At 40.6% G+C, this 142,903-nt stretch overlaps 2 protein-coding genes across 3 annotated transcripts; both read left to right on the top strand.

Annotated features, from left to right (window-relative positions):
• Window positions 1-67,766: 67,766 nt before the first annotated feature.
• On the top strand, window positions 67,767-88,424 carry SLC7A2 (solute carrier family 7 member 2; the record flags this gene model as incomplete). Of its 2 annotated transcripts, none has more annotated exons than XM_080710135.1 (11): window positions 67,767-68,166; window positions 68,909-69,064; window positions 72,698-72,863; window positions 74,482-74,615; window positions 76,192-76,414; window positions 79,456-79,595; window positions 82,634-82,736; window positions 84,190-84,395; window positions 85,646-85,812; window positions 86,437-86,545; window positions 88,228-88,424. In XM_080710135.1, 11 exons carry the CDS (start codon window positions 67,791-67,793, stop codon window positions 88,422-88,424), a joined length of 1,977 nt encoding a protein of 658 aa, XP_080566261.1. The 2 variants fall into 2 exon arrangements, with proteins under 2 accessions (XP_080566261.1, XP_080566260.1); XM_080710134.1 differs by lacking the exon at window positions 79,456-79,595 and adding an exon at window positions 79,835-79,971 and having other exon boundaries at window positions 67,791-68,166.
• Window positions 88,425-98,674: 10,250 nt separating this feature from the next.
• On the top strand, window positions 98,675-142,696 carry PDGFRL (platelet derived growth factor receptor like; the record flags this gene model as incomplete). Its single annotated transcript, XM_080709813.1, has 6 exons — window positions 98,675-98,743; window positions 109,189-109,486; window positions 132,355-132,506; window positions 138,036-138,329; window positions 140,880-141,019; window positions 142,508-142,696. Exons 1-6 carry the CDS (start codon window positions 98,689-98,691, stop codon window positions 142,694-142,696), a joined length of 1,128 nt encoding a protein of 375 aa, XP_080565939.1. The 5' UTR covers window positions 98,675-98,688.
• Window positions 142,697-142,903: the final 207 nt, after the last annotated feature.

Raw genomic sequence — 142,903 nt, 5'->3', positions numbered from 1 at the left:
GCAATTCCCATTAAAATACCAGTAACATTTTTCATAGACCTAGAAAAATCAATCATGAATTTTATATGGAGAAAGAAAAGACCCAGAATAGCCAAAGTAATTCTCAGCAATATGAATCATGCAGGAGGCATCACAATCCCAGAAGTCAAATTATACTATAGATCAATAGTAGTAAAAATAGCATGGTATTGTCACAACAACAAGCATACTTACCAGTGGAACAGAATAGAAAATACAGAAACAAACCCACACACCTATAGTCAATTGATCTTTGACAAAGGGGCCAAACTCATATGCTGGAGAAAAGACAGCCTTTTCAACAAATGGTGCTGGGAGAACTGGCTACCCATTTGCAGAAAGATAGAACTAAATACTTACCTCTCACCATGCACAGGAATCAACTTGAGATGGATCAAATACTTAGAACTTATACTAGAGACTGTGAAGTTATCAGATGAGAGCATAGGCTCAACACTCCAACATATAGGCACAGGCAGTAGCTTTCTCAACAAGACCTCCAAAATGCAGAAAATTAAATCAAGAATTAACAAGTGGGATGACATCAAACTAAAAAGTTTCTTCTCATCAAAGGAAACCATCAAGAACCTAAAGAGAAAGCCTACAGAATGGGAGAAGATCTTTACCAGCCACCACTCTGATAGAGGGCTAATATCCAGAATATAGAAGAGCTCAAAAGACTCTGCACTAGTGAAACAAACAATCCAATCAAGAAATGGGCAACTGAGCTGGGCATGGTGGCGCACACTTGTAATCCCCGTGCTTGGGAGGCTGAGACAGGAGGATCGTGCAGGTTTGAAGCCAGCCTCAGCTGGCTTAAGAGACCCTGTCTCCAAATAAAATATAAAATAGATCTGGGAGTGTAGCCCTGAGGTTGAGGGCCCCTGGGTTCCACCAAAAAACAAACAAACAAACAAACAAACAAAAAGAAAGAAATGGGCAACTGAACTGAATAGACACTTCACAAAAGAAGAGATACAAATGACCAGTAGATTTATGAAAAGATGTTCTACATCATTAGCCATCAGGGAGATGCAAATCAAAACTATGCTGAGATTCCACCTCAACCCCAGTCAGAGTGGCAAGCATAAAGAAAACAAATAACAATTGCTGGTGAGCATGTGGGGAAAAAGGAACTCTTTTACACTGTTGGTGGGAGTGCAAACTAGTTCAGCCGCTATGGAGATCTGTGTGGAGTTTCCTTAGAAAACTGGGAATAGATCCACTGTATGATCCAGCTCTACCACTCCTGGATATTTTTCCAAAGGGGTTGAAATCAGAGAACTACAGTAACATATGCATACCTATGTTCATAGGAACTACAGTAACATATGCATACCTATGTTCACTGAGCCAGACCACTGGGTCTGGCTCAGTGAAACACTTTTGCATCAATATGTTTCAAAATAAAATAGGAACTGCTATGCATGTCTTTATAGCTATCTTGTTTTGTTTTATACTTAAACCAAACACTGATGCATAATTCTTGATATACATATTTGGTAAAAGAGATAACTGTGCTATATGAAGAAATATATTTCAGTTAAAGATCATTATAAAAGCTATATATCAACTAAAAACAATTGTATTGAAATTAATGTTGATAACAGCAGTGTGAGTGGAAAAAATAATAATTTTCACATGAATGCTAATCCACCAACATATTTACCAAGGCCAGTTGGTGATTTAAAAATAGACTTCCCAATATTGATTTAGTATAGAGGAAAAGAGTAAAAAAAAACATGAATTCTATTAAATGGTGGTTACCCAGTGTGTGATTTTCTAGTCTGTGTAAAGAAAAAACAATCCGTGTATAAGTTTTCACTACAGTGCATTAGCTATTGATGTACTTTCTAAATATTTGGAGTTCATTACTAACTTGATGCTTTATGTTGACAAGATCCTTTTACATTTCCAAACACTTTCTCAAGAAGCACATCTCAAAGGCTTTCTCAGTATCAGAACATATAGATTTGTCACCCTCCCTCGGAACCTGCTTCTTTATTATGAATCTACAACTTTCCCCTGGAAGCAGAGGAAAGAACTGTAGGCATTCAGGTACTGATAGAAGAAGTTTATATTATAATGAGGGACTTTAAATCTGGGCAGTGTTTGCCAAACAGTTATAATAAGTAAAAGTTAATGTTAATCCCAACATTTGTGTCTATTTTTTCAATTGGCTCAGAACTGCAATGAAAAAAAATGAGATTAATTCTCAAGCCTCACTCATGATGCACTGGCCAAAAGACCTTTGAAATGCACTAGCAAACCAATGGTTGGTGATTAAAGTAATGTAGAAAGATAATGAGATTCTTGGTTGGCCTTAACATTTTATGACTGCAAATGAGTGGCTGGTTCTATAACAGATTCATTGTGAAGTTTCAGCTCACCAGAGTAAAAACATAAACAGTCACCCAAACTGTGTTTGTTCACATGATCCATTGCTGTTTGAAGAGTGACTTTTTAAATTCTCTCTCAATCCAATTCTGTAACCTGTTAATATCTTTGATTAGTAGGTCAGTTCAGTTTTTATAACTTCATTTTAGTTCTTTATTTTTCATGGTACATAGAATCCAGGGATGCTCTATCTCTGAGCTACACTCTTGTCTCTATTTTTGTTAAGATTACCTTTTTTTTTCTTTCTATTTTTGCTAAGTTACCACATGCCAGCCTTGAACCTGTGATACTTCTGTCTCAGCCTCTCAAGTACTGGGATTAAAGGCATACACCACTCCCTCGGCTCAGTTCTTTATTTTAGTAAAGTACTGATGGTGTACAGTGAACTATCCAGGTTTAATGTGTAGGGATTGATAAGTTTTGATGCATAAAAATCAATCAGAATAAGGATGCTCATTTCCTTAAATGTGGTGATAGTTTCATGGATCAATTCACCCCTAATGTTTCTTCTTGCAGTCCTTCACTCCTATCTTTCCTGCACTCTCCTTTTCATATACACTGTGCAGACACTTTTCTATTTGGCTTCTTTCTTTCTTTCTTTTTTTTTTTTCTTTTCTTTTCTTTTTTTTTTTTTTTCCAGCACTGGGGATGGAACCCAGGAGCATCGTACCTCTGAGCTACACCACCAGCCCTACTTTTTAGACTTTTTATTTTTGAAACAGGGTCTCACTGAGTTGCGAAGGGCCTTGCTAAGTAGCTGAGGCTGTCTGTGAACCACAATCCTCCGGTCTCAGCCTCCAAAATGCTGGGATAACAAGCATGCACCACCATGCCAGGCTTGACTTCTCTCACTCAGCATAAATTTTGAGATTCATTATGTAGATGTGTTTTAATAGTGCAGTTCTTTTTCTTATGAATAGTATTCAAATATATGGTTATAGCCAGGCATGGTGGCACATGCCTGTAATCTCAGTACTTGGGATGTTAAGACAGGAGAATTGCAGGGTTGAGGCAAGCCTTAGAAACTTAGTGAGGGCCTCAGCAATTTATTAAGACCCTATTTCAAAATAAAAAATAAAATAGGACTGGGGTTAGGAGGTAGAATCCTTCTCAGTTCAATCCTCAATTTAATCCCCAGTACCCTCTCCCACACAAACAAAATATATGATTACACCAAATTGTATATCTATTCACCTGTTGATGACATTTGACCTTTCAGGGTTTTGGGGGGGGGATATTGCAAATAAAACTACTATAACCATTTGTGTGCGCGCGCGCGTGTGTGTGTGTGTGTGTGTGTGTGTGTGTGTGTGTGCCAGGTATGGAATCTAAAGCATGGTGCATGCTAGGCAAGCACTCTAACACTAGCTATATTCCCAGCCTCTTTTTTAATTAATTAATTAATTAATTAATTGTGGTACTGGCGATTGAACCCAGGGGCAGTCTACCTCCAAGCTATACCTCCAGACCTGTTTTTAATTTTTAAATTTGAAACAGGCTCTCACTAAATTGTGGAGGGCCTCACTAAGTAGCTGAGGCTGGCCACAAACATGCAATCCTGTCTCAGTCTCCAAGTATTAGGATTACAAGTGTACACCACCACATCTGGCTTATGTTTCATTATTTTAATTTTATTTTTGATCCAGGATCTCACTAAAGTTTCTCAGGCTGGCCTCAAACTTGTGATTCTTCTGCCTTGGCCTCTCAAGTAACTAGAATTACACATGTCACCATGTCCAACTTGTGTATACGTTTTTGTATGAGCATATATGTATTTATTCATGATGGGTGAAGATCTGGGAATGAGATGTGGACTCTGGGAGAATATGATGATATTTATGGTAGGAAGTTATTCTCATCTTTCTCTAAAGCCAAGGATCTGTAATACCTTGGAGTGAGTGACATGGTAGGTATATGCTTAAAGTTTTAAGAAAGTGCCCAACTATTTTCCCAAGGAGGTATATGGATAGATTTCTTATTACTGTATTCTACAAAGTTGCAGTCCTTTTCCATGGATGACCACATGTGCTGCTCTAGCTAATAGTCCTGGTGTGGATGGCCCAAGAACTTTCACTTAGGGAACCTTTGTTATTCACTGGTAGCCACTTTATAGAGTTGGTTACAGCTTTATGGCATTGGTAGCTGGAAACTGCTTAGCATATTGCATGATATGTCCTCATCTTTGTTCTCATCAGTGCCATGGTCTTGGCAATCTATTTTACAAGCTCAATTCTGTGGTCAGTGGGTACAAAAATAATCAAGTCCTGTTCCTCTCAAACTAGGAACTCAGCAAGGGTTGGGGTGGAAGTCCAGTCCCTGTGGAGCATGGCAATCCCACACTCACATCCCTTATGCCAGTAACCAGTTACATTGCCCAGTAGATGGCAAACACTAAAACTAAACGCTAATCTCTTCTGATTCAGATCCTTCCTTACAAGTGATTTTCCTGGGAGCACCTCCATCCTTGGTTTAGGGAAAGATTAGAATAACTTCCCACCATAAGTATCATCACATTCTTCCAGAGCCCACATCTCATACCGACATCTTATCCCACTAAGTACAACCCCTAATCACCAGTATCTCTGGACTTAGAATTCGGGCTGCTCATCCCTTATTTCTGCAGCTTTTAACCTTAACCACAATCTGAGACAACATAAAAAAATCACTTAGTATGATACTGTGACAGGTACAGCACCTGGAAATTCCAGATACATGGCTGCTTTCATAGGCGTGAATTTCAGTAAGCTCATAGCTGAACATGATTTAAACTCATTGGTTTAACCCAAGGCTGGAACTGTAATTACAACTAGACAGATGCTAGATTTGAGGTAAAAGAGAATTTTAGTTATATGAACTTTTAGGTATGGGAGAATTGGAAGATTATTGCTCCTTGTTGTCTATTTATTAGCAAAAAAAGAGCTCAGGAAGAAAAGAACAGAAAAAGGCTTAATATATTAGATAATACATTCGAGCCAAGCAAAGGTAAATGATTTTACAGTTCACTATATAAATAAACATTTTTTAGTTGATAAAATTAAAAACTGGAGCCAGGTGTAGTGGTGCATGCTTGTAATTCCAGTACTTGTGAGGCTGAGATATGAGGATCATAGGTTCGAGGACAGCCTCACCAATTAGTGAGACTTTCATCAACTGAGTGAGACCCTGTTTCCAAATAAAACTTTTTAAAAATTAGGTGTTGTGGCTTGGAGGTAGAACTGGGTTTCCCAGGAACAACAACAACAAAAAAAATTAAAATGGTGGGGAAAGTGGGTATTAATATGTAATATAGACAGACTTTTAAAAACTCTTTAGCAGTATTATATCCATTATTTTAGTTTTAGCAAGCTATAATCTTGAATTAATGCTGTTAATATAAATTTATTATAAATTTATTTGCTTTTAATTCATAATTTGGGTAGGTTTGCAGTTTTCTAATAGATATAAACAAAAGAGTTAATTTTACATTTGTAAAGTAAAGAAATACATAAAATAAAATCAAATAAATAAGAATAAAAGCCAGATGTGGTGGCACACACTTGTAATACCAGCATTTGGGAGGCTGAGACAGGAGAGTCACGGCCCGAAGACAGCCTCAGCTACTTAGTAAGGCCCTTCACAACTCAATGAGACCCTGTTTCAAAGTAAAGAATAAAAAAATAGGGCTAGGGGGTGTAGCTCAGAGACAGAATGCCCCTGGGTCCCATCCCCAGTACCCCCCCACACACACACACAAAGAGTAAAAGGTTGATTAATATAACAAGTTCCAGGTATGAGGTTGCATACCTGTAATAGCAGTACTCGGGAGAGTGATACAGGAGGATCTCAGGTTCAAGGGCAGTGGCTGGTAACTTAAAGAGAGTTTGTTTCACAATTAAAAAAAAAAAAATAGGGCTGGGTGTATAGTTCTGCCCCTGGGTTCAATCCCCAAACTGGAAGGAATGAAAAGAGAAAAATCCCATCTTCTCCCTTGTGTTTTTCAGCATCTTATTGTATCTGACCAACAAGCAAAGATGAAAAAGACAAAGTCTTGATGTACCTGGGCTGCTATTATATAATAAAGGCAGCAAAGATGACATCCTGCAACCTTTGCTGGAGACTTTCTCTAGCCATCAAAACATATGTTTCCTATTATGGTTCGGAAAGAGTACTTTCTCCACAGCCCCAGATATTAAAGGGTTGGTCTTCAGCCCATGGTGCTATTGTTAGGTGGTGGAAACTAAGAGGTGGGGCCTAGTGGGAGGTCTTTGGATTATTGGGGGCACACCCTTGAAGGGGATATTGAAAGCTTGGCACCTCTTTCCCCTCTATTTCATTCCCAGCCATGGCATGTGTGAGCTTTGTGCCACCCACATGTTCCCAGCTCTGATGTGCTCTCATCACAGGCCCAAAAGCAACAGGCCATCAGTCATAGACTGGAAACTACAAGACTATGAGCTCAAGTAATCTTTTCTTCTTAGGAAGGAAACTTACTATGGTGGCACTTACTCCAGTGACAGAACACCCATATTCCGGAGGAGGTGACACTTTCCAGGAGAATCTCTGAACCGAAGCTGATGGAATTTGGCATAATTATCCCATTTTCCTCTCCCTTCAGTTAAACGATTCTGCAGCACATAATCCACACACTGTTCCCCAAAGTTTCCCAGAGGGTTAAGTTCCAGTCATCATTCATGCAGTGCAGTTCTTAACACACCCTTAGCCAGGCACAGTGGTGCACACCTTGGGAGGCTTAGGCAGAAGAGCAGCAGGTTAGAGGCTAGTCTCAGCAACTTAGCCAGATCCTATTTCAATAATAATAATAATAATAATAATAATAATAATAATAATAACAACAACAACAACAACAACAACAACAACACACTCTTTATTTGCTTCCTACCCTTCTCTTCATTCTCTATGTTCTTGGTTCTCCCAGTTTCTTGCCCTCAAATCCTTGCATCAGTGTCTCTAAGAGATCCCAAACTAAGGAAGTTTTCTTGAAAATTGTTTTTCCTTTAAAATGCATTTTGATGACTTAAAAAAGAAAACTGTCATAGGTTTCTTACACACACACACACACACACACACACACACACACACACACAATGTTAGATTTTGCATGTTGATGTTGAAGCTACTTTTACTCCATGCTGTTTTCATTGCCCCGAGTCGCTTTGTCTAATGCTGGAATGTACTCGTTGAATCCTCTTGTAAACCAGTTTCTCTATGATTCTATATGCGCCTCTGAGTCTAAGCACATTGGAACTAGATAAAGGGGCACTGTCAAGTTCAATTTAGTCAAGATTTTCTCTCTAACAATACTTCAAAGATGTTATCCACCTAATTCATACAGAAGGATTAGACTATGCACTCAGTTAAAAAGATTACCATTCTGATGATCATGCACAATCTTATTGCTAATAGACTCCTTTGTATAATTTCCCACACAAGTAAAATTTCTCATGGGAAATATGCTTGTGTATCTTTTGAAAAGAAATATATACTAAGATTTGTATTTGCTTAAAATTTTAAAAATGTCAGAAAGTATCTTAAAAGAAATAATATACCTATAGTGAATGAATGCCAACTTAGGGACTCAAAAATATCTGTGTGTGTCTATGGCATTGGGTAATGAGCCCAGGAGCATTCTATCTCTGAGATATAGCATCAGCCCTTTTTATTTCTCATTTTGAAACAGAGTCTCACTAAGTTACTGTGCACTGGCCTCAAATCTGCATTCTTCCTGTCTCAGCCTCCCAAGTACTGAAATTAGAGGTATGGGCCATCATGCCTGGATCAAAAATAACCTTGATAAATAATTTGCATTGACTGTATAATTAAAGGGGTAACTTTAGAGATGTTGAAAATTTGCATCCTTGTGGCCTAATTCTGCCTCAGTGTGTACTATCTTTTGGGGCCAGTTTTATTTCTATTATAAGTACTTTCTCAGCTCCATAGCTTCCCTCCTCATTATTATCTAATTCTCAACTTGTTATTACCCAATATACAAGTAGATAAAAACTTTGGTGTTATCTACCTGGCCACACAGGGAAGTGGACATTTAAACAGAAGGAACAGAAGATTTTCCTAATCATATGATAAAAAATCTAAACCAATTTTTGCATTTTTAATAATAATAATCACATATTTCCATAGTTTGTGACATGATTATACATTTCACATTAAAATGTAATTTCAAGATTTTCTCTTCCTTTTTCTTCTGCCAGTTATTTTTTAATGCCAATTTTTTTTCTTTATTCCTTAAAGGATAAAGATGCTAGAAAGAAGATAAGCACATGGCCAGTAAAAGAGGAGGCAGCACAAGCACCAGACTGAAGTCCTTTGGGAAAGCTAATAGTCATGGGTCATACTCTAGTTGTCACTGTTGTTGACACATCGAGGTGGCACCATAGATGGAACTATTATTGAAGAACCACTTAGACAGAAAAATCTGGTTCAAACCAGTCAGTTCTTTAATACTGTGGTATCTTAGTTTATTTTGTGTTGCTATCATAAAATACCTGAAGCTGGGTATATTATTAAGACAAGATGTTTCTTTAGTTCACAATTTTCAAGGCTGAAAGTCCAAGATTGGCCCCATCTTGTCAGCCTCTGGTGAGAACCTTCTGGAAGCATCCTAACATGGCAGAGGGCATCACTGAGCCAGTGTATATGCAAAAGTGACCGCAGCACATGAAGAAGAGTTCACATGGTAAAAAAGGAAGCCAAAGAGTGGGTTGAGAAAGCCAAAGTTGCTTTAGAACAAGCCACTCTTGCCACCAAACTAGTTCTAACAGAGCAATAACTCACTCTCAGGAGAAATGCACTATTCCCTCCTAAAGGCTCCACCTCCCAACACAATATGTTCTCAAACACATTTCCAGCGCATGACTCTTCAGGAAATAAATCACATCCAAACTGTAGCCCTTGTTTTAATTTGAGTGTTAAAGATAATACTGCATTACTTTATTTATCTGTAACCTGTGAATGAAGAGATCTTAAAAATTGAACTTTTTTAACTGACACATAAAATCAAAACACATTATACATGTTAATGGAGTATCATATATCATTTTAATAATGAATACATTGCATTATATTTAAATTGGTTAAGCTGGGAGTGGTGGCGCATGCTTGTAATCCCAGTATTTGGGAGGCTGAGACAGGAGAATTACAGGTTTATGGCCAACCTTAGCAACTTACTGAGACCCTCCACAATGTAATGAGACCCTATTTCGAATTAAAATGTAAAATAGGGCTGGGAATATAGCTCAGAAGTAGAATGTAAAGCCGGGCGTGGTGGCGCACACTTGTAATCCCTGTGCTTGGGAGGCTGAGACAGGAGGATCGCACAGGTTCGAAGCCAGCCTCAGCTACTTAGTGAGGCTCTCAGGAACTTAGTGAGACCCTGTTTCCAAATAAAATATAAAATAGGTCTGGGAGTATAACCTGGATGTAGAAAGCCTCTGGGTTCCACCCCAGTACCACCAAAAAAAAAAAAAAAAAAAAAGAAGTAGAATGTATTTTTGTTCAATCCCCAGTACCACAAAAATAAATCAGTTAAACATATGCATCTCCTCAACCATTTACCATTTCTTTATGATGAAAACTTTCAAGTCAGGCCTGCTGGACCACACTTGTAATCCCAGTTGTAAGGAAGTTGAGGCAGGAGGATTGCTGGTTCATGGCCACCTTACCTACTTAGTGAGGTTTTCCACAACTTAGTGAGACCCTGTTTCAAAATAAAAAATAAAAAAAGGTCTGGGGGTCTAATTCCTAGGTAAAAGGTCCCTAAGTTCCATCCCCAGTAATCATAATCCTTTCTTCTAGCTTTTCAAAATGTACAGTGTATTGTTGTTATCTGTAGACATCCTACAAGGCAATAGCACAGCAGAACTTCCTACTCCTACCTAGCTGTAACTTAATATCCACTGGTCAACCTTTCTTATCTTCCTCCTCCACAGCCCCTGGTAGGAACTGCCATTCTACTTTTGACTTCTATCAGATCAACTTTTTTATATTTCACATAAAAGCAGAGTTATGATGTACCACTTGTCTAGAATTAAGAAATTTTAACTTTTAGTTATATTTAGTATCAAATTTTAGATTGGAGGGGTATGAATTAATGTGAGAATAAGACCTTTGTAGTTTAATTTGTTCACAATGTTTTTACTTAGTTTTTATTTACCCACAATCTTCTGAAGAAGTAAAATAAGCATTATTATCCCCATACACAGGAAAAATAAAACAAAAAAGATGTAGCTGGGAAACATTTTGTTCAAAATCCTACATTTAGTTAAGTTATCCATTAGTAAGATTCATTTGTGCTTTTTACTGCATACCCATATTGTAATTGTATCTTTTTTTCACAATCTCTTCCCTACAATTGAATTTGAGAAAAGATGAAAATGAGCCAGGTGTGGTGGTTCATGCTTGTAATCCCAGCATTTGGATGATGGAGACGTAATCACGGTTCATGGACAGCCTCAGCTACTTAGCAAGGCCCTTCGCAACTCAGTGAGACCCTGTTTCAAAAATAAAATAGACTAAAAAATAGGGCTAGGGCTAGAGGTGTAGCTTGGAGGTATAATGCCCCTGGGTTCCATCCCCAGCACTGCAAAAAAAAAAAAAAAAAAAAGAAAGAAAATGAAACCCTAAACATGCCAAGCATGTTGGCACATGCCTGTAATCCCAGCACTTGGCAGCTGAGACAGGCGGACTCCAGGTTCAAGGACAGCCTCAACAATTTAGTGAGACTCTCAGACTCTCAGCAAAATAAAAAATTTTAAAACTGGGCTGAAAGTATAGTTTGGAGGTAGACTGCCTCTAGATTCAGTTTCCAGTGACACACACACCGCCACCACCACAGTAACAACAAAAACTAAACATAACTGCAATGCTCCCAAAGTGAGCCAAGATCCTACACCAGGGTAAAGTAGCTAGAGAGTGCCCCCCCTCTCATTCTCTCTCTCTCTCTCTCTTCATTTTCTCCATTATTTCCAGGAACTATCACAAAAGAATCAGCTTCCTCTAAAGTTTCTGGAGAAAATGCGGGCAGGCCATATCTGAGCCAGCAGTTTTAACTCTTCTGCGGAACTGAGGAAGCACTCCAGTTGTTTCCTCTTGACAGATAAGCTAGCACTGACTTGTTACAGGGCTGGTGAACAGGACTACTTATCACCAACATTGACTCTGCCTTTTGTCTGGGATTCTGAAGGAGGTGGTGGTGGTGGGGGGGGGGAGACTGCCTATTTTGCTTGAGGGCATCAATTCCTGCCAATTCAAATTTAAAAATAAAACAGGTGGGGACTTTAAAAAATACACTCAGAATCATTCATTGCCTGAGGATAGTAGGACACATTACCAACTCGGAGCACTTTCAAGGATGGATTCTGTGAACATAAGCCAAACAGTTAAATATATCAAAGCTGTGCAGAGCAAAACTATCCCTCTTCCTTCTCACCATCAGAGGGTAATTTACTTTTCACTGTTTGATCTCAAAGGATTAAATTTTCTAATGAGGCTACAGAGAAGACCTGGAAGGTAGTAGACAGTAACATTTTCCTCCTAAGTATTTTGAGACCAAAGTTTTGCCATCTGGAATTCACAGCATTATGTAAGGAGCTGTTGCTAAGGTGGGGGGTGAGGGGTTGAACTACAGCTAGCTTTATTAATGTATGGGGCAAACGATGTGCTATTATAAAGTTCCAATCAGGTATGGTGGTGAACACCTACACTTTCAGTACTTGGGAAACTGAGACAGAAGGATGTTAAGTTCGAGACAAGCCTCAGCAATTTATTCTTAGCAACCTAGTAAGACCCTGTTTCAAAACAAAAACTAAAAAGTTCTGGGATTATAGCTCAGTTAGAATGTCCCTGAGTTCAATCCTTGGGACCACGAAAAAAAAAAAAAAAAAGAAGAAATAAATGAAAAAAAATTAAAAAAGAAAGGTTGCAGTTCATACTAACCTTCTGCCCATCATTTAAGCATCGTGTCTTCAATCCTTTGGGACTTAGAGATTTCTTATTCATGTAACTTACTGCTGGAACTTGGTATTGGCTCTGCTTCTATGGGGTTTCACTTTTATTTGATGCTGCCTCTTGGCCAAGAGCCTTTGAGAATGAGGGTGGGACTTAAGAGAGTCCTGGCTTCAATATCCAGAAGGAGGTTTCAGGGATTAGTGACAAGAATCAAGTTAGGTTCCTTTGAAGAGAAAATTCCACCTACAGGTAGGTCTTCCATATGCCACTTTGGGGGCTGAAATATTCCTTTCTTTTTCTTTCTTTCTTTTTTTTTTTTTTTTTTTTTTTGTGGGTCTGTGGATGGGACCCAGGGGCATTCTACCTCTGAGCTACACCGCCTGCCCTTTTTTTTATTCTTTATTTTGAAACAGGGTCTCACTAGATTGGAGAGAGCCTCACTAAGTGGCTGAGGCTGTCCACAAACCAAGATCCTCTGGTATCAGCCTTCCAAATTCTGGGATTACAAGTGTGCGCCACCATGCCCGGCTGAAATATTTTTTTCTTATTTGACTAAGTATAGGCTCTTTTTTTCCTGGAGGTTCTCCTCTCTCTCTCTCTCTCTCTCTCTCTCTCTCTCTCTCTCTCTCTCTCTCTCTCTCTCTCTCTCTCTCTCTCTCTCTCTCTCTCTCTCTTTATATATATATATATATATATATATATGCATATATATGTATATGTATGTATGTATGTGTGTGTATATATATTGGTACCGGGGTTCCTGGAAACCCTTCTACCTCCAGGCTCCACTCCCAGACACCTATTTTTTATATTTTTATTTGGAAATAGAGTCTCTTAAGCCAGCAAGTTTGGCTTCAAACCTGCACGATCCTCCTGTCTCCACCTCCACCTCCCAAACACTGGGATTACAAGCATGTGCCACCACGCCTGGCTCAGAAACATATTTGTAAAATTGGAAACAATGGACTTTAATATGAAGAATTGCAATCTGCTAGGACATCACAAAACCAAGGTGAAGAAAAAAAGCTTTAAAGACAGCACCCAGGTGGCCAAAGAAAGCAACCACATTCCCTTGTAACATCGTTACATTGTCTTTCTTCTGTCATTCTGTCATGACTATCAGATTAGAAGAAGGCTTGTGGCTAGAAATGCAAACTGAAGCTTGAAACCAGGCAGAATAAGTAAGGTTGACCAGTTGTCCTGGTTTCCCCAGGACTCAGGAGTTTCCTGGGACATGGGACTTTGGGTGTTAAATATGAGCCCAGGGCAAATCAGTATGATTGCTCAACCCAGGTAAATACCAGTTTAAACAAACACTGAGTTCTGTTCTTCACATGGGCTAGTCTCTTCATTCAAAAGATTTACTCAAGTGAGACTATTTCCTTAGAGAAGCACCATTTGATGCCATTGTCTAGAAAAACACATTCGGAGTGCAAACTTGAGTCTTAGTTAAAAGTAGGGCAAAGATTTGACTGGCAACATGAACATAGCTTTGCTTTCTAGCTTCAGGTCCTGAGTGTGGGTAAAGAAGAAAAAGACATAAAGAAAGCAATGGGGCAGAGAAGTCACTCCACAGGGATCCAATTTGTGGGAGCAAAGAAGATGTGTAGACCCAATCAGACCACGGCGTGACACTCACTGCAAACAATTCTGGTCTACACATCTTATCCCAAATCCTCTTGTTGCTTCCCTAATTCTTTTCCATAGCTGCTGACAAGAGAAGAGATACAATATTTTTTTTCTTTCAAGGATCTTCTGAAATTTCATTTCTTCAGAAAAAAGCTATTCTCTCCGCCAACCACCCCCCAGCCTTTTGAGACTGGGATTGAATCCAGGGGTATTTCACCTCTGAGCTACAGTCCCAGTCTTTTTTTTTTTTTTTCATACTAGGCAATCTACCTCCAAGCTACACCTCCCATCCTATTTGTTATTCTTTATTTGGAAACAGGGTCTCAATGAGTTGCAAAGGGCCTCACTAAGTAGTAGCTGAGGCTGTCCTTGAACTATATTCCTCCTGTCTCAGCCTCCCAAATGCTGATTATAAGCATGGGTCGCCACACCTGGCTCCCAGCCCTCTTTATTTTTTATTTGGAAAAAGGTTCTCACTAAGTTGCTGGGGACCTTGATAAATTGCTGAGACTGTTCTTGAACCTGTGGTCTTCCTATCACAGCCTTCCAAATACTGGGATTACAGGTATGCACCACAGCACCTGGCTCCAGAAAAGGCATTCTTGACCACTGCTGTAAATTCTCACCAGGATAATAATTTTCTTCTTTCAGTGACTGCCTACTTGTTGTATCTATAACTGGTGTGTGTGTGTGTGTGTGTGTGTGTGTGTGTGTGTGTGTGTATTACCTGAGATTGAACTCAGAAACATTCTACCTCTGAGCTATATCCCCAGCCCTGTTTAGTTTTTTTTTTTTAATTTTGAAATAGGGTCTTACTAAGTTGTGGAAGGCCTCACTACTTTGCTGAGGCTGGCTGTCAATCTGTGATACTCCTATCTCAGCCTCCCAAGTACTGGGATTACAAGCGTGTGCCACCACCCAGCTATAATTTATTTTCAATGTCTAATCACCTCAAATAGGTTGTGAAGCAGTGTTATCATTTTTTAAAAAACATATTTAAAAGGATATTTATTTGGAAATGGATAAAAATGCAACAAAACAAACACTAGGTTAGTTTTCATTATAAGATAAGCAATAATAATATAGAATATACTTTTCTTCCTTTTTATACTTTCATCAGTGCATTGTAATTATATATCATAATGAGGTTCAAAATCATATAAACAAACATGCATACAGGTCTTGGTGTATTTCCCTTCAGGTCCCACCCTGCTACCCTTCCCTCCTCATATATACTAGTGATATTGGTAGCGATATTTTCATATATAGGTATAGCATCATTTGAACTTTTTTTAAAATCAGTTCTTCCTTTTACCCTCTCCATATGATTCCTCCTCCCAGTATTCTACTGGTCATTATCCTAAATGATCTACGTCTTTTTTGCTTCTTTTATTTTCCTCTAGCTTACACATATGAGAGAAAACATTCAGGACTTGCCTTTCTGAAACTGGCTGATCTCACTTAGTATAATAGTCTCTGCTTATGCCCATTTTCCTACAAATGACTGACTCTGGTTAGAATGGCAGTCATCACGAATACAAGCAATAAATTATATCAAGAATGTGGGGAAATAGAAACTCTTATACACTGTTGGTAGTACTGCAAATTAGCACAACCATGGTAGAGACCAGTATGGAGGTTCCTCAAAAGCCTAGAAATAGAACCACCATAGAACCAGCTATCCATACAAAGATATTTGGTATCTTTACAAAAAAATTTAAGTCAGAATGCTATAGTGATATATACTATTAATATTTATAGCAGCACAATTCACAATATCCAAATTATGGAACCAGCCTAGGAGTCTTTCAGCAGATGAATCAATGGTGAAATGTGGCACATACACACAATGGCATTTTACTCAGCTATAAAGAACAAGATTGTGAAGCAGGACTGTTATTTCTTTTTTTTAATTCCTCTGATCTATTGCATAGTCTAGTCCAGAACGTGTGTGATAATTGCCTAAGTCAACACTTTCTAGTAGAAATATAAAGTAAGCCACATTTGCAGCAGTCACATCAGAAAAAAAGGAGAAATAAGTTAAATTAATTGTAATCTTACTTAGCCCAATACATTCAAAACATTATTTCTACATGTAATAAATGTGAAAGTTTGAGTTATTTGTACATGATTTTGATTGTAATAAATTTTTGAAATCCAGTGTATGTTAGACCTCAACATATTTTGGTTAGGACTACTGCATCTCAAGTGTTCTAGAGACACATGTGGTCAGTGCTACCATAGTGAATGGCATAGGTTTAAATGATGAGCTGAAGTTTTAAAATGCACTTTGAAGATCATGGAGACTGTGACTGAAGGAATTCAGGTGGATTCTATACTCAGTGAAAAGATACCCTGAATTTTTGTGAAGACTGTAATGACTGTGTTAACACAGTGAGGGTAGAGATTAGGAAGTTGAATTTATAGAAATCAAGAAAAAAGGTTATTACTGTGGTAGGGTAAATGGAATAGCAGCAGAACTTTGTAATTAGTGTAACATATAAGAGTAAAAAAAAAAAGAGTAAACAATAACTTTAAGGTATTAAGCCAGAAGTACCAGGAGAATACTAAGTAGGGAACAGAAGATATAAAGAAATGAATTTGAGCTGAACGTGGTGGCATACAATTTTAATTCTGGTACTTGGGAGGCTGAGGTAAGAGGATTGAAGGTTCAAGTACAGCCTCAGCAATGTAGCAATACTTTCAGCAACCTAGTATGGCCATGTTCAAAACAAAACATAAAATTCACCATAGCCAAACTATGGAACCAGCCAAGATGTCCATCAACAGATGAATGGATTACAGAACTGTGGGATATGTACACAATGGAATTTTACTCAGCCATAAAAAAATCTCAATTACATCATTTTCAGGGAAATGGATGGAACTGGAGGACATTATGCTAAGTGAGATTAGTCAGTCACAAAAAATATGAAATTAGATGCTTTCCCTAATATGTGAGAGTTAGGGAGAAATGGGTCATAGGAGGAACTCTTGAAAGAGGAAATCCTATAGAGGAGCAAACAAGACAACCTAAAGGAGGAGAAAGGAGGGGGGAATAGGAAAATCTCTAAAACACACAATGTACTTAAACATATCGAAGTCAATCACTAAGGCAAGCAAGGGAGGGAGGGACGAGGAGGGAATGGGGTGGAAATTGGGTAGGGGTTAAATCAGCGATGAGTACATGTTTGTACACACAAGTTTTTTACCCCAATATGATGTTTGAATATAATGCATCAATAAAAAAATTTAAAAGAGAAAAAAACCATAAAATAAAAATGTCAGGGGTGTAGCTCAGAGGTAGAATGCCACTGGATTCAATCCCAAGTACCACCACCACAAAAAAAAAAAATTCATTTTCAACCTAGTTTTGGGTAAGTTTATCTCACTAGAGACATAATTTGAGAGCTGAAGTCTGGCAAAGCAGCTTTTGGGATTGATGCCATCACATCGGTTGAACTTTAGGAATGGACACCGACTAAAATTGTGAAGGTTGATGGAGATAAGAGTGATTCAAGAATTTAATCTTCAGAAGGTCATAGTTAGCGAGCGGAACAAAAAGTTACCAGGACTATATGAGGAAAACTAAGAGATCTTGGAAGCCACGGTTGATGTGGGGGTGCCTTCAAGAAATAAAAGAACAAAAAAACAAGAGAAAAGTTGAGGCCCATGAGAGTTGAGAAAGGTCCATTGGATGTGGTTAGGAAGCGAACTCTGGGGCAATTAGGACCTTTGCCAAGGCTGAAGAAAGAAAGAGGATTTGTATCAACTGAGCTCTTTTCTAAAATCCCAATTTTTAGTCCTCAGAGCCACAGGCTAGCTGAAGATGTTTAGATTAAGAAAGCTGACTTTTTCTAATAGATACAGTCCCAGCAAGAATCCTGGCAGAAGGAAACAGACCAGCACAGGGCGGGTGGAGCTCTCGACCATTCTTGATAAATGGCCAATGTAAAGAGAACCCAGCAAGAAGCCAAGTGACAGGACTCAGAGAAACTCGCAGGGAAAGGGGTGTGGACTGAAAACCATTGTGAAACCAGTATTTGGTCTTAGTTGAAAGAGAGGCAGGAAAATAATAATTGAAAAGATAACTGGTCATCACAAACACTGGTACATGTTCTCAAGTATAAGTATAAGCAATTTCATTGCTTACCTTAAGGGACTGTCAAATGTGGAATGTGTCCAATGGAAAGTTTAAGCCAGGTGTGGTGGTTCACGTTTGTAATCCCAGCATTCAGGAGGCTGAGACAGGAGGACTGCAGTTCGTGGACAGCCTCAGCTATTTGGTGAGGTCCCTTGCAACTCAGTGAGACCTTGTTTCAAAATAAAGAATAAAAAATAGGGCTGGGGATGTCACTTGAAGGTAGAATGCCCCTGGGTTCCATCCCTAGTACAAAAAAAGAAAAGAAAAGAAAAGAAAAGTCACCTTTAAATTTTTACACATTTTTGAAAGGGGAGTGGGAAACAGTAGTGACCTGAAAGCCCTCCAAACTGTAGTGGTCTGAACGCTGGTCCAAACTTTTTTCCTTTTAAGCCTATTCATAAGCATCAACTCTGTATTCAGTGCTCAATCATTTAGGGGGAATTTAGGAATTCCCCCTAATATAGGAATCATTTAGGGGGAATAGTCACAAAAAGAATAATAATCAACAGTTAAAGTAAACAGTCAATAGTTAAAGTAAATCTCTTACTTGTAGACTTGAGATTTACTCTGGATTGTATTTGGCAAGTGTGGGAAGACAGGGTGTGGGACTTATTCAGCTACAAAAGTCCCTTGAAATTCCCTGCAATTTCATAAACCTCAGGAGTTCAGGTTTGTTTTTGAAATCTTTGGAAGACAACATCCTAGGTTATTTCTTAAAATGACCAAGTTGGATTTTCTGTTTTGTTCCTTAAGTAGGAAGTTTGACAGATGAAAATGAAAAGTTTTATTTCAAATAGTTTATTTATATAAATGTTATTTCACCATCTTTTATAGTCCATTTTAGAGATTAATACTTGATCTGTGGACATACTATTTCTATACACATTTCAAACATTGAGAAATAGCTGGGTGTGGTGACACAAGCCTGTAATCCAGTACTTGGAAGGCTGAGACAGGAAGATCCCAGATTTGAGACCAGCCTCAGCATTTTAGCCAGACCCTCAGCAATGTAGTGAGACCCTGTTTTTTTTTTGTGTGTGTGTGTGTGTGGTACTAGGGGGTGGAACTCAGAAGGGTTTTACTTCTGAGTAACACTCCCAGCCCTATTTTTTATTCTTTATTTTTGAAACAGGGTCTCACTGAGTTGCAAAGGGCCTCACTAAGTAGCTGAGGCTGGCTGTGAACCACGATCTTCCTGTCTCGATCTATCAAATGCTGGGATTATAAACATGTGCCACCACACCTGGCTGAGACCATTGTGTGTGTATGTGTATGTGTGTGTGTGTGTGTGTGTGTGTGTGTGTATGTTTTCAGCAAAGGACACCTTTTTATTGTTGTTGTTTCATGGCTGTAGAATTCATGATAAGTGTTTCTTTCCATTATCATTGCATTGCCCAATTTCAATATCTGGCACGAAACTTTTAATTAAAATATAACATGGGTCAGTTATTTAATTCTTATATTCATTCATTTTTTCTGGAAAGCAGGAGTAATATTATTGTATACCTTATATATGTATTATAAATAATAAATCTCTTAGACTTTCTTGGAGACAATAGAGAATAACAAGATAGCAGGGATAAAACAGAGTAAAAATACATTAAAGCATATTCTAAAACAAGTCTGCATTTCTGGTTTGTATAATAAATTATGAGATTACAATAATAGGTTATTGAGTTTGATGACTTCAAAACTACATTACTTTATATATGTTTCTATATATTATTTTTATACCTATCAAATATATATCTCTATATATTAACTTCTGCATTAGCCTAATTAAATAGCACCTGGGCAGAAACAAGATTTCCTTTAAACAACATTATTTACACTAACTGTAAGTAGCAACTTTTATTTTTAGATTGAGCAAATTTAAATGGCTATTATATTCAATTAAAACCAATACGATATGAGTAGTTAATATATTTTATACATTAGATTTTTTATTCTTAGCATGGCACTCATGCAAAAATTAATGTAGCAATCCTAAATAGTTATTATATTGACTCCAAAGCAATAGTACCTTCCATCCATCATTGACACCTTTGCAGATCTGTTCTTTGTTTTTCACATTTGTGATGATGAAGTCATAACATTTAAGAAATTGGTCCATTATTGAACTTCAGTTTCAATAACATCCTATACAACTAAAGGAAGTAAACATTTGAAAACCATTGTGTGCTCATAAAAGGCATGAAATTGAGAGGGCTAAGAGATGTCAGGATCACAATCAACTGAGGAAATCCATGAGAATAACATATTTCAAATAAGTTAAAAACATTTTGATATAGATGGCAATTAGATTCAAAATACCAGTTATATACCTTTTTATTATATACATGATACTTATATAGCGAGATATTCTCCCTCACTTATAATGGATTTTGATTTTAATAAACCATGGTAAATTGAAAATGTCTTAAGTAAAACTGCACTTAATGTCCTAGCCTACTGAATACCGTTGCTTAGCAACACAGTGCGGTGTAATAAGCTTTTTACATGTGTGATCTAAACTCTCTGGTACTGTAGCTCACTGATACTGCCCAGGATCATGAGAGAATACAGTACCCTATATCACCAGCCCCAAAGAGGTTCAATCAAAGTACAAAGTTAGGTTTCTACTGAGTGCATCCTTCTTTCATCATTGTAAAGTGTGAAACTCTTAAGTTTCATCATCATAAGTCAGGGATATAAGAAATATTTAAAATACATAGAAACCTTACTATGTTAAAACTAGTTTTATCTATGACTTTTTCTGTTTCTTTATATGCAGTAGAATTTATTCCAAAATACACAGTTTTAGTCAGCTTTCTCACTTTGTGACAAAAATAGCCAACAAGAACATCTTGGAGGAAGAAAGGCTTCTTGTGCCTCAGTGTTTTAAGTCCACAGAGCTTGCTGTGCAGTGGTGGTGGCTATGTGAAAGAAGGTTACATGAGACCCTGTTTTATTTTTATTTTTATTTTTTGTTCCAGGAACTGGGGTTCCTGGAAGCCCTTCTACATCCAGGCTACACTCCCAGACCTATTTTATATTTTTTTTATTTGGAAACAGGGTCTCTTAAGCCAGCCAGCTGGCTTCGAACCTATGCCATCCTCCTGTCTCTGCCTCCCAGGCTTGGGGATTACAAGTGTTCGCCACCATGCCCAGCTGTGAGACCCTGTTTTAAATTAAAAAATAAAATAGTGCTGAGGCTGTAGCTAGGATGTAGGATGCCCATGGGTTCAATCTCCAGAACCAGTAAAGAAAAAAAAAAAGTTGAGAAATAATGAAAGAGGTAATGCAATACTCAAGGTTAATCAAGAATTTCAAACAGAAAATGAACTATATTAAGTCAAAGACTAGTATGTCAAAATACCCAACAATCTTGTTAAAAACTTGTTAGAAAGGACTTGGTTTTTTTTTTTTTTTTTTTTTTTTTTTTTTTTTTTTTTTTTTTTTTGGTGGTACTGGGGATGGAACCCTACCTCGTTGCTATGCTCCCAGACCTATTTTTTTTTTTATTATATTTTATTTGGAAACATGGTCTCACTAAGTTGCTGAGAGCCTCACTAAATACCTGAGGCTGGCTTTGAAACTGTGTGATTCTCCTGTTTTAGCCTCCCAATCGCAGGGATTACAAGCGTCCGCCACCACACCTGGCTTGGACTTGTTCATTTATACATCAAGATTAAATAGCTTTCGTTATTCCTGTGTTCTTGTCTCAGGAAGTACCAAAATCTAATGGATAGATGAGATAAATTCAAAGACTGGTGTTCTGACACAATCAGAAGTTTCTACATGTCAGAGACATTTATTTATCCAAAATCATTGTGCTGCAACCTTATCACAGATTAAATACATGGTATTTAAATACGAGGGAATAACGTCTTAAATGTTTAAAGAGAAATCTCTACATCTTTTTAACCATGTGAAATTTTTTAGATCAGATTCCTTTCTCTTGGAGATTAGCTGAAGCATCTTGAGTCTTGAGTTTTGGTGTCCTTGTGCAAAGCCAGCTGTGGGATTTAGTTTGAGTAGGGAGTTGGTATCATTGTCCACATGAATCACTGCACTCATGTTAATGATAATTATCATAGAGAATCTGTTTTACACTGTAAAAATAAGTTTACATTGGCAGGGTCTTTATTATATAGGGCAGTTATTTAACAGATAATTTCCTTGTAATCACGGTGCCATTCAAACCTGGAGTTTTTTATAGACTCTGCACATGACTCTATGGGGTACATGAATTCTGAAAATAATAATTGAGAATTCTTTTTCTGAGTGTGTATGGTACTGGGGCATTCTACCTCCGGGCTATACCTCCAGCCCTATTTTTTATTCTTCTATTTTGAAACAGGATCTCACTGAGTTGCAAAGGGTCTAAGTAGCTGAGGCTGTCGGAGAACCGCAATTCTCCCCTCAGCCTCCCAAATGCTGGGATTACAAGCCTGCATCACCATGCCCGGTTTCAAAATTGAGATTTTTTTTTATGTACAACTTTCTAAAGTGAAGCCATTTATTAGATTCTCCACCATTTATTAGATTCTCTTGGGAAAACATGCCTGCAAGAAGAATGACTTGAAGCATCTCATTAAAAATACCTGTCTACTGCATGGATACAAACCCGGCACTTTGATAAAGTTATTCTTCACAGATAAATAGACGTTTGCCACAATATTTAGCAAAGTAAGGTAAACCTTTCTGCCAAACAAAAATAAAAACATACACTTGTGGTTCAATTCAGTGTCCGTGTTTTGCTTCATTTTGGATTAAAATGAACAGTTTCACATTGTGACTTTAATCTTATCAGACTCCTAAAGTAAACAATAGCACAGTAAGAGAAACTGATTGTGTAACTTGTGCTCTTGTTCACTTGGAAATAGCAAATGCCACTTTCTTATAAACCCACCCCCACATAAGCATGACGAGCTGCTCTCATTATCGGACTTTTCAAAAGCAGAAGGTGCACATTCTTTTTCAACTTTTCATTTTAAGGATGGAAGTAGTGTTACTGGACAATGCGCACCCACCCCGGTGGGCATCTATGCATCTTTATGTTTTGTTATTTTGCTTCCCATTTCTTCTAAGAACAAAAAGTAAACAAGAAACAACCACCACCAAAAAAAAAAAAAAAAAAAAAAAAAAAAAAAAAAAAGCCCATTTAGCAGAACCCCACTTAGAAGCAGCAGCTTCGGGAACGCCCCCGAGGTGGAGTCCGCGGACAGGCAGAGTTCCTCGGGTGCCCAGCCAGCCAGCCGAGCCCGAGTGCCCGCCCCGCGCGCCTGGCCGGCCGGGCCCGCCCCGGGGATGGGCGGCGGGACCCACCCGGCGGGGGCGGCGGGCAGGGGGGGTCTCGGGGCCCCGAGGCCCCGCCCCGCCCCGCCCCCGCGCGGCTACACAGAGGGGCGCCCACGTGCCCAGCCCGCCTTCTGCCGCGGGCTGCCCAGCGCTCTGCTCCGCGGCCACCGCTCCTGCGCCCCGCACGCTCGCCTTCGCCTCCCTCCGGCGCGGCCCCGGCGCAGCCCCCGTAAGTTGCCGAGTGCGGGGCCGCGGCGAGGGGCGGCTGGGTGCGGGGCCGGCGGGGAAGGAGCGGGCGGGGGCTCCGGCGTGTCCAGCTCGGGGCTCTGGGGCGGGCGTCCCGGGCTGCAGCCGCGAGCCCCCGGGGGCCGCATCCCTCCCGGGCCGCCGGCAGCCCCGGGGCGCGGGATCCGCGGAGGCCCCTGGATCCCTGGATCCCAGCCCCGGCCAGCTCTCTGGAGAGGCTGGCGGAGGTCTACACCTTGCGAGCCAAAGGGTCCCTCAAGTCGTCGTCCACTCCTTAGGGCGTCTTGGTTTAAATTTGGAATATGGCTTGGATCCCTGGAAGCCTTTCCATATCCTGCTGGGGACCTGGTAGCGCAGGCAAAACGGCCCCCGGTGGTGTTGGTCTTGGTATTTTAAGGTAGATGGGTGCCGTTTTAAACGCACGGGCTGTATCCGTGAAGCCCGTTTCACGAAGTCTTCATTTAAGGAATGGCACTGAGCCCTTGGCCCCAAAGCTCGTTCACCCAGAGAACACCCCACCTTCTTTTCTTTCGCATATATGCAACGAACGGAGCAAGGTAAGCAGAAATTGTACCTGATAGCAATATCGAGGAATTATGCACAATAAAAGTCAAATTCATATATGGGAAGTGGAGACTACCCAGATTTCAAGAGTAAAAAAGTTCATTCTATTCAGACTTTAAAATGTTTATGCAAAACTATCCAAGAAAAGTCTTTAGGTGACTTGTTTGACTTACCTGGACATGTGTATAGAAACACTAATCCCTTTAACGAGGAGAGTGTGCACAGATCTTACTGAAATAGAACATGTGAGTCCAGGTCCGGGCTATGAAGTTCAGTGTACTTGGTCTCTGCTGTAATAACGCTTTATCCTTGTCTGGGGGAGTGTTTAAACCCCCAGCCTCAGCATTAATTATAGCTGTGTTGTAAGGAAAATAAAACGTCTTTTGTATTTAAAGGGGGTAAAGGATAAGAATATTCTTTTATATATTTTCTTATGGTTCCTTTGTGGTATTAAATTATTTTTCTTCTTACTGTATTAATATGAAGACATGATCTCAGTGCAAAAAACATAGGAAAATGTTTTTTTTCCTTTACTGAAAAGTTTCTAATTAGTTACTCCAGGGTAACTGGCAGGCTGTGTTATATAGATTATGATTTTCCAAGTCTCCTCTTTTGCCCCTCTCTTTGTGTCCGCATTGTGCCTTGATTTATGAATGTCATTTATCTTAAGGCATTTTAATCTTTTAGGATATGCCATGACCTTGGAGACCAGACCAAAGCTTTGTGTTATCTGCAGAGACTGAGTTTACAGAATCCTTGACTTCTTTAACATGTCAGCATAGCCCTTTTGATTCGAGAGCCTCCAGTCCTGCTCACTGGACTTAGAGTTAGGCATCCATTAAGGAGAATAGAAGCCACGAGGGCACTCATTGAAGAAGTCCGAGAGTACTCCAGCTTTTCATAGTGCATACTCTTGCGCTTTTCCCACTTGAACATGTGTCTGAAGAATTTTAAACTTTGTGTTTCTTTTGTTCCACGACAAACAAGCTGGCCTTTGCAGAGTGGATGTGCCTGGTCTCCATTCTAGGGGGCTTACCTCTCAGTCCTTGTTCTCTTCTCAGACCTCCTAGCTTACATTTTTAATGTTTCTCCTGGCAGTTCTTGTCAGAAGCAGAGTCTTCAGAAGTGACCATTTCTTCTCTTTTTGGCCTTACTTTTCCACATGGTTTTCCCCATGTGACTTCTCTTATTTAGCCTAGTTAATGCCTCTCTTTCTGTTTTGTTATATTTATTTGCCCCCTGTCCAGTGTGTGTGTGTGTGTGTGTGTGTGTGTGTGTGTGTGTGTATGTGGTGTGGTGTGGTGTTCAGAGACATCTGCTGGTTTTATTTCGGTGTCCTTCACTGACCAATTTTCAAAACACAATCTTGAAAACACCTTCTATTGCTTAACTCTTTCCCATAAACAGGGTATGAACATATTGATTTTGAATCCTGGCTTCTTAGAGACTGCTCACTGAATGCCAAACATTTAGAGCAAATGAAAATTTTCAGTTGAATACATTTCTAAATTTTCACACGTTTAGTGCTGTGCATTATTTGAATGCTTTTTCGTTTAAGTGAATACTGAAAAGCTCATTTAAATGTAATGTTTCACTTAGGTGATATGCCTTTTCTAAATGACTTAGAAAATAAAAGTACTAAGCTCACCATAAACTTTTATGTAGATACTCAACTTTAAATGACAACAAAAATAAATGAAATTGTTCTTTTCACTGTCTTCTGTTTTAGTAACTTTCTCTCCTAGTGCTTAACACAGCTCTGTCACAGAATACACGGTCATTATGCCTTTAGTGTTGAGTAAGTGTCACTAACTGTAACAATTTGAGAAAGTCCATCTTCAGATATATTTAGTCTTTTATTGAAAATTTAGAGTCCTACTCCATCCCAGACACTGTATAACCAAAAAAGTAATGTGTAGCTCCAGTCTTGGAGGGGATCTATAAATTATTTTCCCAGTTGAGAAACTCTCCATTGATGGATTTTCAGGGTTTGTGTTGTTATTGTTGTTTGTTTGTTTTATTCAAATTGTACAAAAGTGACACCAACTCTCAAGAGAAGACTTAAGTACTGTGGTCACCAGAAAGCAAGAAAGAACACACTGTAATATATGAAGACCAGCTGTTTCAGCATCGAAAGCACATGTGTTTGGCATTTCTCTTTTACTGGGAGCAGCAAATTCATCTGGATTCCTCTTGTATTTCCTTTTACTTGCCTTCCTGCCTATGGAAATATCGTGGATGGCATTGATAAACCCAAACCAAATGGGGATACCTTTCCATCAGGCTCCAGCTACTCAAGAGAATGATAGCATGATTCATCTATTAATTTTTCTTGTTTAACGTAGTAAACAACTGTTATATACTAATCTGTGGATGCAAACAATAACTTTTCACATACTTATGAACTCTTAAATTTAGATATTTCTGAGAAGGACCTTGGCTACCATAATGGTACCCATCTCGCTGATGTGATGAGTATTGACTTAAAAGATACCAGTTAATGTTGCTTTTGTTTAAAGGATTGAATTTGAATTTGGGGTCATGTTTCTTTGTTCTTCTCTAGACTTTTAGTTGGGGTCTCAGACTGTCCTCAGAGAGATCTGTAGTTTCCCCATTTTCTGGTTGTATAGATGCAAAATGTTGAAAGTCTTAGGTGTTCTTGACATACAACTTTATTTATCCAAGATTGGATCATCAAGCTAGGGTGTGTCATGAATTTGTTTTTATGCTGTAGTCCCTATCTCCCTAAAGAAAAATGAAAATGAAAAATAATATGTATAGAATAAAATAAAAACTGGAAACTACCCTCACATCCTGTGAAAACAGAACAGTGCTGCTGTATGCTAGCATATCTTTTCAGAATAGAGCCTAGCCAGTGAATCAGCAATAAGGCAAATTATCTGAGAACATTCCATGACCATTCTTCCAGGAGAAAAATAAAAAAGCCCTATGTTACATTCATTTTTGGAATATTTGGTGAACAATGCACAACAAAGAATTTTTATGTCCCTTGTTGATTCTTATTAGTTTTTCCCACAGTTGTGGAAAAAAAATTCTCTTAGCCCATTCCAGATTTATCAAGGCTCACTAAATCTTCATGCAGTTATATCTAATACAGCGCAGTTTATACCATCAAAACTCAGTTCCTTCTAGTAGAGACCTCCTGATTATAGTGTACAGAGCTTGATGTCTCCAAGGGCACTGTGCAACACTGTAATCAAGACACTTTCATTTTATACTAATATGTTGCCCACTTTTTGTGGTATCATATTAAGATAAGTGGACCTATTCCACTTAAAAACATATTTGTCTCTTCAAAACATTAAATCATAAACTAAACCTTAATACTCACTTTTTACTCATATTACGTTTGTATGGATAGAAAAGTATGGTGTGAGTTGATACCTTGGTCATGATCGTGGTAAATAATAATGATGATTGTCACTGATGGAATTAACGTTTATTTTGTATTGAACTTAAAAGAAAATTTCTTTTTTTTTAAATTTATTTATTTATTTATTTTATTGGTGCACTGTATTCATACATCATAGTGGGATACAAACTTTTGTAGACATACATGCACACATTGCCCAGTCAGCCCCTACCCAATCCCCACCCCATTCCCTCCCCATCCCTCCTTCCCATGCTTGGCTTAGTGGTTGACATCTAGTATTATAGCAATTTATCCAAAATTAAAAATGATAATCTCACATAACAGTTTCATTTGTCTGATACCAAGCTTTTGATGACTTAAAATAACATTTCAATATTTCTTTTTGCTTTCTTTCTTACCAGAGAATATTTTTTTCTATTTTTTAGGTGAAACTATCATATATTTATATATTTATTTTTCAGAAAAAAATCTATCCTAATATGGAATATGGATTCTAGATACCCAAAACGATCTTGAAAAAGAACAAAGCTAGAAGATATATATTTTCTGATTTCAAACCATATAAAGCTGCAATAATTGAAACAGTGTAGTACTATTCTAAAGGCAGATATATAAACCATTGGAGTTAAATACAAGCCTAGAGCTAAATTCTTCCCTATATTATCAAGTTATTTTTGACAAGGTTTCCACGAACATTTGGTGGTGGAAATAATAATCTTTTAACTAAATATTGTTGAAAAATAATAATTACATGGAAAAGAATAAAATTGGACCCTTACCTAATCCCATATACAAGTATTAACTCAAAATAGATAAAAGACCTAAATATAAATCTTAAGACTATAAACTTTTAGAAGAAAATCTGGGTCATAAAACCTCACAACATTGAAGTTGGCATTGATTTCTTGGATATGATTTCAATGGCACAAACAACAGAAGAGTATACAAACTCCCTAAAAAATAAAAAAAATATTGTATATCCAAAGACATTGTAAACAGAGTTAAAAGTTACTAATAGAATTGAATAAAATATTTCCAAATGCTGTATTTGAAGGTATATTAATATTCCAACTAGAAATCCTAAAAATTAACAAAAATAAAGGCAAACAATACCATTTAGAGATAGGTAAAAGACTAACATAAATAATGAATCTCCACATATAACCAATCTTAGTTGTCTGTTGGATGGAAAATCTTGTTTCTCTGGTTCTGGTGTGTGTTACCTATTTCTTCTTTGTAGTTAATCTCTTTGAGTATTTTCTCTAGTGCTGGTTTTGAAGACATAAATTCCTTCAGTTTCTGTTTGTCATGGAAGCTTCTTATTTCTCCATCTAATTTGATAGAAAGTTTTGCTGGGTAGGAAATTTTTGGCTGGAAGTTGTTTTCTTTCAGAGTTGGGAATATGTTACTCCAAGCCCTTCTGGCTCTCATGACTTGGTTTGGGAAGTCTGGAGTGATTCTAATTGGTTTGCCTCTGAATGTCACTTGGCCCTTTGTTTTTGTTGCCTTTAAGATTCTCTGCTTGGTTTCCACATTGGTCATTTTGACAATTATGTGGCATGGGGATCCTCTTCTCCGTTCCTGTCTAAAGGGAGTTCTATAAGTTTCCTGGATCTGTGTATCGACCTCTTGCTCTATGTTTGGAAAATTTTCTGCTATTACTTCCTTGAAGAGATTGTTGATCCCTTTGGTTTCACCGTCTTTTCCCTCCTCTATTCCAATTATTCTTAGGTTAGCTCTCTTAAAATGGGCCCATATTTCTTCAATATCAGATTCCTGCTGTCGGATATTTTTTTCTAGATTAGAAACTATGCGTTCATTTTTGGAATGATCATCTTCTAAGAGCGAGATTCTGTTCTCCATGTGTTCTAATCGGTTGTTTGTGCTTTGAATTGAGGCCTTTACTTCATTAATTGCATCCTTTATCTCTTTTTGGCTCTCTCTGAGTTCTTTTCGAAGCACCTCTATTATTTCTACAGTTATTTTCCTGATTTGATCTTCTAGAAATCTCTGATTTTCTCTTTTATCGGGTTCTGATGTTGTGGGGTTGTGGGCATTCATTGCTCCAGTATTATTCCTCTTTCCCATGATTTCGGAAGTTTGTGCCTTCTCTGGGTTCTTCCCTTGGGTCACTATGACTTCACTTAAGGTGTTCTGGATCTCGAGTCAGTAGTATCTCAGACCCCACTACTCCTTTACTGGGTTTTATCACAGAGTCTCCGACCCAGAGAGTCGATAGAGGCTGCTTTAGACTGTGGGGGGTGCCAGGTTGCACGTTCTCCTATGGTGTGATATCTCTGCCACCGCCCCTCCCCCACTGGATCAAGTCCCAGGGAGTATAGTACTGGGATTTCTCTTCTGTGGCCCGCAATTTGACTCACTGTTCTTGAGTACGCAGATGCAGCTGTACTGGATTCGGTGAATTCTCTGCTGCTGCCGCCGGTGGCAATATGGTACCTGCTACGCCCTCGGCCGTGAGGCTGGCGTATTTCTTCTTGGTTTTGATTTCCACTCTGAATCCCTGCAGCGTGTGCTGAGCTCAGCCACTGGGAGCTTTAGATGCTCCCTGAGCAGAAAGATCCCGCCTGGCTGTTCCGCAGTGGCTCACCTCAGCTTGCTGTGGCCGTCCGATGAATTCGCCGCTGCCGCCGGCAGTATGGCGCTGCTGCCTCATCCTCGGGCGTGAGGCCGGTTTATCTCCTCTGTGGCTGTGAGCTCTGTTCTTAGACCGCTTTCTCTCTGGAGCCTGGTGATTTTTTTGTTTCTCTGGTGATGGTGTTTTCTGGCTATGAATGGCGCTGATTTTGTGGTAATGGAGATTGGTTGTTAGCGGGGCTCTTAAGCCCCGCTTTTCTCGGTTGCCATCTTCCCGGAAGTCAAAAGAAAATTTCTACTCTTTAAAAATAACACAAACCTGAAATGTATTTGGGAAAGCATTTATGCATCACAATGTTTATTCTACCAAAGTAGGTGGATCTTTTGTGTTATGTTCCTTCTCTTCACCATTCTTGGCTTTCTGGTTTCTAAAAGGTACTCATTTGGTAGAAACAATTGAATTTGTTTTTTTGTTAAATAATGTGTAAAATTTATCCCTACTACTTGCAGAATTTATATTATTTAGTAATCATATGTACAACCACATTACTGAGTGAAGTTTTTGTTGTTGGTCGGTATTGGGGATTGAATCCAGGGCCTCTTGTAGGCTAAGCATGTACACCGCCACTGAGCTACTTCCCAGCCCCATCCTGGTGAGATTTTGATACACTGGAATTCCCTTGGAATAGGAAATAGGACTCAGCAATCTTTTTTTTTTAATATACTTTTATTGGCACATTGTAATTATGTATCTTGGTGAAGTTCAAAGTGACACAAACATTTCTGCAATTTTGATTCTAAGAATATCCTTCAAGACATTCTATTTGGAGTTTTCTATCATCAAAGGTTAGTTTACCCAGCAGGGATGAATACATGTTATATGTGACTGGCCTGGTTCTAGAATCTATAGAGGAGCAAAGAATAAGTAACTTATTCCCTATCCTCTGGGTATTGACATCCAGTAAAGGAGATAACAAATATACTTAAAATTCAAAGATTATGATACACTATATAAAGAGCCTTTAGGAGAGGTAATAATCTATGGATATCATGAAGAGTAAAATCATTCCAAAACTGCATTTAAATTAAGAACATGAAATTGCTTAATTTACTCTAATAGTTGAGTTTTTATACTAGGTTAGCTTGATACTAATATATAAACTTCATGACTTTGCAGCCTATAAAGAAAGGGGCTTGTTGAGATAAAGGGACTTGTCAGGAATGGATCTTGAGAGGCCTTTAGCTGTACCTCCTGCTATTGCTTCTACAGGGTGAGACCTGAAAATCACCCATAAAGTAGTCAGCATCTTCCAGTTTTGGATTCCAGCTTGAAATGGACAATGGACTGATACAAAGTATTAATGCTAGAAGACATTCTTCTTTATTCCACGTTAGAGAGGGAGGAGCTCTTTGTTAGTTTAGTGACCTACCAATTGGGCTATTTAGGGAAAAACAATGACAACAACAAAAAGAGAAAAGTGTTTACCTTGTATCTTAATTTTCTGTTCTCCTTAGTGAACTACCATTGTCTTGTTAGGGAAACAAGACAACAACAAATGAAAAGTATTTACTGCACCTCAAGTTTTAATTCTTGTCTTTCTCTTGTACAATGAATGAAGTCAAAAAAATGCTAAGCTGGGGACTGCTGCTTCTATTTCCAGGTTATTTGGTGTGTGTGTGTGTGTGTGTGTGTGTGTGTGTGTGTGTGTATTTTACTGGGAATTGAACCCAGAGGCATCCTACCTTTGAGCTGTACCCCAGCCTGATTTTATTTCAGGGTCTTGCTAGGTTGATGAGAATCTTATTACTTGCTGAAGCTGGCCTCGAACCTGAAATTCTTCTGTCTCAGCCTCCTTCCGAGAGGGGTAGTGGACAAGAAATTAACTCTCATTTCATTCTACTTGGCAAATTACTTAGAGGAATGCTGGAATAAGTTTATTTCTTTTAACTGAAAAATATCATGGCGTTTTTGTTTAATGGACTTCAGGCACTCAGAATACTTTCCTTAATTCTCTGCAGCAGACTATTGCCATGCGAGTATTAGTTCATTTTTGGCCAATAAACATTATTTGCTTTGGTTCCTGTGTTAGAAGCTATATAACTGTTAATTTTATTATATTTAAGTAATATACGTATAAATAAAATTTTAAATGAACTTCCCTTAAATAAATTAGTGAATAAAATTTTCATTAATTTCTTCTTTGTGTTTTTCCTTCAAGTAGAAAACATTTTTACTGAATGAATTTTCAATTTCCCTTTTCGTCCCTTCAGAGACGTGGCCTTTTTTCAGATGGTGATTTTCTGTTTTCCTTCTGAAATTCGCTTTATATTCACTTTCACAGTGTTCCTTGTTTCTTTAAGTAAAGGGTACTTAGTATTTATACATGAAGCTAATAATTCATAGGATGTTTGTAACTTGCTCTAGGTGCTTGTCCTGATGAAAGTTCAAGCTAAAACTTCCTGAGAGTTTGTATTAACTTGGATATGAATTCCTCTGGGAAAAACCCATTCCCAGAATTTCAGGCTACTCTGTATAGATAATTTGTCTGTTTTAATGATCATATTATACAACACAAAGCAGACTTGAACACCTTATTTTTTACTTAGTTGCCCTTTAAATTATTTCATGATTTATGATCATGAAATATTTTAAAATATTTGTGTAATTATACTTGGCAAGCCCCCTATTGGTAGAATTACCAGTGGTTTCCATTTTGGGACAAAATTGAGGTCATAATTGAGTGACCAAAGTAATTTTAATACTGTCAAGTTTTTCTGTTGCATTTCTGTATTTATTCCTTGGAGAGCCCATGTTTGACGCATCATACAAGGAATTCATCTCTGCTGATGAGTTAGGTACCACTGCCTTAGCCGATATTGAGAGTTACTTTCCTACCAAATCCTCTTTTTTTTGTTTTTTTTTAATCTATGTTATAGAGAAATAATACAGATATCAAATTATATGTAAAAATATAGATAAAATTATATTAGCAAATTTGAAAATCAAGGTCATATTTTTATGTAGGATTGTTAATATTTACAGCTTGAGGTCTGAGCTGTTCAAGCAGTCTCTAGAATTTAATTGTGTAAGTCTTGAAGGACTGAATACTGGATTAAGATAGAAATCTGAAGAGATTCAGATTGAAAATGAATGAGATAGTTTTTATAGTCTTTTCTAGTGAAAGGCCATTGCACGTGAAGGTCATTGGACCTGTACTGTGTCTGTCAGTAGTTTTTTGGTGTACAGAGATGGAGTGCCTCCTTCACTCTTGGTGCTGTCCATTCTGATGACATTTTTAGTCAGTGAAGGAAGTCACAGCCCTAGGTTCACCAAGGTGATTCTGCATGGCAACATCTTTCTTGTGTCTGGAGAGTTTACAGAGATTCTGTGATGAAAGCACGCACTCTCCCATCCTGTTCAGCTCACTTTGTACATATATACAAACTCTACCCAGGTTTTTGTGTGAGCTTTCTAGAAGTTCACAATTCCCTGAATTCCAAGCAGTGGACAACCTAGTGTTTCAGGAAACGAGAACAGACCCCTGCAGTACAGAAGCCATTTTAACTCCTTGGAAAAATATCTTAGGAGAGAATCCTTTGGGGCAGAATAGGGCCCTGGTCCTATCTTTCTTCTTGCTGATTTAAGACTACTTATGGCCTCTGAGGAAGAGTTGAGAGCTGGCTTCAAGGTAGGTGTGGTGGAGGGGCCTCTCTCAATCAAAAGCTGCGATGACAACACAGAAAGGACCATTCTCAATTATGCTGTCATGGAAGCATTTCCCTGGCCTCCAAGGAACATTTTTGGACTTTATAGTCTTCATCACCATCTTTTGCTCAGATTCACAGATTTCAACATGTGCCTGTAACCAAGAAGTAAATCCATTCTGCGTTTTAATGCTGAGATCATTTTAATTGAGTATTTGTAAATGCACCCATAAACAAAGGAGAAAATGGATAATAGTCACTATTCTCTTGTCTAAAGTTGAAGCATTTTTAGAATCACATACATCTAGTCTTGCCTCTTCAGGGTGAATCTGCTTTGCCTTTTGTTGAAATCTCTGGAATTAATGAGCTTACAGTTGAATAAAACCAAAGAGGTCATTCTGAAGAGCAAGGTAGGCATCACTAAAGGGCATTGTCAGTTTTTAAAGTAGAAAGTAGATAAGCTATGGCTTTTCCTTTTCTTTTTCCTTATCGTGTGTGTTTAACAGTGAGGCGAAATTAGGAATTTTAGAGTCAATTTCTCTGTGAAAATTCTTAATCTTTTGCAATACTTGCTAGATGCATGATTAAGATTTGTAATGTTTTGTTGCACAAAAATCAAAAGCCGTATTTTAAATGCACTGCATTTGTGGCTCAGTGCTTATGTAGGTGGAGTAGGTCTTGTGTGCTCTATTCATCAAGAAAATAGCACAAAGCACATTTACTTTACGTGCCATTGAGGAACAATAGTGGGCGTTGGTAAGATTTGTAGTGCTAGAGCTGCAAAAACATGTCCTAAGCTGGTGCCTGTTTAAACTTTCTAGAAATTGGAAATTTTACCTTCAAAATAAAACCACTTAGCCAGGCGTGGTGGCGCACGCTTGTAATCCCAGCATTTGGGAGGCTGAGACCATAGGATCGCTGTTTGCAGACGGCCTCAGCTACTTGTGAGAGGCCCTCCACAACTTAGTGAGACCCTGTTTCAAATTGAAAAGAATAAAAAATAGGACAGGGGGTGTAGCTCGGAGGTCAAATGCCACTGGGTTCCTTCCCCAGACCTGCAAAATAAATGAATAAATAAATAAAACCACTTTTTCATTAGATGATTGTGGCATGAATAAAGCCTTGGTATCTTGGAAGTTGGTTTGGTTTTATTACTATAAAAATGATAAGGGGATGGGTGATTGTTTGTGTGATATGCATGAGGCCCTGGTGAGAGAGAGAGAGAGAAAGAGAGAGAGATTGATTAGAGGTTATTAGATTTAGATATTAAAAGTTATTAGACAGTTTTCTTGAAAGGTAACATATTTTGATAAGATGTTTTACTAGAGTGACATTCTTAGGATGTGAACAATTTTATTCAATGGCATACTTTTATCAAAAAATGAGGAAATCTAGCTTTAATATGAAACACAAAAATATTTTAAATATGGAGTCTAAACCACTCAAATTCATGTGATTTGAACCTCATAAATGGCACTTTGGAACAAGTACTATTTGGATTTCTCTTGTGTTAATTCAAAAAAAAAGAAAGCCATGTGAGTTTTTACTTCTTCTGTTTATCCTAGGTAACAGATGGTTTGCACTTAGTTCAGTGACCCAAAGAAAAAAAGAGCAGACTTCACATAAAATTTCTGTTGATAGTGCATTTTATCTGTACTAAAATGGATCATATGAACTTTTTGGATAATGAATAGCATATTTACAGTCTTTTCTTCCTCCCTCTCTTTCTTTCTTTCTTTCTTTCTTTCTTTCTTTCTTTCTTTCTTTCTTTTTCTTTCTTTCTCAGAATACCAAAGAGATATGAAAGACAACTTATCATTGTCACTTTGAAAGTTATTCTTTCAAAGTTAAATTATTTAAAATAGTTTTCTAAAGCCGGGCGTGGTAGCACACGCTTGTAATCCCAGCATTTGGGAGGCTGAGACTAGAGGATTGCGGTTCCCAGACAACCTCAGCTACTTAGTGAGGCCCTTCGCAACTTAGTGAGACCCTGTCTCAAAATAAAGAATAAAAAATTGGGCAGGGAGTATAGCTCGGAAGTCGAATGCCCCTGGGTTCCATCTCCAGACCTGCAAAATAAATAAATAAATAAATAAATAAATAAATAAATAAAATAGTTTTCTATTTTTACTGCATTGCACACCCTACTCTGTGGCATGCCCTGTCTCCTTGTAAAAATGACAAATTGTAGCCAGGCATTGTGACACATGTTTGTGATCCCAGTACTTGAAAGGCTGAGACAGGAGGGTCACAGGTTCTCAGCCAGTCTCAGCTATTTAGTGAGGCCCTCCACAACTTAGTGAGACTCTGTTTCAAAAGAAAGAATAAAGAATGGGGCTGGGGGTTGTAGCTCAGAAGGTAGAATGCCCCTGAGTTCAATCCCCAGTACTGAAAAAAAAAAAAAAAGACAAATTGTTGCTTTCTCCCTAGATGACTGGGCATGGTACTAACATTAATTATTATAAAGATGTAAAACTTTAAACAAAGCCTCAAGGAACTACATCATTTCTGTAAACCCAGTTTTGCTAGTATTCAGTGGCTGGATATTCTGTTGATTGGCCTTTTTGTAGTGGTTAACTTTCATGGTGTGCAGTGGTGAAATTGGGCAGAGCTGGTGGCATAAAGCAGGCTGATGGTATTCCTGAAGCAGAGGCAGCTCTGCAGGCGAGGAGTGTGGACACCAGCTCTGGCCTTAGGTATCAAGAGTAAGAGAAAGTTCCAGTCCTGTGTTTCAACAATGGCCTTTACTTCATCACATGTAATTTTAATGCATTACATATTTATTAGACTAAAGGGAACAGTAAAGTTGAACAATATAAATTCCTCCCCCGCCCCCTCTGTTTTGGTGGTGATGGTACTAGGGATTGAATGCAGGAGTGTTCTACCTTTGAAATACACTCCCATCCTGTTTTATTCTTTATTTTGAAACAGGATCTCACTAAGTTACAGAGGGTCTCACTGAGTTTCCCTTTACTTTTATATGCATAAATCAGAATTCAGGCTGTTTTCAGGAATTGGAAGAAAAGCCCTAAGTGTAAAAAAAAAAAAAGGAGAAAAAAAATGTAAGAATTTTTTTATTCTCTTCTTCCTCCCTAACAAAATGATAAATGTAAAACCATGTTTTAAGTAGTAATTTTTTTCTAGTGTTCATTTGAACCAAATGTCTATGGAAATTATTTCTTGGATTGAACTTTTCCATGTCTTCAAAGACATGATGTATAATTACTTGCTAGCATTAGTAGTAATGAGATTCTAGTCTCAGTTGAAGCCTGTATATTACATTTCATTTCAAGTAGAACTGTCTGACATTTCCCGTAGGTTGTATATTATAGAAGAGTAAGCTGGCCACCGTATATATGTATAGACATAACTGCAGAAAAGTCAAAATTTCTTAACTGGTAACATAAATGACATTTTTATATTTAAAAATATAACATGTTCAGAATGTCTATAATACAGGATTAAAATAAGTATTTTCTCCTTACTGTCTTAATTCATAATACTAGAGTGTTGATTTTACCAATTCTATTTCAGTGCCTAAGAAGATGAGGTGGCGTGGTTAGAGGATCAGAGGAGCCCTTAAGTTTCTTTCCTGCTCTGAAGAGGAAAAGTGCACATAGCCTGTTCTTAGTTATTACTTCTTAGATGTTCCTATATCGAGCTTCTTGCAGTCTCCTGTGACCACATAGTGTGATGTCACAGGTGTTGGAGACCCTGGGATGTAGCTGGGGCACACCTGGGTTAGTGGCTGTCCTAACACAGGACAGTCTAGGATCTGGGGAGCAATCAGAGCAGGCTTTAGATTGTTTTCCTTCCTCCTTCTGCCCCACACATCCCTCTCCTTTTTCTTCTTCTCATTGGGAGTGTAAATGGGGATCCTGGTTAAACCTGAACGTGTCACTTAACAGAAACTGAACTGGCAAGGTCGAACTCTTTGTAGACTGCGTTCTGGTGTCTCCCTCAACTGTCTGCTTTCCATAGCATAAAGGTTGTATTTTTTCCTTTGGATAAGGTCATCTTTGGAGAACATGGTTACTTGCATCTGGTGTGGCTCTGGGGACTAAACCAGGGTGCCAGGAGCTTGCACTCAGCAGCTGTCTGTGACACAAGGCACCTCCTCGCTCTCCCTTACTTTCCTACTCAGTCTATAAATGAGTATATAAACAAACCCAACAGTGAATACAAGGAGCGTACTTCTGTGACTCTTTAGAAAATCTTTTTTTTTTTTTTTTTTTTTTTTTTTTGCGGTACTGGGGTTGGAACCCATGGGCATTGTACCTCCAAGTTATATCCCCAGTCCTATTTTTTAGTCTTTTAATTTTTTTGAAACAGGGTCTTACTGAATTATAAGTGCCTCGCTAAGTAGCTGAGGCTGTCTGCGAACTGCTGGTCTCTGCCTCCCAAGTGCTGGGATTACGAGCGTGCACCACCACACCTGGCTGGAACATCTTTATCCTCATTGATTCATACCATCAGGTTAACTTTCTGAGGAAAATCCCTGTGGTTAACCCAGAAAAGGGCTAGCTCTGTTTTCTTGCCCCGCTCTTGGTCATCAATTTTGGGCATCGCTTCTCTAAGTAACATTTAAGTGGAGCTAGAAAGGTCATAATTTGAATTAGACTTAACACAGTTACTGCTGTTGAAATCCTGTTATTTTCTGTTACTCTATGTGCTGTTTTCAAGTGACTTACAGGATAGAATTGAGTGAATTACCTTTGCATTCTGTATAGTCTGTCTCTAAAGCATCAAACACTACGTAGATATTCAAAAATTTACTACACTTAAGCATCTACTAACATGACATGTTTTATTTATTTGTTGGTTTATTTATTTATTTACTTATTTATTTATTTATTGCAGTACTGGGGATTGAACCCAAGGGCATTCTACCTCTGAGCTACAACCCCCAGCCCTATTTTTTATTCTTTATTTGGAAACAGGGTCTCTCTAAGTTGTGAGGGTCCTCACTAATTACCTGAGGCTGGCCGTAAACCTGTGATTCTCTTGTCTCAGCCTCCCCACGAACTGGGATTTACAAGCATGTGTCACCACGCCTGGCTACAGGGCATATGTTAGATCAGGATTTTCAAAGATAACAACTATTTCCTAAGGCTCTACTGGTTGAGGCCCAAAGCTCAAACAAATAGTAACTTGAAAAAAAATTCCCACTTGCAGCTTGGACTCTTAAAAGTTAAAATTGAGACTTGATGCCACTAGAGTTAATACTCTTTCTACAAACTACATCCTGACAAACTGACATGTGGCACCGTTGATTTCACAAAGTAAGGTGTCCTTTATTTTTTATTTTTATTTTTATTTTTGTGGTACGGGGGATAGAATTGAGACACATTCTACTTCTGAGCTATACCCCCAGGCCTTTTTATTTTATTTTTTTTAATTTTGAAACAGAGCCTTCCTAGATTGATGGGAGTCTCACTACTTGCTGAGGCTGTCCTTGAACCTCTGATCCTTCTGTCTTAGCCTCCCAAGTACTGGGAATATAGATTAAAGGTGTGCACCATCATGCCTGCTTAAGCTATCCTTTTTCTTTTTTTGGTGGTAGTATTAGGGTTCCTGGAAACCCTTCTACCTCCAGGCTATAATCCCAGACCTATTTTATACTTTTTTTATTTGGAAACAGCGTCTCTTAAGCCAGCGAGGCTGGCTTTGAACCTACGCGATCCTCCTGTCTCTGCCTCCCAAGAGGGGGGATTACAAGCGTGTGCCACCATGCCAGGCCAAGCTATTCTTTTAAGCAAATGATTTTATTTAGAAATCTTTTGATTACTGGCTCAAAGAGAGAGACAGGAGGATCGCACAGGTTCCAAGCCAGTATAAAATAGGTCTGGGAGTGTAGCCCGGAGGTAGAAGGGTTTCCGGGAACCCCAGTACCACCACCAAAAAAAAAAAAAAAAAAAATCATTATTAAATTATAGAACCCCAAGTGATCTGGAACAAAAAACATAAAAAATATAAATTTTAAACTTTATAACCTCAGTTTTCTTTATTATAGTACATATGGTCATTCAGTAGCTTTGGAATGCTTACCACGTGCAGAACTTTTCAGTGTACTTAGATATAGACACACAAAAAAAGGCCTTTGGGACTTACATTTTAAGTCAGATTTATTAGTGTCTCTGTATCTGGGACTAAACAACAAAATGTACCCATGGCTTTTTTTCTAAGGTCCCCAGGGCATATAATCTATTCTTATTTTTAAAAATCATTATTAGCTGGGCATGGTGGCGCACGCTTGTAATCCCCGCGCTTGGGAGGCAGAAACAGGAGGATCGTGCAGGTTAGAAGCCAGCTGCTCTGGCTTAAGAGATCCTGTTTCCAAATAAAAAAGTATAAAATAGGTCTCGGAGTGTAACCCGGAGGTAGAAGGGTTTCCAGGAACTCCAGTACCACCAAAAAAAAAAAAATTATTATTAAATTATAGACCCCCGGCTGGGCGTGGTGGCGCATGCTTGTAATCCCCGCACTTGGGAGGCAGAGAGAGACAGGAGGATGGCACAGGTTTGAAGCTAGTATAAAATAGGTCTGGGAGTGTAGCCCGGAGGTAGAAGGGTTTCCGGGAACCCCAGTACCACCACCAAAAAAAAAAAAAAATCATTATTAAATTATAGAACAAAAATCTGGAACAAAAATCATATATAACCTTTATCAACCCTCCTAGGATATTTGTTTTATTTTTAATTTTGTGTTTTTAAGTATATAGTTCAGTAGTGTTAAGTACATTCACATTGTTGTGCAAGAAATCTCTAGAACTTTTAAATCTTGCATAACAGAAACTCTATACCCATTAAACAGCTCCCTTTTCCTGCCTCACCCCAGCCCCTGGCAGCCAGCGATCTACTTTCTATGTCTGTGAATGTGACTGTCCTAGGTACCGCTTATAAGATAGCGGTTTGTTCTGTGGTAGTTGGCTTACGAAATTTAGCATTAATGTCTTCAGGGTTTATCCATGCTGTAGTTTGTGTCAGAATTTGCCTCTTTCTTATACATTATGTATTATCATATATATTCCATTGCATGATTACTTCCCATTTGGCTTGTCTATTTATCCATCGATGGACATTTGGGGCCCTTCTACTTTTTGGCCATTGTGAATAATGCTGCTGTGAACATGAGTGTGCAGATATCAATATGATATAATGCTTTTTAAAAAAATGTATACCCAGAAGTGAAATTGCTGGATCACATGGTAATTTTATCTGTTTATTTGTTTTGCTATTTTTAAGTTTACAATACCGTTTCCCACAGTGGTGACACCATTTTAAGTTACCACCACCAGCTCGGGTTCCAATTTGGACACATCCTTAAATTTGTTATTCTTTGTGCATTTCATAGTTACAAATTTGCTTTAAGCTTAAATAGAAAAAAGCAGGTACTTCACCTTGATCACATAAAAAATGAATTTTAAACCTTGCCTAGTTATGCCCCAAGATTTACAACATTTCAGTTTATTTTTAAGGTAAGTTGTGTTCCCTATTCATATGTGTAATAGAAAATAGCATGGTGGGGGCTGCTGGATTTATCTCAATCTGAAATAGAATGATAAGCAGACTTAATAGTCTTGATTTATCCCTGGGAGGGTAAGTGCTCAGCCCGTACAGGACTACTTGGGAGAGAACACCTCTGCATGTGTGTGAGGCTTCCTTCACCTCGCAGAGCCCCACTGGTTTGGTCCCAGAGAACTGGGACAAGAGAAAGAGTAATGCAAATGAATGAAACAGGAAGTATGAAACAGTAAGACGGGGAGAACTGTGGTGAGCCAGAGGGCAATCAATTTAAAAACACTCTGTAACCTAAAACACATTGGGTATTGGGAACAGTGACTGATAAACAGAGTTTAATAGTCCCTGACACTTTGGAAAGATCAGCTATGCCATGAAATTACAACGCATAAGACCTGTGTTTTTATTCTATTCTAGAGCTCTTCAAATAATGGTAGAATCCACTGGTATATTTAGCAGCTTCAAACATGTTTCCCATGTGTGTATGTTACAGGGAATTGGACCCAGGGGCATTCTACCTCCAAGCTGTACCCTTTCATTTAATTTTTATTTTTTTGTTTTGAAACAGGGTCTTGTATGCTGAGGTATGCAGAGGCTTGTCCTTCAACCTGCGATTCATCCCCTGTCTCAGCCTCTGGAGTATTGTGATTAAGGACAAGTGCTACCATGCCTGTTTTATTTTCCCATCTTAAACATGCATATAGAAAGAGAAAGATGAGGAAATCTTTAGCAGTTGGTGAGAATTGAGCCCTTGAGGCTAATTCTAGAAAAAGTTAAAGTTTTTCAAGCTGAAAGTGGTGGCACATGCTTCTAATCTCAATACTTTAGAGGGTGAGATAGGAGGATCACAGGTTTACAGTCTCAGCAATTTAATGAGGCCCTCTGCAACTTAGTGAGACTGTTTCAAAATAAAAAATAAAATAGAACTAGGGCATGTAGCTCAGAGGTAAAATGCTCCCAAGTTGAATTTCTAGTACTGTGTGTGTCTGTGTGCACACACACGTTTTTCCGGATTTCCCTCTTAAAGTTTCTTTGGGAAGATAACTCTGTTTTGCATCTTGCAAGCATAATAGTAACAAGAATAAAAGATGTAGACTTTATTGTAACTTGGCTAAAATGAAAAGGATAAAAGAATCTCCAGTTAGCATGGGGCCTAAATATTTCCAGTATCTGATATTAATGGAATGAGCTACATGGGTAACTGATAGAGCATTTCTCTTCTGGTCTGGTAAGAAATTGTTTTACAAATCATGGGTAGAAATATGGGCAGGACTGTTATTAAAGGCATTGCCCACTGTTCTGAACATGCAGCTGGAGCACAGGGAAAGAGGGACAGGAAGGGAAATTGCAGTTGTTACACCAACATAGATTTGTTGCATCAGATGAACCTTTAAACTTAAGACAGGTTTACCAAATCAATACTTGATCTGAGTGGTATGTCATGGCGTATTGCCCCTTGCCATTTTTCTAGAGTGTATCAAAAGAGAGGACATATTTTGCGGTTTTAATTTTTTTTTCTAGTCCCTGTGGACTTACATGATTGTCACTTTTTTGGAGGATGAAGATACGGAGTAGGGGGTGAGGTTTTGGACAATAGGGAAACTGCGTATAGCCTGATTATTGATTTGTACACATGCAGAGAACTAAGCTAAGCCTTAGTTTTTTAGACACGTACACAATCATATCATTAAGTCATAGAATCGGAATTGACAGATAACTTAGCTAATACCCTTTTAGGTTGAAATGGTCCCACAAAATTTCTGAATTATTTGTCCTGTTTAATGATAGAAATCTAATAAATATTTTCTGGTGGGCTTCATATGGGTAGGAACACTGTTTATTAGAAATCACTGCATTTTATTAGATCTGTATTTTACTCTTTTATTTAGATCCTTTACTCATGGTTTTGTCTTGTAAGGTAATGTAGTCATTGTTTGTTACACATCCCCATTAATATATGTAAAGTTTTTGTCTCTTCTCCAGTCTTTTTCTGCTACAATAGAAGTTAAATATAGAAATAATACTAATTTCATTAGATGTCTTAGTGCACACCTATAATCATAGTACTAGGAAGGGTAAGACAGGAGAATTGCAGGTTCAAAACCAGCCTTGGTGATGTAGTGAGACTCTCAGCAAGATAGACCCTGTTTCAAAACAAAATATAAAAAGGGTCTGGGATATAGCTCAGAGGTAGAATGCCCCTAGGTTTAATGTTTAGTACCCCCCACTCAAATAACTATAAAAAAGAGAATACTGATTTGCTGTTTGTGAGACATTTTTCTTGTTCATTTAATCCTTACAATAGTTCTGTGAGTTCTGTTTTAAAGACGAGAAGATGGAAACTCCAGTGACGACTTGCCCAAAGCCATTTGGCTGGTGCCTCTCAGAGTTTATTGGCTCATCTCTGAGCTGCGGCTATATACTTGCTTGTTATTCTAGCACACCTGCAGTTTCTTTAATTGCTCTTCAGGTATTAATATGGTCTTCAGGCCCTTCACCTTATCCTCATTCCCCTTTACTGGCATACTTGGTCAGAGTTTAGGAAATATTTGAGTGCCTGTTATATGCCAAGTACTCGCTAGGTATTTGGGGTCTACCAGAGAACAAAACAGTCAAAACTCTTGTCCCCATGGAACTGTCATTCTGAGGAATTACACTATGGGTCAGGCGCCTGACACGCAACTGTCACTAGGTGTGAAGGTATAAATTTTATATGAAAATTTCAAATGATGCAGTAAAGATATCTCTGCCTATTTACCTCTTTTCATCACTTCAAATATATTCCTTCTATGGTCTCAAATATAATGTTGGCTTTAATTGAATTTACATATTTATTTCTTAGTTCTGCAGATGGAATCCAGAGGCATTCTGCCTCTGAGCTACATCTCTAGCTCTATTTTATTTTTCACTTTGAAACAGGTTCTCACTAGATCAATCTCTAAAAATTGATTTTCTCTGCTGCTTACAGTCTGATAACTATTCCATTTTCAAGTTTCGACAGTAGTGACTTACACCTTTGAAGGGCTCGAATCTATTGGCAATTAAGTTTTAAAGTTCCAGTCTTTCAGAGAGTTTTGATAACACCTTGATGATGAACTTCAATTTTTTTTTTCAATCAACTGAGTGATGGGTGACCTGCCAGAGCCTGGGAGCTGGCAGAATTCTGCATTTCTCATTGCTTCTAGGTTATGTGGCATAGAGGAACAGGCATGGACTCTGGAGGTCTGCCCGTCTACATCTAGCTCTGTGATTTTGAGCAAGTTACCAAAAATCTCTGAGCCTGGGTTTCATCATCTGAGGATGGGCTCATTCTCTTGAGGCAATTGCAGGGATTAAATAAAGCCGTGCATGCCAGGAGCTCAACACATAATAGGAACACAATGAAAGGTCTCAATTATTACTTTTTATTTTCATAACCCAAAGTCTGGCGTAGATTGGTTTTACCTAAAGATGGAATCCACTTTGAATTACTTTCTCTCCCCATGTGATAGTCTCAAATATTTTTTTCTTTTTCTCCCCACAACATCCAAAAGTAAAGGAAATAGTATCCTGCAATTCCATAGATTCCTTTTCTCTTCCACTGCTATACTGGGCTAGATGATGTAATCATTAGTTAGCATTGGCTTTTCACCAAGCTGTGGCGACAGGTTTCTTTCCTGAAGGCACACTCTGGGTAGTGTTTCATCTCAGTTTAGAACGTGGGCTTCACAACAGGACTATTTATTCAGAGGGAACTGCCTGTGCTTGACTCTCTGGGACGTGGTAGCCAGCACGTTGCTCAGCACAGCACTCCATTTCCTCAGCGTGGTGTTCATATGGGAAACTGAGCCCCCGAAACACACGTGAACTTTACGCTGGTGTGTTTAGATGGTGCAAACCAACCCCGCGTTGTAAGGGTTGGAACGCAGTAGAATGTTAGCAAAAAATAGTTTTTCAATGCAAGACTTTATTACATTGCTTCTAAAATGCTAATTTTATTATTACCATCATCAAGAGTCAGACAAACTTGATTTTATTTCTTAACTAACTTTCTTTCTCTCTTCTTTCCTCTCTTCCTCTCTTTCTGCTGCTGGGGATTGGACCCAGGGGCATTCTACCTCTGAGTTATATCACCAGCCTTATGTTATTATTTTTTAATTTGAAAACAGGGTTTCTAAGTTGCTGAGGGTATCTCTAATTTGCTGGGGATGGCTTTAAACCTGTGATCCTCCCAATTCTGCCTCCCATGTACTGGGATTGCAGGTGTGTGCCACCACGCCTGGCCTTCTTAAGTTCTCTAGGTACTGCGTTTATAGTCTAGAGCTGCCATAGCAAGTACCAGAGATTGGGGCTTAAACCAAAGATGTTACTTCTCATGTTCTGAAGGCTGGATGTCTGGTGCTATCAGGGTGGGGCTCTGGTGACGGTTCCCTCCTGCCTTGCAGCGGTCACTTTCTGTCCACAGATGGAAAGTGCCAGCCCGAGGCTCCTATAAGGACACTAATTCTATCATAGGGATCCTAGCACATGGCCACTTCTAACCCTAATTACCTCACCAAGTGCCCACCTCCATACACTATCACGCTGGGGTGTTAAAGCTTTATATATGCCTTTGCGGGGGCCATAAATATTCAGTCCACAACAACCAGCTAGTACTTGCTCTCTCTGGGGTTTGGTTTTCTCATTGTAAACTAGAGATGATAATAAGACCTACCTCGGAGGGCTATTGGGTCGTTTAGTTAGGTTACTGTACCTAATGCACAGCCTCACTCCTTAGACCCAGTGTTCCCTTGACAAGAGTTAGCACTCAGTCTGGACTTCAGTAGCTCCAGAAGTCAATGTGATGGCAGTGGTACTGCATCTGTGCATTTCATGAACCTGTCTCATTCCAGAAACTTCCCAGAATCTTGTCAAATTTTAAGTTGATGACTGAATTCTCCTTAAGCAGTATAAGAGGCATTCTTCCCTAGTCCTCCGGCCAAGTTATCTTTCCAGTATAACTTTCCTGTCAGAGTCCTGCTCCTCCTGGCCAGGTCTCTCAAGGTCAGCCCTCACGGAGGCTGTGGGCATACTGGGCTCTTTTTCCTCTGGTCCTGCCTTGTACCGAGGTGTGTATTTCCATTTGCTTCCTAGTTCCCTGATCTTTAATTCAAATCTTCAGACTATTTCTCTGATTTTTGTTTTTTCTGCTACTCTATCTTGTCCCCCTCACTCACTTCAAGATCACACATATAAAAATTCCCTGAGTCTTCTGAGTACAGTCACCAGGTTCCTAACACAAATGTTCCCAATCACTTTGCCAAACTGAGCTTTCTGTTGGTTTAAAATATTCTCTGTTAGTTGGGCATGATGGTGCACACTTGAAATCCCAGTACTTGGCAGGCTGAGGCTGGAGGATTGTGGGTTCATGGCCAGTCTCAGCAACTTAGGCCTTCTGAAACTCAGTGAGGCCCTGTTCCAAAATAGAGAATAAAATATGGCTGGGGTGTAGCTCAGAGGTAGAATGCCCCTGAGTTCAATTCCCAGTACTGTATACACACAGGAAAAGTAAAATATTCTCTACAATCTCTTTTTCATAAAATGTTCCAGAACCATCCAACGCACCCTATCTTTTCTACAAACCCTGGAAATGGAGTCAACGTCATTGTATCAGAAGGGCATCTGATTGATGGAGATGTTATATTCCCCCACAATGAATTAGGAATGAAGGGTTTTCTGTAAGGAGGAATAAATGCTGGGCGTGGTGGTGCATGCTTGTAATTCCAGCATTCGGGAGGCGGAGACCTGAGGATCACAGTTCACAGACAGCCTCAGCTACTTAGTGAGGCCCTTTGCAATTCTGTAAAACCCTGTTTCAAAAACATAAAAAGACTAAAAAAATCAGGCTAGAGGTGTAGCTTGGAGGTACAGTGCCCCTGGGTTCTATCTCCAGTACCACAAACAAACAAACAAACAAACAAAGAAGGCATTAGTGACTATCATAGTGAGACACATATATTAAAAGTAAATTATGCTTAGTTTTGAATACTTTTTGGTGCTGATCTTAGAATTGATGTATTTTGTGACTTTGATAATTGACCAGAGCATTTTAAAATTTAAAACATAGGTGACATGTAACAGATAGAATATTCAAAGGTTGAAACTTTGCTATTGTAGCATATGTTCCATCAAGATAATTGCAAAGTAGAGTGAGCTCAGGCTTAGGGAATCTTGAGAATCTATGTATATATATATATATATATATATATATATATATATATATATATATTTATGCACACACACACACACACACACCTTTTCCTTAAATAAAAATTACCAGTATTCAAAACAGAAATTTGCTTTCACTTCAAAAAAATCTAAAATACTTAGCTATCTTTTTAAATTCAAAGGTGCGTGGTAAATTCCACAAAGGAAAGGGTTATATGAAGACACATTGAACAGTCTGCCCTCCAGTTCTATCAGTGAACATGTATTGAAGACAAGGTGATAAGCCAAATACATATGGTGCTCTTGACCAGGGTTTGAGTGATGAATACCATCCATAGAGCTATCAATAAGAAAGGAAGAATCCCTCCTGCTTGAGAGGGACCAAGAGAAAGTTGTATGGAGAAGTAGGACTTGAGAAAGACCATGAGAGAGGAGTAAAAGGGTAACACAGTAGAGATGAGGTTAAGACATTTTTGATGAGGAAACTTCAAGAGCAAAGGACTCTGGAAAGTATGGACCTGTTGACAAATGACTTTAATTACAAAGTAAGGTGGGAGAGAAGGGTAGTGTGGGAGGAATACAGGGAAGAAGAAGAGGAGTGATTGTAATAGTTCCCATCTACTTCTTGCCTACCATGTGTGAACAGTGTGTTAAATGCATTGCTTGTGTTGATTAATTTAATCCTAAGGGCTTGGGGTTAAGAAAAAGACTGAATGCTGGGCTAAGGAGTTTGTGTCTGGTTCTCATTGAGGTGTGTAAATTGCAACAGGGAGTAATTGGAACTCCGGTGAACTCCAGACTTTGGAATAAGCTTTAGATGAAAGGAATCTGTGATACTGTGAGTTCCTACAAGCAGTAGCATTCATCTTTTCCTATTTGCAAATTTCCCAGTCTTTAAGAAAGAGGATATATTTTTAAATGGAATAGCATGTTTATTTTATAATCCATTATAGCTTTGTGGCCACAGAGCTGCTGTCTAAAAACTTTTAAAGTATCTTAGAAGCAAATCAAGTCTGTTACCTACTTTAAAGTTATTAAAAACATTAAAGGTAAGATACATGCTACTGAAATGACCTTTTGTAAACCTGTTTCGGGCTTAGCATTTTTTAAAGATGTAATTTGATTTTGAAAGAAAACATATAGTACCATAATGATATTTACTCTGAGTGATTTATTGATGTTATTGATTAGGCTAATATATGAACGGTACCTACATTTTTTTTCCTATTTGACTCTTGGGATTTATTTATTTATTTATTTTGGTAATCCTTGAACCTTTTTAAAGAAATGTGCCTTCTAGTAAAAATACATTTAAAATATAAAATTGTATATTTTGGTAGAAGGAGGCCAAAGAAGTGTTTACATTTCAGAAAAATGGAGGGAAATACTTGTAGAGCTTAGGCAATGTTTGCTGTACTTTGTGTTTCTCCCCTATACACCAAAGCTTATAAATGACCTATGTTTGTTCTCTGTGATCGATGGCAAGGAAACAGAGTGTAGGGTTGTAAGAATTTGCATCAGACTAACTTGGCAGAATTCTGTTAGTCCCCTGGTATTTAATTCTAGGCACAGTTCCTGCCCTGTCAGTTTGTACAAGCCTCTTTGGTGAAGGGATTGCACGGATGCGAATGGGCTTCTTCTGTCTCCTCCGTGCTAGTCCTCGCCTGCTGTCCTTCTAGTGTGTCTGGAATTGTAGCCCTGAGTTGGATGTACTGTGAGCCCAGCCATGGCAGGACTTAGCCTCTTACAGGGGCTCTCACAGGAAGGAGACATGGCCCTGGGCTGTGGCCTCTTTTCAGATTTCTGGCAGCAGGTCTCTCATTAGCATGGGCTGCTGGGGGTGTACTTGGCTAAGGAAGAAGGCCCAAGAGGCCAAGTCTTGAAGAAAACCCAGCTCTTGTGTCCAGGCCCAGAATGTTGCATTGCTAGCCAACAGCCAGTTGTAAAAGGAAGAAATTCAGCCCAAACATGGAGGCGAGTTTCTTCATGCTCTGGTTCCCTGTTTAAAGTGTCTGTCAAGCACCTCTTGCAGGCAAGCGTTCCCCGGTGGACATGCCTAAGGAGACCATGTTTGTAAAGGTTGTGTCTGTTTGTGATACTGGAGATTGAACCCAGGGGTGTTTACCTCTGAGCTAGACTCCCACCCCTATTTTATTTTATTTATTTTTTAATTTTGAAATGGGCACTGCCCTGGGCCTTGCTAAACCTCCTAAGGCTGTCTTTGAACCTGTGATCCTTCTGTCTCAGCCACCCAAGTACTAGGATTATAGACATGTGCTCCTGTACCTAGCTGAAGTTTGTTTTGTTTTTCACAGAGACTACAGAATATTATTGAGACCGTGCCTTTAATGACTATAGTGGCTGTAGCAACTCAGCCTCTTAGGCAAGAGGAAGAAATGATCCAGGCTTATCCTGGGGCCTGAGAGACTAAAAACCTTACTGCCCGTAAGAAGCAGGGATGAGCCATGTGTCCTGGAACCTCAATGTATTGCGCACTTGTTTGTACCACCCTGGGCAGGATCCTTACCATATATTTGATGACATTTTCTTGAATGATGTAATAGAGAGTTCTGCCCATCTTGAGCGTCTGCTTCCCAACTGTTATCTGGCCATATACACAAACACCTGAAATACTGATGCCCAGTTTACTTTGAAGCGTACTGTAGCTACTGCAGTAATTCCAGTTAATACTTTTTTTCTTTCTTTCTTTTTTTTTTTTTTTTGGTGGTACTGGGGTTCCTGGAAGCCCTTCTTTCTCCGGGCTACACTCCCAGACCTATTTTATATTTTTGAAACAGGGTCTCTTACGCCAGCACGGCTGGCTTCGAACCTGCGCGATCCTCCTGTCTCCGCCTCCCAATCGCGGGGATTACAAGGGTGCGCCACCACGCCCGGCTCTTTCTTTCTGATATTACGAACCAAGCCAGGGTTTCATGCATGCTAGAGAAGTGCTCGACCACTGAGTTACACTCCACCCTGAGTTCTAGTGAATATCAAATGAGGAAAAGTGTCTTTTGTGGCTTCTAGGAGGTATCCTTTAGATATGTGGGGAAGGTCTTCTCTTCATCCCTTCCTACTTTGAACTGACTTGGAATGGAGATATGAGGGCTGGAGTTTGAAGAGCTTATTTAGACCCTGAGGTTAAGGCTGTGCGGTGAGTTGACAAGTTGACCTGTAAGCTCAGCCCCAAATGCTGTTATCTGGGGGTTTCTGTCACTGACATCTGAACCTACTTCTATTAAATCCATGGGGCCTTGTGGCAGAAATAGGAATAAATATAAGCAAGAAAGATTGTAGGAGGATTTTTTAAAACAATGAAGAATGTGAAAAGACTAAAATGGACTGGCAAGTTCTGGAATAAAGATATGGAAACATCCAGAATCATTCTGGGAAGCTTACATGCAGTTCTTTTTGCATAAAAGTGGGGCATTTAAAAACTTGGAAGGTAGCCAGGCGTGGTGGCGCACGCTTGTAATCCCCGCGCTTGGGAGGCAGAGACAGGAGGATCGCGCAGGTTTGAAGCCAGCCACACTGGCTTAAGAGACCCTGTTTCCAAATAAAAATATAAAAAATAGGTCTGGGAGTGTAGCCCGGAGGTAAAAGGGCTTCCAGGAACCCCAGTACCACCACAAAAAAATATAAATAAATAAATAAATAAATAAATAAAAACTTGGAAGGTTCTTGTAGAACTGAAGTTTTATGAAAACTCTAAAATTTCCTCAGATTCATTGGCTTCCAAATGTTTGAGTTTTGAAGCACATTTGTGATTGATGTAACTAACAGGCTATTCTGTACTGTGGTCTGGTTTGTATGATAAAGAGTTTCCTTTGAAATGTGCTTCATGGCTTAGTGTTTTTCAAGTTTTGCTTATGATCTTTGTGGACTCTCTAATTTCTATATACAGAATTCTGTGTAAGTTGGTGTAACATATTTGTTCGTGTATTTTTTTTTTACTATTTTCTTTCCCGGTTAGGTTGTAATTTCCATGAGGGCAAGGACCCGGCTTTCTTTCATCCTACCCCCGGGCCACACTCCCAGCCCTATATTTTAGTCTTTTTATTTTTGAAACAGGGTCTCACTGAGTTGCAGAGGGCCTCGCTAAGTAGCTGAGGCTGTCTGCAAACCACCGATTCTCCGGTCTCTGCCTCCCGAATGCTGGGATTACGAGCGTGCACCACCACACCCGGCTAGGGACCTGGCTTTCTTCACTGCTTTATCTTCAGTGCTTAGAACAGTGACTGATACACAATAGACCCGATTTCTGTTTATAAATGAAAAAAAAAAGTGAGATTCACATTATCTGTAGCATTAATTTTCTTATTTTTAGCACCCAAACTGATGGAGGTAGATTAAAGTCTCTCACTATGACCAGTCATTTATCAGTTTGTCTGTTTATTTCTCTAAGTTTTTACTTTGTGTTTTTTTATGCTGTTTGACTAGTACCTCACTGTGGTCTAGACGTACTTTGTCCTTGAAGGGTTCATGTCTTGGTACATTGGTTCTCGGTTGGGAGCTGGTGGGACTTTTAAGAAGTGGAGCCTAAGCCAGGCGTGGTGGCGCACACTTGTAATCCAGCATTCGGGAGGCGGAGAGCAGAGGATCGCCTTTCGCGGACAGCCTCAGCTACTCAGTGAGGCCCTTCGCAACTTAGTGAGACCCTGTTTCAGAATAAAGAATAAAAAATAGGGCAGGAGGCGTAGCTCGGAGGTCAAATGCCTCTGGGTTCCATCCCAAGACCAGGAAAAAAAAAAAAATGTGGAGCCTAATTCAAGCTGATTAGGTAAGGGGGTCCTTGTCCTGGGAAGGACTATGGTAGTTCTTCTTAGGCCTGAATTAGTTCTCCAGAAGGTTATTATAAAAAGAGCAAGACTGTCCTCCCCCTGCACTCTGGCTTCCTGTTACCATGTGATCTTTCCCTCATACACACTCCCACTCTATTGCCATCCACACTGAGGCCTTTGCCAGAGGTCTGATGCCAGCATGATGCCCCAGACTTCCAGAATTATGAGTTAAACTTATTTGCTTTATAATGTACTCAGCCTCAAGTATTTTGTTATAGTAATAAAAATAGTCATATGAACATTCAAATTTTAATTTCTCCCCAATACGTTGAATTTATTCTCATAATTACAAGGCTTTTAGACTGAAAGTCTTTTGTTATATTAGCATAACAACTGTGTTTCCTTTTTTACTAGAATTTGCCTGGTTGCCTTTTTTCTTTACTTATTATGATTTTTGACTTGGTTCTTTCTTCATCTACTTCTAGTATTTTACTTTTCTTTTTTGTGGTACCGGGAGATTGAACCCAGAAGAATTCTACCTCTGAGCTACACTCTGAGCCCTTTATTTTTTATTTTTATTTTTTATTTTGAAATAGGGTCTCACTAGATTGCTGAAAGTCTTGATAAATTGCCAAGGCTGGTCTTGAACCTGTGATCCTCCTGTCTCAGCCTCCCAAGTACTGGTATTCCAGGCATGTGTCAACATGCTGGGCTTCCTTGTTAATTTGATTAAATTATCTCGGTAATAACATATAGAACTATTTTTGTTGTGGGGGAGGACTGGGGATTGAACCAGGAGTATTCAATCTCTCAGCTACTCCCCCAGGAACCCTATTTTATTATTTAGTTTGAAATAGGGTGTTGGTAATTTACTACATGCTGGCCTAGAACCTGTGATCCTCCTGTCTCAGCCTCCTGAATACTGAGATTATAGGCCTGCATCTCTGCACGTAGGGCGTGTGTGTGTACACACACACACACACACACACACACACACATATACATACATACATACATACATACATACATACTTTTATTAGTGTATTGTAATCTCATCATAATGTAGCTCAGGGTGATAGGGACATACATGTATACTTGGTGAGCTGCCGGCTCCCTCCCTGTTGCCTCCCCTTTCCTGTGTGTGACGTTAAAATTGTCATTGGTATTTTCACATCTGTATATAACACCAGTGGAAGTGTTTTCTTCATTGATTATCCCTCCCCTCACATCTGTATATAACACCAGTGGAAGTGTTTTCTTCATTGATTATCCCTCCCCCCCAAAAAAAGCACCCTCCCCCAGACCACCTCCCTTGCTCCAGTAGCATTTCTTCTCCATTATCTGAAGCCTCTCTGATATCCTGATTATTCCATAGCTCCTGCAAATGAGAGAAAACATAGGACCCTTCACTTTCTGTGACCGGCTAATCTCACTTAACGTAATCTTCTCCAGGTCCTTTCATTTTTCTGCAAATGAAGTGGCCTTGTTCCTTTTTATATATTGCTCAGTAGAATTCCATTGTGTGTATGTCCCATAATATTGTAATCCATTCATTTGTTGATGGACCACCTAGGTTTGTTCCATAATTTGATTATTGTGAATTGTACTGCGATACACATGGATATGCATGTATCATTATATTCTGATTTTAGAATTTTGCCAAGATAGATTCTGGTTTGTCTGTAGCAGGAGTAATAGCGCCATGGATGCTGTCAGGAACAAGTTCTCATGTGCTTACTCATTGTTTATAGTGATAGCACTTTAACTTTTGAAAGTGAAGAAATTTCCAGAGTTATTGATTGGTCAAGAGTCAAGGCTGTCTCAGAGCTCAGCTCTATCCCTGTAACTAGATAAAACTGTAATCTCGACATGGAACTATTTTTCCACATTTCTCCTCATATTCTGTCTATATTCACATTATTAAGATTATCCTTTGAGCCACCACAGCAGTTTGCCTTGACATTTTAATGTGAATAATATCCTTCTCTCTGTGTCTTAGATGTGCTAGGCTCTTGGTCTACCACCTTAAAGGTGTATTTTCAGCAGAGGTATTTTTCTACTTAAAGAAAATCAGCGTTTAGAGTTTTTTTTTTTTTTTAAGTAACTGTAACTATAGTCTGATGGATATATTAAGTTGACTCTAATTATTTCACTAAGAATAAGTATATCAAAACACCATGTTGCACACCTTCTATGTATACAGTAAACAAACCAGCTCCTGTATATGAAACAAGAAAGTGGCCAGAAATCTTAGTTGTAATTATTAGCATTTGTTGCATTTGCCTCTTATCCCTCAACAGATTGTCTTTTCATTCACAGAGACATGTCCTAGAAAAAGGGACATTATTAGAGATAGATATGGGTTTGGTTTGGGCGTGTGAACTGGAGGAGTGGCAAGTCCCGAGGGAGGCATGGGTGATAATCCGGAAGAATTCCTTTGCTAGGGTTTTAATTTGACAATGAGCTGTTTACCTTAACGTATCCTGGTAGCGTTCTGCATGCTTGGCTAGAGACAGGCTGTGTGTGAGTTCATGCTCCGGCTTCACTGAGCAACTGGATGGTGCTAGAGCTGCAGATGCTGAGAGACTTTTTTTTTTTTTTTTGGTGGTACTGGGGATTGAACTCACAGGCATTCTACCTCCAAGCTACACCCCCAGTCCTGTTTTTTTAATTCTCCATTTTGAAACAAGATCTCGCTAAGTTACAGAAGGCCTCACTCAGTAGCTGAGGCTGGCCATGAGGAGTGATCCTCCTGTCTCAGTCTCTCAAGTACTGGAATTACAAGCGTGTGCCGCCACACCTGGCCTGAGACATTGTTTTGCTGCTTGCATGCATGGGCCTTCTTGCAATCAGGGTTTGTTGAAACCTGATTCTTATGAAAGAATTTTAAACAAGAAAGATTCTTAAACAAACTTGGTCTTTGTTGACCTAAGATAAATGAAATAGGGTAGCTGAGTAGTCAGAATTTGAGAAATTCAAAAATTTTTTAGAATCCGTACAGTTTGATGATATTCATAAAATGTTTGTCTCTTGATGAAAAGGAAATAATTTACTTGTTCCTGAGAACATTCCCTTGTGACTACCTAGTTGACTCAATCTATATGGCCTACATTTTTAAAAAGGAGATTTTGAAATACCCAGAGAAAATAGGAATAACTCCCTGGAACCTTGAAGGGCAATACTGTTTGGGAAAAAAAAAAAAAAGATAAAATCAAAATCATAGTCAGCTAATAAGTGCTTAGCTTAGCATGGGGAATAAGAGGGACAGATACCAGAAGCATTTTTTGTAGCTGCCACAGAAATCATTTAAGGGGTTCAGATTTTTAAAATGGAAGAATAAGGTGATATGAGTTTGTGAAAAATAGTGAAGTAATGTTTGAGTTGAAGATTGGTGAAATATTTCATGATGAAATATTTCTTTTTTATTTCATTAAAGTGTGTGTGTGTGTGTGTGTGTGTGTGTGTGTGTGTGTGTGTTTCCAGTGCTGGAACTTTAGAGTAGCAACAGATGACTTATGAGAAGGCAAAGCTACTAAACCCTTATTTTGCTTTTGTTATACAAGAAGAGTGGCCATCTGACTAAAAGGACAGACAAATAACCATAAAGAAACCTGAAGCTTTAAACTGGCTCACAGTTCAGGTTTGGATGGATTACATCTTGTGATACTAAGAGAATTTATAGATATGTATGTGTGTGGAGTAATCTTGTAATCTTGGTACCCAGAAATACCAGCAAATAAACAAACAAACAAAGGGAAAGAAAGCAAAGAGGGAAGTTATCCTTATTTTGAAACTGGAAACCCATCTGAATTCTGAAAACCATAGGTCAGAGAGCTAGACACTCTTCCCAGAATTCTAGCAGTTTGTAGTATGTATTTGTGAGTTCATTTTTATTTTTATTTTTTTGGTGGCACTGGGTTCCTGGAAGCCCTTCTACCTCCGGACTACACTCCCAGACCTATTTTGTATTTTTTTATTTGGAAACAGGGTCTCTTAAGCCAGCGAGGCTGGCTCCGAACCAGCATGATCCTCCTATCTCCGCCTCCCAACCACGGGGATTACAAGCGTGCGCCACCACGCCCAGCTGTAGTATATATTTGGAAAATAAGTAACTGATTCCCCAAAGGACATCATGCATTTATCAAGAATAAGTTATGCCTAACAAACTATATATCCTCTTTTTCATAATTATTAGACTGGTGGATTTGGGAAGTTTAAAAATAAATCTGGATTTTAGCAAAACATTAGACACTACATATTGTGATGACCTTGAGATGAGGAAAGAACTGTGGATTTCTAGGTAGGTGCATTCTATACACAGAGTGTTGATTAATATGAGTCAATATCAGTCAGGCACGGTGGCCCATGGTTGTAATCCCAGTACCTAGTTAGGAGGCTAAGATAGGAAGATTGTAGGTTCGAGGAGAGCCTCGGCAAGTAGTGAGACTCTCATCAACTTAATGAGACTCTGTTTCAAAATAAAGATAAAATGAGCTGGGGTGTAGCTTGGAGGTAGAATGCATCTGGGTTCAATCCCTTGTGCAACATACACAGAAAAAAATATAGGTGAATATTATCTTGGAGTGACATACTTGGGGGAATGCTGTAGTACTCTGCTGTTGGCTCTACCAGGTTTAACATTTTTTACATTTATGTTGATTACATAAATAGAAAACATGTTTATCAGATTTGCAGTGACCCAAAAGTAGGTAGGGTACTAAATGCTCAATTCAGATTTGAAAATAGTGAAACACAATGGAATCAAGGACCCTGAAGCCCACTCTATATTCATATCTTTGAAGAAAAAAGACTTGAGGGTTTTAAGTTGACTATAAGCCAAGTATGAATTGTTCCTGCATTCATTCATTCGTTGAACAAATGTTTACTGTGCCCCAGTCTATATTTCAAAAACTGAGGGTGCTGGGGATGCAACAAATGAATAAAATATATGTGATTTTGTTATAGTTAGATATAAAATGTCTGCTGAAGAGCTCATTTATTAATGTTTGGAGCTGATGTAATTGAGTTATGGGGATTGAATCCCAGCAGTGGCCTAGGCTGGTAGGGTGTGGCTGGAGAAGGTGGATTCCTTGGGCTGGGGCCTTGGGGATTATGTATGGTTCGTTCTCCCCTGTGCTCTCTCTCTTGCTTCCAGCCTCCATGATGTGAGGGTACAGCCCCTGTGCTTCGTCTCTCCACCTCCAACTGCCATGCCCTGAGATCCAAAGTCCCCGGCCTCGCATGGACTAACCCTAAAACCTTAAGAAACTGAATCTTCTTTCCTCTTAAGTTTTCTGGTCAGTCTATAGAGTATAGCTCTAAGAATGCTCATTGGAACAAATATAATCTAAACGAGAGTATTGATTTCCTAAGAATTGCCATAGAAAGTGTTACAAACCAGGTAGTTTAAAATAATAGAAATGTAGTATCTTTTAGTCCTGGAAGTTAAAAATCCAAAGTCAAGGTAACAGCTGGGCTGTGCTTCCCCTGAAACCCAGAGTGGAGAATCTTTCCTTGCTTCTTCTAGCATCAGATGGTGGCTAGCAGTCTTCTTGTTCCTTGGCTGATAGCTGCATCACTCCCATCACTGCCTCTGTCATCATTTAGCTTTCTTCCTTTGAGTCACACAGCATGTACACCTTTATATAAGGACAATGGTCATATTAGATTAGGGTCCCCCCCCTAATGACTTTATCTTTTCTTTTATCCCAGAAGATTGAACTTTGAGAAATTCTACCTTCACCCCTGTCTTATTTTTAAATTTTAAACAGTCTCTCTAAGTTGATGAAGACATCTCTAAGTTGCTGAAGCTAGTTCCGAACCTGTGATCCTCTTGTTTTAGCCTCCGAAATACTGGGATCACAGGCATGCACCACCATACCCAATCTAATAACCTTATTTTAATTCTACAACACCCACCAAGACCCTATTTCAAAATAACATTACCATGCAAGGTAATGGAGTTTAGGACTTCAGCATAGCTTTTTGGAGGACACAGTGCTACACATAAAAAGGAGAAAAACATATGCTCATCCAAGTAACTAAAATTGCCTAAAATTACGATAAGGAAAAAGTGATACAAAATGGACAGTAGGCTGGGGGATATAGCTCAGTGGGAGAGCATGTACTTAGCATGTACAAGGCCCTGAGTTAGATCCCCACCAGGAAGAAGAAGAAGGAGGAGGAGGAGGAAGAGGAGGAGGAGGAGGAGAAGGAGGAGGAGGAGGTGGAAGAGGAGGTGGAGGAGAAGGAGGAGGGTGCATTGGGAACAAATAATAGAATGACCTGATGTAGATGTAGCTGAGAAGGAGAGGAGGGGTTCAACATTAATTGAGAGGATACAAGTCAAGAGGAAAAAGAGTAACTTTCCAGGAAGAAGAAACAACTGTGCAGAAAGCCCTGAGGCAGTGAGCTCAGCTCTCAGGGAGTTAAGAGGAAGTCCAGAGTGCTTGAGGGAGAGACGAGGAAGAGATGGGGAGAGCAGACCCACTGCTCTCTGTGCCTGCGCAGGCAGTCTGAGGTAGTTATTGAAAATAAAGCAAAAGGAATTAATACACATATATGGGGGGGGGGTGAGGGAGGGTCTTGAGAAAACCAGACTCAACTTGGTTGACCACATCTGGAACCCTCTGTCTTGTAGGAACATGTTTTTAGTTCATGTCATGCAGTGTGGTTGTTGAACTTTGAATTGATATGTTTACCTGAGGATAGTGCAGTCTTGGTGTGATAATGACTTGGGATTCCTGAATGAGAAGACATTGTTTTGTTTGTTCCTAGGGCAGAGTTGGCTGCCTCGGAAGAAGTTAGAGGAGAGAGCTCCACAAAACAAAGGGTCTCCTAGCAAGGAGAGCTGGGCAAGGAGGGAATGGGGTGCCTCTTGTGGAACAGGATGGGCTCTTGTCCCAAGAAGACAGCTACCTGTCAGGGATGATCATGCCAGGGACCCTGAGGTGAAAGTGAGCTGCCTTGAAGGTCCTTCACAAGAAGCACCCACTAGGGTTTCGGTTAGGCTTAAATTTCTAAAATACATTTACATGTACCTTATAATTTGAAATCAATTTAAGAGCATTAAAAGGTTTTAAAGTAAGGTATCACTGGAGGTCTTTTGGAAATTGGGGTAGAATCATGTAGACAATTCTGCCGCACTCTGCCCAGCCATTTACCTTTCCCGATGTACACTGCTGTGTTACAAGCAATTGTCCTTAACCTCCCATCAGTGACACAACTCTCTCCCCTTTCCTGAGATGTCTACAGTCCACAAGGTCTATCAGGCATGATCCTAGAGATCAACTGGAAGAAATTTATGTTAAGACAAATCCTATTTAGAAGCGATGGTATATAAATGCATGTGTTCTCTTTTATACCATATAAGTACTGTTGCCTCCTGAGAAAGGAGGGAGCAAGACGGCATGTAGCATAAACAATGTCGATCCTACCTAAAGTGTCTTCAGGGGATGTCCTCAAAGACGCACTGACCAGATGCCAAAAGTACTTTTAAATGGAATTTCTATCTTCCCACACATCTCTGAAAGATATATGAATGTATTCCATGTCTCAAAACCCTCCTTCCTGTCCTTCTCACTTCTCTCCTATAAGGTTAGTATTCTTAAGGTTCTCTTTATTTAGATTTAGATTGCTGGCTTTTCCTTGAGTCAAAAGGTAAGTTCAGGAGCTGATTAGAAAAGGAAAAGAACCTTCTTGTTCTCTGTAGTAGCTGAAAAGTCATGAAAGTAAAATGCAGGTGGGGGACAGGGGGTGTCAGAGGGGCCAGAAACACAGGAGTTAATCCATCTTTTCACCTATGTGTGATCAAGAAGGCCAGTGTTCTCATGATAGTAGGTGGACAGATTTTACTACAATCTTCAGCAGAGATAACAAAATCTAAGGGTAGAAAGGTTGGCCAAGGCTGGATCACAGAAGAGTGGCTGTGAAATGCCGGTGCTGTTGAAGTTGGCAGGAGGCCAATGAGATACAAATATGGACAAATAGGTTCAAAGCATTAAAAGTAAAACCTCGTTTTTTACAGTTCATAATTCTCTTATTTTACTATGTGCTGATCTTTACAGATATTCCCAACATCTATAAAATTATGGAAACTAAGTCACGTGTTGTGGCACATGCTTGTAATCCCAGGACTTGAAAGACTGAAATGGGAGTATGGAAGGTTCTCCACCAGCCTCAGCTAAACTTAGTGAGGACTTCCACAACTTAGTCAAACTCTGTTTCAAAATAAAGGATAAAAAATAGGGCTGGGAGTGTAGTTTGGAGGTAGAATGCTCCTGGGTTCAATCCCCAATATTGTTAGCAAAAAAACCCAACAACATCATCAGCCTTTTGTTTTAAGGACCTTGAGGTTTCAAGTTGCTTTAATTTTAATAATTGTTCTTAGTTTGTGTATTCTAAGTATAAATTTTAATGTCTCTGAACCATGGTAATAAACTGGCACCCTTTTCAGTGCTTCCTCTGAGCACAATAGAAATGTTTTATTCAGAATTATTTGAAGCCAATTTGAACTTACAAACTTCTTAGTCAATAGCTGGGTTTCAACAGACTGCCAAGATGATGACAATAAAAGTCTCTGGTCATACATTGTTCCTGTAATTTAAGAAGTACCAAATCACAACATGCTTTTCAAACCTGAAAAATATAGTTTGAAAAGTGACCATTTTTCAAAAAATGATACTACAGCAAAACCATAAAGCATAGCTTGGTATCTTTTTATAGCTCTTGAACTTAACTAAAAATGAGTGTGAATTCTTGTAAAATTCCTTTTCTGCCACAGTTTGATGGAAAGAATTTTGCATTGAAATAAAAGTGGTCGAATTCTAACAAGTAATTCCATTAGGTGGCTGGGGGAGGGGAGGCAGGGGATGCTCTGGTTCTGTTTGGAAAGAGGATGATTAGAGGAAGTCAGTGTGTCCCAAAATATTTCTCAGTTATTTGCCTTCGGACAAAGATAGCTTTTGTGCACTCTAGTCCCTTCCTAACGCAGGCACACATTCTAGCATCTGTAGCCTGAAACTCAGCTCCTAACTCCAATGTAAGTAAAGCTTGCTTCCCAAGCCCTAGTTGCTTTAAAACAGCAGGTGATGGGTGCCTCTTGGTCATCTGGATGCTGTTAGCATCCTGGAGCTGGCCTGGGTCCTTTAAACAGTCATGTTTATCTTTTTAATTAGTCTTCTTGAGAAACAATACTGAATGAATCTCTCCTCTTATAAAAAGGAGCAGTTTGGAGGCAGCAGCTGTCCACCATAAACCTCAGCAGCATTTAGAGTACTCGACTGGACAGAGATGATTGACAGTAGTCAAAGGGATAGAGATAGAAGCTTCAGGAATCTAGGAAATTACTCATCTGAAAGACCTCATGCTGTGAAAATGTCACACCAGTTGTTACTGTCTTCGGTGGTATGTGCAAAGGGCAGGCATGATGCCAGTTAAACTGAGTATAAAAAATAAATAAAAAATAAATTGAAGCAAATTCAAGTTATCTCATCCAGAACCCAGCTCTTGGAAGAACACAGTTTATTAAGGAATGTAGCAGAAATGGCAAAAGGAGTCAGGCATGAAGCCCCCGAGGCAGTCTGGCCTTGAGGAGGCCCTCCCATTGCCAACTTGACCCTCGTCTGTGGCTTTTAGTTTAGTGGACACAGACAGTGAGCACAGCTTAAGTGTGCCAGGCTTTGTGGAAATGCTGTGGGGCGTCTCACACTCAACAGCAGGACAGCGGGGCCTGAAGGGAAAAGAGAAGTTGGCCTGTGTCCCTCCTTCCATGTCTTCCTGCTGGGGCAATAAAAGCTGTCATCTCTGCTCTTCTCTGAGTGGCCACAGTCTGGCTTAGGCTCCTAGTCTCCTGGCTTCTGCATCATGCCAAACTGGCCCCCAGTCCGTGCGACTGTGGCCTGAGCTCTGGTGGTTGGACTGATTGAGTCATTGTGTTACTCAGAGACGTAAGGACCTCTGTGCCCACCCTTTGAGTATCGAGCCCTGAATCAGCTGCACCACAGCCCAGTTACCTGTGGCGTGGGGGTGGGAAGAGAGTGCTGTGGGGACAGCAGGACTGACGGAGCAGGTGGGCGCTGACCAGCACCCCAGAAGGTGGCCCTGTGGCTGGTGGCCCTGAACAAAGGTTCTGGAGTGCTGGGCTTTGTGTCTGCTTCTGTGACATGCTGACTGTGATGCTGGGTAACTCTACTACAGTATTAATAAAATAATGAAGAGTCTTGAGAATAAAAAAGGTGTAGATCAGTACCAGCACATGGTAAGCCCTCAACAAACTGAAGGCTTTTTTTTTTTCCTTTTTCTTTGTAGAGCTGAGGATTGAACCCAGGGGCATTTTGCCTCTCAGTATACCCAAGCCCTATTCCTTACTTTATTTTGAAACAAGTTCTCACTGAGTTTCAGAGGGCCTCGCTAAGTTGCTGAGGCTGGCCACAAACCAGTGATCTTCCTGTCTCAGCCCCCAAGTGCTGGGATTACAGGTGTGTACCACCACAACAGGCTACCTTAGGCATTTTTAATAGTAAGTAGTATTCCTAGATTAGATTTTGAGAAATCACTTTGGAAAGGGTATCCCCTGATGTTTACAGTGGCACATGTTGGTGACTGACTGGTACTAGCAGCTTGAGGACAGGGAACACATGGTACCCTCTGGCATTCACAGTGATTTATTCGCCAGCGATTGCTAAAGACATTTTTGGGAGCGGGCGGCTGCCTGGTGCTGAAGCCTGTGCCCAGCGCCCTGCCCGGTGGGCCACGTGCTGACTGGGCAGCTGCTCTGGTTACCAAGGCGCCAAGGGCTCTGCTTTCTCCATTTTGCTTTTTGCTTCTTCCCCAACCCTAAACATGAAGTTGCACATTTTTAAAATTTTCCTCTTTTTAACTGTATTGCATCCAGGTATGCTTTACTCCTGCATTTTTTTCTTTACTAAAGTTGAGTGAAATCACATGTCTTGAAGCACCAGTTCCTGTACAAACTTTTCAGAATTCCTTATCAGCTGTTTGTTGCATGCCCTTAGGAAAAAATGCTTGCCTAAGTCTAGATTCTGTATCAGAAATTTTGAAATAATACATTTTACTCTAGCTTCCCGGCAGGACTTCTTTGTTATAAAAAGGGAGATAATATAAACATTATTACTACAATGGTTGTAACTTCATAGCGACCTCAATCGTATCTTCAGTTTTTGCTGATATCTACATTGGCACTCACCTATCCGGAGGAAACTTGGGAGGAAGAAATTGTTCAGAAAATTCAAGTTAGAGAAAAGATAAATTTTGAACCAAGTGGAAGTATATTGAGTATATGAAAAAAGTGTTTTTGTTTTCCAAAAAAAAAAAGAAAAGAAACAAAGGTCTTAGGTTTGAATGCAAAAGTTTGTTATTGTTTGCTTTGTTTTTTTTTTAATAATCCAGGTTAAACAGTTACCATTTCTGATCACTTTTATCCTGAGTAATACTTTTAATGTATTTTTTGAGAAATAATTCTCTCAAAGCTAGGTAAAAAGAATTAGGAGAAAAGTCTAATTGTATGGCACCATATCCATCATAACTTCTACTGAGTGATTCAGTCTGCAGTAGAATTTGAAACTTTCTCCTGAAACTTAAAGTTGTGAAAACATAACTGATGCTGGGTATGAAAATTCAAAATCAAAGTCTTATTAGTTCAGAGAAAAAAAACCAAGAAGACAAAAGATCTCCATCCTATATAGTTTAACTACCTTTATTCCCCGTTGATCCTAAAACAGAGAGTGCATATGACTTTCCATGAAACTAGTGACTGGCATGAGGAAGAAGAAAATTGTAATTGAGACAAGCTAATTCGCTGCTGATTGGTTGGGATGCCTGCCCCGCTAAGCCCCTCCTTCAAGATTTATTCTCAGGGCTTGTGATACTGATACAGAGGAACAAGTTTGAAATTTCAGCCTTTATTTAGAACAGGGGAGAGAAGATTCATTCCTATGTGACTAAATGCTGCATCAGAGTATTGAACTAAAGTGGAAATCCAGGATCAACTTTTGGTCACAGTTAGCAGATTTTGAAAGATCTCTGAGTTGTTGACAGAAAGTCTTCTCGGTGGTATTAAATCACCAGGGCTAAGAATTTACTAGACTTAAAATTCTGTGCTGTCAAGTTGATGACCCGGATTGAAAGTGTTTGAGAAGGTGGCAACTCCAAGGAGCTAAGGAAGAAATTTATCTTCTTGGCAAGAATTAATGTAGCTTCATCCAGGCATAAGTTGCTTAGAAACTCTTACACTTATGGTTAGGAATAGGGGAGAGAAGGGGATGAAGATCCACATGTGACATTGTGTTCATTTACATCATTCAGAGACTTTTGTAGCACGGCATATTGTTAATCTCTTCCAGCTTGTCCTTGGCTAATTATATTTTCAGGTCTCAGCTAATAGGTATGTATATTACTTCCCTAAGTGAGAGGTCATTATTTTAGAAATTAATTTTAAAAAATTGTCAAAGAAGATATATAGATATAGATATAGAAATATATGTCATATTACTAGAATCATTTAAGATTTCATAGCGACATTGACTAGGGCCTTTCTGTTCTAAGGCCAGAGTGTGTATGAGTTTTGCAGGGGCCTCTTCCCAGACTCTGGATCGTTGTCCTTTAGTACATGTGTGCATGTTCCATACTGAGCACAACTCCTTGGTCACAGTAGCAGTTGCTGATGGAGATCTGATGGCTAGATCCACTCTCTGCTCCTGGAAAAACACCCTGCCTTCCTGATGAAGAGCCTCACCTTCACCTCCCTGCCTAGGACCTCTATACATGCCTTTGTTGTAAAAGGACAAGTGTGAGTAGATGTTTTTCAGTAGTGAAAGCTTTGGCAAATCATAACCATTTCACAATAAGGACTTACTTTTTTAACTTTTTTTTTTTTGCGGTACTGTTTTTTTGTTTGTTTGTTTGTTTGTTTTTTGCGGTACTGGGAATGGAACCTAAGGGCTTTCTATCTCCAAGCTACACCCCCAGCCCTATTTTTTATTCTTTATTTTGAAACAGTGTCTCACTGAGTTGCAAAGGGCCTCACTAAGTAGTAGCTGAGGCTGTCCGTGAACCACGATCTTCCTGTCTCAGCCTCCCAAATGCTGGGATTACAAGCGTGCACCACCACGCCTGGCGTGCGCGCTACCTACCTCTCTCTCCCTCTCTCTCTCTCTCTCTCTCTCTCTCTCTCTCTCTCTCTCTCTCTCTCTCTCTTAACATTTTTAAAGGTAAAGTTGTAAAACTTAATAAACATAAATTTATATATCAAGTATATCACAAATATTAGACACAAATATTTTTTCTCCTCCCCTGTTGCCACACTGTTTTCACATGTCAGAGTGTCTCTGCAAAAGCATTTTACAAAAGCACGAGATTACCCTTTTTCTTTACTAAACACTGAATGATACACCTGCTTGGACTCAATGTTTGTTTAATAATGACTCATGAAGTTGACCCCATGTGTTTTTAACGTCCCTTCGCTCCCATCCCATTATATTTCTACAAAATCAGTCTTGTGTCACAGCTTCCGTAATCAGTGTTTTACCAGGTTGTGCGTAGTTGAGATTGTTTGCAAAGGATATTGAGTAACCTGTCAGTTCTGAGAAGTGTCTGACATGTATTTTTCAGTTACTCAGAAGCAGGTGAATGCTTGACACATGGCACCTGGGTCTTATTTCCCCAGAGGGACATAGAAAAACTATCTGCATATAAAGTACTTTCCATCTTCAATAGAAAAGAAGTAGGAAAAACGCATTCATACTGGATTAAAGCAATAATATTTCTATAAGCAGTTTGCTTTTTGTGCATTCTGGAATAAATGAAATTCAATTTAATATGAAGAGATGACCATTGTTAATTTACTCATTCCATTTAAATGGTTTATTTATTCTCTCATTTTTTAGAAATCTCACTGTAATTAAAATTCCAATAAAGAAGGATGTAAAAACACAAAAAGCTCACCAACAATTTTATAATTCCTCCAAAATTTCTTTTTCTTATTTCCTTCCAGATTCTTTCTCTATAAACTTGTTTAAGTGAAGGATTTGTGTCTTTTATTCACAAAGGTTGAGGTTAACCAAAGTATTCACTCCATCATGAATGTTTTATTTAGTTAAATGTTTTTAGTTTATTTATTATTTAGTTTATTTAGTTGCCTATCAGTTGTACTCCTAAAGTTGAGTGTGGCATGTTTCATTTTCACATGATTTCAAGTCATTAGTGAAATTCTCTGGGTCGCTTCTAAGCACTCAGTTGGCAGTGGTCCCTAATTCTTGGGTCTTTTTTCCAATAAGTCTATTTGAAGGGACTTTTTTGTGTTCTTTATTCTTTCTTTTAAAAAGAAGTATATAATAATACTTGGCATGGACTTTGGATTTATTTATTTAAAATTTCAAATAAATATACATTTGTATTTCAGTGCCAATTCGTGTGTGTGTGTGTGTGTGTGTGTGTGTGTGTGTGTGTGTGTGTTTAAATTTTGGAACTGGGGATTGAGCCCAGGACGTTCTACCTCAGAGCTACATCTCCAGCCCTATTTTATTTTAAAATTTAAAACAGGGTCTTGCTAAGTTGCTGAGGTTGGCCTTGAACCTGTGATCCTCCTGTCTCAGCCTCCTAAGTACTAGGATTATAGGCATGTGCCACCATGGCCAGCCCCAATTCATACTTAAAGCATGAATCAGTAGCAGCATGTTAGCCAATCTAAGCACGATTTGGAGGCCTTTTATTTATTCTAATATGTTTCACATCAGGTCCACATTAATTACTTAAAAAGGAAAACAAAGTAGTTCACACACACTGAACATACAGTGGCAAAGCTGTAGCAAACATAGCGACCACCTTTATACCTGCTGTTAGACCATAGCTGGACCGAAAGTCCCACGGGGCGGGAGGCTGCACCTGTGTAACAATTCTGCACACGCTCCTAGCACAGTCAGTGGCACTTAGGAGGGCTTGCAAATCTGAATTGAATGATTAAACGATTTAAAGAAAAGAGAGAGAAAGATGAGGCAGTCCACTCCTTTCCTTAGAGCAAGGACTACATTAGCCACCTCCTGTAATATAATTCTGTCAGTAGATCTTTAAAAGTGTTGGTAAGTGAACAAAAATGAACTTGTTTTAAACATCTGGGACCAATATTCTTTTGTTTCCCAATTAAGCCATTCATTGGAGTCTTATAAAGGAGCATGTGCTGTGCACGTGAACTCCAGGAAGTCAGCAGCTTCGTCTTCCTGGTTGCTTCCGGCCTCCCAATAAAAAAAAATAAATGCAGCTGCCTTAATTTTGTGTTCCCACAGGTGGCAGATGCTTGTAAACCACCTTCTGACCTCCTCCTCTTCTCTCTCACTCAGGTAGCTCTCTTCAGAATGATTCCCTGCAGAGCAGTGCTGACATTCACCCGATGTCTAATCCGGAGAAAAATCGTCACTCTGGACAGTCTAGAAGACTCCAAACTATGCCGCTGCTTAACCACCATGGACCTCATCGCCCTGGGGGTTGGGAGCACCCTGGGGGCTGGGGTTTATGTCCTCGCCGGGGAAGTGGCCAAGGCCGACTCCGGCCCCAGTATTGTGGTTTCCTTCCTCATCGCTGCCCTCGCGTCGGTCATGGCAGGCCTTTGCTATGCTGAATTTGGAGCCCGAGTGCCCAAGACTGGGTCTGCGTATCTGTACACTTACGTCACTGTTGGCGAGCTGTGGGCCTTCATCACTGGCTGGAATCTCATTCTATCTTATGTGATAGGTATCTCATTCTATCTTATGTGATAGGTCCCTCTAATGCTGAGAGGTAGCTCAGTGTACAGTCCTTGCCTAGCATGTGCAAGGCCTTCGGTTGAATCCCCAGCACCAAGGGGGAAAAAGAAAAATCTAAATTGGGTAGAATGGTATAAAAGCACTCCAGGTGAGAGGTCTGGCCATACAGGTGTGGAACATCATGAGTGGATGGCTTGATCCCGGTGTGTCTCATTTTCTCATCTCTAAAACATCTGCTCTTAAGCCAGGTGTAATGGCATATGCCTGTGATCCTAGTACTAGGGAGGGTGAGACAGGCTGATCACAAGTTCAAAGCCAGCCTTGGCAACTTAAAGAGGCTATCAGCAACTTTGTGAGATGACTATTTCCTAATAAAAAAATAATAATTCTGGAGTTATAATTCAAAGGTAGAATGCCCCTGGTTCCTATCCCCAGCACCACAAAAGCAAAACAAAAAAATCTAGTTAAAAATTCTGTGATTTCATTTCATCTCTGAATATGTTTCTCATTGGGTTTGAAAATTCCATTTAAAAATTATATTTTTATTGCAAATAAGGTGTCTTATTCCACAGTTATGAACTCAAATATTTGGTTACTATTGTATAATTACAAAATTATCAAATTAACTTTATAATGTCAAAAATTCCAATGTATGCAAACTCACCCATTTTACAGAGTAGAATGCAGTGATGTTATGTTAATTTTCTGCACATGTTCTGTGTTGGGGGCAGGTACCTCAAGTGTCGCAAGAGCATGGAGTGGCACCTTTGATGAACTTCTTAACAAACAGATTGGCCAGTTTTTCGGGACTTACTTCAGAATGAATTACACTGGCCTTGCAGAGTATCCAGACTTTTTTGCTGTGTGCCTTATATTACTCCTAGCAGGTAAGAAAACCAGTTATACCTTCCCCTATGAGCCAAATTGATCATCCCTGGTAAGTAGGTTACTACTGAATTTGGAACCTGATTTCACCAAACTAGGGGTATATATTCACCCATTGAGAGATGTCTGTGGCTTGTCAATAGCTGCAATCTCAATTCATTTTCTGTGATGGATTATGTTTCAAAATCCACTCTGAGCCAGGTGTGGTGGCGCACACTTGTAATCCCAGCATTTGGGATTACAAGAGGATTGCCTCAGCTACTTAACAAGGCCCTTCACAACTCAGTGAGACCCTGTTTCAAACATAAAAAGACTACAAAAGACTAGGGGTGTAGCCTGGAGGTGCAGTGACCCTGGGTTACAACCCCAGGACTGGAAAAAAAAAAACAACTCTGAATTGTGGGGAATGGTAGAAATAGCACTTCTGAGAAAAAGTCACCTGGCATGCACCGAATCATAGGATGAGAACATCGATTTTAATTGGAGGTTCGCAGAATGCAATGATGTTTCAGTAAGGAAGAATGTATAATTTCTTTGAATTGTCTCATCTTGTTCAAAGCAGCAAAGGCTCTTTGCAAACGTGCTATCTGTAGGAGACATTTTGGTCTTTTATCATGCCTTCATCATGTAGACATTATGGAGACTAACACACCTGGTACTGAAAATTTTCAGCTTTTTTTCTTCAGCTTTTATTGTTGGTAGTTTTGTAAATGCATTACGTATTCTGTGGTATGTGTGAAGTCTTCAAGTACACGCAATATAAAAACCTTCTGCCAAGCACAATAACACACAACATAAGAAAAACAGGCCTGGAAACATAAGTCAGGTCACAGAGGAATTCAAGATGGTAGCCTGCTTAATCCATGCTTATTATAATTGAGTTATCATTTATGATCAAGCACAAAACTCGAGATTAACTGGTAGCTCTTTCTTCCCCATAATATGAGACCTCAGATCTTAGAGCTACTTGGCTTCTCCACACTTTCTGTGTAGAAAAAGTTGAAAGCTATTGCTAACATTCAGCATGAGGTGGGCAATACCTTTTTTTATCAGTAGTAGCAACTGGTTTAGAAAGTCACACGAATTAAGAATAGGAGGGACCAGGTTTTCAATTTTCTAGCCTCAGCTACTTAGTGAGGCTCTCAACAACTTAGATCCTGTTTCCAAACAAAGTATAAAATAGGTCTGGGAGTATAGCCCAGAGGTAGAAAGCCCCTGTGTTCCACCCCCAGTACCACCAGAATAAATAAATAAATAAATAAATAAATAAATAAATAAATAAATAAGGCTGGGGTATAGCTCAGAGGTAGAATGCCCTTGGGTTGAATCCCCAGTATTAAATATATACATACATACACACACATACAAGGAAAGCATATGTGGTATTCAGATGAGATATTTATTGGTCTCTAATCTATTGATAGGGGGCCTCAGAGTAGAGAGGGCATGTGTAAGGAAGTTATGTGATGGAGGGTGGTGTGGAGATTGGGAAGAAGCAGGTAGGTTGTCATAACCCTTCATAGCAATCATTTACCAAGTAGTAAAACATAAAACACAAACACTCTTTTTCTTTTTCTTTTTTTTTTTCCCTCTTTTTTGTTTTTGGTGTGGTACTGGGGATTGAGCCAGTACCCCAGTGCCATTCTGCCTCTGAGCTATACCCTTAGCCCTATTTTATTTTTTATTTTGAAACAGGATCTAAGTTGCTAAGAGCCTCAATAAGTTGCTGAAGCTGACCTTAAACCTGCGATCCTCCTGTCTCCGCACCACAGTACTAGGATTATAGGCGTGTGCCACCATTCCCGGCTAAAACATAGACATTCTTTACTCTGTAATTCATACTGTATACCAGATGGGTTAAAGATACAAATATTATGAATATAATAATCATTTAAAAGTGAAAGTCGACAAAAACAAACACTTTTGTGTTAATGTTTGGTAAAATCTTATTAAAGGTAGGAACTAAAAAAGGAAATGTATACCTCATTCTGATAACTTTTTGACGCATATAATCAGCAGTAAAGTAGAAAGCAAATGATAGGGCTAGGTGTCGCTCAATGGTAGGGCACCTGCTTAGTATGCACAAGGCTCTATATTCTATCCCCAGCAACACACACACACACACACACACACACACACACACACACACACACACACGCAAGTAATAACCAAAGTATATGCTCTACATGACAGAGAGCTTATAGCATTAATATATAATAAATGTAAAATATAAAATCTATTATGAACAGAATACCCTCATAGAAAACATGAGCAAAACTTTAAATTAAAACTTAAATTGAGCCAAACTTTCTGTAGAATATTTTGACAATATTAACCAGAGCCTTGTGTAAAAGTACATATCCTGTGATACAGTATTAACTTATGAAAATTGCTATGAAGCAAAAATTAGAATGTTTAGAAAGATTTATAAAATGATTGTTAAAAAATGAAGAGTGATCTCACTGTCTATAAATAAGGGATTAAAGTATGGGCTCTCCATATAGTCAGTTATGTAGCTGTTAAAAACTAGGTTATAGCTGGATAGGGTGGTGCATGCTTATATTCCCAGTACTTGGGAGACTGATACAGGAGGATTGGAAGTTTAAGGCCAGACTCAGCAACTTAGTAATGCCCTTTGTAACTTAGTAAGACCTTGTTTCCAAATAAAAAGTAAAATAGGGTTGAGGGTATAGCTCAGGGGTAGAATGACCCTGGGTTCCTCCTCAGTAACACACACACACACACACACAAAACAACAACAAAAACAAAAAACAAAAACAGGGTTATCTATTTGTTGACATGGAAATATGTCTGGGTGTACATGTGCAAAATTCTGGAGGGGAGCTGAACGTGGTAGCGCACACTTGTAATCCCAGTACTTGGGAGGCTGAAACAGGAGGATCACACAGGTTCAAAGCCAGCCTCGGCTACCTAATGAGACTCTCAGAAACTTAGTGAGACCCTGTTTTCAAATAAAATATAAAAAATAGGTCTGGGAGTGTAGCCTGGAGGTAGAAAGCTCTTGGGTTCCACCCCCAGTACCACCAAAATAAATAAAAAGAATTCTGGAGTCCCGACCGCAGTTGATCCTTATACTCTTCCTTTATTCTGTATCTTTCAATGACTCGAATAGGATATTTTTACAATCTAAATATAAAATAAAGCTGTTGAAATAAGAATAAACTTAACAAGGAACTATTTTGGCATGACAGATTATTTTTTGTTTATGTGTTCAGTAAATACATGGCAGACATGTGACTGAGCTTTTATTTTTAAAAATCTTGTAACCATTAGGCTTAAAGTAGCTTTTTAGAACACCATTCCATTAAAATGAAATGTTACTTTATATCTCCTTACCATTGCTGGTAACAGCCAGCGTTACTAAACTTAGGTATTTCTTAGACAGTGTGGAATCTGATTATGAGCTCAGTCTGCCTCCAGGAATCAAATTGGTTTTATTCAAAGAAGATGCTTTTCACAATTGGGTGGTTAACTGGGTAAGAACTAGAAGTAGAATGGGTAAATGGGACTTAAGTATATGAACTGTGGTGTAATAACATTCTAAAGTCCGTATTTGCTCTAAAACGTCATTGCCTTTCCTATAGGAAAAATTAAAATACTTTTCCCCCACGTAGGTCTTTTATCTTTTGGAGTAAAAGAGTCTGCTTGGGTGAATAAATTCTTCACAGCTATCAATATCTTGGTTCTTCTCTTTGTCATGGTCGCTGGGTTTGTGAAAGGAAAAATGGCTAATTGGAAGATAAGTGAAGAGTTTCTCAAAAATATATCAGCAAGTGCCAGGTAAAATGGGTTTTCCTCCTTTCTTTCCCCCTGTGTTGCATTTTAAGGTAAACGTGAGCATTTCCCTAGAGCAGTGGATCTCGAACACTTCGCTTCTGAGAGCTTTCTGAGGGAGTGTTCTGTGTGAGACGCCCCTGCAGACCTATAGCTAGAGGTGTGCTTGCTGCCGAGCCACGGTGAGAAGCCACGCACCTGCCGGTTCCCACCCTCGACCTCTAACGTCTGCCCCAAATTTAGAGGAAGAACAAGGGCAGAGCCTAACCAGAGGAAGAACTTCACCCTGTTCCTCAACATGCTGACACCTCTAAATAACAATGAATATTTTAATATACTTTAATTGGTACATTGTAATTATATACCATAGCAAGAGTCACATATACATGCATGTATCTATCAGGTGACGTATTACCCTCCGCATCACACTTGCTCCCCCCCTTTCTGTACATGTCAGTGAGATTGGTAGTGATTCCTAAGTCAGAATACCATAGCAAAGCATGTATACTCATGTTCATTGCAGCAAATTCACAAATTATGGAGTCAACCTAGGTATCTGTCAACAGATGAATGGATAAAAAAAAGATGGCATATATACACAGTGGAATTTTACTAAGCCATAAAGAACAAAATTGTGCCATTTGCAGAAAAATGAATGGAGCTAGAGCATATTATGCTAAGTGAGACAGTGAGCATCAGAAAATCAAAGATCCGATATTTTATATGTGGAAACTAGAGAGGAAATAGGAAGCAGAAGAGACTACATAAATAAATAAGGAGAAGGACCAGTTGAATAGCGGGAAGGGATTGTGGGAAGGGATCAGGGGAAGATAAAAAGGAGGATGGAGGAAGGAAACAGTTTGCGTAATGTTATGAACAGTGAATATTTTTTATTCGTGTATACTTTAATTTTTTGTTTGGGACCACTATTCAGTTTCACTGCATTCTTTAAGGCCTTGTGTTTTGGAGAATGTTATTAGTTGCATTAGCAGAAATAAGACTACAAAAACAGCTGTTACATGGAGTAAGGTATATCTATATGCTTTCATATATATATAAACAAATACACAATATATATATGGGAAATATATATATATTATATATATTGTTTGTAGTCATTCTGAGAATAGAGAAATTAGTAGCCTCTGATTTTATACAGTTTTTACATATAATGGAATACTCAGTTTCAATATTAATAATAAAGCCTAGGGTATTTCATTTCATCTTTTCATCTCTCTTCCTGGATGAGTAGTCTGCTTTACTTTCTACTTCATAGTTGACCAATGGATTCGCATAGGAAAAAAGCAAAGTTTCTAGTTTTTGTCATAGAGCGTGACCCATACTGCTCGGACTCCTGCCTGCCTGTGGGTCCAGCCAGAGTGGGTCTGGGCCTTACTCGTTTGCTCTTGCTCAGCCTCTTGTTTGTTGAGTGTCATAGACTCCAAGGGCTATTGTGAGGGGCTCTACCATATTCCTTAGAATGGGGCAAGAGTAAGATTTGGGCTTTAGTTTTGCATTGAAGCCGATGAGTACAGTGGCCTTCCAAGGATGTGGTTTGAGACAAAGCACCAGAAGAGCAAGTTACATGAAAATGGCTCTCCGACACATTTGTTCTCTTCCTCAGCGAGCCACCTTCTGAAAATGGAACAAGTATCTACGGGGCTGGTGGCTTTATGCCTTACGGCTTTGCAGGAACCTTGGCTGGTGCCGCCACTTGCTTTTATGCCTTTGTGGGATTTGACTGCATTGCAACAACTGGTAAGAGCAGTGTCACTGCCCTCGGTTTCAGAAGGAAAGGTGTTCCTTTACCACAGGAGTAGCCATGTGTGGCAGCAGGAGGCCAAGAAAAGAGAAGGTTGGGAGGTGAGAAGGGTACTAGTTCCAGATCCTTCTGTGACACCTGCTGCATATGATTTTAAAAAGACACCTTGGGAAACCCTCTGAGCCTTAGTTTCTATATTGGTAAGATTGGGTGAATAGCCAGGCATGGTGTCACTGCCTGTAATCCCAGTACTTGGGAGGCTGAGACAAAAAGATCACAGGTTCAAGGCCAGCCTCAGAAACTTAGCAAGGCACTGTTTAAAAATAAAAAAGGTTTGATCTGGGCATGGTAGCACACGCTTATAATCCCAGCATTCGGGGAGGCTGAGACCGGAGGATCACAGTTCGCGGACAGTCTCAGCTACTTAGTGAAGCCCTCCGTAACATAGTGAGACCCTGTTTCAAAATAAAGAATAAAAAATAGGGCAGGGGGTGTAGCTCAGAGGTAGAATGCCCCTGAGTTCCATCCCCAGACCCACAAAAAAATAAAAAAATAAAAAGGTTTGGAGGTGTAGCTCAGAGGTAGAATTCCCCTGGATTCAGTTCCCAATACAAGGGAGGGAGGGAGAAATTTGGGTGAGCATTCTCTACCCCTCAGACAGTGTGACGAGCACATATGACAGATACTTTGCAAGGTACCAAATACTTTGTCATTGTTACTCATAATTACCATCCTTACTTTTTAAGTGACAGGAGCGCTGTTACTTCCAGATGATTATCTTCCCAGACTGTCTTCTCTTTAATCAGACAAAACATATTGGCTGATTCTCTTATAGCAAATTACTCATGTCAGAGTGACTCTCTACATGCTTCCTCTGGGCTCTTATCATTGCATGGCCTTATCATGATGATTGACCATGTTTTAATACTTGAATACCAGATATTATAAGAAGGATAGAGTATTCTATTTTTTTTTTTTTTTGTGGTACTGGGGTTCCTGGAAGCCCTTCTACCTCCGGGCTACACTCCCAGAGCTATTTTATATTTTTATTTAGAAACAGGGTCTCAAGCCAGCACGGCTGGCTTCGAACCTGCGCAATCCTCCTGTCTCTGCCTCCCAAGCGCGGGGATTACAAGCGTGCGCCACCACGCCCCGCTGAGTGTTCTATTTTTTAACAATCAAAACTAGAGTTTCATGTGAACAGAAGAAATAAATTTAGCTAAAGAGTGCCATGCCAGTCACTTAATCTCTATGGATGAATCCTTTTCCAAATGGATTAAGAATGCTGTTCTTTCCTTTAACTCTTGAGAGTGCTGAGAAGGTCTTTTTTTTTTTTTCTGGAGATATGAAAGATCTCTTCTCTTCTTCCTCTAGAAACTGGGTTTTTATGTCATAGCAAAGTACTTTCAAGAAAAGAGGAGATATTTTGTGTAAAACAGATGGTTTGAACTCAGAAAACAGAAGGGAAAAAGCAAAGTAGAGTTACCGTGAGAACAGGAAGACTGCTACACACTGCTCTTTACTTATTAATGATTTATTAAACATGCACATCTTTTGTTTGCATTTCCTTAGGTGAAGAAGTTCGGAATCCCCAGAAAGCTATTCCTATTGGAATAGTGACGTCTTTGCTTGTTTGCTTTATGGCTTATTTTGGGGTCTCTGCAGCTTTGACTCTTATGATGCCATACTACCTCCTTGATGAGAAAAGCCCCCTTCCTGTAGCCTTTGAGTACGTCGGATGGGGTCCTGCCAAGTATGTCGTTGCAGCGGGCTCCCTCTGCGCTCTGTCAACGAGGTATGCCGCCTTGCCTTTGGAGCAGGGCTCTGTGGGTTCCTGCAAAGTCTAGTCCATGTCTAAAAAATTGCTATTGTATGTTCTAAAAATATCCTAACTTGAGGAACATATTATGCAGCTATGTGCTCTCACTGAATGGTTTGCTCAGAATTGCCATATAAATATCACAAGTGATTAAAAAAAACCAGCTTTCCTTCCATCAGTTGAGATTCATTTTTCCAAACTGATGATGGTGCACACTCGCCTCAAAATATATATGGCATTGACACACACAAATATGTGTCATGCGTGTTCATACATGTATGTATGTACATATTATAAAACTTGAGGACGCTTTTACTAGTGTGTGTCTCTGCTGGTTTCGGTGTTCCTGGCAGTGCTTGGGACAGTCTGAGACTGTACGCAGACTTGACATTTTCTGCTGGTTTTTAAAGTAATAATGAGTCTGTGGGTGGAAGCTATATGTGTCATTTAAAAAAATGATACTTGTGCCGGGCGTGGTGGCGCACGCTTGTAATCCCCGCGCTTGGGAGGCAGAGACAGGAGGATCACGCAGGTTCGAAGCCAGCCGCACACGCTGGCTTAGGAGACCCTGTTGCCAAATAAAAATGTAAAAATAGGTCTGGGAGTGTAGCCCAGAGGTAGAAGGGCTTCCAGGAACCTCAGTACCACCAAAAAAGAAAAAAAAAAAAAAATACTTGAGCCGGGCATGGTGGCGCTCACTTGTAATCCCAGCATTTGGAAGGCTGAGACCGGAGGATCGCGGTTTGTGGACAGCCTTAGCTGCTTAGTGAGGCCCTCTGCAACTCAGTGACTGCAACTCAGTGAGACCCTGTTTCAAAATAAAGAATAAAAAATTGGGCAGGGGGTGTAGTTTGGAGGTCAAATGCCCTTGGGTTCCATCCCCAGACCCGCAAAAAAAAAAAAAAAAAAAAAAAGATACTTGAGAGGCTGAGACAAGAGGATCACAGGTTCAAAGACAGCATCAGCAATGCAGTGAGACTCAGCAACCTAGTGAAACCCTGCTTCACAAAATAAGCAAACAAAACAATTTAAAAAGGGCTTGGGGGGTATAGCTTGGAGGTAAAATGCCCCTGGGTTCAATCCCAAGTACTACAAACAAACTTATGTGTGTATGATGTGCTTTTTTGCTGTGAACACAGACTTTTTCCTTTTATCACCAATCAAAATGAATTTGCTCTAGAAATAAAAAATACCATTCTCAAATTAAAGGGGAAAATTCTCATATTTATATGAAATGAAAAGGGTATTCAAATCACAGATGGCTACATTTAATATACTAGCCATTTTAATGTACTTTAGAACTCAGTTCTGGGTTTTGTAAGTTATTCACGTTCTAATTAGTATGTGATCATAAGTAAGATATTTTATTTTAGTACTGTACTACACTGTGCTATAGAATATTTTCACAAAGAGAAAATCTTTTTTCCTGGTCACTAATAATTTAAAGTGAAAACAATTTTGTCAAAGTCTAAAATTAGAAAAAGAACTTTTGTAATTTTTAACTTCATTTTAACTTTATTTTTCTCTCAAAATTTCTTTTATCGACAAGATAATATTAAGTAGCAATTGGGAATTACCCCTGTAGTCTGGGCACAGTGGTTCCTGCCTATAGTTCCAACTACTGAGGAGGCAGAGACAAGAGAATTGCTCAAACCCAGGAGTTCAAGGCCAGCCTTGAACAAAAAAGAAATTACTCCTGTGGGTTTCTTAGCCATCTACTAGTGCTGAGGTTTATTTTATTTTTATTTTTATTTTTTTGTGGGTCTGGGGATGGAACCTAGGGGCATTCGACCTCCTGCCCTGTTTTGTATTTTTATTTTGAAACAGGGTCTCACTAAGTTGCAGAGGGCCTCACTAAGTAGCTGAGGCTGTCCACAAACTGCAATCCTTCTGTCTCAGCCTCCCGAATGCTGGGATTACAAGTGTGCACCACCACACCTAGCTAAGGGTCAATTTTTAAGAACTTCAAATAGTTTCAGAACTCTGAACTGTGAAGATACTGTGCCACCATGGTCTTAGAAAGGGTGGACAGAAATTCATTCATGACTAAGCTTAGGCTACTTTTATTGAGAGAGAGAATATGAGTGTGTGTGTGTGTGTGTGTGTGTGTGTGTGGTACTGGGGTTTCTGGAAACCCTTCTACCTCCGGGCTACACTCCCAGACCCATTTTATATTTTTATTTGGAAACAGGGTCTCTTAAGCCAGGCTGTTGGCTTCGAACCTGCGCGATCCTCCTGTCTCCGCCTCCCAAGAGCAGGGATTACAAGCGTGCACCACCATGCCCGGCTTACTTGTGTTTTTTTTTTTTTAATGCTAATTTTTATAGCTAAATCATGTATTTGGAATGATGCAGCCAAAACCAAGTAATTGGAAATATCTTCAGCAAAATTGTCTTATTAAACTTAACTTTTACTAACTTTTAATTGTGGCTACTTCTCTGTACTATATTTGCAATAAGTTGAATTCTTTTTAACCTTACTCTACCTTGATTATATTAAGATATTGGGAGTTATTGTTAATTTGGTCAAAGTTTGGCATATAAATGAAAATTTATGGCACCAAAATATGTAATTATTGAGTAAATGAGGTGACTGTCACTATGAAATAAAATTACCTAATCTCTTCTTTAATAACATATTAATTTAGGAATTTTAATTTTTAAATTGTTGCCACTAAAATATCTTAATGATATTGATTTTTTTGCAATATCTAATTGTTTTGTAGTAATTCGGTAATAATCATGAGCCTTACAAATGACTTGCAATATTATTTTTGGTTTGATAATTTGGTTTGGTAAATGATGCCTGCAACAGAATAATGAGTAGCATGATGGTCAATATTGGTCAGTATTTTTATATGCCCAGTCATAGTTCAATTTAAAAATAATATGACTTCATAATCACAGCTGCCATGATGTTTGTCATGCTGATTTTTATATGGTTGTTTTGTTTTGGTTCTGGGGTATAATCTTGCATGGATGTGTTTGCCATACTGCATGTCTTTGCTTTTTATTCAGTCTTCTTGGATCCATTTTCCCAATGCCTCGTGTAATCTATGCTATGGCGGAGGATGGGTTGCTTTTCAAATGTCTAGCTCAAATCAATTCCAAAACGAAGACACCAATAATTGCTACTTTATCATCGGGTGCAGTGGCAGGTGAGAGAGACCTGACTTTTATTAAGAAAAGGGGGATCTTTTTCATCAAGAACTCTGAAAACAATAAAATTAGGTGGTCTTTCATTTTGATTGACATGAAGTTTAATAACTTTTTGTGGCTATTTCCTATTTTGAATTTTTTGGTCCTGCATAATCAATGTCTCCAGTCTTTACCTGTGTATATACTTTTCTAGGATAATAGTTAACTCATATGTGGATTATGAATTTTTCTGTTCTAGTCTTCTGGGCTCTATGTTTCCTTTACCCCGCATTCTGTTTGCCATGGCCCGCGATGGTTTACTGTTTAGATTTCTTGCCAGAGTGAGTAAGAGGCAGTCACCAGTTGCTGCCACGTTGACTGCAGGGGTCATTTCTGGTAAGCTTTACAAACATGGGCTTCTTCAACACTGGACTGGAACACTGTGTGCACATGCATGGATTTACAAAGAGGGTTTGCATGCTGTGCATGTAAGTTAAAAACAAAATCAGGGATAAATCCATGTATGAGCATTGAGATTAACACCTGAAAATTGAGGTGGTGGTGGTGGTATACTGAAATTCATTTTTAACTGATCCTTTGAGATTTTTTAATTGTCATTATTTTAACTATTTGGGCTTCTAACAAATGTGCAAAGGTTTGTACTGGTTCTTTAGGTAATGGGTACACTTTTCTGATTGATTAATAAACACATACAATTCTACTCTTGACACAAAATTTTTATTGAAGAGTAATTACTTAATTTTGGAAATATTAGTTTAAAAATGATTATGTAGAATATTTGGCAAGTTAAACATTACTCTTTAATCAAGTATGAGATATGTCATATATAACCTATAGTTGGCCATTGTACTCACCACTCTCAGTACTGTGGGTACCATAGTTCTGTAATACTTAATATCCTCTAACTCCCTTAGGAATCTAGTCCTTTCAACAGTTTGAATATGTAAGCTATGTCCAGAAAATACAGGTTACCTATATTTTGGCAAGTCTTAGTGTCCATGTAAAATGCCTTTGACCAGATTCTTATTCAGGCAGAAGCTTTCAGAGAGATTCTATAGATTGAGAATGGCCTTAAAAGTACTATTATAGGAAGGAAGCAAGGGAAATATATGAGCAAGGCTTATAGATATATAAAATGATAGGATCTTGGCTGCGGAAATTCAAATGAAAAAGATAATTTTGTTGAGATTCTAAAGTGTTGGAAAATTTGGTCAGAGAATGTTAATGTTTCATTATGTATGAAGCAGATCTCCTCCCAGGGTCAGAAAGTACTTGCCTAAATAGCATTCTGCCTTCAAGCGATACCCCCAGCCCTGTTTTTTATTTTTTATTTTTTAAAACAGGGTCTCACTGAGTTGCAAAGGGCCTAAGTAGCTGAGGCTGTCTGTGAACTGTGATCCTCCTGTCTCAGCCTCCCAGATGCTGGGATTACAAGTGTGAGCCACCATGCCCAGCTTGCAAACACTTTCTAATCAATCTTATTCTTGGTAAAACATATGTTGGAAAGTTACTTTTCCAGCCTTAGATTTCAGTTCCCATAAAATGAACATTGTGCTAGATGACCTAAATCCAATTTTATTATAAGTGTGTTATAATATTAAATCTAATTCATAAATACTGCTTGACAAAGGATCACACATTTCATTTAATCCCTAGGGTATTTTATTCGTCCAAGTAAAAGTCTTTCTCACTCATAAATCTACTTTGTATTTAGAACTTTAAAGATAATTTATTCTTTTCACTTGGAATAATGTAATTCAGCAATATAGTAAGATATTGAAATTAATAATTAAAAGATAACTATAATAAAAGGCTTCTTTTAAAGTTATAAAATAGTACAATTTTGTTATTTTCTACTTCCACACCTGACTTGATTTGTTTCTAAATCAGAGAGCTTAGGTGGATAGTCATTTTTCCTCTCTTAGCTACCTTCTTTGGCTCTCTGTGATCCTTACAAAACATACTATCATTAAGTGAACCAGCAATGAAGAGTGTTCAAAGTGAATCATACAGTGTTTTAAAACAGATGGTGATATGATAGAAGAAATGTAGGGATATTGGTTTAGGAATAACTCTCCCTCAACCTAGTGATTATAGCCTTGCTATGTTAACCTGTTTGTAATATGGAAATAATCCTATTAGGTCAAACCATCAGCAATTGCTGGTTTTTTTTTTTTTCAAAATAGTCAAATACCAGCCATTTTATGTAACTAAACTGAAATAATTTCCTCTGTCTTGTAGGATCACTAAATTAAAGATAAAATGAGATCTTAGAGATATAAAATGTGTGGAGGTCTGGAACACCATATAAATGGAATATGGAGTTATCTACCTACTAAATAGGAACTGTTATGTGATAAATTCAAGTTAATATTAAAGTACACTTTATCTTTTAATATTATTGGGATTTGATATGCAGGATTTTAAACTGATACCTTATATCTAACTAATCTACCTGGAATATGTGGCTTTAATCAAGTCAGAATTTCATCTGTGTCAGAAATGTTATATAATTGAGCATTATTATATTTAATGTCAGATTATTTAAAAGTTTTTGAGTTGTATATAACTTGAAGCATATGGAAATTAAAGATGTATATATGAAAATATAAGTTGTATGTAACTTGAAGCATATGGAAATTAAAGTTATTTTATAAGCTCTGTCGTGAAAATTCTCTGAAATTTTTAATGATTTTTAAAAAGTGAGCTAGTTAATATTTGCTAGCAGTGTTTTTAGTCTGAGACATCATGGGGCAGTATTCTGTCATATAGTATTTTGACTCTTTGTTAGGACAAATAATGTTGTAAATAGTCAAAATAAATGTGTTTTGTGCTTGCTAGAGAACTGAGGGCTTTTGAGGTCTTATCAGCAGTTTGTATGACCTGCGAACTGTGAGAAATATATTTTCTATAATTTGACTTGTTGATAGTGAAACAAGAAAGTGTTAGTCATTTGCCCTGACTTGAAACTGATGAACTGTGTGGAGTTTAATCAGAGGCCATTGGCTTTACCTTCCTTTTCTTCTTTCCCCACTAGCTGTGATGGCCTTTCTTTTTGACCTGAAGGCACTGGTGGACATGATGTCCATTGGCACCCTTATGGCCTACTCTCTGGTCGCAGCCTGTGTGCTCATCCTCAGGTGAGTTTACACTGGTTCTGAAAGGTGTGTGCCAGGTGGGGCTCAAGGAGTGCAAGGAATGAGGGCTCACCACCCTTGTCTTCAGGGAGCTAGCAGTGTGACCAAGGTGAGAGGCATGCCCATTAATAAACATCACTGTAAAGCCGGGCGTGGTGGCGCATGCTTGTAATCCCCGCGCTTGGGAGGAGAGACAGGAGGATCATGCAGGTTCGAAGCCAGCCATGCTGGCTTTAAGAGACCCTGTTTCCAAGTAAAAATATAAAAAAAAATAGGTCTGGGAGTGTATCCCAGAAGTAGAAGGGTTTCCAGGAACCCTAGTACCACCAAACAACAACAACAACAACAACAAACATTACTGTAAAGTTTAAGAAGCACAGTTGGTCTTTAGCCAAAAATTAAATACAATTTGATCATAGGTTGGCCCAATCTGCATGTCAACTTCTTATAATGTACACACTTAAAAGTGCTATATTTTTATCTCAATAATGCAGTACTAAAATTCAGTACTAAAAATTTAATAAAGCCAGGCATGGTGGTACTTGTGTGTAATCCTAGTACTTGGATGGCTGAGACAAGAGGATCACAGGTTCAACATCAACCTCAGCAACTTAGGCCCTTCACAACTTAGTGAGACCCTGTTTCAAATAAAAAATAAAATAAGTCTAGAGGGTATAACACAGAGATAGAACTCCTGGGTTCAATCCTAAGTACCACACACAAAACAAAATTAATCAAAGATGCACACTCAGATAGATGTAAAGAATATATATGGACAAGGTAAAGAGGGAAAATGCTATTACAGTATCAATAGGAAAATGGTAAAATGAGGGTACCTCTGTTCTACAGCAACTAAAATGACATTTAATTGTATGGATAAATATTGTAGTTTCAGGATACAAAGCTATATATAGCACCTGAACTTATTTAAATAATAAGATAAATTTAAATGAAGAAATTATACACACACACACACACACACACACACACACACACACACACACATTTATTCCTGGATGAAATTGTACCAAAATGCTAACAGTGATTGACACTGAGTAGTGGTGTTAGGAGTGGATTTGATTTATTTCTGCATACTTTTGTGCATTTTTTTCAGTAAGCTTATTTTTTTATATGGAGAGAAAATGTTATTTTCTAAATTAAGCAAAAACTGCTCAGAAGAGGCCACACTGGGGAGCCTGGGGCAGATATTAGGAGGTGAAGCAGGCAGATTCAAGCTTCCTGACACAAGGTATAGAGGAAGAAGGGACAAGGATTCCTCTGGCTCAGTCCAGGCAGACTCCTCGAGCAGCCGTTCTGCCACCCCTCGCCCTGTGCATGCCATTTCCCCCTTACTATCACACCCTCTTTGTTAGATGTCTCACTTAGGAGTTTGAAGTCTTTCACTTGGGCCACCAAGTATCTGTTTGAGAATAAAGACATTTTTATCTGGGGACAGGTACCAGCCCGGTTTGTGTTATGAGCAGCCCAAATATTCCCCTGAGAAAGAAGGTCTGGGATCGTGTGCCAACGCAGCCTTGAAAAGTGAGTCCCAGGTCACCATGCTGCAAGGACAGGGCTTCAGCCTGCGCACCCTCTTCAGCCCCTCTGCTCTGCCGACACGGCAGTCAGCTTCTCTCGTGAGCTTTCTCGTAGGACTCCTGGGTAAGTCTTCTTGACCACATGTGTTGTAAAGATCAGGCTGGTGTGTATAGGTCAAACCAGTATGACGTGAAAAAGAGAAAGGGCTTCACTTTGCCATGGAACATGTTAGTTAGAATTCAGCTTGAGTCTTAAAATTTTCACCTACAGAGGCACTAATAGTTGATATTGTTTACATTAGGATAAAATTTTCAGAAAAAAATCCCCTAAGATAAAAGTGACAGAGGGGCAAACTGACACAAGGCATTAGCTGGTAGGATCCTTTCTAGTTGTCAGGCCAAGGACACCCAACAGTAGAACTGGAACCCAGTGGGATTGGCAGGCAATATTGAAAATGTGTGTTTGCACATTCACAGTTACATAATCAGCCATATTTTCAGCAACATTTATTGAGCATCATCTGTGTGCCAGGCACTTTGCTGGGTGCTTGGGATGTTCAGAAAGATGTCCCTTGCTGTCATAAGGCTTTATAGTGCAAGCCCATTGGTGACAAAGTAGAAAAGAAATAACAGGTTGCTCTTAGAGCAAATAGGAGAAGCCTTTAATGTAGTCCTGATGATCAAAAGTAGAGTGATAGCCCTGCATGGTGGCACATGCTCAGAAGTCCCAGTACTTGGGAGGCTGAGACAGGAGGATCGTAGTTTCAAGGACAGCTTCAGCAACATAGCAAAACTCTCAAAAACCTAGCAAGACTCAGAACAAAAAATAAAAAGGGGCAAAAATGTAACTCAGAGGTAGAATGCCCTGGGTTCAAGCGCTAGTACTGAACATGTGCACAAAAGGTACGGTAATGCCATTACCTGAAACAGGGAGAAAAAGTACAGGTCATATGATATTATTTGTGTACATTGGTAATTTGTGTTTATAGTAGCTTGAAATAGAAAAACATACTATTTTTCATTTGAGAAAAGGAAGCTATCTACCCCCAACAGCATCCCATCAGTCTATGTGATCTAGTCCTCAAGTAGCTAATGAAACCCAGATGGCATATGGGCAGAGGAAGCAAGATGGGAGCGCCAGGTGGGAAGATTGGCATCTAAGAATACTGTAATGAGGAAATAAGCAGCATTTAAGTCAGTGAAATCAACCATCTCTTTTCACAATGAAAAAGAAGAAAGGGTGAAGTGAAGAATGTATTTGGCAAGGCAGATACAGAAAGAACATGATGCTGTATCAGAAGAGACTGTTGGGACTGAGGAAGCTGAATAGAGTGGGTGCGCTGACTTCGTGTCCTGCACTTACCACCTTTGCAGCGTTCCTCATCTTGGGCCTGAGCATCTTGACCACCTATGGAGTTGAGGCCATTGCCAGGCTGGAAGCCTGGAGCCTCTCTCTTCTCTCGCTGTTTCTCATTCTCTGCATCGCCGTAGTTTTCACCATTTGGAGGCAGCCGCAAAATCAACAGAAAGTAGCCTTTATGGTATGTGTGGCAAGGATTAGAGATCCTAAATATTATTTGCACTTTCTCTGTTAATTTTGTGAGTTATTTATTTAAAAATAAAAAAGCTTAACAAAGTTAACCAGTGAACAAGGAGGATGGAGTACTTTGACGTGTCTCTTCTTGTCGCAGCACTCTCTGCACTGCCTGTCTTGCCCTTCTTCTCAAAATTCCAGAATGCTCCCATAGCAAGATTGTTCTATATAGTAGCAAACATTTTTTGTTAAATAAGTTGTAATATCAGAAAAATAGTTGGAATATTTTATTTGTAGAACTTTAGAGCCCTCTCAGGAGGATTTATTCCCACCAAGAAACCCTTCCCAAACTGACTCCCAAACCCAGTTGTTTCTTGGTAGTGATGCAGGTGTTACTGGGTTTAATAAATCCATTGCTGTGAGCTTCAGCAAATAGTCTAAAGTGTGACTCACCTGAAGTAGTCTCCAGGATAATGCAGGTTTTGTTCAGATTGTCCACTTTATGAGAATATAAGCCACTGATGCAATATGAAAGTATGTATATCAGATGAATTGCCATGACCTTGAAACAATTTGGGGGATATTCTTTCAAAATGGGAGCATATCCAAAGGGATGTCTTTTTCCTGTTAGGTTCCATTCTTGCCATTTTTGCCAGCATTCAGCATCCTTGTGAACATTTACCTGATGGTCCAGTTGAGTGCAGATACGTGGGTCAGATTCAGCATTTGGATGGCACTTGGTAAGTCTTCCAGTGCACTGGTTCACTTTCTGAACTTTTGTTTTCTTGCCATCATCTCTCTCTGATCATCAGCCATGATCAAAGACTATATCCTTTCTACCTCTCTAGAATAAAGTTTTTTTTTAAATATATTTATGTCTGTTTGTTTGTTTTTAGTTTCTTTCTGTTCCAGTTCTTAGAATTTCTGAGTGCTTGCTTTCCCAGATATTTTCAGATAACTTTTTTTTTTAAGTACTGGGGATGGACACAGAGCTTCACACGTGCTGGTGTGACACGCACTGTACCACTGAGCTTTCCCTTTATCTTCTCAGATACCTTTTGTAATTCAAGTTTTGTAGAAATCTCGGAGAACCACTTAGTTCTATTCTATGACTTGAAGATGAAAAAAAATGAAGCCCCCCCCAAATATATTATATTAGGTCAAAATTTTCACCCAGTTTTCTAAAATACAACTAAACACAGCAAAATATGTGCATATATGTAACTAACAACATTATGAGAATACCTAAAACATTACCTCCTGTCCCCACAAAGTCAGTGTGACAGTTAATTGACAGTTGTTTCATACGTAGCTCTTGAGCTGTCTTGGTGATACTGACATGTGGACTTTGTTCACATAGAACATGCTTTCCTTGCCAACATGGTGGCACATACTTGTAATCCCAGTACTTGGGAAGTTGAGACAGGAGGAGTGCAGGTTTAAGAACAGCCTTAGCAACTTAGATTCTCAGCAACCTAGTGAGACCTTCTTTAAAAAAAAAAAAAATTAGGCCGGGCGTGGTAGCGCACGCTTGTAATCTCCGTGTTTGGGAGGCGGAAACAGGAGGATCGGGCAGGTTCGAAGCCAGTCGCGCTGGCTTAAGAAACCCTGTTTCCAAGTAAAAAATATAAAAATAGGTCTGGGAGTGTAGCCTGGAGGTAGAAGGGTTTCCAGGAACTCCAGTACCACCAAAAAAAAAAAAAAATTAAAAAGACCTAGGATGTAACTTGGAGGTAGAAAGCCCCTGGGTTCAATCCCTTGTCTGTCTGTCTCTCTTTCTCTCTGTCTGTCTCTCTGTCTCTCTCTGTCTGTCTCTCTCTCTCTCTCTCTCACACACACACACACACACACCATGCTTCCCTCCTGCCTGTGACTGTGATAATCTACCATGCATATTTAGGATTTGAGTCTTTATCTCACATAACATTTTGTTTAAAACATTTTGTTTAAAAATTATATTTAAAATATAATAAAATTATAATAAAATTATATTTAAATATAATTTTTCCTCATAAATATTGCCTTAAAACATTTGTTGAGAAAAATATATATTCTTTAAAGTGTGGTTGTCAAAAATGAAGATGCACATTCTATCAGGAAATCACTTATAGAGAATTTCTGCAGCATATCTCTTATCTACATCCCATTCTGTATATACATACTTATATTGGTGCATTATAGTCTCACATCATGATGTAGTTGATAGTGATGGTGACATACATGCACAAAGCACTTGGCAAGTGTTCCCTGGCTCCCTTTCTATTCTCCCCTTCCCCACCGAGATAGTGTTTTAATACCCATTGAGTATTGAGATAAAATAGTACAGAAAGAGAAAGGAAAAAAACATATTAAGCTCTATAGTAAATTTCTAATATTATTTCCTGACATGCCTAAAACATTGATATTTTTTCTCCTCCAAAAGGTTTCCTGATTTACTTTGCTTATGGCATTAGACACAGCCTGGAAGGTCACCCGAAGGATGAGGAAGATGATGAAGATGCCTATTCCAACAACATTAATGCAACTGCAGGAGAAAAATCTGCCATGCAAGCAAGCGACCCTCACCAAAGAAATCTCAGTTTACCTTTCATATTCCATGAAAAGACAAGTGAATGCTAATGCTTGCAGGAACAGAGCTTGCCCACAGTCTTAACATGCGTATCTCACAAGAGTAAACTGAGGCAGGATGTATCACTGTGCTAGGTTGTCATGGGTTTGCTGCATACATAGTTCACCCTAATTCATACTTACTTAACTGCACAGCATCTCCCCACATGATGAATTATGTTCCTGGGGATACCTCCTCAGCTCTCTTCAGTAATGAATACTAAAACAGTGTTGCATATCTGTGTATATGTATGTTTGGGAACATGAATATGAAAAGTTAGTTGGTGTTTCACTATTATTTTATTACATCACACCAGTGTTGTCATAGTGGTGGCATATACTACACATACTGAAATCAAGATAAATCACTAAGTACAGGAGCGTTTTGTATTTGCCCTGTGTGGATAGGGAAATCATGATTGTTTTTCCTTATTAGGTTTTATTATTGTCCATTTAGACATGCCAAAAATAGTTACCCATAGTGATTTTTTTAGTGGTCAGGGGCAAGAAGATAAAGATTTAGCTTTTCTATGAGTTATAAATGCCAACAGTGGGTTTAGTACAATTTTTTCTCCTATGTGTATGGTAGTTTGCTAAAACTTCAGCCAGTTGGAGTATTGGCTTCTGCTGTTCTACACAAGATAGAGTGGCATCCCAGGTCACCACATTTGGAACTCCTGTCTTCTTTGAGAGCTGTGGTCCTTAGATACGAGGCCTTCTCCTGTTGTGAATGACGTGCCCCTCACCCCAGTTGGGCTGCCAGAGGTACCGTGATCTGCCTGGGCCTCTGGAAGCTATAGGGAGATGGTGGTTTCCATATGCTGAAAGCTGGGATGAGTGGTCGTGATGAGAATGTGTTTTGAAAAATCACATTTTCAAACAAACATTTGCTTGGATAGACACCAGACATTATTTTTCTAAAAGGTCACTTAAAATAATCTAGTAGTATCCCCCAAATCTACAGTGAGTAGAATGATTCATACATTTTCCCATTACTTAATATCTAATTACAGTTACAGGTTTTTAACCTCATCAGGTACAGAATTCACTCTTTTATTTCTGTTATTTTGTCTAATCCTAGATCTAAGGGGATAAAGTAGCAAATTCTGTCTTCACAATACCCAAAAGGGAAAAAGATAGAGAAATATAAGAGATAATTCACTTCTGATTTGAAAGTGCCTATTCAGATAGTAAAGGGCATTTGACCCAATTTAAAGGGTTCAGATCTAATTGCTTCTGATGTTTCTTTTGGAAACATTTAGGGTTGTTTTTCTCCCCTCCCTTCCTGTATAATTCATTTAGCACTTTTTATTTCATTTGCTTTTAAATGACTACACTAAATTTATTAACAAAAGTTTCAATATTGTATAGTAACCCATAAATGAGTGGGAAATTATTTTGGTTAAGAATGATTGTTTAAAACTTCAAACTAAAAAATTAACCAAAGTGAATTAAAGCTATAGAAACATATTACCTTTGTATATGAATAAATTTGTACATGTAAAATTCTCTAATTGCTATAGTTTGCTTTATAGGGTCCTCTAATAGAAGATTATGTATCTTCAGTGTGCTCTGCTCCTCATGAATTATTTTTGTACAGGTAATAAGCGCATTAGATGAGGCACTTCCTGCTGGTTATGTGCCAGGATACCATGGTGTTACCAAGCGTGTTAGTTGGTCTGCCTCACCCAAAGGCAAGGGACACGTTTATTTCCTGACAGTTCTTCTAAGAAATCTGTTATTTTATTGATGCTGTTAGAAAACAAGTTGAAATTATTTAGCATAAACAAAAGTTTATTTTAGTTAAGATCAGATAAGCAGGTAGAAGGTCTGGGTTTCTCGCTGCTAGTGGTTTGCATCCCTGCAGCAAGACTCTTTCCTGACATTCCACAATTTCCAGGGTGCGCATGGTAAAACCTCAAGCCCAGAATTCTCTTCCAACTTGGGTATGTTATTTAGGAGAGGAGTTAGATAAGCAATGGTAAAACATGTTGTAGGGATTATAAGCATTAGCAGTACACTGAGAGCCCCTTTGATTTACAAATCAATCTAGAATAGGCCCTTCACACAGGCAATGTCAGCAGTTTTATATATGAATATTTAAATCTCTTACTGTAACAAAATAAATATATTTAGAATGCAATAGGCAGCTACAACTATTGTGCCTACTTTGATTAGGAACAGAATTATGTTAAAAATTATTTTTCCACATTGAAACACTTAGAAACGCAAATATCTATGATGAGTGTGTCAGTGACTGTGCTGTTTTTCTGTGCCAACTCAGATGTGTGTTCATATGTGTGTAAACATATTTACATATGTATGTGTGCGTATATATGTGTATATGAGTGCATGTATTTCAAATATAAGTGTATAAGTAAGTGGGGTTTATGGTGAGCTTTAGGTATGATATTGTTACATGGATAAGTCCAACCTATGGAGAGAAAAGTTAGTGTTTTATATTGATAGATATTTTAGGTTTAGAACTATTTAAAATATACAACAATTTTATATATTTTCTATAGATAGATTCTTTAAGAAATATTTATCATTTTTCTAATATGAAATCACTAAACTCTAGTACATTATAACAGGTGCTTTGTAATCTGAACAGAGTAGGGGTAGGGGCATTGGGGTTTTCCTGTTTATCTTTGCACTCTTTCTGACCTAGCCATCCTGGTGTATATGTTAGTGAAAGCCAGTACAACTAGCTCTTTCTCCGTCTCTCTCTTCCTACATTTGAATTTATTACCCTTAGAGCAAACTGTCTTCACTTTTTTGTAATTAACAAAATGTTTTGTATACATTTGACTAGCAATCAAACTTATATAAGTCCTCTCCACAATAATTTTTAAAAGTATACACACATTCTTTTAATTGTGTTAGCTAAAAGCAACTTCTTTTAACACTAGGAACTATGCTCTTAACTTTTTCAGTGAGAACTTTCTGTAGTAGCTCCTTAATTTTATTCTCTTTAAAGATGCTTTTTGAATTACCATGTAAAGGCAATGCTAATCCTTCATCTAAGAAGATGGCTCTGCAGACACAGGTTTAAAAATGTTTTATGCATGGTGGTGCACACTTATACTCCCAGTAAGAGAGGCTGAGACAGGAGAATCGTAGGTTTGAGGCTAGACTCAGCAACTAGTGAGACCCTGTTTCAAAATAATAAAAAGGGCTGGAGATATAGCTCAGAGGTAGAGATTCTCTGGATTCAGTCCCTAGTATGCAAATAAGTAAATAAATAATAAAAATTCTTTACAAGAAAAGCTTATTAGAAACTTTGATATATACTAAAATTCAAATTACTGCTTAATCATGTTTTCTCTAGAAATAAGTACCAAGAAAACAACCGAAAATACCTGATATATATTTGTATGTATGTGTATATACATATATGATACATAAAATGTTGGCATATAAAACTAATGTTGATATATAAAATTTTACTATTTTCAACCAAAGTTAATGGATAATCTCCGTTTCTGACTTATTTTCCTTTAAAAGATAACAGCCTGTCTTCTTTTAATTTGTATGAATAATTTTTAACTTTTTATTTTAAATATTATTCAAAATATTTTAAATCCCAGGCATTGGCAGATAGTTATGTTTTTTAATAAAACTTTGAATTTGAATCTGTTTTTACCAGATTGTTTCCTAAATTTATTTGAACACTTAGCAAAGAGAATAAGAGAAATAATTCCCTCTGATGCTGATGACAGCAGAGGCAGCAGCTGAGTCGCACCTTCTTTTAAGTCAGCATGTACCCCACAGTTACACACGACAGGTTAAATGGCGCCAGGGTTCCAGATCTCCCTTTCCTGGGAAGTCGCTTGTAGTTTCTCCTGCTATGGATCAAATGACAAACACCAAAAATACAGTTTCCACAGGACTTTTAAGAAATTTGGATTTAGAGCATACATCATGGATTATCAAAATTAACATAATAAGTGTGTATTTTTGGTGAGTAAAATTATTCTTTTTGCTAGTGCCAGAACAGAGCTTTCTCTAAACATTTTCTACTTTATAAAGTTCACTAACATGTCCTAACATATTCGAAAGGAAAGTGCTGAAGTTCATATAGTAACGCCAGCAGAGGTCATTTTTTAGTTATGTAGATGTGAAAATAAGGCTGCTTTGTTGTTTAGTTGAGTGTTTTTTTCTTGTGTAATTATATTCAAACACTTTTAAATCGTTTTATGGTTTCCGGATTTTGAGAGAACTGGTCTGTTTATTGTTGTAGTTGTGGGTCTGGATATTCTTTTGTAATATTCATTATTGCTGATATGTACGCAGCTTAGTCCTGTTGATTTCAAGTGCATTGTGTTAGGGCTCGATCCAGTTGGTAACGCTGCATGCTGGGAGCACTGTACCTGGCTGTTACTCACCATGGCTGAAGCCACTGCCACAGTTACTAGTTTCTTTTTTTAAAGAAAGCCTTCCCTGGCCACTGACAGTCCCATGGACACCAAGCCCAGGACCCAGAGGGGTTCCAGGCCCAGGCAGCCTGTAGTGTATGAACATGTACAGATACCCCTGTTGGCAGGGTCCTAGAATGATGGAGTCAGAAATCAAATGCAAGTAAGGTTGCTTAGGGTCCTTAGCTTCAGTTCTGAATATCTTGTGTGTCAAGTTGAATAAGGATCAAGGAACATCTGTGACCCGTGGAAGAGGCAGCTGCTTCCTGGAACTGGCAGGATGGGGCCTGGTGGGGCATGTCCTGCTGCTCTTCCTTAACACACCTGCAGATAGCCTCCAGGTACAGAGTCTGTGGCTGAGACCCACTTCCTAAACAGCGGTGTATTGCCAACAGTGTGGGTTTCTCTGGCTCTCACCTGTTGGTTGGGCCCTTTATTTTTTAGTGGCCACTACTAATGCCCAGTTGGTCTATTGCTTTATCATTATACTTAATAGAAATTGTTGGTAGGGCCTAAACCATACAGAAATTCTATGTCTGTGAAAATCAGCAAATATATTGCACTAATGCAAGCATAAAGATTTTTTTAGCTGAGTAGGTAATTTTGAATTTGATGTTTTTAATGATAATCTGTGTTTGTTTTTACTTAAGAAGTTGGATTTTTTAGAATTTGTAATAAAAACTATTGCTGCTTAAACCATTGTAAAAATGTGCTTTCTAATGTGACCATGTATTTTTAAATAAATTTTAATATGACTTAAAATAGCCTACTGTGCATATATATCACACAAACCAAGAGCATACATTTCATACTTATTTAATTTAAATGCTTATTTTTATTTGGGGGCCTTTAAAGCTCAAAAATACAATCTGCATTGCAACAATTTTATTATACTCACTTGGGAGCCCACTTAACTTTACTGACCCTCTGATTAGAAGGGAGAAGCCAGGGAGTTTCTGATATTCTAAGTTATTTAAAATTATAAACATCTTGAATGAGCTTAATGAAATTTATTTGTGTATATAGTTAGTTCCTATTGATTCTAGTAAATTTGAGAAAACACATTGAATTGTTCAAACTTTAGTATCAACTTGACCAGCACTTAAAACCAAGCTAAAATAGCTAAGAATTTCCAGACAGGCACCTGAAACAGCATATCTGATTGTTGGCTTGATTCAGATTGCTACTAGGTCTGGGTGCCCCACCTCTGCTGGCCTTCTCTCTGAGCCTTCTAGAGGGAAATGTATATCAAATCCAGGCAGTGGCCGGGCGTGGTGGTGCACGCTTGTAATCCCCGCGCTTGGGAGGCGGAGACAGGAGGATTGTGCTGGTTCGGAGCCAGCCACGCTGGCTTAAGAGACCCTGTTTCCAAATAAAAAGTATAAAATAGGTCTGGGAGTGTAGCCCCGAGGTAGAAGGGCTTCCAGGAACCCCAGTACCACCAAAAAAAAAAAAAAAAAAAAAAAAAAAAAAATCCAGGCAGTGGATTTAGGCACTGCTATATAACCAGTATATAATAAACTGGCATATTACTATTTTGGTTCCCAGTGTCCTTCCTCACAACTTTGTATGACTTTGGGAAAGTTGCATGTTCACAGTGTCTTTGTTTCCTCATCTGTAATACCAGGATAATTTTACTGTGTGGATTCATAATAAACTAAAGGCTTATAATGAAATATATCAGGGAGTGTTTTAAGAATTTTACATGTACTAATTCATTTAACCTTATTCTAAGAGGTTGAATGCAGTCAGGTCGCAAAATACTTAGCACAGTCCCGACACCTCATTTTAAGCACTTATAAAATAGTCATTCTCTTCACCATCATCCTTTGAAGACTTTCCCATCTGCAACATAGACTCTAACACTTAAATGTTTCTTTGTGTTAAACACATTGGCATGTTTTATTTTATATATGTTGTTATTTAATGTATTAAGTAATTTTTAGGGAATGTTTATGAAATAGATAGCATGACTTTGGTTTTAGAGATGAGGAAACTGGGACACAGAGAAATTAAGTAAACGTGTAGAAGTTCACACAATCACTAGTCAATGCAAGCCCCGACTGTGGTCGGTGGTCAGTGGTCTCTGGTCTGCAGTGTTAACACTGTACTATCTTGCCTTTTATATCAATTTTTGAGGCAAAATTCATCCTAAGTAAAGAAACAAAAGACCCAATTAAAAACTGGCCGAAGCTGGGCATGGTGGTGCTCGCTTGAAATCCCAGTACTCGGGAAGCTGAGACAGGAGGATTGTGGGTTCTCAGCCAGCCTGAACAACTTAGTGAGACCCTCTGCAACCTAGTGAGACCCTGTTTCAAAATAAAAAATAAAATAAGGCTGGGGGAGTATCTCAGAGGTGGAATGCCCTGGGTTCAATCCCCAGTCCCACAAAGAAGAGGAGCAAAATATCTAGATACCGCACCAAAGAAGATACAGAGACGGCAAATAAGGATATGAAAAAGTGCTCACATCAGGTGACTAGCAAATTGTAAATTAAGGAGATGCCACTAAACTCCTTTTGGAGTTGGCAAAATTTCAATTACTGACAACACCAAATGCAGACGAGGATGTGGAGCCATGGGAATTCTCAGTCATTGCTGGCAGGAAACACAAGCCGAGCCGTGTTGGAAGGCAGTTTGTCAATTTCAGATAAAATGAAATACACTCCTACCAAAGGATCCAGCAATCACACTTTCTCAGTAGTCCTGATCGACAGCTAGCCTGCTGCAGGGCAGGCAGCAGGCCCAGGACACCCAGGGAGTTTCTCTGCTCCTCTAGGGGTAGTGACTTGCAGCAGCTTGTGTCTCAGCCCAAGCCTCCTGAAGGGAAAGGGGGTCTTTTTTTGTTTTTTGTTTTGGTTCTTCTGCGTTAGCCTCAGTCTTCTGCAAGCTCTCTGTGCTTGGGCCTCAGCCAGTAGCCTTTCTTAATGTTCCCGTCCTTCATAGAGCAGTAACAGACCTCAGCTTTGTGTCAGTACAAGATCCTGGGTCAAAATCTCCTATGATCCACCACTGGCAAATGGATTTTTCTCCTGATCACCAGCAGAGGACCTTTGCTGGAATCACAGATGGGAGGGGTTTTCATTCCTCATTCAGTGGCATGAAGCTTTTGGCTCGTGTGGTCCAAGCTTAGGACAAAGGCAAGTTTTCATCCCTGTGCACCCATGGAGGAGTTTTTCTTGAGCCCTTTGCCCTGCTGTCCTAGAGAAAAATCAGCAAAAGTTTGTGGGGGGGGGGGGACCTTGAGTGATTTTTTAATTCTCCTTGGGTCTGGGGTTCCCAAGGATGCCAAACTTTCCCATTGGTCTTCATTCAGCTTTTAAGAATTCATTAAAAAGTTCATCTCGGAACAGTGGTGCACGCTTGTAATCCCCGCACTTGGGAGGCGGAGACAGGCGGATCGGATTGGTTCGAAGCCAGCCATGCTGGCTTAAGAGACCCTGTTTCCAAATAAAAATATAAAAAATAGGTCTAGGAGTGTAACCAGAGTTAGAAGGGTTTCCAAGAATCCCAGTATCACCAAAAAAAAAAAAGTTCAGCTGTTTTCTTCTTATGGCTGCTCCTGCAAAAGGAGGGGCTTAGTATTTTATCTCTCCAAGGAAAAGTTCACAATGCCGCTCATCTGGTTGCCTTTTGACCTTAAGCTCTCTCTGTTAGTATATGCGGTATGCCTCAGTCCATACCCTCCTGGCCAGAGCTGAGCAGCCCAAGGGAATGCATTCCTCTGCCCTCCCTCCCTTGCTCCCCCAATTCAAGCTATGGCCCTCTGTGGTTGCCCGTTTCTCCTCCAACCCATACTAATCTCTCATCTCTCTGAATCTTTCTAGTATTAATAGTGGGTCTCATACAATTTAGCATTTAATTGTACTTTCATCCACATTGCTTTTTTCTTTGTATCTTTGTCACCTCTGTATGCCTCACAATACATGCAGAAAGGTTCACAGAAGCTTCATTTAACCTTTTTTGTTTTAAAATATAGGGTTTCCATTGTGTGTATTTCCTAAAAATTTGCAATCCATTCATCTGTTGATGGAGACCTAGGTTGCTTCTATTCAGCTATAAAGAAGAACAAAATCATGCCATTCATAAGAAGATGGAAAGATCTGGAGAACATTATGTTAAGTGAGATCAACCAAGCACAGAAAGAGAAGGCACATATGTTTTCTCTAATATGCCCAAACTAGGGAGTATTAGGAATAACAGAGGGACTCCAGATAGTGGAGGGGAAACCTCAGCAAAGCTAGAAAGGAAAGGTAGGAGAGGAAGAAGGCTGAGGTTGATTACTGGAGGAGCTACGTCCAAATATGTGTAAAACTATGAATGTAGCATGGTCAACCTGGACACTCATTGTTGGGAGGGGGGAGGGGAATCAGGGGGAAGAGGGCACCAAGCACAGTCTAAATGTATAACATTTTCAATATGTTCTACATATAAATAAAATTTAAAAAATACAGAGTCTCACTGTATTGCTCAGGCTGATCTGGGATTCCTCGGTTCAAGTGATACTCCTGCCTCAGCTTCCTGAGTAGCTGGGGCTACAGACATGGATCATATCTGACTCTTTGGACTTCTTTTTTTTCTTCTTCTTCTTTATTTGGAAACAGGGTCTCAGTAAGTTACAGAGTGCCTCACTAAGTAGTTGAGGCTGGCTGCAAACCCGGATCCTCCTGTCTCAGCCTCCCAAGTACTGGGAATACAAGCATGCATCAGCATGCCTGGCTTTCTTTTGGACTTAACCTGGATGGTGTGGGATTTAGTTGCTAGAACTGAAGGGCCTACTGGGAAAAAATAAATCCTGCATTCACAAAGACCCCAGAGCCCTACCTTGACTCAGGAAATGGGAGGGGTACTGGTGCTGTTTCTTGAATAGAGTTGGAGGTGGGTGAGAGACCTTCCTAAACACCTACCTAAGAAGCCTTGGCATCTGGGGTAGAGCAATAGAACTTCTGCATACTAGAAGAACAAGCAGTTTCTCCAAAACCTCTGCAGGACAATGGAGAAGGTGTAGGCCCTCTTTGAGCCTCCCAGGGCAGGCAGACCTCCCTATCTGGCAGGCCAGCTGCTCTGATTTCCCAGCTACAGTAAGATGCTCCATACCTGGCAGGTGCAGGGCCCCGGTGCAGAGTACATCTGACCTGACATCCCAGAGCAGTAAGAACAACCAAAGACATCCACGGGTGACCACTGAATGCAAAAGAAAGAAGGAGACCTGGAAAGAAATAGGGACTTAGGGGCTTCCCTCCTTTTTACCGCACGGGATTGAATCCAGGGGCATTCTACCTTTGAGCTACACTCAGAGCCCTATTTTATTTATTTGGAAATAGGGTCTCCCTAAGTTGCTGAAGCTGGCCTTGAACCTGCAATACTCCTGTCTCAGCCTCACAAGTACTGAAATTACTAATAGGTGTGACCTGGGTTCACCCAGCTTAGGAGCACTTCTTACCTGAGCAGGTGGAGGGAATGCCAGTGGCAGCTGGACAACATAGCCTGTGATTCTATCAGTACCCACAGGGTTACAGTAGGCCTTCTCGAACTTGGCAAACGGCAAAAAAAACAAAAACAAAAACAAAACAGTCTTGAAGAAAATCAGTGGCTACTGTTAATGACATTTCGCCCTTAGACTTTCCTCCTGGCGCTTAGCAATAGCGCTGCCCTTCACCGCTCCGCTAGGGGGCGGGAGAGGTCACATTACACAGGGAATTTTTTAAAACTTTTTTTCCCCCAACTTTTCCCCAAAATTGTGTTCCTCCCGATGAAACCGAATCCTCCAGCGGCGGCGGCGTCCCAGGCGCCCGCCCCTCGCCCCCGCCTCCCCCGGCCCTGCTCCGCCCGCCGCCCGCCGCAGTCCCCAGCCTCAAGATGAAGGTCGGGCTGCTGCTGGGTCTCCTGCTGGTGCACGTCGCGCTGGAGGATGGTGAGTGTCTCCGGGCAGTGCTGCCCGGCTGCTTCCCCGCCTCAGCCCGGTCCTGCTTTGGTCAGCGATCCCTGTAACTTCTGGCTTTCTGTGGCTCTGCTCCCGCCGCTCCCGCCCCGTGCACCTGACCCCTCCTGACAGTGACTCCTTTCTTCTGCTCTGGGAAGGTGGCAGCTGCCCGACCCTCAGAAGCCCATGGGACCGCTCCAGCCCCCGGGGAAAGCGGTCGGCGGGCAAAAGGAGCATCCCCGCCAGCGCCCGGTCCAACCCTGTCAACGTGTCGGTCTGGGAGGGAGCGGGGATCGCCAGGACCTCTGAGGCAGAGCACGGGTGCCACCTAGCCGACCCTTGTGCCAAATTCCAAGTGCCCCCCCCCCCCCGCACTCCCGGGTTTGTTTTACATCGCAGCTTGGTTTAAATCTTTCAAGATCTGTCGAGTTCTTCGGCCCGGTTTTTTTTTTTTTAATGCGTTAAACCTTAAACCAAATCGAAATTCCACAGCTGTCACATTTCTTACATTTCCCATCTGATGGGATGGGAAAAGGTGAAGAAAGTATTTTTGTACCGCATCCGGTGGCTGTGTATCTGGGTGCTTGTTAAAATGTATGTGAGTCCTGTGTCTATCCTGGGGTGTAGACTCGTGACACAGCAGGGTCAGCCTTTATTTTTAGGTAGGTATTACTGTTCATATATAAATATAAACACTAAAATACATATTTGATATGTATATTAGTGTTATCAAATTGCTTTGTTTGCTCCCTTATTTAATTGGTGTTAACGTTTATAGATTATCTTTCATCTGGCTACATCTTGGTATCTTCAAAACTCCGCTGAAATTCCTTGGCTACAGCCACAGGCTTGCTAAGATTTGGTTGGAAAGCAGCTTTTACTCTTATGCCACCCCATGCTGGGGCCAACTCAACCTGGATCCCATTTGATCCACTCCATAACCCTGACCAGTTCCTTTCTTTCCTATGAAACAACAATCATCAAAAAAAAAAAAAAAAAAAAGGAAAAAGGAAAAAGAACTTTAAAAAGAGAAAATAGAATATCACATTCTAGTTTGCGAAATCCGAGATGGTTGTGGGACTTGACGATGAGCATGAGATTGCTTACGCCTATAGCTTCTGCTGGGAGCAGCATTTACTCTGCCCAGAGAAAGGCTGGCATGAGTTCAGCAAAATCCAATATTAAAATGCTCCTGGCAGTTCCTGGGATGTGACTGCTGGAATGGAGGAAATGCAGTATTTGGTATCCTTTCTTGAGTAGGGCCAGACAAAATAATTTCAGCTGGTTCATTCCCTTTGTTGATGCCCAAGATACCAGTCTTGGAGCCAGTGTGTGCCCAGATCGTGCTAATTATTACCGATATCTGCCTAAATAAATTAGTATCTGTTTGAATAAAATGCAATCCACACAATGAGACAAAAGGAGAAACGAGAATAGACCAAATATTTTGTAAGAAATAATGGATGCATTTTAGGCATAACAGGGCTGTGGTATTGTTTATACAAGTGCATATATGTGATATAAAGACTATGGGATAAAACGTTAAACACATACTTGGAAAAGCAAGTCTGCTTTATGGAGTTATATAACAGTTCCCCTAACCCTAACAAGAAAGTTTACTTCAGTTATGAGTTGTTGGACCAGGCAGGGGCCAGGAGAAATCATGGAGAGTGGATTGTAGAGGAGGCCCTTCCAGTGCCCACCTCAGCTCAGCAGCTTGGGATACGCTGCTGCCTGTGGATACCCAAGCACAAACTGCAGACAAAAGCCCTGACTCACCTGTTCCCCTGCCTTTCAGCTTTTGTATTTGCATCTTGGAAAGAGGCTTCCAAGAGGGACAGGCTTCCCTGCAAGTGGGTATGAGCATGGGCATCTGCCTAAACCCAGCAAGGCTTGCCTTGCCCAATTCTAAAACAGCATGCATTTTTAGAAATAGTATTATTTCCCTTCATGGGGGTCTGCCTGAAAGGGTACCTGTTAACACCCATGGCATGAAACTGAGCCATGAAAACAGTCAGTAAGTAGTCTGAGTTCTCAGTTGGACTTACATGGCTCATGGCACTTAATTTTCAGGAATTCCATGGGTTCTATACCACTGTGTTGTGTGTTGATATGACTGCCATTTTCACACTGAAAATCATAGAATCACAGGCACTAAAAACTCTGATTATCTACATATTTATATTTATGTTCAATTCAGAAGTCATAAATATTGATTTGTTACTTCTATCTTATTGAACTACACCAGCCCCTGATACATGCTAGTGGTATTTTTGGGGGGAGAGGGTTACTGGGAACTGAACCCAGGGACATTCTACCTCTGAGCTGCACCCCCAGATTGTTTTTTTCCTTTCTTTCTTTCTTTCTTTCTTTCTTTCTTTCTTTCTTTCTTTCTTTCTTTCTTTCTTCTTTCTTCTTTCCCTACTTCCTTCCTTCCTTCCTTTCCCTCCCTTCCTTCCTTCCTTCCTTCCTTCCTTCCTTCCTTCCTTCCTTCCTTCCTTCCTTCTTTTCTTCTTTCATTACCAGGAATTGAACTCAGGAGTATTATACCTCTGAACTACACTCCCAGACCTAATTTTTGTTTTGTTTTGCAACAGGGTCTTGTTAGGTTGATAAAAGTCGTGCTCATTTGCTGAGGCTAGTCTTGAACCTGAGATCTTCTGTCTTAGTTTCCCAAGTACTAGGGTTACAGGTGTATACCACCATGCCCGGCTTTTATTTTTTATTTTGAAACAAGATCTTTGTAAGTTGCTTAGGGTCTCTAAATTTATGAGGCTGGCATCCAACCAGCAATCCTCCTGTCTCAGCTGCCTAAAATCTGGGATTACAGGCATGTGCCACCACACCTGGATGATCCATGCTTGTTTGACCTTCATTCTAATATGGGTTTATTTCCCATTTATGGAAAAGTGTTCCTTTCTTATTCTTTTTTTCTGAAACAACTACAGAGATTCATTATTGTATTCATTATGGCAACAGGGCCAGCTTTCCAAGAAGGTAAGAAGAACCCTGTATTACCTTTGTGTCACAATTTATTCTCTGCAAAGAGAGTAAAAATTATTTTAGAAACCTATTCTTCTATGAATAAAGAACCATAAAACCTCCTCCTTATTTACAAGTGCAACAAATGATCCCCAGTACCCACCCCCCCAAAAAAATTAAAGTATTTAGGATCTTGACATATATATCTGTTCAAAATATAAAATATTCTTTGATCTTTAGGGACAAGATAAGTTTGAAAATGAGACATGGCTGTCAGAGTGGTGAGAAAAGTCCCAAGGAATGATGTTTTTTTTCTGGACAAGGTTGTAAAACCCATTCTAGCTGGGCATAGTGCACACCTGTAATCGCAGTAGTTGTGAGGCAGAGAGAAGGATTGCAGGTTCAAGGCCAGCTTCAGCAATTTAGTGAAAAACTATTTCAAAATGAAGTAAATTAAATGGGCTGGAGGTGTAACTCAGAGGTAAAGTGGCCCTGGGTTCAAACTAGGTGAGTCACTAGAGGGCTCTGAGCAGAAACGTACCCATGGTCTGATTTAGTTTCCAAAGGTTTGAAGGGTTAGAATGGAAGCCAGGAGCCTACTTAGGAGGAGGTTTAATAGCCTGGTGAAAAGTGGCTTGGCCCCGCATGGTTGTAGCAGAAACCATTTGCTGCCGGATTGAATATGGCTAAGGAGAGAAAGAGAAGGATTGAGTGAGACTCCGGGATTTCTGTCCTCAGCAAATAGGTGAATAGAGTTGCACTGACCCTGGAGGAGGAGCACTCTGCAGGGGCACCCAGAGTTCAGTTATGGATGCCTTAAACTTGAGTTGCCTGCTGGTCTTCCAAGTGGCATGCCGAGTGGGCGACAGAATGTTCAGATCTGGAGTTGAGAGGCCAGGCCAAGGCTGAGGGAGGGCAGCTTCCTGCACAGCGGTGAAGCTAGAGCCCTGTACCCGGCGAGTCACTTAAGAGAGTGAGCGTGGTGGGAGAGAAACCCTAAGGACCCACCTGGGGGGTCCGGTGGACAGGGAAGGAAGAGGGGGAGAGCTGTCAGAGGCTGGCAGGAGATCCAGGACTGCAAGAAGCCGGGGCCAAGTGAGAAAGAGGCATCGTCTGTGTTTGAACAGATGTCCTGGAAAATGCCCCACAGTCTATCCTGGAACGGCAGTGGCTGCTCTGGCTATTTTACAATGACACTTCAGGAAATGGTGGGAAGGTTTTGGGGTTCTCAAAGGGATTAGGGGGCAGAAAGGGTGTCATCGTTCCACATTTTTTGTCTCCATGGTGTTTCTTTCCACCCTCTCAGCATCATTCTTGGAAAAGTGACCGTGTTCCTGGGGGTGTTGTACGAGGAGTGGAAAATGACAATGGTTGTCTCAGTCTGTACAACTAAGTGAGGAACACGAACTGCTCGGGGAGCTTATAATTATTTGATATAGATAAAATTTTGCTGTGTGTGTGTGTTTTGTTTTGTGGTACTGGAGATTGAACCTAGGGGCATTCCACCTCTGAAATACACCCTCTGACTTTTGTTTATTTATTTATTATTTATCTTGTGGTACAGAGATTGAACCTAAGGACAATCTACCTCTGAGCTATATTCCCAGCCCTATTGTATTCTCTATTTGGATATAGGTTCTCACTAAGTTGATAAGGGCCTTGCTAAGTTGTTGAGGCTGGCTGAGAACCTGTGATTCTTCTGTCTTAGCCTCCAAGTATTGGGATTACAGGAATTCACTACCATGATTGACTAGACATAAGGTTTTTTTTTTTTTTTTTTAAGAACTGGGCATTGCCCAGAGGCATTTTACCTCTGAGCTATACTCCAGCCCTATTTTTTATTCTTTAATTTGAAACAGGGTTTTACTACATTTTGGAGGGCCTCATCAAGTAGCTGAGGCTGGCCATGAACCTGTGATCCTCCTGTCTTGGCCTCCCAAGTACTGGGATTACGGGCATGTGCCACCATGCCTGGCAGGTATAGGTTATTTGATGCTACCCTCAGACATGGTCTTTTCCTTTAACTGCCTATCAGGGAGGAAAAAATAAACTGCTGTAGCTATTTAACATATAGTCCTCCTCTGCGCAGCAATAATTCTTCTAATGAATTATTTTTTCCTCCAACAGAAGTCTGTGGAGTTAGAGAGGTTCACAGCCAGATCAGTTTTAATGAATAGGTCTGTGTAGTTCTCAGCTGATTCTGAATAGTCACTGTCTCTTCCTGCTTGCTTCTCACTTTGCAACATTTGTTCATTCATTGCAAGCTTTTGACCAGCACGTTTTCTCTTGGGGTTGCTAATATACGCCATGGAAAATCATCTCCGGTCCTGGACTCCCATTCCCAGCATCAAGTTCTGTTTGGCTTGGAACTCCTTGTTAAGGGCTGGGCATATCCAACAAAGAATCCACTTAAACAGTGGTGCTGTGAAATTGTACTAGGCATGGTGCAATTGTATGCCTATAATCCCGTAATGAGACAAGAGGATCGCAGGTTTAAGGCTAGCCTCAGCACTGTAGTGAGGCGCTCAGCAACTTAGTGAAGATCTTGTCTCAAAATAAAAAACAAGAAGGGCTGGGGTACTTGTACCTCAGAGGTAGCATTACCTGGATTCAATCCCCAGTACTGAGAAGAAAAAAAAGTAGGTGAAATTGCAACAACCTGTGATTCTCCATGTGAATGTTGTGTGCCAAAGAAAGATCTAAACTTGGAGTCAGAGGATCTGGCTTTTCACTATCTCTTGATAATATGGGGTAAGCTACTTGGTATCTGTAAACTAAAAACAATTAGAGCTTCTTTGCCTCAATCACCAGCTCATCATGGAGTCACAAGAGACAACCACAAAACGATAGAACTTAACATCATAGTGAGATTTCAAGTGTAGATTCACATGAACACAGCATCACTTGGGGTGTTTCTGTTCCCACCACATACCCGCTTAGCCCTCTCTGTCTCCCCGCACACGCTAGAGTGACTGGTAGCTATACCTTCATATATGGAAAGAACACTGGGGCTGTTTTATTCCCGAAGCCTTCTTTTACCCCTCCTCCCTCTTCTTCCAATCCCCTTCCACGACTCTGCTGCTCTTTCTCCTGTTTTCATGAAGTCCCTTTTCTTTCCTATTTTCTCTCTAGCTTCCATGTATAAGAGAAAATATGTGACCCCTGACTTTCTGAGATTGATTATCACTTAGCACGATGTTGTCTAGTTCCACCCATTTTTCTGCAATGGCAAAGTTTTGTTCTTATTTGGGGCCATTGCCTCAGCATTTTAAACATTTTAATTCATTAATTCTCACAGTACTCCATGATATAGTTATCATTAGCACATCAATTTCAACTCACAGAAGATAAAACTGAGGCAGAGAGAGAGGACCACATAGCTCATGAGTGGCAGGCTGGGACCTCAGTAAGGTATTTCATTGGCTTCAATTTTGCCACTTCTCTGCAAAATGTGCCATGTGATAGTCTTAAGAATACAATGATAATGGATTTTAACTTTTGCTTATTTACAATATAAATTCATGTAGTTTAAAGATTTTTAGAATATAGCCAATTTACATAGTTAAACTGAAGTTAATTCTTCTAAAAATTTAGATATGGGACTTGGGAGTCCATTGATCCCAGGACTCTGGGCATCTATGGGGCCACTAGGCTGGATTTTTGTTTTTGTTCTTTTTTTTTTTTTTTTTTTTTGTCCCCCTGTACTAGAGATTGAACCCGAGGCATCACACATGCTAAACACATACTACCTTGACTTCCCACCCTAACCCCTTAGGCTAGCTTCTTTTTTATTTTTTTGGTGGTACTGGGGTTCCTGGAAGCCCTTCTACCTCCGGGCTACACTCCCAGACCTATTTTTACATTTTTATTTGGAAACAACGTCTCCTAAGCCAGCATGCGTGGCTGGCTTTGAACCTTTAGGCTAGCTTCTTTAACTGGATGTTACCATCAAACCATGGATCATTTCTGTGGTCAAGAAATAGACCAGCTGCTGGATCAACTGGTGGGTCTATTTGGTCAAAAGGCCAAATTATTATAGCAAATATTTAGCTGCATCCTATCCACAGTGGGTAATCCGATGCTCCTGGGCGCCCTGGCACACAGAATCTGATGGCTCAGACGTCAGACAGGTAGCACTGGTGGCCTGAATACCAAAGGATTTACCGAAGACAGTTGTCAGTTTGATCCCTTGAATTCCTGTTATATGATAAAGGAAATACACCAAACTAGTCTTCGATATAGAGGTGCATTAATCTCATAGGCAGACTGTGAGTAAAATGTTCATGGGGACACATTACTTGGACATCATTGTGGTAGGCTTTTATTTTCTATCTTTAGAAATCAAATGTGACTTCCACCCTATTGCAAAGCTGAAGGTTGTATTTCACATGTGATGTTGCTGGATTCGTGTACTTCTGTTGATCTGATGTGTTGTTAGTGGTTACAGTGCTTCTCCTAGGAGGCTGGGGACCCTGTGCACAGGAGCCACTGACCACCCCATCATTAGAACCAGAGCGAATAATCCAAATGTTTAGGGTCGATGGAGTCTGGGCAAATAGCAGATTCATCAGCAGGCATTGGGGACTCTGCCTTGGAGACTAGGGTTCAAAGACACACTTCTTTCCCTGGAATTTCCAATTGAGAAAGCACAGCAGGATCCATCACCCACAGGAACTGGAGTATGGAAGGAGGGAAAATGAAAAGAGACTGAGGACTAAGAAGGACAGTGGCCACAACTGGACCTGAGGCCGAAGGAAAGAGGAAACAAGGTACACAAGCTCAAAGAAGGCAGCATGCTGAGGAATGGGTACGGGCATCAACCTGAGGCTTCCTACTAGCGGGGCTGGTTCCAGGGTCTGGGCTGGGCTGAGCTAAGCGTGGAGGCTAAAGATCAAAAGGAAGAACACAACAGAAACCAAGTTCATCATCATTTCACGTTCAGTCCAAACCTGCTTAGTTTTTGAATATGATATTATCTGATATTATATTTCTTTGTTGTAGAGCATTATACAAATGTCCTACAACTTCCTCAACTGTCAAAGTTTATGCAAAAATGTTAGCCATACCCTTAGTAACTTAGACCCTCAGCAACTTTCTTCTTTGGTTGCCCTTCTTTCCTTTTTTTCTTTCTTTCCTTCCTTCCTTCCTTCCTTTCCTTCCTTCCTTCCTCCCTCCCTCCCTCCCTTCCTTCCTTCCTTCCTTCCTTCCTTCCTTCTTCTTTTTTCCATGGTACCGGGGATGGAACCCAGGAACATTCTACCTCTGAGTTATAACCCCAGACCTATTTTATTATTTTATTTTGAAACAAGGTCTTACTAACTTGCAGAACGCCTCACTAAATTGCTGAGGGTGGCCACAAACCTGTGATCCTCCTGTCTCAGCATCTGGAAGTACTGGGTTTACAGGTGTGCACCACCATGCCCCACTAGAAACTTAGTTTCAAAATAAAAAAATCGCCGGGTGTGGTGGCACACGCTTGTAATCCCCGCGCTTGGGAGGCAGAGACAGGAGGATCACGCAGGTTTGAAGCCAGCCACGCTGGCTTAAGAGACCCTGTTTCCAAAAATAAAAAAAAAAAATGGTCTGAAAGTGTAGCCCGGAGGTAGAAGGGCTTCCAGGAACCCCAGTACCACAAACATAAATGAATAAATAAATAAATAAATAAATAAATAAATAACCATTTCAAAATAAAAGAGTCTGGAATGTTGCTCATAGGTAAAATGGCCCCGTGTTCATTCCCCAATACCCAAAAAATAAATAGAATTATATAAAAATAAATACAAAATGCTAATTTCCATGTGGTGAAACAAACACTTTAGAAATGGGGGCCAGGAGAACTGAGTCCTCTGCCACTATTCAGTTGAGTGACTGCACAATTTAACTTTTCAGAGCATCTTTTAATATTTTAATCTACAGCATGAGGACTTTAGCTAAATTCTTTCTTTTTCTTTTCTTTCTTTCTTTCTTTCTTTCTTTCTTTTTTTTTTTTTTTTTTTTTTTTTTTGCGGGTCTGGGATGGAACCCAGGACCATTCTACCTCCGAGCTACACCCCCAGCCCTATTTTTTATTTTTTATTTTGAAACAGGGGCTCATTGAGTTGCAAAGGGCCTAAGTAGCTGAGGCTGTCCACGAACCATGATCCTCCTGTCTCAGCCTTCCAAAGGTTGGGATTACAAGTATGTGCCACCATGCCTGGCTAGCTAAATCTTTTTTAAGGCTATCATAAGTTTATATAATTTTGTAATCCTCTAGGCATAAATGGAGTCCCTTTGACCTTACACTTACAGATGGTCCAAATAAAACTTAGGTATATAGTCACCTTTTCTCCTTGCTTATGGATACAACTGCATAGCCACAGGGTCCTTAGATGAGATTTCTAGAGGCCAGGGGCCTAACAAGGACAGGGCAGTAGGAGCACCCCTCCCTGGTGCAGGCAATAAAGGGTGAGTTGTCCAAAGAGAAGGCAAAAACATTAAGAAAGCCAACTTAAAGTAGGTCAGCTTTTTATTATCAGTGTTTGCCAGCAACTCTTAACAATGTTGGTAAAATACTCCTCCTCTAAAAAATATTTTATTGGCTAAACTATAAACCATTGCTATAGTTAATGATGAGTTTTAATAACATAGCTGTAAGCTTTAAATTAGTGTACAATTTAGTACTTATTTTGTGTGTGTTTGTGTGTGTGTGTGTGTGTGTGTGTGTGTGTGTGTTACTGGGATTAAACTCAGGCATTCTACCTCACCTTTTTAATTTAATTTTGGAACAGGGTTTCACTAGGTTGCTCAGTCTTGCTAAATTGCTGAGGCTGATTTTGAATCTGTGATCCTCCTGACTCAGCCTCCCAAGTACTGGGATTACAGGCATGTGCCACTATGCCCTGCTTACTACTTGTTCTTTAATGAACGTTGGGTTCTACCTGGATTATCAACCCTTGACAAATGTAGACTAATCTATACTTTGATTTTGAGAGAGTTCCTAATGACTCAAAGTCTTTTGAGTATACTTCCCATGATATTTATGTCTTCAATCCTGTGAGACTCCCTGTCTCTGAATTTAAATGGTAGATTCAACCTGAACAAGGAGAGAACGGGGATAACTAGGACCAGAGACAGACTGTGAGTGGCTTTGGGTTTGCCCTGGTTTGTGACCGCAATTGTGAATCAAAATGTGAATTAGAAGGAATCGTATTTGTGTTCTCTAAGGGAAAAATTGAGTTGATACATCAGATATTTTGCTGAATTTGAAAAATATGTTAGAAGCTGAACTATATTCTTTTTAAAGTATTGCTTTAAAACTAACAGATGAATTAAGAACGTAATGGTTATTTTCTGTTGATTACCAAAGCTAATTTTAACACACAAGGGGAATAATATTATAAAGTTATCTGCCCTGAGTCTCCCATTCTCTGGAAATGCCACAAACATTGTCCACTGCTCTCGTTTCACGTTTGCAGTTGCCGGCCAACAGCCTCCCAAGAACAAGCGTCCAAAGGAGCAAGGAGAGAACAGAATCAAACCCGCCAACAAAAAGGTGAAACCCAAAGTCCCCAAAATAAAAGACAGGGACGCAGCTGACTCCACACCTAAGCCTCAGTCTATCATGGTGCAAGTGATGGACAAAGGTCGCTTCCAGAAGCCTGCTGCTACTCTGAGTCTCCTAGCAGGGCAGGCCCTAGAGCTCCGCTGTAAAGGAAATAAAATTGCATGGAGTTATCCTGCATATCTTGACACCTTTAAGGACTCTCGCCTTAGGTAAGCAGCTTTTCTTTTCTTTTTCTTTTTTCTTTTTTTTATTTTTTAATTTGTGTTGGGTCAAGGATTTGCTTTGGTTTTCTCCTTTAATCTTACACTGTTTCTGACAATTACTTTTTCACCCTAATGGGTTATAAAAATGGAAGCTCGGTGAGCAAAAGCCGTAAACTTAGTGTCTGCATACAAGTAATTGTTGCAAATCCTACCAGCATTGGTTGGTTGACAGAATAGAATTTTATAGATTTTCATGTGACAAGAGTGAATTTTTAAGATACTGAGATTTTATAGAAAATAGAGACTTAAGAACTCATATAGTGAAGAATTGTTAGTCATTAATGAAGATGTACTCAATAATTTATGTTGTTTTAATTAATTGTAATGAAAACCAAAATTACCTAATGACATTCCTATGGGTAAACTGACCAGAGAACAACTTAAACTACTTTCAAACTTTTCTACTGTTTCTGCTTGTTTTTACGTTTGTGGACATAGGACTTTTCTGTACAGAGGTCTCAATTGGTAAGAAGGCCAAAGACCTCATGTTTAATCAAATACCTTCGGGAGGCTGAGCTTCTTGTTCAAGATAAGTGATTAAGATCATGACTGTGAAAACTCCAAAAATGGTCTGGGGCTGTAGCTCAGTGGTAGAGCACTTACCTAGCATGTACAAAGTCCTGGGTTTGCACCAGCAACATAACAACCAAGCAAAACTGTGGAGAGCTCTTTTCACAGGATATTGGGAGGAACCCTGAGCACTGGCTATGAGGTAAGGGGTGTGTTGGGGTCAAAGCTTTTGTATCTTTGGGGAAATCTCCCACATTTTTTGGATCTTGGTTTTCTCATGCATAGAATGAAAAGTATTGGGTGGTGTAATTTCGAAGTTTCTCACCAACCTTGTTTTCTCTGATATATAATGGAGAAATATACGGTATTATCTGTTTAGAGTGATTGGAATGGGATGGCAAGTATTATTAAACCATGCATATTTATAACAAATCCTTTTTTTTGTACTGAGGATTGAACTCAGGGGTATTTTACCTACAAGCTACATCGCCAGCTATTTTAATTTATTTCATTTTATTAGACTTTTATTATTTTGAAACAGGGTCTCACTAGGTTGCAGAGTTTCATTATTTGCTGAAGCTGTCCTTGCACCAAAATACCTGACTACAACTTAAAAGAAAAACAATGTATTTGTTCACAATTCTGCAGGTTTCAAAAAATTCGTCCATGTTAGGGCAGGTCTGTGGAACTCAGGGTATGGCCGTGGGAAGCTGAGAGATAGAGCACACCAGGGAAGGGGATGGAGGAGGATTGTGTATGTGTGTATAGTCCCCAAGGCCACACCTTGAGTGACCTACATCCTCTAGCCACATCCTACTGGCCTAACTTACCTCCCATTAAATTCACTGTTCTATCAATGGATTTATCCATTGATTATTGATGAAATTAGAGCCTTCATTATTTTATTTTATTTTATTTTATTTTATTGCAGGTCTGGGGATGGAACCCAGGGGCATTCTACCTCCGAGCTACACCTCCTGTCCTATTTTTTTTATTCTTTATTTTAAAACTGGGTCTCACTGAGTTGCAGAGGGCCTCACTAAGTAGCTGAGGCTGTCCGCGAACCGTGATCCTCCAGGTCTCAGCCACCCGAAAGCTGGGATTACAAGCGTGCGCCACCACACCCGGCTGAGCCTTCATTATTCAACCATTTTACCTCTGAACTTTTTTTTTCTTTGCCAACGCATCAGCTTTCCCAGGGGACATTCTATATTCAAACCATGACACCACCATCCTCTCAGTTGCTAGGCCAGTAAACTCAGCGGCAACCTCACCTTCTCCCTGTCTTTCACTCCTCCGAGACAATGATGTGCCAAATTAAGGCAAGTCAGCCTTCTTAATCTGTCCTCTTTCCATGCTGACTCTTCTACCTGGATCCTGCAAGAACTACACGCAGGCCTGTCCTGCTCCTGTCCCCTGGCAGCAAGTGTGACGCTTAATAAGGCAGAGCTGATTGTGCCATCTCCTGCTGAGTGCTCGGTTGTTTCCACTGGGATGGAGTCCACCCTTGTCCCAGGACTGAGATCAGCCCTGATCTCTGCTGCCTTCTAGAGTCCTTTTCGATTTCCATTCACATCACCATCCCTGCTCTTGCTGACCTGGGCTCCCAGAACCTGGTTAAAAGCACGAGGCTCATTTAAAATGTTCTGCCTTCACAGCGGGAGCACCTCCACCTCTCTTCCCCAGCGGCCTCCATCGGCCTGGCTCTCCCTGGGGAATGGGCAGGCCACCCTGAGCATGCGTTTCCGTGGCATCCGGCGTTTTCTCCTTCCAACTCTGTCCCACCTTGTATTTACTTTTTTCTTTATTAAAGCCTTGTTTTACTGAGACTTGGCTGAGGGCTTGACATTTAGCTCTATCTACTTGATGACTCAAGGATGACACTCTCCCATTCACCTTTCATACACAACTACACATCTTAGAGAATCAATAAATCAATATATGTGCACATGTCTACTTACCCTCTTGTATTAAGACCTTTTTTACATTTTTATTCTGGCCACACCCTGTGGCATCACAGATATGGCAACACTGTAGAGGCCTTCTTCAGATATAATGGGGAACAGACTGAAAGGGCGTCAATTTTCTCATTTTCCTCTTCATACTTGGTATGTGTGAGGGGAATGTATATATACTCTGCTTGGACCAAATCTGGAGAGACGATAGTATATATTTGCTACTGTCTGTGTGTGGTGAAAATACACAACATAAATTCACGCTTTTAACAACTTTTCTTTTTAGTGGTACTGGGGATCAAACCCAGGGCCTTGTGAATGCTGGGTAAGTCCTCTAGCACTCAGATACATCTCCATCCCATCTTAACAGTTTTTAAATGTGCAGCATAGAAGAGCATTAACTACATGTACATGTTGTACAATAGATCTCTAGAACTTTCTCATCTTGAGTGACGGAAACTCCATGCCCACTGAATGACTCTCTGTGTTCCTCTCTCCTCCCCCAGCCCCTGGCAATTGCCACACACAGGACTCTCTGTTACCTTGAGTTTGGCTACTTGCAATACATCATATAAATGGAATCACATAGTATTTGTCTTTTTGTGACTGGCTTATTTCACTTAGCCTATGTACTCCATATTGCAGCATCCTAAGATTTCCTTCCTTTCCCTTCCCTTTCCTCTCCCTCTCCCTCTCCCTCTCCCTCTCCCTCTCCCTCTCCCTCTCCCTCTCCCTCTCCCTCTCCCTCTCCCTCTCCCTCTCCCTCTCCCTCTCCCTCTCCTCCTCCTCCTCCTCCTCCTCCTCCTCCTCCTCCTCCTCCTCCTCCTTCTTCTTCTTCTTCTTCTTCTTCTTCTTCTTCTTCTTCTTTCTCTCTCTCTCTCTCTCTCTCTCTCTCTCTCTCTCTCTCTCTCTCATATTCTGGGGATTGAATCCATGACCTTGAGCATGCAAAGTACATGCTTATCACTGAGCTACACCCCTAGTAGCACAGGATTTCTTTCTTGTTTGAGGTTGAATAACATTCCAGTGTGCATATGTGTATGCATGTATTAAATCTAGTCATCCATGGATGGACATGTAAGTTACTTCTCTACTTGGCTATTGTGAACAACACTGCAATGAACATGAGTTTATACATATATCTGTAAGATCCTGTCTTCAGTTCTTTTGGATATACGTCTAGAAGTGAGTGTTGCCATATATATTTTAAATGACTTAGTTTACCAGTCAGATTCACACACTGTTTAAAAGCAGAATTGAGTAAAATTAGCCAGAACATTTAGTTTTTGACTTTTACAATGTATCCTGAATGTAGAAGGTTTGATTATTATTTTCCAAGAGTATTTTCAAAGTTATATCTAAGTTGTATGTTGGCATATGTTCGAAAACATTTTAAGGACTCAAAGTGAGGTGAGTATGAATCTGAACTGAAGAGGAATATCTAGGAGCTGAAATAAAAAATAATTTTGACATTTTAGCCTTATGTAGCATTCATGCAGTGTAGAGTAGGGACCTTTGTATTTTTATTTATTTATTATTAAATTATTTATTCATTTATTATTATTAAAATATAATTTTGTGGTATTGGAGACTGAACACAGGGCATTCTACCTTCGAGCTGTACCCTTGGCCCTATTTTATTTTTTATCACTAGGTTGTTGAGGATTTCACTAAGTTGCTGAGGCTAGCCTTAAACCTGCAATTGTTCTGTTTCAGCCTCCCGAGTACTGGGTTACAGATGGCACTAACATGCTTAGTTACAGTAGGGGCCTTTTAAGAAAGTAAAGGCAGCTGTGGGCCCTCAGGGAACTTATGAAGCGTGAAAAATGTGAAAAACATCTAGTCATAGTTTTCTATCAAATAACCACACAAAAATCATGATTTATTTGACACCAAGTGATTCAAGAAATGGACTTTTGACATTGTTCCCAGAATGCGGTGCTTTTGGACAGCCAAGAAGACTTCATCCTGTGTTTTCTTTGCCTATGGAATTAATTCTTTCCAGCATTCAGACAGTTTTGGGTCTGGAAGCTCCCCAGGTGTGCTTCCAACAGAGCCTGGTAGTTTTAACCAAGATTCTGAGCTTCCTGGAACTCAGTTCAAGTGTTACCACATTTGTCCATGTTTAACCTTCCAACTACTTCATCTTTTTCCACTAAATTGTGAACTGTTCCTTGTCAGCAGTCTAAAAAAGGTAGACCCACAGAGGGAGTGATTTGTGAAGAAGAAAGGAATATGATTAACTCGTAGGGCCCCAGGTAGGTAAAACAAGAGCTGTGTGGTTAAAATGTCACCACACACATTTGTTTTTCCCAAAGTGCTGTGGATGTCATAGTCACTTATTAAATACTTGAATGAATTAATACATTTGGCTATATTCATCAAGGCATAGCACGTTTTGATAATTGATAAAACATAATAAGAAAAGAAAATTAAGTTGGGTGTGATGGTGCACACCTGTAATCCCAGTACTTGGCAGGCTGAGACAGGAGGATAGAAGGGTCTTTAAGATTAGCCAAAGCAGCTTAGCAAGGCCTTCAGCAACCTAGCAAAATTCTGTGTCAAAATAAAAAATAAAAAGGGCTAGAGTTGGACCTCAGAGGTAGAATGCCTTTAGATTCAATCCCTAGTACCCAAAACAACAAAAATCCCCAACAACAACAAAAATTAAAGTCACCCCCATATAATTTCCCCTCTCTTTAGGACTGAAGGATGCAAAAGTCCCTCTGTGCCCATGGATTTTTCTCCCTAATGTTTTAGCAAGGATGCTGCCCTGGTTTCTTAGTAAATAAAACAATATTGTCTCTAAGGACACTTTAATTATGAATTTGGGATTTGAAAAAATGAACTTTTTTATTTTTGGTACAAAGGATTGAGGCCAGAGGTATTTGTATCCATCAGCATTCTTGTAGCCATAATCTAAATAGATGACCATATAATTTAGAGGAAAGAATATTTATTTACTTATGGTTTTGTGCTCAGTCCATGTGAGGCTGGGGATCTCAGGGCATGATAGAGGTGGAGGGAGAGCACATGGCTGTGCTCTTTACATCAAGGAGGCTGGAAGCGTGTGTGTGTGTGTGTGTGTGTGTGTGTGTGTGTGTGTGTGTGAGAGAGAGAGAGAGAGAGAGAGAGAGAGAGAGAGAGAGAGAGAGAGAGAGAGAGCAGGAACCCTTTATGTGATCCTCAAGGCGGCACTCCCAGGGACCCACCTCCAACCATACTCTACCAGCCTATCAGGTACCACCCAGGTAAGTCCATTACAATGGATTCATCCACTTCTGGTATTACAACCCCCATAATTCAACTACATCAGCTCCAAACATTAAGTAAGCTCTTTAGGGGACATTTTACATTTAATTATAACAGTATTCTACTCTGAGCTATACGCCCAGAACTTTTTTATTTTTAAAAAGGGTCTCACTTAGTTGCTGAGGCTGGCTTTGAATATATAAATGTCCTGTCACAGCCTCCCTAATATTGGGATTACAGGAAAGTTCCACTGTCAAATCAACATTTTAGTTCATTGACATAACATGTTTTAATCAGCAATAATGACATGTACATTTTATATAGATGTATTTGTAGTCTTCTTATTTATCATTCTAATAACAATATGGTGTCCATCAGTGTAATATAGCATTATTTTATTACCTGGTTTCCCACTGATGGCTGTTTGAAAAGTTTTTTCTATCTTAAATAGTGCAATTATAAAAGCTTTTGTATAAATAACTTCTTGTGTTTATTTACATGTTTAACACTAAGAGATAGAATTGTTCAATTTCTTCAACCAAACCAAAAGGATAAATGTCTTATTCCACATACTTCCTCTGTAAGAATAAAGAGGAAGCATGTGATGGAACAGAGAGGCCAGGCCTTTACCATAAATTAGCACCACCGTTACCACCTAATTCATGGAGAAATTGGAGCCCTGGTCTTCCCTTACCCTCCCCTATCCCACCCTTCCCTGACCTTTCAGCCACAGTGCAGGAAGGGTTTCTCTTCCTGAAAGGCCAATCTGTGCCCTGGATCTCATCCTTATACATGTTCTCAGAAACTTTAACATGTTACTGTCTCTCTGGTCTGAGCTGTCAGTGGTCTATTTTGACTGGATCCTTTCCATAAGTCTTCACTGAATTAAAAAAATATTATTTATATATAGCCTATTAATATCAGTACTTGAAGATGGAGGCTGGAGGATGCAAGGTTCAAGGCCAGCTCCAGCAACTTAGTGAGACCCTTTAAAAAAGGGGAGGAGCACAGAGGTAGAATGCTCCTAAATTCAATCCCTAGTAAAAGGAAGGAAGGGGGAGGGAAGGAAGGAATAAGGAGGGAAGGAAAGAAGGAAGGACATTCATCTGGGCCCTCATGAACTCTCCAAATACCTCCTCTCTCTTCTCACTCTCCCAGTCAGTTCCCAGTGTTCCCTATGTTCACATTTTTCTTCACTCTTCAACTTCTCCACTGTCTTCTGGCCTGAGCTCCACAGGCATCACATCCTCAAGTGGACAAGGTCACTGCAGCCAGCCTTTGTTCGCAATCCCCACGTGACTTGTTCCTCCAGGTCCCTTCCTCCCAGGGAAGCATTCTCCTCCTGGCTTCTGCAGCGCAGGGCTCTTAGAGTATCCTTTGGTTTCACTGGTCCCCTCTGCAGTCTACTTCACCAGCTCCACATCCCCCATTCTCTGATATTACATATTGATCCTGCACCCTCCTTCCTTCTCACTAGACGGGGCCAGGCGCCCTCAGTCTATCATGTCATAGCCAAATGGTCCTTCTGAGTTCCAGACTCATCTCACTCCATCTGCGCACCACCGCCACTTGGGTCTTTTATGAGCTCTCCTCCAGCCTAACTGAGCTCGTGATCTTTCTGCACACTGGTCATCCTCCTGTGCACTTTGGCTCCGTGAGAATCATCTGAAACATTTGTCTCTTTTCACTTCCTCAGCCAATCAGGAATGGTACTAATTATTTCTTGAATTAGCTCATTTGTTTCCTAACACAATTAGCATCTTACACACAACAGCGATGGCACCTGTTTCTTCACCGGTGTTTCTCTAGCACCCAGTACGTTGTGCAATGACCAAACCAGGAGAGTCAGTATATCCATCACCTCACACATTGGTCTTTTCTTTGTGTCAAGAACATTGAAATTTCTGTCTTTTGTAAGATTTTTTATTTTGGTACTGGGGATTGAAACCAGAAGTATTCTATCTTTGAGTTATGCCCCCCAACTCTTTTTTTAAATATTGAAACAGGGTCTCAATAAGTTGCTGAAGGTCTTGCTAAGCTGCTGCGAGTGGCCTCAAACTTGTGATCCTCCTCTCTCAGCCTCCTAACTATTGGTATTACAGGCACACACCACCACACCCAGCTTCTGATATTTCTCTGTTCTGGATATTGTGAAATATTCAATACAATGTTGTCAACCATAGCCACCCTCCTGTGCAACATAACACGTACCTGTTGACCAACCTCACTCCATCCCCACCTCCTCTCTACCCTCTCATTTCCTGCTGGCCGCTCACTTGAGGAAATTGAACACGATAAAGGATAGAGAAGTGCAGAGTGACAGGCTAGTGAGTGGCAGTGTGTGTCCCAGAAATCAGGATTTCAGCTCCTAGAGTAGCCGCTCGAGAAACTCCCAGGGCTCTGTGATCTAATTTTGTCACTGGATTAGATCCTGGGTCACTCTTGACCTGGGAAAGGTAGCTTCAAGAAAGATAGATTTTTGTCTACTTGTTAGCTCTAGATTAGAGTAAAAAAAAATCTGATTTCAAGTTTAAGATTCAAAACAGAAACAAACAGGACATTCTCAGGCAGAGTGTTGCATTGATTTTCTGCTGGAAGACCTTCCAGTGGATGTATTTGCTAAATCATGTCATCATTGGAAGGCCCAGTAGGTGGCAGGTTTCAGCTGTGTTACAATTTTCCTTTTTGAGTAAAAGGTTCAGATGAGCAGGGACTGGGTAGAATAATATCGTGTCTACAGTCCTTTCATTCTGTTAGGCTACGTGGTGGCCATGGTTTCTAGTTATTTTATTATTTATTTATTTACTTATTATTTATTTATTTATTTATTTACTTACTTACTTACTTACTTACATACTGGGGACCGAAACCAGGAGATTCTACTTCTGAGCTACACCCCAGTGCTCTCTCTTTTGAAACAAGTTCTCACTAAATTGCTGAAGGTCTCCCTGGGGAAAGTAAGGTGTCTAGAGGCATTGGGCCGGAAGGAGTTTACCAAGGAGGAGAGAAGATGCCAGAGCTGAGCAGGCCAGCTATGGATGGCCTGCTTAGCCAAGTTGAGTAGCTTAGAGTAAAATCTGGGGTGACTATGAGCTGCTGATTTAACACCTTCATATACATATAATGTAATATAAACACATCATCTGTATAAAAATAAATAAAAAGTACAGAGGTATGTAAAGCCGCATTTGAGGGTTGGAGCTGCCCACTGCCTTCAGGAGGATGGGCCCAGAGTAGCCGCTTTCCCTCCTTGAGGCCTGTATTTGTTTTCCTCAAACTGAACCCTTGACACATATTCATGGACCCAATGTTTCTTTGCAGAAACTTAAAACTTTGATTTTCATTTTGTTGGTAACATAAAACACATTAGTATAAGAATAATCCAGATCATCTGATCAAGCCCCAAGTGTGCATCAAAATCTTCATTATGGTCTTGTCTAGGAGCATTTCATTTTTTTGTTGTTGTTGTTTTATGGTAACACATTACAGGGCGGAGAACAGGGGAATTATTGGCACAGTACCAAGCCAGAGAAGAAAACAAGCAATTTAGAATAGGTAGCCTGCCTGCCGACTTAAGGAAATCAGTGCTGGCAGGAACAAGGAGACCTGGAAATCTGAGCCAGGTCCTTGGCGATCTCATGGCAGTAAAACCAGGCTGGGCTGATGGGTAGAACACACTGGTCCTGCTCCCTAGGAGTGAGGGTTTGGGCGTTGGCTTTCAGGATGTTTCTGTGGTGTCTGGTAGGATGTTAGCATTTTCTAGTCTAGAACTGGAAGTCTTGGGGGCACGGGCTGTCTCTGGGATGGCTGGTTCCTCTGAAAACAAAAAATAGTCCCTAGAGAGAAGGGAAGGCCACTGGGCTTCACTAGGCTGCCGTTGGCAACACCTCACCCCATCCAGAGACAACACAAAGGAGAGTGGGCAGAGGAAGCAGGCTGTGGGCTCTGGGCCAGCCCTGGAAGGCTCCCCGGCATGAGAAGGAGAGGGGTCTGGGCACATTTCAAAAGGAAAAGAGAAAGATCCTGAGAAGTGTTTGTAAACAGAAGAATCCCAGTGTTGAAAAAAAAAGTCTGCACAGATTTTGGTAATATTCTGGATGACACCAGTGTGGTACATTGAGAGGAAGATACCTTTCTATCCCTCAATTTATTTTATTTTGGCAAAATATACACAAGTTGAGCATGGTGGCACCTATCATCTCAGTACTTGGGAGGCAGAGACAGGAGGATTGCAAGTCTACGGCCAGCCACAGCAATTTAGCGAGACACACGGCAACTTAGTGAGATCCTGATCCCAAATAAAAAATAAAATAAGGCTGGAGTGTAACTCAGAGATAGAACACTCCTGGGTTCATTCCCTAGTACCACACACACACACAAATAACATAAAATTGACCATTTTAATTAGTTTTTAATATGTAACTCAGTACTCTTCAGTATATTCGCCTGTAGTTAGGCAGATATCCCATGCTCACTTTCCTCCAAAGCTGGTTTTTGTCTTCTGGGCAGAACAGAAACGAGTTTCCTTCGCCTCAACTCTGTGTTCCTCCTTACCTAGAGGCACAGCGTGACTTCAGTTTGCAGTGGCAAATCTAAAGCATGACCTGCAGCCAATCTCTGATACTTCCCTCTAAGTGAATTTCTATCCCAGAAAGTAAAAATAAATAAGCATTTTTCATATCCAGCCCTAAAGGCAGAGCAGTCTGCTCCCAGACTCTGTGGCACCAGCACAAGACCCTTTAACGTCCCCAGAGATGCACTGGTTGGGGGAGGTGCAGGGTCAGGATAAAAGATTTCTCCAGAAGTACTGAATGTTCTGACGGTGTTTAGGGTGTAGAAAAATACAGCTCCATCCTGTTCAGGATGTGGGTGGGGGAGGGTAACAACAGAATCAGACTCATTGTGTTGTGAGGATAGAATGAGGTCATGATGTGAAGGGCTTGGCACTCAGAGTAAGCAGTCGCAGTAAGGATGAGCTATTTTTATTCACAATACTGTACCTAAGATAGGCAAAGCACGCGAAAACAGCCAGTTTTTTTCAGAAATTTTGTTTGAGTTGTGTTTTAGACTTGTTCTTCAACCCCCTAGAAATTCTCTATGTTCAATACTATAGTGCGGATTTGGAATGTTCTCAAAGGCTGATCATCAGCCTTTGGGACGATGGGAGGTGGTGGAACTTTTAAGATTCAGGGTCTAATGAAAGGTCTTCTAGTTATTGGGAGTATAGCCTAGAAGGGATATTGAGATCCCAGATCCTCACACACTCTCCTCTATCCCCTCCTCTCCCCTCTTCCTCCCTTTCCTCCCCTCCTTCTCTTCCTCCTCCTCCTTCCTCCATCTCCTTCCCTCTCTCTCTCTCTCCTCTCTCTCTCTCTCTCTCTCCTAGATATCATGTGATGAGTACTTTTCTCTGCCATATGCTTATGACATGATATACTGCCTTGCCACAGGCTCAATGGGGCCAAGTGACCATGGACAAAAACTTCTAGAACTACGAGCTAAAATAAATCTTTCCCCCTTAAAATGGATTTTCTCAGACATTTTGTCACAGTGATGGACAGCTGACTAACAGTCCACCACAACTATATGGAATACTGACTGATGTTCACACTAACAGTCCTCAGGTCCTCTAAATTATAGTAAATCCCCACCACCAATCTACGGGGAGAGGTTCTGCTCACTCTTATTTTAAAAAGATATGAAATAAAACATATAAATTCCTGACCGTTTTGATAAATTGGGGTTTTATTATCCCACATGTGTTGCACAGTATTAAAATATAGTAAGAAGACTGTAATAAAACCAAGTTAGCCAGGTGTTGTGGTGCACAGTTTGTAATCCTAATCCCAGCATTTGGGAGGCTGAGACAGGAGGATCTGGGTTCGCGGCCAGCTTTAGCTACTTAGTGAGGCCCACTGCTACTTAGTGAGACCCTGTTTCAAAATAAAGAATGAAAATAAATAGGGCTGAGGGTATAGCTCGGAAGTTAAGTGCCCCTGGGTCCCACCCCCAGTACCTCAAAAAAAAAAAAAGTTAATGCATTAAACCAAAGACATAATAGGAATATCATGTAACTATCTGAGGTCATTTTGGAGGCTCTTGCAAAGTGGAACATAATTTATGGTGTAACGTTATGTGATTGCATGCATTTTCTGCTCTAACAAATATGTGTACATATGGGTGAGGTCTGGAGTTTAATGTGTAAAGATGAAAAATGGTGTCATAGTAACACGAGCATTTTCAACTATTTTTACATGTGATCTGTAAATAAACCCATTTTATATTTATTTATTTATTTATTTATTTATTTATTTATTTATTTATTTATTTATTTATTTTGGTGGTACTGGGGTTCCTGGAAGCCCTTCTACCTCTGGGCTACACTCCCAGGCCTATTTTATATTTTTCAAACAGGGTCTTTTACGCCAGTGCGGCTGGCTTAGAACCTGCGCGATCCTCCTGTTTCTGCCTCCCAAGTGCGGGGATTACAAGCGTGCACCACCATGCCTGGCAATAAAACCATTTTAAAAGGCATGTCAGAGGAGAGAGCAATAAGAAAGAATAAAGGATATGACATAAAATGGGAAATTTTATGTCCACTGATATTATTTTTAAAAAGCAGAAAACCAGGGTGTCAGAGTGCCAGAGCATTGCTCTCAGTCTGGGCTGAGCCCCCTGGATCCCATCCCACCCATTCAGCAGCTCCGGGGTAGGGGGGATGCTGTCACTGCTCCGAGGATCCATAACCTCCCATTTCCAAATTGTCTGATCTGCCCTGGGGCCTCAGGATCCTGTTCCCTGCCCTAACACGGTGCCTTGCTGCTCAAACCCCTTGGTAGATTGCTTTTAGGCTCAGCCTGACTTTTCTCTGGAGTCTGCCTTTTAGAGCAGTCCTACTGCCCAGCACCTTTTTTTTTTACCCTAGCCCACTTGTAATCCAGGTGGACCCTGGTGTCTCCCCATGGAGGGGAGGTCAGAAAGCACAAGTGCAAGCTCATCCTTCCTGTGACGACATGGCAGTCCTCTAAGATCTTGGCTTTGTAGCTGGAACAAGGCAGGGGCATGGGCCTCCATATCACAGCCAAAACTGACCTAAGGGAATGTGCTCTCATACGTGTGTACACCTACGTGGCTCATGGCATGTGCAATATCTCAGCCCTGCTGGTGGGCATTTCGGAGAAAGAGATGGAAGGTAGCAGGAGGGGTGACCACACAAGTATGTCACAGCTTGATATTAATAGGTGTTCAGCCAGGCAAAGTGCATGCCGAGTAGGTATTGCTTGCCTAATTTATGTATGAAGATGGTCCACTGAGTCAGACATGAGAAGAAAACCAGAAATGGTTCCAAGCATCAGCAGCTTGTGAACCAGTGAGCTAAAGCCATGCCAAGGGCCGTTCCAGAACAACATGAGAGCCGAGGTCAGGTGTGAGGGTGCGAAAGCTGAAGGGTAGACAGGGTAGCCCTCTGGGGAGTCCTCTGTGGGGCTGGAGCCACCCTGGTTTCATATGTGGCTTCCCAGTTGTAGGAGGCCAAGTCTTGAGGACAAGAAGCAATTGCAATGTCCAGGAAGCTGTCTCGGATGCGTAGCTTTTATAAAATAAACTAGTCTTAGGCCAGGCATGGTGGTGCATGCTTGTAACCCCAGCATTTGGGAAGCTGAGATAGGAGGATCAGAGTTCAAGAACAGCCTCAGCTACTTAGGCCCTTTGCAAGTCAGTGGGACCCTGTTTCAAAATAAAGAATAAAAAAATAGGGCTGGGGGTGTAGCTCGGAGGTAGATTGCCCCTGAGTTCCATCCCTGGTACCGCAAAAACAAACAAACAAACAAACAAACAAACAAACTAGTCTTAGGCAGGCATGATGGCACACCTCTATAATCCCAGTACTTGGGATCTGGACTTGAGAGCCTAGCTTCCAACATTCCTGTGTCTCTACACCAAGAAAGCAATGTTTTCTGTTGGGTGGACTCACATTGCTTCAGGTTTCTGATGTAAGTTCAGAAGATTCGCCCTCAAAGAGGCATTAGTGTGAGCAGGCACCTTGAAGATGTCGGCAAGTGGGATGCAGTGGACTCTTCCCGCGATGTATTCACTGCACCGAGTGTGAGCGGCCCGGCCCCATGGCCTCTGAATTCACTATTCTGACTTGGCCATAATAACTCACTGTGGCTGTGGCTGGCCATCAGTGACCCGCAGCTTGTTTTCCTAACAAGGGTGGCAGAGGCTTGCTCCATTGTCTTCTGTCTGCCATGCCTCTTCCGGGGTCTATTCTTTGCTGATCTGTGGCCGAGGACATTCAGCTGAGTAGAGCTGAGAGATCTTTTTCTCATTTCACTCACTCAGAAATGCTGATGAGCTTATCTAATGGTAAGATTAGAATGTCCAGTAAATAAGAAGGAAGGCCCACAGTACCTGGAAAGAGTAAGCTCAGAGGTGGCGCAGGCTGAGCCAGCCCACCCACAAGTGGATGGTCTGGGGAGAACACAGTCAGGCTGCACTCTGAATTATTTTCTCTCTCTCTCTCTCTCTCTCTCTCTCTCTCTCTCTCTCTCTCTCTCTCTCTCTCTCTTTCTTTTTTTGTGATATTTGGGGTGGAACCCAGGGGATTTTTTGTTAACCTCAGGCTACACTCCCAGACCTATTTATATATTTTTATTTGGAAACAGGGTCTCACTAAGTTGCTGAGAGCCTCACTAAGTAGCTGAGGCTGGCTTCGAACCTGTGCGATCCTCCTGTGTCAGCCTCCCAAGCACTGGGATTACAAGCGTGCGCCACCACGCCAGTTCTGAATTATTTTCTTTATACTTCAATGAGCATTACTTTTATTAAGCAGCATAAAATGATATCCTGAGCCGGATGTGGTGGCCCACACCTGTAATCCAAGTGCTTGAAAGGCTGAGCTTGAGGCCATTCTCAGCAAATTAGTAAGACCCTGTTTTGAAATAAGAAACAAAAGGGCTAGGAGTATAGCTCAGAAGTAGAAAGCCACTGGGTTCAATTCCTGGTAAAAAAAAGAAAAAATATATCCTTTTAAGGCTCCAAAAGAACTCCTGCTGGTCCTACCTATAGGAAAGTCCTGTTCTAAAAAAGATGGTATTCAAGTATACATGAGCCATCTATGTTTACATATTTATAGAGCATATGTTCTGCAATTTTGCAAGAAAATGATTTAATGTGTTCTGCTTTTATTTAGTTTTTATTATTGCAAAACAACATATGCTCATTTATTTTGTAAACTTAAAAACAACTGGGCATAGTGGCCCATACCTATAATCCCTGTATTTGGGAGGCAGAGACAGAAGAATCACAGGTTTGAGGCCAACCTTAGCAATGTAATGAAACTCTCAGCAAACTAGCAAGGCCTTGTTTCAAAAAAAAAAAATTAAAAGGATGCCTGTGAGTTCAATTCCAAGTACCTAAAAAAAAAAAAAGAAAGAAAGAAAGAAAGAAAAGAAAGAAAGGAGGAGGACTAGAAAAGCTGGGTGTACACTTATAATCCCAGTACTTGGGATGCTGAGATAGGAGGATTTCAACTTTGAGGCCAATGTCAGGTACTTACTGAGGCCCTCTGAAACTTAGTGAGACCCTGTTTGGAAATAAAAGAATAAAATATAGGGCTTGGGGGTATAGTTTGGCAATAGAATGCCCTTGGTTTCAATCAACCCCCAGAACCCCTCCCTAAAAAGAAAAAAAGAAAGAAAAAAACTATAGATAAAAGAAGATAGAATGTATTGGAAATCCCAAGATAAACAGTTAACTCTGTAGAGAAGAATCTCCAGGTTTAGTTTTACATGTAAAAAATTTACCTAAAAATATACTCACTTATATGACTAACTTTTCCTCCAACATATTATGAATACTTTTCTATGTTATTATGGCCATAACTAAATGTTTTGGGTCTCTTGGACTCTCAAATTCATCTGGGTGGCAGTGATCTGTTCCTAGGAGTAGAACTGTTGGGCCCCAGGCTCCAAGCATCGGAAGATGTTATTCTTGGTGGCTGGATAGGGTTCTTTGTTGGTGAATCCCTGTGGTGTCAGATCTGGTTTTGGTTTATGGGGTCAGAGGGGTGTCCACTTCTCACTTTTGCAGAATCTGGGAAAGCTGGAGAAGAAGAGGAGATATCTTTTGAGAAGCCAGATGTGCTGGACAGAGAGGCAGAAAGAATGACAACATCCACAGGCTGGAGGGAAGGGGCAAGAGGACACCCAGCATGGTGCTCAGAGTCCGCTCAGTGCAGGGAAAGGACTGTGTGCAACAAGAGAGGCTGGCAGGGCGTGAGGGACAGCAAGAGTGCGCTCTCCTGTGAAAGGGCAGGAGCGGGCCTCGAATCACTTCTTTCTCAATAATGCAAAATAATTGGCATAGGTCACTGGAGTGGGAAGACCCCGCATCTTGTTTCACATACACCAGCATAACTATTGTTGGACTAGGAATGCTGTAGTTATACATATGGTGTAGTATGGGCACAAGCAGATAGTTACACATCGTAGTTTATGTTTTGCAGGAGTTTGCAGTGGTTTCTTGGATAATACTCAAACCTGGACATAGATAGATAAATGATGGATAATTGATCATTAATAGATGATAGACAAGTGATAGTGAGTTAGACATATAGATAAGTAGATGATAGACAGATAAATTTATTGGATTCCAGACTAGTTTCTGATACTGGAACTATATTTTCTTTGAAGTTCTTTAGTATACATATTTGATTCTCTATGAGTTCTCATACATATTTCTTTTCTCTCTCTTTTTAAAAAAAAACATAATTGGTGACAGCTCCAATATGTTTCTCCCGCTGTGTGTTTCCCAGGATTTGTGCTCTGTTCAGATGGCTCTCTTCCCAGCATATCATGGCACAATTCTTTCCTGACACATTCCTAAACCAAGACTTAGAGTAAGTACAGGCCCTCTGCAAAGACTTGAAACACAGACCAGCAAATATTCATCACTCTTTATCTCCCCTGATTCTTGGCACAGTTAGCTGCAAGTGATAAAAGATTACAAATTAGTGTTTTAATTCAGTAAGGAGGATATTTAATTGTGTGTTTTTAGCTTATACTTTATGAATTCATTTTGTGTCAACAGAGGTGACACAAAGTGTCTAAGGCAGAAAAGCTGGGTCCACATAGTTGAGTGGCCCTGAGAGAGTTACTTAAACTGACCTTCTAATTCTCCAGTTGCTCCAGCTCTTCCAGTGCAGCCTCTAGAAAGTTACTCAACTTCTCTGGCCTCAGTTTGTTTCCCTGTGACCTGGAGAAAATGACAGCTTTGCCCTCACCAGGCTTTGTGAGGCACAAGTGACTCAGAATGGGTAAAGGGCTTACAATGGGACTAACACTCATTAGACACCACTGAGGTTTTAGCTATGAGTTTCATCATCAACCACCCACTCATGGGATTGACAAACAGTAGCATGTACCTTGGTCATTATCAGTTATAGAGTAGAGATGCTTAATAACTGGTGGGTTTCCTGCCCTTGTTCCTGACAATTAGTTACTGGTTTACTGTGGATTTAAATAGAAGCAGTTGGGCTGAGTACAGCTTAGTGGTGAAGCACCTGCCTAGCATGCACAAGATCCTGGGTATGCACTGCAAAAACAAACATGTAGAGAATGGGGCATCATTTTTAATACAGAGCTAATTCAATCAGATTGCCCATGTTTTTGTTTGTTGTGTGTATGGCCATATTTAGCAGGTTTTACAGGCCAGTTAGAAGAACCATTTCTCAGTCAAAATCGCTTCAGCTCACTTTATTTTGATGGGATGGGAAGTCATGTCCTTTAATTTTCAGACATTCAGAACCTGAGTCTACATGACACTAGATCAGATGTTCTGCCGCTTACCAGCTGGGAGATCTTGGAAAACTTACTTCTCTAAGTTTAAGTGTCTTCATTAATAAAAAGAGAACAATAGCACCTCCAAGTTTACATGTTGTGAGAATTAAAAGGAACCATAATAATGATGACAGTCTCTAAAATGCACAGAGCTGCATGTTGTGCTAAGTTTTGAGCTTATTTGAAGGATTTAGCTCAATGCCCAGCACTTCAAAGTGTTAGTTATTAATAATGTGTTTACTAAAACCCTGAAGAGGTAGGTGTAACCAGACGGTGGGAAGGCCGGATCTGTAGCTAACAAGTCTAAAGGGCAGAGTGCAGATGGGTTTGAATCTGGTCAGGTGGCTTCAAAGTCCATGATCTTAAATTTTACGTGGCTACAGCCTCTCACACAGTCCAGCTCCCGTGTGTGCCAGTCAAACCTCTCTTTGTTGTACATCCATATTCTTTTTCCTTTCACAAGATCTCCTTCCTTGGGAATGAAATCCTTCTCTTTCCCCAACTTCCTCCTAGCCTTGAAGCTCTCCCTGGCTACCTTTCTGGAATTCCCATGGCTTGCTGCAGGGGCATTTGAGAGCAGAGAACTGCCTAGGCATCTTCGAGTTCCTCCTCTCCACTCCAGTGCCTCCCGTTTAATTTTCATCCATGAAGCATTTATGAGACTAATGAATAATACCTTATAGCCTGAAGCTCACTCTCTGACCTTGGCTTGTAGAGTCGGAGGTGGGGGGTCACAGCCTCAGATAAGAGGCACAGTATTTTCTAACTTTGGGAGCTGTCAGCGACCTCTTTTGTGCCATCCCATGACTTGGGCCACCTGAAGAAGAAAGGAGCTTTAGACCTCCGCTGATAAGAAGAGGACTCTGAGCCGGGCGTGGTGGCACACACTTGTAATCCCTGTGCTTGGGAGGCAGAGGTAGGAGGATCGCACAGGTTCGAAGCCAGCCTCTCTGGCTTAAGAGACCCTGTTTCCAAATAAAAAATATAAAATAAGTCTGGGAGTGTAGCCCGGAGGTAGAACGGCAGTACCACCAAAAAAAACCCCAAAACAAAAAAACAAAAAAAAAAAAAAAAAAAAAAAAAAAACGCAAGAAAACTCTGCAAAGGTCATGGAAGCCCATTAGAAGATATTTTCCCATCTCTCCTCTCCTCTCCTCTCCTCTCCTCTCTTCCCTTCCCTTCCCTTCCCTTCCCTTCCCTTCCCCTCCCCTCCCCTCCCCTCCCCTCCCCTCCTCTCTCTTTCTCTCTCTCTCTCTCTCTCTCTCTCTCTCTCTCTCTCTCTCTCTTTCTTAAATTTTGGAGCAATTGCTCTTTAGATCCTGGCCTTTTCTATCACTGAGCTTTCTGTAGTCAGGGCTAGAAATGCTAGTTTGGAGAAAAAAAAAAAACAAAGGCTGGAGGTGAACCGATATGTTAGGGTGATTGGAGCTTTTCTATTTAATGTACATTCTTCTAATTTGGAGAGTATTGGGGATTGAATGCAGGGACATTCTTCCTTCGAGCTACACCTTCAGCCCTTTTTATTTTTTATTTTGAAACAGAGTCTCACTAAGTTGCCAACACTGGCTGTGAACCTGCTATCCTGTCTCAGCCTCCCAGGTACTAGGATTTCAGGGGAGTGCCACCACTCCTGGATTCTTCTGGTCTTATTCTACCTTCTTCTGACACTTTTGTCCTCCTTTTGCTCCACTCAAACATCACATCCTCCACTTCTGCATCCCCACAGGTGTTGTCTAGTGGTTAAAAGAGAAAAAAAGGGGGGTCTTTGGATGAAGCAATTTTTTTACGAGCACTGGCTCTATAGGGCCCATGCCCTGAGCACCCAGAGACCTTGGACCATATCCCATCCCCTTGGGCAGCCTGCTGATTAGACTATGCAAGACCCTTAGTAGAAATTGGCATTTTAAACCCAGGTGCTTAAACTGTAATCCTGATAAATAATTTGTTTCCTGTTTTACTTGGTTTGCATAGAAGAGGGGGTGGAAAAATGCAGAACTGTTTTCCAGTGCATTTCCTTCCTTCCACCCCCAATCCTGCTAAAGATACAGCATGAGGATTTGGTGGTAGGAAGGTTACTCGCAGGTATTGGTTTTATGTGCTGATTACTTTTCTGGCAGGAATGGCAGCTTATATTTTCTGTCACTGTAATGTGAGCAAGTGCTGGACTCAGAGAAGGTGCTCAGTGAATTCACTGATTCCCTGCTGGTTTTGTCCCCTGGTTTTGAACTCTACTGGAACGTGGCCAGGTATCATGGTTCACATGGAGCAACCTCCATCTCCATTTTCTCTACCCTTTAACAAATTAATCAATTAATAGTTTTTGTAGTACAGAGGATTGAACCCAGGGACATTCTACCTCCAAGCTACATCCCCAGCCCCCTCAGTAAGTTGCAGAGGGCCTCACTAAGTAGCTGAGGCTGGATGCAAACCTGTGATCCTCCTGTCTCAGCATCCCAAGTACTGGGATTACAAGCATGGGCCACCACATCTGACTGCCCTTTTTTTTTTTTTTTTTAATCTACTGAAACTAAGATCCTTAAAGGCAAAATTGAGTTTTTGATTCATTCCTGTTTGTTGTAAATCTCTCCAGCCTTGTATTTGCTTAGGTTGTGGTGTCAACACTTAGCTCAGGCCCCAGGCCTCTTGCTCCTTCATACAGTAGCGGCAGCAGCACCCCAGGCTCCCCCTCTTCTTCCCTACTTCACACTCCTGGTTTCTCTGCCCAAGCCCAGCTATGACGGACCCTTCACTTCCCACCTTTCCAGCTGAGGGGTGGTCCCTGCCATGTGGTGAGTGATCATCCCTCCTTCTTACTCGTCCCAGCCCCCTGCTCTGGCTCACTCTGTAATTAATAGATGAAGCCTCAAGTCACTGCTGGGGTCCTTCTGCCCACTGCACACCAAGGCTGCAGCAGGTAACACAGCAGACCCGGTTCCCTGCAGCCTGGCTTGTGACTTCCCCAGCGAGTCAGCTGTGCCCGCCCTCTCTCTGTACCTGGCTGTGCCTCCTCCCTCCCCTCCCTTTAAAAGTCCAGTGTGACTTCTCCTACTATCTACCTCTTCCTTCAATGGCAAGGAGCCCCTTTCAGAATTTTCCTCATGTTGCGGGAATGCCTGTAGTTATTTTCTTTGGTGCATATTAACTTTAACTCCTTAACCGCTTTGTAATCTCCGCAGACTCTGCTTTTTATTTGCTCTGCCAACTCTCCACAGCGCTGGGTGTGTCTGCTTGCCACGGCTGTGGTAGTCTTCACAATAATTACTCTTAATTTGTCATTATGTGTAATTACAGAGAATTGGGCTAATACACCCAACCAGGCATGGCATGAAGTGCTTTATATGTGTTTTCTTATCTAATGAGTGTGTATTAAGTACACACTTAAGTGAGTTAGGAAGACTAGCTTGGGTAGCCACCGGCTGGGCTGCGGGTCTCAGGAAGTCACTTCTGATATCAGAGACTGAGTTTCCTCATCTGCTGTGTCAGCTAGCTTTCCATTACTGTACGGTACCTGCAAAGAGAAAGGTGTTTTGTCTTGCGGTTTTGGGGGTTCCAGTCCCTGAGTGGCCCCATTGCGGCGGGCCTGTGATGGCGCTTCACGGTGACCGCACATGGTGGAGCAAAGCAGAAGGGAAGGAAGAGGAAGGGGAAGGGGCTGTGGTCTCATCACCCCCCAACAAGGGCTTGTGCAGTGACCTACAAGCTACCTCTAGGCCCCGGCTCTAAAAGCTTTCACCACCTCCCAGTAGCACCCTGGGCTGGGGGCCAACCTTATACATATAGTCTTCGGAGGATGTTCCAGATCCAAACTACAGCAAACTAGGGACCAAGATGCCTGCTTTTCAAGATTTGTCTCCATTTCTAACTCTGTGGTTTGATTTCATTTCAATTCATTCGTATTTGGGGGATCCTCACTGTGTACCCTGCACAGATTTGTTGCTTAGGGAATATGAAACAAATATGGCTCAGTCCCTTCCCTTGTGACCCTCTGGTGTAATAACAGGAAGCCAGGGGTGTCCGAGTGGCAGAGAACAAGGGAGCCACTTACTTCATTAGGAGAATGTGGGGAGATTCTTGAGAGTCTATTGTAATTAGAAGCTTCCTGAGGGAGGAAAGATTTCCGTCCAGTTTAAAGGAGGCAGTTGACAGAGTGGGAGTTACAGAGCTCTGTAGGAGCGGCGGGCACAGCAAGCTCTTCAGCCGTGGGCTAGAGAGAGCTGTGTTAGGACCCACCAACCATTCTGTGTGTGCTAAATTTAACCTAGTGACAGACCAGGCTGATATTGCTGTGAGATGAAACAGGAGAATTTCAACTCTAGCAGAAAAGTATGTCGATCTCAGAGGAGTGAAACACTTGGATATTTGAGATGAGTCCTCAGATGAAAACTGTCTCTTTTGGCATCGCCACATGCTGAGACTCACGCCTCATAGGAGCATCCATGGCAAGGATGATACATCTGGGTTTCTGCCCCAATATGATCCAGTGAATTGCCATGATAACTGGTCAATACTAGTGTTTGATAATGACTAATATGTCTCTATTGATTTCAAAAAGGAATTGAAAGGTTTGCAAATATATTTGCCACACAACAAGAAGAAAATATTAAGGAGAGAGGTGGGGGAGATAGGGTTAAGGCCAGAGAAAAATGCTCAAAGATCTAAATGCACTTGGCTCTTTACCAGAGGTGGGTGGTATACCTGGGGCTCATCATCATAGCCACCAATGCATCTATTCCCTAAAGGAAAAATTGTTTAAAACATGATAAGTTAGCATTTCTAAGATTCCAAGCTTACATTCAAAGACCTACCCTTATTCATGAAAAAGAGTCTGGATATTGGATAATGCTGTGTGTTTTCATTCTTGCCATTTGCTTTTAAGAGAACTCTTTAGATACAATGGCTGCAAGTGAGCCTCAGCCCAGGGCTTTTTGGCTGAGCTTCTGAGGCCATGCTGCTAATGCATCATGATCTTATTTAAGGAAACCCCTGGTTCTGAAGCCAAAGAGAATTTCCTCCCCTTGGAAAACACAATTGTCCTTTATTATTTCCTTTTAGGAAAGGCTTTTCTCCCTCCCTGCCCACCCCACCCCACTTCCCCTCAAATGCCCTCTTGAATTGCTTTGTGCCATCTGAGAAGAGCACGTCAAGTCTGCTCGAGTCACTGGGGTGTTTACATCTGAGAACCACAGAGCAGGGTGGTGGCTGGAAGCCCTGGCCGGCCCTCACCTGCCGTGAGTTCTCATCTCTCTTGTATTCACAGTGTGAAACAGCACGAGCGCTATGGCCAGCTGACCCTGGTCAACTCCACCGCGGCCGACACGGGCGAGTTCAGCTGCTGGGGACAGCTCTGCAATGGATACATCTGCAGGAAGGATGAGTCTAAAACAGGCTCCACCTACATCTTTTTTACAGGTAACATGTTTGGCACATTGGTGGAACTCTTCACCTGTCTGGACTTGGCCCAGAACTGAAGGTTCCCACCACATGCTGAATATCAAATAATAACACTAAGTGCCCTCAGTGTGCAGGCTCTGAGCTAAATACCTGACATCAATTACTTTATGTAGGTCCTATAAGAACCCTTCAGCATAAGTATGAGCATCGTTTCCAATTTTAAGTTTTTAGGTGGAAAAGTTGAGGTGGAGAGAGACAAATAGATTCCTAAGGTCGCACAGCAATTAAGTGGTAGTACCAGAATTTGAACAAAGAACTGTCCAGTTAGAGGATCTGCATTTGCCCTATTCAGTATGGTAGCCATGACGTACATGTGGCCACTCAACTATAACTGAGTATTGATTACAATAAAACTGAATTAAAAGCTAATTTTCTTAATCACGCTTGCCACAGTTCAGGGCTCAATTGCTGCCATAGCTACTGGTGGCGGTGCTGGACAGACGGCACAGACAGAGGGCATTTCCATCATTGCACACAGTCCCATTGGGTAGTCTTGCTTTGACTTTATCACTGTGCTCTCAGAACCTATGATGACCTCCTCTCCGGAACTTCTAATGCCACAGGAAGCTTTGCTAAAGACCTCCTGTGTTTGTTTTTATGTGGATCATGAGCTGAACTTTAGAGGTCAGGATTCGCAAAGGTTGTATCCCTGTGGCTCCAGCCCCAGTCCCTGAGCCTAAGTGGGAGGCTGAAAGCAGGCAAGTGAGAGTAGAGAATTATTCTCCTCCTCTCCAGGGCCTTGCCCGTGTGTGTGTGTGTGTGTGTGTGTGTGTGTGTGTGTGTGTGTGTGTAGTGCTGGGGAATGAACCCAAGGATATTGTACCTCTGACCTACACCCCCAGCCCTTTTTTGTGTGTGTGGTAATAGGGATGGAACCCATGGACATTCTACCTCCAAGTAACACTCCCAGCCCTATTTTTTTTTTTTTTTTTTTTTTTTGCAGGTCTGGGATGGATCCCAGGGGCATTTGACCTCTAAGATACACCTCCTACCCTATTTTTTATTCTTTATTTTGAAACAGGGTCTCACTAAGTAGCTGAGGCTGTCCATGAACCACGATCCTCTGGTCTCAGCCTCCTGAATGCTGGGATTACAAGTGTGTACCACCACGCCCGGCCCCAGCCCTATTTTTTATTACCTATTTTGAAACAGGATCTCACCGAGTTGCAAAGGACCTCACTAAGTACCTTTTTATTTTTTACTTTAAAACAGCATCATGCAAAGTTGATGAGGGTCTTACTAAGTTGCCAAGGTTGGCCTTGAACCTGCAATCCTCCTGCCTCAGTCTCCCAAGTACTGGGATTTCAGGCATGCACCACCGTGTTTAGCTGGAGCTTGTACTTTTGAGAGGCAGATTTTGCAAGGTGCCCCCACCAACATTTTGCCTCTGAAGAGATTTCTGAGCTTAAAGCTGGGGAGCTGAAGTTCAAGAAGGTTCAGAGGTCAGAAACAGCTTTCAAGAATCTTGTAAATTTCGCTTCCAGGTACTGTTGTTCAAGGCCTTTCAGATGCAGCCAGAATTTTTCCTTTATGTCTAGACAGAGGTTTTCATGGGATTCATTTGCTTCCGGAATCCGTCTGCCTTTCAGACGAGACTTATGCCTATGATCTGCAGGAGCTTCTGCTCTGGCCATTAACACTTTATTTCCTCCTTCCTACCCAATCGGCTCTTTCTGGCATGAAGCATTGACAGGGCATGTTATAATTCGGGAAGCATACATATTTCATTTCATTTCAACGACCTCCCTAGGAAATGAACTGAAACTCTTTTATTATCTCTGATTTACAAATAATAATGTCAATGCTGAGATTCAAAATGGCAAGAAGACTTGTCCAGTATCCCATGACTCATCGTGGCAGAGTAAGGAGTCAAACCCTGTTTTGTCTGACCTAGGTCCCAGTGTTGTCTTCAAACCTTTATAGGACAAGGTGGTGGGTGGATGATAGATAGACAGACAGCCACCAGCTGGCATAACTTGCAGAGTCAGGAGAATGGTTAACAGTTTTCCACAGGCAATCCCTTTGAATCCTCATTTTGGAATATGCTACAAAGAATTATCCTCCTGCCCTTTGTATTATACCACACTATACAAAAGCAATGGAAAAATCAATCAATTAAGACAAATGAGAGCCTAGTACCCCAGACAAGAGTGCATGTCATATTTCAAATTGCAGAATGAAGATTCTTTGTCGAGATTAGCACTGCCTGTCATGTCTTCCCCAGGTACTGGCCAAAGTTTTGAACTGAAGGTTTTACTTGAGCCGAATGTCCTTTTAGGTTTATGGGCAGTCTTTTTATTTTGTGGGTGCGTCCTCTTTCTTAATTTACTGAAATTCTTTTGTGCATCAAAGATGGGCCAAAATATATTAACTTCAAGAAGCCTGGATCAAAAAGGGAAGTGAACAAATGTGTTGGGTCCTTTTTTTCTAACTTCTTAACACTAAGCTCAGAGTCCAGTTGGATTTTCAGTATAGGGCTTGGCAATGACTCTGCATGCGTGGGTGGGTCTGGAAAAACAAGATGAGCTGTTACAGAAGCTGAGGTTCCTGCTGCGGGCTCTGGAATCTGTCAGAACATATGCTCCTCAGCTACCCATGTGGAGAAACATCTGTCATCCATTATGTCTGTATGTTTCCTAGAGCTGGATTGAAAACATTGGGAAGCTTCTTATGGGGGCAGACTGTGTCGCTCTGTGCAGTGTTTTATTAAGCAACTGCTACTATAGTTCCCCTTTCAACTTTGTCTGAGAGGCTCTAAAGAGGGTTTCTTCTCTCTCACTTTTGATTGAAGTATAACATACATAAATAAAAGCACACAGAATTTAAGCATATGATTCCACAGATTATCCTTGAAGGAACGTTCCAGACATATGTAACCACCACCCAGACAGATAAAGGAGGAGGACTTACCAGCAGGAGGTCTTCCTTGTACTGAAAAGCTTGGGTAATAATTTTCATATGTAGGGAAACCACATTAATAATTACGTCACTAAATACTGAGTATGCTATAGTTAGGATTTTCATTTATAGACTATTTTTTCAGAACTATAAAATCCCATTCACTGAGTTTTCCTAATGAAATATGTTACATGAGTAGACATAAACACAGTTGCAGGAAATATATGTAACCTATAATTTAAAAAATAAACCTCAACACACTTGTTTTTTGTAGAAGGAAGCTTCTAATTGTTATATATATAGGCACACACACACACACACACACACATACACACACACACACACACATAAGGGTTTTTCTTGTGTATATGGTGTTAGGGATCAAACCCAAGGCCTTACACATGCCAGGCAAGTGCTCTACCATGTAGCTGCACCCCCAGCCCTGCAAACATATTTTTTAAAACAACTGGCAGACATCTGGGTGAGGTGGTATGTGCCCGTAATCCCAGCTACTCTGGAGGCTGAGAGGCTGAGGCAGAAGAGTCACAAGTTTGAGGCCAGAATGAATAACACAGTGAGATGCTGTCTCAAAAAACACAAAAACAAAAGCAACTGGTAGGGTAACTTATTTCAAAGTATGCGTTATAGTACACAAAATACAGCACCATTTTTGTGTTCTAAAATTACACTGTTTAGCCAGATGTGATGGCACAAGCCTGTCCGACAGCCTCAGCAACTTTCAAAATAAAATTTTTAAAAGTGGGGCTGAAGGTGTATCTCAGAAGTAGAATGTCCTGAGTTCAATCCCGAGACCACAAAAAAGCAGATTTTTACTAATTTTAATAATTCTACTGGCTCATCATTCATTTCATATTACAATTCCTTAAACAAGAGTTGCCTCTACAATTTTAAAATCATAAGATCCTGATGTTTTGCTAAAAAGATTCCTTTGATTATTATCTACTCCAGATTATTCTCTTTATAAGTGAGTATGTTAAAGCTCAGAGAGTTTAAGTAACACATCCAAGGCCATGTAGACTTACTCTGTGTGAGCACATTTGAAAGAATCCTCTTGTCTAAACCTGAAAATCAATTTATCATAAAGTTGCACATCACTTGCTGGTTGACACAAAGCCTTGTGATGAAGGAGAATCTCTGAGCTTTGACATTCTCTTTCTAACATAGAGACAGGACTTCCATGTTGGTCAACTTGGTACTCAGAATTTGAGACCTCTTGGCCCACGAAGACACTAGCTGTTGCTTTCAGGAATCCGGTGCCTAACACAAAACATACAACGGCAACACAGAAGGCTAGAGGAGAAGGAAGCCAAGAATAATTACTTGTTTCAGAAACATTGTAAGGAAAACACAGGAAGCAATTTAGCAAGTGTTGTGTGATTAGTCCCAACTAGTTCTCTTAGAAATTACTATAATATTCTCTCACAGAATGATCCAGAAAACAAAGGATTAATGTGTCATGTCAAATGAAACCACACATACACACACACACACCCTAACAAAAATGAAACAAAACAAAATAAAAAGCCCAACTCAGAGTCCCTTGGCTGTCCTAGGGACAGTATGAGTGAACCAGTTCTCATTTCTCCCGTTTCTGTAAGATAAAAATGCCACCATCTATGGCTAAGGAGCCTGGCAGAGCGAAGAGGGGAGGTTGGCTGGAGTTGCCTGGCCAGATGGCAGCTGAGCGGGGCAGACCTGGCCGGCAGGTTCCTCCTCCCCGCTCCGCTCCCTCCCACTGACCTTGGCGGACACCAGGCCTGCCTAGCGGGGTGCGAGGGGGCAAGGAGGCCATGCTGTCTCTACTGATCCTCCCCGGGGACTCCCAGGTGCGGAGAAAAGCAGTTACTGACTAGCCTGTGGGGCTAATTTTCTCCACACAGAAGCAGCAATTTATTCCAAGGTTTAAAACTTCTCTTAACTTTAGAAAATTAGTCTTCTGTCCCACTTCCAGTGTGATGATCCATGGGCCTGATTTGGACTTAGACCTCAAATGTCTCTTTGTGTCTTTTTTTTTTTTTTTTTTTTTGGTGGCACTGGGGGTGGAACCCAGAGGCTTTCTACCTCCAGGCTATACTCCCAGACCTATTTTATATTTTATTAGAAACAGGGTATCACTAAGTTGCTGAGAGCCTCACAAAGTAGCTGAGGCTGGCTTTGAACCTGTGTGATCCTCCTGTCTCAGCCTCCCAAGCATGGGGATTACAAGCATGTGCCACCACACCCGGCTCTTTGTGTCTTTTAAGGAGATAGGAAGTATGTTAGCTTCCCATCACTATAACAAAATGCCTAATTTAATTTACTTACAAAGATAAAAAGGTTTCTTTGGGCTCACAGTTATGGAAGTTCCACTCCATCATCAATGGACCCCCCTGTCTTTGGGCCTGTGGCCAGTCAATAGGACCTGGGGCGGGTAGTAGAGCAAAACCGCTCACTTCATGGCCAGGAAACAAGAGAAGACAGGTTCCCCACAATCTGTTCTGAAACCATGCCCCCAGTGATGAGCGTCAGAATCCTTACCGTGCTCTCACCACAGTTTGTCTAGTAAACAAGCCCCTGTCTTCTTTGCAGAGAAAGGAGAACTGTTTGTACCTTCTCCCAGTTACTTTGACGTCGTCTACCTGAACCCAGATAGACAAGCTGTGGTTCCTTGTCGAGTGACCGTGCTGTCGGCCAAAGTCACTCTGCACAGGGAGTTCCCTGCCAAGGAAATTCCGGCCAATGGAACGGACATCATTTATGACCTGAAGAGAGGCTTTGTGTACTTGCAGCCTCATTCTGACCACCAGGGGGTGGTGTACTGCAAGGCGGAAGCTGGGGGCAAGTCTCAGATCTCCGTCAAGTACCAGCTGCTCTACGTAGAGGGTAAGCCTGCTGCCCCACAGAGCCCGGATTTTAGTCACTTCTAGCCGGTCCATATCAGGTACTGCTGTTCCCTACTTATGAGAAGAAGAGGCCCAGATGCTGTTTTCTGACACTAGCATCTGGGTTCCCCACTGCCTCTGGTTCTCACCTGTGGAGCTCATTCAGGAGGCCATGACCACTGTCACTCTTACTGTGTGTGTGTGTGTGTGTGTGTGTGTGTGTGTGTGTGTTCCTGGGGATTGAACAGAACCCTCTTTGACCATCTTCCAGCTCATCAATAAGACTCCTTCTCCATGCAGCCAGATTCCTGCACGCACTCCCTGCCCCACTTCCTGGCTCCGCAGCCTGCTCTTGGCCCTCTCCCCTGCACTCCACCCAAACCGCCCTTGCTAAGGTCCTCCAGGACCCTGTGCATACGACCCAGCCAGTGACATTTGTCCTCACTCGGCCTGATCTCACCTCCCTTCACAAAAGCCACCTCCCCTGGCTCCACCATGTCAATGTTTTGCCTTTTATCAGCCTTTTATTTTTTTACTTTTTTTTTTTTTTGCGGGGTTGGGGAAGGGACCCAGGGGCATTCTACCTCTGAGCCCCCTGCCCTGTTTTATTATTATTATTATTATTATTATTATTATTATTAATTATTTTCAAAACAGGCTCTCAGTGAGTTGCAGAGGGCCTCACTAAGTAGCTGAGGCAGTCCATAAACTGCGATCCTCCTGTCCCAGCCTCCCGAATGCTGGGATTGCAAGTGTGCGCCACTACGCCCAGCTCTTTTATCAGCTTTTAAATGTCGGTGTTCTGGAAGACGCTCTTCTTTCTCACAACTTGATCTCCTCAGGGTCCCCTGGCCCAGGTCCATGGCTCCACTTCATTTCTATGTACTAACGATGCCTCGACGATGCCTGTGGCTCAGGTGGGAGAGCCTGTCTACGGCACTCGCTGCTCCATCACCGCTCTGCCACGCGCCCATCACTGAGCCCAGCATCGCCCTCTCCAGACCTGGGTCCCGCCTTCTCTGCCTCCCAGGGCATCGCATCACCAGCACCACAGTAGCAGCCAAGACCCCCTCCCCTCCTTGTCCTTCAGCTCCTCCTTCTCCTCTACCGTCTTTCTTCTTCCTACTAGGGATTGAACCCAGGGGCATTCTACCTCCAAGTGATGCCCTCAGCCCTTTCATTCCATCCTTCCTGAGTGGCACTGTGGCTCTCTGTCCTCACTGTGAGGAGGGCTCCTGCTGTCATGGTCTCTCCCAAGACCAACTGAGCTTCTGTGTTCACTCTTTCTCCTTCCAATCCATTTTTCATAGTGCTGTTGATTATAATTCCAATTACACCATTCCATAAGCTTCCTCCTTTCCTAGAACCAGAGCCAGAATCCTCCGTGTGGCCTGACAGTCCTGGCAGGACCCGTGCGCCCTCTGCCCTCCTCACAGGAATTCCTGGCCAGCGGCGCCTCCCCCTTTTCCATCCATGTCTTTTAAGCTCACCCCTGGCATTTTAGTTCAGACACTGATTCTTCAAGGAAGCATTTCCTGGCTCTCAGACCACTCTGAACTTTCAGACCATGAAGGGCTTCTCTGTGGCTCTGAATAAAATTGAAGTTGTGAACAAACCATGGAGCTGCTTGCTGAGTGGCTGTCCCTTCCACTGGGAAGCAGGCTCCCAGGGCTCAGAGCCCACAGCTGTCTTGTTCACTGTTATGGCCTCAGCTCTTAGCACTGTCTGGCTCAGGGCTGCCATTAAAACTGCTTGAGTGAAGTGACCCTAAGAAAGAAATGTGTTTCTGAAATGCTGTGTAGTAGAGGCACTGCAAACACAGGTAGCCTCCTGCCTCTCCTGTAAACAGAGTCCTTAATTTTAGACTTTTTTTTTTTGAGGATGGAGAGCCATACTATCTACTTCCAACACCCTCCCCTTTAATTTTTTAATTTTTTATTGTTACACTGCAGGTATACATTTTAACGGGGTACAAGATGGTAAGGCATACATGCACACATTTCCTCCCTTATTTTTGATGCCGGGGATTAAACTCAGGGGTATTCTACCTCTGAGCTACACCCCAATCCTATGTTGCTTTTTTATTTTGAAATAGAGTCTAAGTTGCTGAGGGTATTGCTAAGTGTGGCTGCTGGCCTGGAACCTGCGGTCCTCCTTTCCCAGCCTCCAAGTACTGGGATACAGGTGTGCACCAGCATTCCTGCTCACCTCCGCCCCTTTGGATGCTGCCATGAAAACTACCTTTATTGGGTTCTCCTTGCTCTTTCCCCAAGGATCTTCTTCCTCTCATCTTTTTGTTTCCTTCACAAGACCTTGGTCTGACGTTCAAGCCTCCTCACCTCATTATAAGCACAGTGGCTTGGCCTGGGTGTTCTGGATAACGACCCCATTCTGGGCCACTGAGGTGCAGGAGCAGAAGTGGTATCCAAGGAAATCAAGTGGCAGGCTAGGGTGCACCTGGGCTGATTGGGAAGCCACGAGAAAGGCAGAAACATTATGGCTGTGGCTGGTCCTCAGCGCCACACTCACTCAAGGGTCTATCTCGCTCCAGTGCCCAGCGGCCCTCCATCGACCACCATCATGGCTTCCTCTAACAGAGTGAAAGGCGGGGAGGACATCAGTGTGCTCTGCACTGTCCTAGGGGAGCCCGACGTGGAGGTGGAGTTCAGGTGGCTCTTCCCAGGGCAGAAGGTGAGTGCCACATGCGACTATGGCAGGGGCCAGAGCCTGCTTGTCTTCTTCTATTTACAAATTAATTTTAAGGACAAGTAGAAAAAGGAATTGGCTCCATTAGAAAACTCATCCACCATGTACCCTCCCTGTGCAATTTTTCTTCATTACCTTTCGAGGGAAAGGAGGGTCCTTCCTTTTTCTGCATTTTACAACCCCAGTCAGCGGTCCTGTCTTCTGGGCCACTAGGGGCTGACCTAAGCCCTGAATCCTGCAGTATATTCGCTGCACGCGTTGTGTGCAAGTTTATATTGTTTATAAACTTGTTTATAAACTTGTTTATTGTTTATAAACTTGTTGTGTGCAAGTTTATATTGTTTATATGCCAAGTAGGCATATAAACATTGGCCCTGTCACGAAGGTGGTGAGGCCAGAGATCATGTAAAAGTAGACTTTCCAGAAAAGCAACTACGGCATATTTAGCCTTTGTGCATGTTTTGCTCACTGGAACAAACAGCCCTTCTACCAACATGGAATAACTCCTCGGTGGCCAGAAGAGACTTGGCTTCCCAAGACACACTCACTAGCCAATACACTTCTGCCGAAGGGCTGTAATGGATGGAAAATGAATGTCCCTAGAGAACAATATTTTCTAGCATCCTAGTACCAGGTGCTTATTAAAAAAAAAACTATTACTGTACTTGGAAAAGATTAATGATTTTCAATAGAAGACTGTTTTTAATTGCTAATTGGTTATATTATAAGCAGAAAAAGTGTTAACTTAGTTCCATCATCTTATCCATTCTAGGTACAGCTCTCCTCCCCCTGCAGTCTTAAGACACATTTGCCTTTTTTTTTTTTTTTTGTATTGGGGATTGGAACCAAGGGCATCCTATTTCTGAGCTATACCCCCCAGAACTTTTAAAATTAAGAACAAAAATTGAAATAGGGGGTCTTCCCTAAGTAGCAGAGGCTGGCCTGGAACATTCCATCTTCCTGTCTCAACTTCCCAAGTACTGGGATTACAGGCATGTGCTACTGCGCCTGCCACATGTACCCAGTTTTACTGTTCTCTTTCCCAAATCTTAACACTAAATATCCCAAAATCTCTGACTGCTCTGGGCTTCTAAGTTCTGAGAAAAAGAATCCCTTAAGAGGCTGAAAGAGGGCAACACATAGATGGGAGTAGTGAAAAATTCTGTCCACGTTTTTACACTTTAAGACCAGTTACACTTTGAGTTCCAAAAGCATACATTTTATATGAAGAAAAAAAGAAAAAAAAGGACAGAAAGAAATCACCAAACAGCATCCTGAAATTCTTGACTTTGCTTGGGGGAAAATGCAGCCTTGAATGATTATCCAGTGTAAAAGCTCCCAGAGCCTATGAGCCTTGCATACCAGTCTTTTATAAGCAACATGCTTGGCACTTTGAAAGGAATGCTCAGTGGTGGTGGGTGCATGGGAGCAGCTCGCCGCCCTTGTTCAGTCTGTGTCCATGTCGTTAAACAGGATGAAAGGCCTGTGACGATTCAAGACACTTGGAGGCTGATCCACAGAGGGTTGGGGCACACCACACGGATCTCCCAGAGCGTCATTACCGTCGAGGACTTTGAGACCATCGACGCAGGATATTACATCTGCACTGCTCAGAATCTCCGAGGACAGACTACAGTAGCTACCACTGTGGAGCTTTCCTGACTTGGGAAGTCAAGTATAATGAACCCATAGAAAGCCCACTTGTGCACACAGTTGGCTTTGGGGTGCTTTTTATTAGTGCTTTGCCAGAGGCTGATGTGAAGTGCCAAACTGCCCCACCCTCTGCCCGAGAGTCAGACCCACACATCCAAACCAAAGGGAGTCATCCATCTATTCGCAAAAGTGTTAGCTTTTCTAACAGAAAGCATG

This window comes from Muscardinus avellanarius, assembly GCF_963383645.1.
Source record: "Muscardinus avellanarius genome assembly, chromosome: 14".
In the NCBI taxonomy this organism is placed as follows: domain Eukaryota; kingdom Metazoa; phylum Chordata; class Mammalia; order Rodentia; family Gliridae; genus Muscardinus; species Muscardinus avellanarius.
The sequence above is the reverse complement of the archived record's forward strand: the minus strand, read 5'-3'. Positions and strand labels throughout refer to the sequence as shown.